We start from the raw sequence: 144179 nt of genomic DNA on the forward strand, positions 1-144179 counted from the left end.
AGAGAGAGATCCATTTCCATACTGTAGTTCATAGGCTTCCAGTACAATAGCCCTTGGAAGATTGTTAGAACATACAACATGACTGTAGATAGAGTCACTGTTATGCTTAATTTAAAATGTAATAATTCACTCTTGAAACAAAGCTCATCAGCTCTAAGGCAGTTCTTTTTAGAAGCTTACCATATCGCCAGAAAAGTTTGTTCCACATAAATTCTAAGAATCATTTTTTAGGCACAGCTCTGCCTACAGGTTATTCCCACACAAACAAGCATAACAGCCCTTCTACTCCTCCTGAAAGACGTCAGTGTAAGAGGGCCTGTAGTCTAAACACAAAGTTGGAGTGAGTTTCTGGTTCATTAATGGCAACCAAATCCAGATTAGTTTTTCAAGGAAATTAGACAACATTTTTTCTGTCTTGTATAACTATTCTCCCTTCTTATAAGATTTTGAAGGCAAAAAAGAGTTTAAAAGTGTTAAAAATTATCTTGTTTTAATTTTGTTCTATATTCCTGTTTAAAGCACTCTTCATCTTATCTTGGGGGTTTTAAATGGCAAATAATTTCTCGCATTTTTAGACATCTTCTAATTCAATTTCATCTTGCAAAATTGTCATTTCAGTTGAGTGGCAAAGCTCCCTGCCTTCCCTTTTATTGGTACATGCATCAACCTAAGTGACATCAATAAGACTATTGCAGGATTTCATAGTACCAACTTTTCTAGTCAGCTCCTCTGGGTAGCACTTTATACTGAAAAGTTCATGATTTTAGCACTAGAATGTAATTAGCGTATCCTTGTTTTGTGACAAAGTGTTTGCTTTTGCAAGCTTGAAAATAACCCCCCTAACCTCTGAGAAGTGTTCCTTGGGGGCCAGATCAGAATTTGGAAAAAGTTGACTTTGTATTAAATTACATGGAATGGCACACATCAGCTGAAATCTAAACTTTGAAAAACAATAAAAAAAGCATTTCAATTCACCTACAGAGATTTCAACAGTGCACTCAAGACAGATCAGACTTTTAAACATACTACTTTATAACAAAAAATGACCTTCTACAGGAATATACATAGCTAATCTACTCAACCTCCATGTTTAAATCCATATAATCACCCATGTCATCATTTCCTCTACTTGTCACCGTGCCATCTCATCATTTATTATATACATTAGTGAAGGGCAAGAATCAAGGGGTTTGGTGCAAATCAGGCAAGCATGTATGATGATAACAGCCTTTTATTGGTACGTGTATCAACCTGAAACAGCAGTTCAGATACAGCAGCAAGGAATCCAGTGGAACTTCAAAGACTAACAAATTTGTGAGGGTATTAGAGTATAAGTTTGTGTAAGATACAACTCACTTCTTCAGATGCTGAAGAGAAAAAGAAAGGATACAAATTAGATACTTCTCCTCAAATTCAAGTCTTTGGATCTAACCTCAGATTCCCTTTGAAGTGTCTAGGTGAACCAAATGCCCACATCTTTCTCTTCCTTCTTCCTTACTTCCCTTAGCACCTTCCATTTAAATCTGTGAGGCTCATAAGTTCAATTAGTGATCTTTTTGGACTATTATGTTCACTCATTTTCAATAAGAAAAGTTTTAGGTTTGTTCAATTTGAGTTTTAAGTGAAGTTTTAGACCGCACTTATAATTTATCCATATTGATTTTCCAATTTGTAGCTATTGATATAGCCAACTGAATGCCCACAACTGTTGTTTCTAGTGAACTTCACCTTTGGACCAACAACCAAACGGAAAGCAATTCTGGACTATGCCCAGATGCACACAATCTCTCTGCCCATGTGCACAGTTGGTAATCATGATTGCACAAGCAAATGGCCAGTTGATTTGTGCACATAATCATGATAATTGCACAAAGGGAGCTCACAGCTGTGCACATGCCACCCCGTAGCTATGAGGTACTTTTATGTCTGGCACCGGGTTTCTGCCCTTTTAAAAATCAGGTTCAGTATAAGCACTTTGGCTTTCACAGTTCCATATCCAGTGTGTCACTTTGTGTCTGACCCAAAGCTTTTTGAAGTTAACAGGAGTCTTTCCACAAATTAGAACTACTGGAATAATGATTATTGCCATCATGCGATCTGAATGCAAATAAAGGTATTTGCTAAGTCAACAGGAGGTATAAAGCAAACTACTCTATGCATATTGTTACATGTGTTAGCACTATCTAAGACCAGTCCCACCTTTCCCATAACCCTGAACCCAGGCAGAACTATTAAGGAAAAAGAGAAGGGAAGAAGAAACTGCTGTAAACATTTTGAAATCCTACCCCCTACATACCTAAAGTAAAGGCTCGGGGAAAATGCAGTGATTTGGGAGATCATAGGAGCTGCTCTCATATCTATCCTCTCAGTTGCATTGAAAAGATAAGGCTCCAGATCCTCTCTCCTAACAAACCAGAGAGTAGTCAGTAGATTGAAGGTACAGGCAGTCCCCGGGTTACGTACAAGATAGGGACAGTAGGTTTGTTCTTAAGTTGAATCTGTATGTAAGTCGGAACTGGCATCCAGATTCAGCCGCTGATCAGTTTCAACAGCGGCTGAATCTGGACACCAGTTCTGACTTACATACAGATTCAACTTAAGAACCCCAGGCGTCCCCAAGTCAGCTGCTGCTGAAACTGATCAGCAGCTGATTCCAGGAAGCCCGGGGCAACTCTGCCTCGGGCTTCCTGTAGTCAGCCGCTGGTCAGTTTCAGCAGCGGCTAACTTGGGGACGCCTGGGGCAGAGCTGCTCGGGTGCTGCTGGGTTGGTCCAGTAGCGCGGCCGCTCCTCGGTGCTACTGGACCAACCCAGCAGCACCCCAGCTGCTCTGCCCCAGGCGTCCTGATTCAGCCACTGCTGAAACTGATCAGCAGTGGCTGAATCAGGACTCCGGGGGCAGAGCAGCTGGGGTGCTGCAGGGTTGGTCCAGTAGCGCCAAGGAGCGGTGCTGCGGGACCAACCGGCAGCGCCCCACCTGCTCTACCACAGGCCCCAGGCTTTGCTCCACGTCTCCCTGGTCTGCTGGGGGGGGGGGCACTAGCTGCGTCGTCCCCCCCCCCCCCAGCAGACCAGGGAGATGCGTGGAGGACCCGGCCGGACCCGCGGTGCTTCCAGCTGATCTGGAAGCGGCCGCAGGTCCGGCCCTGGGTCCTCCGATGCTTTGCTCCCCGTCTCCCTGGTCTGCTGGCTCCCCCAGCAGACCAGGGAGATGGGGAGCAGCTTTTCTCGCCCCGGAGGAGGCGGGCGGCGGGACCAGGCATCCCGCCGCTCCAGTCCTCCAGGGCGAGAAAATCCCCGTTCGTAACTGCGGATCCAACGTAAGTCAGATCCGCGTAACTCGGGGACTGCCTGTAGTATGTATATGCCAGGGAACAGACAGATTCTGTTCATCCAAGGGCTGAGAGAGCAAATCCTCTCCTTGTGGTCCCCACAGGCAACCACAGTCCCCTAGTATCCCAAACTCAAGACTAAGTTTGAGTCCTTAACCTTTATAAAGTATTTTGAGATCCTTGGATGCTTTCTAGTTTCTATCTCAGCAGTAAGCAGTGTTATTTCTTAGTCACTGGTGTGGTCATTAATTAAGCCAATATGCTTGGAAGTGAATATTTTAATGTAGTTGAACATGCTGTATAAGCAAACTGAGCCAATGCTGCATCACCTGAAGTTAATTTCTGATGCAAATTCTATTCTGCTGCATGTCCCCTTCCTTCCCATCAGGCAGATGGGTTTTAGAATAATCACATGCCTAGACTGACTCATCATAGAAAAGAACTTCAGCACAGACAGGGAAGGTTAAATAGTTTTAAAATGCAAACAAAATGAATTTTTAAAAGCTTCAAAATAGTCTTGGAAGCACCAGACCCCTTTCCCATCCACTGGCAGCTCTTTTAACAAAAGATGCTCTTAAGTTATGCAGCTTTCTCATTTGTCTATTCAGAGATTTCTCTGTCTCCTCTGCTCCATACTCTGTATAATTTAAGGTGATTCACTGTACAGGAAAGTTCACCTTCCATTAAAATGTTTTCTTTAGTAAGCACTCTCCTGCAAGTGCTGTAGTGTAAACATGAGTGGCTACGAATACGAACATTTATTAAATAGAACCAATGAATATTTCAATACCTAGGGGAGAGCAATTCACAGCTCAATCTTTCAGGCCATTTTAAGAGCTGCACAGGACAATTCCACTACATCTTCCATTAATATTTAATTGCCCATTTTATTCTGTTTACCTTTTTGGTTAATATATAATTTAAAGCCCTTCTACTAAAAAGGATGAAAAAAAAAGAGAGCTACTGTTAGTCTGCTTTTAACAAATCTCTGGTGAGAGCTTTTGCTTCATTTAAAATTCATTGCAAAGAATTTTTATTTAATATCAGTAACGCAAACCTCAGGTATTAAAGTAAAACTTGGAAGCAAATGTTGTGTAACATTGCCGATGCTGACTTGGATTTTTTTTCATGTCACTGTCTGACTGACAGCCATTGACAAAGCAGTAAAGCAAACTGTGATTGTGCTGTGTATCCATAATCCAGTAAAGAAGAGTCCTTATAATCTGACTGGAGCAAAATAAATAAATATATAAATAAAAAAAATTGTTTTAATGTGGCAGAAAGCTGACCACACAGCAAAAAGTGATGTTCTTGTGATGCTCTCTACATAGGTTTTACTGTTTAGGAAAAAATGTACTAAACTAAGCAGAATGAAAATATATTCAAATCAGGAACATACAGTTATAAAAGTGGAGATTGTGACTGCTGAAAGCATTTCTTCCTTTTGGTGCGCATACATAGAAATCTATTGGATTGGTAGACATATAGCCCTGCTAATATCTGTGATATTTATTACACTAGCGGGGAACATTTTTTGTGTGTCAGGGGTCACGGACCAACAAGCCAAAAGCAAAAATAAAAAAAATGGTAAAACCCCAAACACTAGTAGATTGTGTGCGCTCCAGACTCATGGGGGGAGGGGAAAACAGGGACTGGAGTGCGAGTGAGTACAGGCTCCTCCATACCGGGAGGAGGAGGGGTACGCAGGGAACCCTGAATCTCAAGAGCTGGATCCAGACAAGCTGGGGGATGCAGGACTGTAGGTTTCCCATCCCTGATTTATTACCTAATATGATCAATATATTTTACTGGTAGTATACATAGGATTCGAAAGCAATGTTCATGGGAGTGCTGTGATGTTAGCTACTTAAAATATGACTATGCAGATCACTGTTGTTACCATTGTTATAGAATTGCATCAAATCTTGTACAAAGGGTGGCATGTAAGAAGTCTACAGAATAGTTACAATTTGCTGAATATGATTGTGCCATTTGTATCCATGTATCATTTTTGCATCTGAAGTTATGAATATTAACTATGTATCTGTATTTCAAATGTTTGCTCCTGTGGTAACACCTACAAGGTACTTAGCCAGGTAAGGAACTATTCAAGTTAAATCAATTATCAAGAAACACACAACTCACAATGGACTATGGAAGGATGGAATTTAATGTGAACGTTCTAACTAGAGTATGGTTGATGGCTCCTGCTTTACAAATCAGCATAAAAAGGCATGTAATGAGACTATGTGACACTAAATTCCATCTTGTTACCAGTATTTTCCGCAAGCTGTGGGGAGGGTTTTGCTGGAAACAGCAGGGCTGTGTCTATATTGGCATCCCTTTCCGGAAAAGGGATGCTAATGAGACACATTGCAATTGCAAATCCGCGGGGGATTTAAATATCCCCCGCGGCATTTGCATTTACATGGCTGCCGCTTTTTTCCGGCTTGGGGATAAGCCGGAGAAAAGCGCCAGTCTAGACGTGATTCTCTGGAAAATAAGCCCTTTTCCGGAGGATCTCTTATTCCTACTTTCAACTTGAAAGTAGGAATAAGAGATCCTCCGGAAAAGGGCTTATTTTCCGGAGAATCACGTCTAGACTGGCGCTTTTCTCCGGCTTATCCCCAAGCCGGAAAAAAGCGGCAGCCATGTAAATGCAATTGCGATGTGTCTCATTAGCATCCCTTTTCCGGAAAGGGATGCCGATGTAGACACAGCCTAGGTCTCTTTCTCCATGGCAAAAGCTATAAAAGGTCTTATAAGCATCTCCATTTTGCCTCTTTCCTGCTCAATGGACCTCTGAACTATTCTGGCTTTGCAGAAAGATCATTTGTTGTTTGTTTTTCTGCAATGATCTGTCAGGTCTTCCCACTCCCTACCAACTGTCTTTTCAATCTAATTTATGATGTGTGAGAAGAGTAAGAGTGTGGTCACATGGTGCCTTTTGTTGCTGTTTTGACCCATGATAATTCTGTACACATATCACTTTCAAATGACAGCACATTGGCAACATTTAGGTGAAATTCTCTGTTTCTTTTCCCTTCTAAACCCCAAAGCTACTCTCCATTTCCTTCCCTTTTCTTTAGGCCTCTCTGAAACTTTTAGGATCATCTTTCCCATAAAGCTCCAAGAATGGAGCACTGATGGAATGGTATCATGCATTTGGGCAATTTTATTTACATGTTCATATTTAGAAACATTTTTAAAATTGAAAAAATTAAATGTGAAGGAACTAAATTCTGTAGCTGACTTTCTGATTCCCTTCTTTCCATTTTCTTTCAATATCATTATATGATTGGCAACATTTTATTTAAAAATGTCTTTGAGCAAACTAAGGTATGATTCAGCACAGCACATAAGCACATGCATAACTCAGTGGAACGAGTAGTTCAATTGACTGTGATAGCATAAATGGAATCACAGACTTAAGTATTCACAGGGATGCAATCTAATGCATTGCTTTCAAGGTGAAATGAGGATATATAAGCATATATATGTATTCAGAGAGAGAGAGACCAAATATTATGGAAAGGCAACACCAATTCTAATCAAGCCCTGCTTACTCACTTTTTTTCTTTTTGAAAAGAGAAACTAAACAAAACAACTGAAACAAGAACATGGGCATAATAGCAGAGTTGCAATTTGGGAAAGTGAAAATTAAGTAGTAATGTAAACACCACAGAAAAATTTTAAGATTTCCTATATACAAGTAGTTAACAATAATTTGATGACACTATCACACAAGCAGAACCTTTCCACGAGTATAGCTGCTATCAGGATCAGGATAGATCACCAATATAATATGAAAGGAAGTTGCATTATTTTATTGACTGACACTTGAATCTACTGGTGACATTTTGTCATATGTATTCTGAGAAAAACAATTTATTTATATAATGCTGGTCATGGTTTAAAGGAGGAATGGGAAGGAGCAACAGCTTCTCTGACCTCAGTGAGAGTTACTTTATATCCTTGGTTCAATTAGGCATGATAGCTGGGAACAGTGGTTTCCCTGTATGCCAGTAACAATCCTGACCACACAACTTCATTTCCTTCTCTGTATGATTGATGAGCAGCAACATGCTTGCCCAGGGCTTCTCCCACTCCAGTGCTGCCATCTCCCATGATTTCCAGGACAGTAACATGATCACCAGTGGCTTCTACCTTTGCCCCCCTATTGCCATCTGACTTGATGTACAGAACCTGGTTCTCCTTGGTAATGATGCAAAATGTGCAAACTCCGTTTTGCCTATTGACTTATTTAAACCACAGGTGTTGACCTTGTGAAATAGGATCTCATGCTATTCAAAACCATGCAGATACTCTTTAAATGATCATTGCTGAGGATGAATGCAATGCACTATTTAGGAGCAGAAATTACACATTCTCCTTTTTTTAAAATGAGCCACATCCAGTTTGCCTACTTACCCAAGTAAAGCTAAAATGATATTGTTTTTGTATAGAGTGGTAGACACTTCAGTGGGTTTGATTAGTAATGGTCTCAGCTTGAAGTCATTTTTTTGCATATCTTATTTCCATCCATTCTCCTTCTGGGAACTAATGCAATTTCATGTGTCATGTTGAAGACAACTCATGTGTTCTCTAACTAGTGGTGAGGTTCTAGAGTAGCTTTTGCTATGTACAGGATCCTCTATCCAATGCTTGCAGGTGGTATCTGCATGCCAAACATTCAGCTTTAATTAAGATCTTCTCAGGCTCTTGGAAACAGCTCTATATTTACTGAACTCTGGGTGTGGCTCTTCTAGGTTTGTTTTAATCACAGATACATATTGTATGTTATGGGCTATTTTATGACTGTGCAATGCAGGTCTGGGTCCAAATTTCAGTAAATGGAGACAGAGTTTGGGTGAAAACCATGAATACAATTTGGTCTCATCCTCTACATAGTTTTCTAAAAAATTTTCCAATATCTATACCAGTTTCTTTTAATTCTCTTTAACGTTTCTCTCTCTCTTTTGGAGGGAAGCTTGCAATCTATTTAACTCTATTCTATTAATGTCACTAGTTCTTCTATTATCTACATACTTTCAAGTTCTTTTCCGTTCACTCCTAGAAATCTGATCTCCCAATGGGACAAATGTCTGCCTTTTAACAGTTGTAAAGATAGTTGCAAGTAATTGTTTAATGTCTCTTCTCTTTCCTTTTCTCTTGTCTCAGATTTCCCTGTCATTACTGTTAGTGGAATCATCTGATTTTACTATCTCTCTGCTAGACATACTGTACTTCTAAAACCTTTTACATTTCGTGTTGATACTCTACTTAATCATTATCTGGGCTTGCACCATTAATTTTTTATTATATGCTTGCAATTCTTTAGAATCCATCTGGTCCCTCCCATGAACAGTTACCAATATAAGTTTTAAGAACAGCAACACTGGTTTTAATATAAGAGAATCAGCTGACTCAGTCCTTCCATTTAATATAACCTCGATAGCAACTGAATACTTTTTGGATGGTTGGTGTTTTGCTTGGTTTTTTGTTTGGCAGGAAGAGTACACTGGCTGTACGCTACCCATCAGAAAATATGTTTGCTATAACATTCAGGTTCTGTTACTTGAATATCTGAGGATGTCTACCTACCTGAGGCATGGAAGAGATATTTGTTTCCCTCTATTTCATTAGGAGAGAGATACCTTTCATTTCCCTTTAAATGTATACAATACAAAAAAAAGGGCAAGATCTGTTGTACGTAAGATGTAAAACACCTTACCTGATCATCAACAGCAACATGGCAAGATGTTTGACACACACAAGAATCAGGAAAAAGCTTGAGTTGATTTTATAGTATTGAGTTACATTCTTGTTAGTGGTCCTGATGTTGTTCATACTAGATGTCCAAAGAGCTATGGTTGGTAGTATGGCATATGCTTGGCACATTCTAAAGACAAGTAAAATATATGTAGAGAACTTCAGATGCAAAAGAGGATTAAAATAAAAAATTTCAAACATTAATGCAAGTACTAGATCTGGAAACCTTCTGGAACTTACAATAGGGACCCTCTTATAGTGTAAAAGAGAAAGGGGAACACCAACATAAATGGAAAATAGAATTTACCATGCACAAGTCACTGTAACAGTGTAGTTTTTTGAACAGACGAGTTCACCCACATGCTTGATGTTGAGTTATTAAGGTCTAATACTAGTTGGAAAAATTATTCCTGCCAATTCCTGCCAGTTTCACAAAGGTAACTATCATTTCACAAAGGTACATATCAAAGGCCATAAATTTTCTGATCAAATGGGACTATTATTACATTGACTGCCTGCCTGCCTGCAATGCACAAGCCATAGCGGTTCAGAATCTAGACCAATAACTTTTGTAGGAACCAAAGCTCATCTTTAGAAAAAAAGACCACATCTTGATTTAAAGATTCTTACTGATACCACATCCCTTGATAATCTGTGCCAAAAGTTAATTACACAGACTTTTAACAATGTTTTACTTCCAGTTTGATTTCTTTGCTAACTTCAGTTTCCAGCTGGATCTTATCTTACTTGCTTGCCTGATAGATTAAAGAGTTCTGTGCTATCTTTTCCTTAGTAAGTAATTATACTGCGCTGCAAGTTTAAGAGACAATCATGATAATGTCATAATTAAAACATAAAAATAGCCTGAGCTCTTTCAATTTCTCATAGTAAGGCATGCACATGCCAGATCACTTGTCATTCTTGTAGCTCTTCTCTGTACTCTATAGAATTTTTCAACATTCTTTTAAAAATGACACCAGCACTAGCCACAGTATTTCACTAGCGCTGTGTCTACACTGGCATGAATTTCCGGAAATGCTTAAAATGGAATACTATTCTGTTTTCAGTTTTTCTGGAAAAGGAGCGTCTACATTGGCAGGCTGCTTTTCCGGAAAAGCCCTTTTTCCGGAAAAGCGTCTGTGGCCAATGTAGATGCGCTTTTCCGGAAAAGAGCCCCAATCGCCATTTTCGCGATCGGAGCTTTTTTCCGGAAAAGACTACTGGGCTGTCTACACTGGCCCTTTTCCGGAACAGTGTTCCGGAATAAGGACTTATGCCCGAGCAGGAGTAGAATAGTTTTTCCGGAATAGCGGCTGATTTTGTACAGTAGAGCATCGTTGCTTTTCCGGAAATTCAAGGGCCAGTGTAAACAGCTCGCAGCTTATTCCGGAAAAGCGGTTGATTTTCCGGAATAAGTGGCCCAGTGTAGACTCAGCCTAGTGGTCTCTCCAATGCATTGTACAGAGATAACATCACATTCCTATTCATTATTGCCATGCTTATTTATCCCCAGCTCACATTACCCCCTTTTCCACAGTATCACACTAAAAATGTACAGGTGGTTAATATTAGCAAAACCTTTTCGGGGCCATTGTATTTCAGGATACAGGCAACTCCATTTGATCAAGCCACCACCATGTAAATATTACTCATGTTGTTTGATCCTAGACACAACCTTGAATTCTATTGCAGGTGTTTCTATACCTAACCATTACAAGAAATGGACTTATCCAGTCCTCAGTGTATGTTTGAATTACAAAGGGCTTAGATTAACTTACTTTTAAGTCCCTGGTTGCACACTTCACTCTGGGGAGACCGAAACATCTGCATAACAAGCCACACCCACTGGAAGAGCTGGTCTTATAGCTCAAGGAAACAACTCTACCCCATAAGCTAAAATACTTCTGTTATCTGTCAGATCTAGCAGGCTCAATATGCTCTTTATAAGCTAAAACCAACCAAGAGAAGGGATAATACTCACACTAAATGTGAGACCCTATTTCTATCGACTTCTGTGAGTACACAAACCCTAACTGAAATCAGTAGAAGCAGGATGTAAACCAATGTTATCCACAATTACAACAAAAATAATTAATCTTCATACTCTAATTTCTTCAATCATAGACAGCTTGTGAGTTGTAAAACAAACTGAACTCTATGGAAAGTTCATAAAAGCAGAGAGTCACAAACCAGAATGGTGCTAGAGTGGGACACAACATTCATTAAAAAGTCTAAATTCCAAATCAGGGTCATTTTTAATTAACTGCAATTCAGAACGGTGCCCTGCAGAAACATTTCCTGGCAATTTTCAGAGCAAATTAGTTTTCCAGTCCAAAGCTATAAAGGAAGAGAACTTTAGAGAAGCAGCTCTTTGTAACCTCCCTATGACTAAGAGTGACTAATGTGTCTCAGGAATACTTTAGGATTGCTTGGCATTATAAAATTGGAACATCTATCTTAGATCTGTGCTTGCTTTTAAGGAAGCTGTTCTTGCATCTTTCAATGGAATTAATAGCAAATCAGTGCAGTTTCTGCTGCAGTGGTGCATTTTCTACTGTAGATATCCATTATTTGGAAACACTAGCCTTTAATTAATTAACAAGGCAGAAAAAATTCTTCAGGTTCATATTCACTTGTAAGGCAGTTTCTGCTGGAAGAAGTATCTAACTCTGTAATTTCCACACTAACAAGAGACACCGAGGCTATGTCTACACTGGCAGCTTTTTGCACAAGAACAGCTATTCTTGCGCAAAAACTTGCCTGCTATCTACACTGCACCCGTGTTCTTGCACAAGTAAATTTACAGATAGCGTTGTAAAACAGGGCTTCTTCCAGAAGAGTTATTCCTCTCTGCACGAGGAATAAGCCCTCTTCTGCAAGAGCTCTTCCACAAGAGGGCAGTGTAGTAGACAGGCAACATGACTTTCTTGTACAAGAAACCCCTATGGATAAAGTGGCCATCAGAGCTTTCTTGCGCAAGAGAGCGTCCACACTGCCATGGATGCTCTTGCACAAAAGCACATCTCTTGCGCAAAGCACATGCCAGTGTAGACACGCTCTTGTGGAAGACTTCTTGCGCAAGAACTCTTCCGCAAAACAGTTCTTGCGCAAGAAGCTGCCAGTGTAGACATAGCCTCTGAATGTCTCAACAGGAAAAGGAAAGCTACCTGCTAGGCTTAATAAAAGAAGGAGTACCACCTGGGTGAGATCCAACAACTCTTTCTAATTGGGAAATTAGTGATTAATCTCAGCTAATGTTGTAATGCATGCCTAAGAGTTAGGGCTTCTCCATAGTGTCTGCCTAACCCCACAGATCTAGATATTCCTATAGAAAACATTTGCCTGTAATGTTGGTGGGAGAGTTTAGTATTACCCATGTTTTTGTGTTTTTATTTTTGCACTGGCACTTATTACCTAAAGAAAGTGCCCCCTGCATTTCCCTGTACACTACATTACTGGTTACAAACATGCTGCAATCTCACCTACATTGCTGAGAAAAAGAGTGAAACAAACTGCATAGAAATGCAAAGGTTGTGGTTTACCTTTTATTAATTCCAGATAATTTTTTTTTATAAATTCATTTTGTTTGCATGGAATGATTGTTTGCAAGAGACAGGGCTGTGCATCAAATACATCCTCAAACTGATTCAGGAAGTCTCTGATGCACCATCTCCCACCAGTTAAGAATAAAGATGCTTTTTTAACTGTTTGCTCCAAATATTCTATTTTGGAGGAGAGATAAATACTGAGCTGTGAATAGCAGCACTGGCTCCCTATGATTTCTGACATGGAATGTCTGGTGATAACAGTAATTGAGTTAGTCCCTTTTATCTTAGGCATGTGATAAAATATAATTAATACTGTGTATATTCTTCCTCAGGGTTTTTGAGTGGACTGGGGCAGCAAGTGGCACTATAGGTCTCTTATCTGAACTAAATCCTGGGGAAAAGAAGGCACAATTGATGCAGATATTAAACATTTCCTAATATGTTGATTAGCACAAGTGGGCATCTCTTATTATTAAATATACCCATGCCTATGAACTTAAATGCGCATGTCCGGCAGGATTTGCATTTTTTTCTTCTATGCAACTGAATGGCCTAATGTTTCAGTATTTATATTTCATGCCAAGGAGAAAGCAAAACATGTTCTTCTGTTTTTAAAGAAATCCACAGTATGCACTTCACCCATGTTTGCTAAGCTAGAGAATAATGAAATTACGCTATTATTATAGCCGTTTGTCTCTTCACATCAGTCTTTTATGATTTGTATAGTCCAGTTTCAGGGCTCCATAAGAAATGATATTAACATAAATAAAACATTTAATTTGTTGGTTTAACTTGCAATGTTGTATTAATTTTAACCAAGTGGAGATGCATATGTTTGTATCCTTGGGGTGCTCCCCCCCCCCCCCAAATGCCTGGAAAGTCATTTATTGCTTTGTGCTTGATTGGCTACTAAAGGAAAGAATGATGTGCTCCTCTGCTTCTGTTCTATACCATAGTTGCTGTTTGCCACCCTGACAGACAGGAAAGTTACAGCCAGTGCTAATTTGGGTAACATCTAAAGCCTTGCCTGACAAGGTAAATTCAAATTATGAAGCAATCCCTTCACATACAGAGACCTTGTTAGTTAGATTAGTGGGGGATTGGCTCAGTGTGACAGCTTGTTTGCTAAATGTGAGCTATCTGCATTTCCAATGCAGGCAGGCTCTATATTCATTTAAAAGAAAAAAATAAAGATGCCATTTTTCTTATTTGTCACAGAGTTCATATAATATTCCTTCTCAGTTTTCTTCATTGTTGACTTCTTAAGGAAATAGCAGCACGTGTGTACCTTTGAGCGAGACAGCTAATTTTGTTATGGATGAACATAGTGTTGTGACAAAACAGTGGCACAGCTGTCATAACAGCTGTCACACATTAATCATGACAGTGACAAATAGCATAATTACTTTATCTGGAATGCGTAGCATGCACACTCAGTATACACTACGACAGTATAACCATATCAAGCATGGTTTAATTAAAAGACATCAATATAGGTTAGGGAGACATGGGCTAGGAGACACTGATACAAAATGAAAATAAAATTTATAGTTTCCTTTTTTTAGGGACACCTGATGAGTAATTACTTAGCCAAAAAGGTAATTGGAATCTGTTTTCCTAATCAGCCCTTTTTGGTGCATATGCTGTGTGGTAAATTGAGCTACCCGAATACTTATGTTTCTGACCAAATCTTAGCTATGCACCATTCAGTGGCTATTCCTTTTTCCCAGCTGTTTTGTATGTTCAGAAATTTGTCCCACATCCTGAGGGTACATAATGAGATTCTGGAGAACAAATAACAAGTTCCATTGTATATGTGGTAAAACTTACATTTCCTACACATTTATATAATGAAAGAGAGTCATGCCATGAAATTTGCACTCTAATCTGGATCTGCACATGCCAAAATTTGGGAAGTACATAGAAGGGGCTCATTATAATGACTCTGATTCATTCCCATGGTGTCAAATGTCACTTAGGGGCTGTAAAAGATTCCATCTGTTTCATTCACAAAGACAAAAGCTGAATATGGGTTAAGTTGAAGAAATGGAACTTATTTAAACTCTATGCACTTATCTGTCCATGGGGTTGTCCATCTTGATAGCTCTTCTATATTTGTCCCTCCAGGAAACACAATCTCTCTAACTAGTTCCAGTGATCCTCTGTCTTGGGCCTTTCTGTGTATTTTCTCTGTTTTGTTATGTCCCTTAAGTTTTCTGGAGAGTTTGATGGAGAGTTTTTTCATTTGAAGATAGCAACCCTTGGAGGGTTCTAATTTCAAACAACCCACAAGTCCAGGCATGTTTGAAATTGAGATTTTATTAATTACATGCTCATACCTAGATTTCATGTTTCTTTACATCAGCATCATTTTAAAGGTCAATGGCTGCATTAAGCTGTGTTGCATCTATCATGTTAGGGTTTAGTTTAAGTTCAACTATGCTATGTTGTTGCCAAGGCTTACTGTAGGCAGCTAATTCTATTGGTATTTACCATTGACCAATATTTTTCCTTGTTTTGGCTCCCAATCTGTTAAGCTCCATGATGCACTAAATTCACTTATTGAATTCCTAGGAGCAGTTCTTGAATCGTACTGAAGCAGAGTCAATGAAATATTAATGAATCAATTTCCATAGACATGGACTCATTATCTCACTAGATGCCAATGGAAAACACTGTCCTGCAGGCAGTGTCCTTCCATCTGCCTGAAAGATTATTTTATTTTCCTCTATTATTACATTTTAAAATGCCCATACTCAGGGACTTTTTGATAACTTTGGACCAGAAGTTCCCTACCAGATACAATTAAGGGAAATCACTGTAATACCTTCTGTGGAATCCACAAATCGATTGAGAACCATCACATGTAAACAGACAAAAGGAATTTGTTAATGGGGTGAGGTGGATCACAGGAAATTTCTAATCCTTGCAAAAAAACAAAGTAACGTTTAAAATCAAAACGAAAGTTGTGGGGGAAATGACAAATACTTTATCAATTAACTTCTGGATGGAATTAAAGTTGATGAATCAAGCACTTGGCAGCTGATATAAATTTGCATGGAGGCAGATAAAATGTATACTGGCGTAAGAGTTGTAGTCAGAAAACTAGCATGTAAGAACCTGTACTCATTTTAACTTGTCAGTGTTTTTAATGCTAATTGGAACAAAAGATGGGTGTATCCGCCAAGGCTTGCCTTTGAGATCTGCTGCTAACCATAACCTTTGGCCAATGCAAAGCCCCAGACTGAACTGCTTGTGCCCGAGTCTACTTTCATTGTATAGCTTCCTTGGTGTGGCTCCACTGACCTTATTAGATCCACTGGCTCTTGAATTCCAATAGTTTAAAATGAGTACAATCAGGCCCTTTCTCCCTGAATTCCAAAACTAGTGTCTGAGTATGCAGGATTCTTCTGGGCTCATGGCGCAACATGAGAAGCCAATTACATCATGACACAAGAAGTAACATTTGTCTATCAACATGAGTTCACAACATTCAGTTGGAGACTGCTGACTCAATGCTATTAGTTTAGGCTGCCTTGGACTGGTACTCAAACTATCTACCAGTCCAGGTTTTTAAGATGTTCTATGGCATTTGAAAGTGATTGCAATGTGTATTCTATGTAATATTTCTTCACTGAATTTCAAAAGCCATGCTTGATTGCTTGCCTAAAATGAGAGCATTAACATGGAAATCCTTTATTCTCTTCTCTCTGTTCATCAGATATCTCTCAGCAGCACTTTCTGTCTCTAACAATGGAAATCAGCAGGCTTTTGGTGTAAAAACTAACAGCAGCCGATTGTATTTATCTCCTTGACTAAGAGGTTTATTATTTATCTTTGCCGTTGCAGTGCCCATGTGGCAGCACTGATATTGAGCAGCTGGACAGATTGCACCCTAGAGCAACATCTGCAGCTATACAGATCAACACCACTTTCATTGCCTTAGTGCTGAAGAAGTTTATCTTCTGTCAGCAAGATTTACTACCTACTTCATGAATTGTTAAGGGTTCCCCCTTCCTTATTTGGTTTTCAAACTCCATTACTGTAATCTGGTACTGATTGTTAACAGCTGATTAGTTAAGCTTTTGTTTACTTTTATTCTAATTAATAGGGACTTCCAGCTGGGTTCTTGAAGATGAATCTTGAGCAGTAAGGTGAATCCATAGAGGCAGTTCATGGAGGCTAGAAAAAGATTATGAAAACTCACAGGCTATAAGACATTACAGTAGGAGTCATAGATTCCAAAGCCAGACAGGACCATTGTGATCATCTAGTAAGAAATCTCTGGATGCATGATTAGGCAATGAATTATATGAATTTCTCAGTGTTGCAGTGGATCAGCCAGTAATTATTTAAATTAAGTCTTCACTAAAGAACTGAGTAGGCCAAATCCAAATAATTTGGCTCCCATTTTCAACAGGAAATTCTTGCCTTCTGAAGCTATGTCTTATTCTGCCCCGGAGAGAAGCTGTAACATCTAATCTTTTAATAAGGAGACAAAGTAGGGAATATATTTTTTTACTGGACCAACTACTATGGACCAGTAAAGAAGAAGAGCTCTGTGTATGCTCAAAAGCTTGTCCTTCTCATCAACAGAAGGTGGACCCATGTTCTCTGTCTAATACCCTGGCATCATTACCACCATCACACTGAGAATCTTTTATGATAATTTACTCAAGGAATGCCAAATTCTGTAATGATCCCATGTCCCCTTGAGATACCAATAAGTGTCTGACTGGATTTACTGACATAAGACAATGCTTGAAATAATGGCTTAGGAGCTAAGATGTTTCATCCCCACTCAGGTGGTAAATTTGAAAGGAGTAACAGTCAACCAAGATGAAGCTGTGGTTAAAGAAAGAGCTGATCTTGAACCATAAATATGATTCCAAATCAGCCGTGGAGTAAGCTCAAATCTGGATCTGAATTTCGCAGCTGAGACCCAGCTTTAGTTAATATACAGTTATCGGACAAACCAGTTTAGATAAAGCTAGAACAGGCTAACAACTTTGTGACTCCTATTCTTCTCCCAATTGCCCCTTTAATGTCAATGAGTTGCAGTTATATCAAAGAAAGCAGAATTTGTTCTTTTGCAAGTTTGAAAATATTCAGTTTCAAATTAAAAGAAATAAAAATCACCTGTGCTACTTCCTATCCTGATTTCAGGAAGGACCAAAACAACGAATACCAGAAGAATGAGAAGAATCAGAAGAATCAGCCGCTTTTCCGGAAAAACTTGCCAGCTATCTACACTGGCCGCTTGAATTTCCGCAAAAGCAATGACTTCCTACTGTAAGAAATCAGTGCTTCTTGTGGAAATACTATTTTGCTCCCGTTCAGGCAAAAGTCCCTTTTGCACAAAGCTTTTGCGCAAAAGGGCCAGTGTAGAAAGCTCAGATTTGTTTTCCGCAAAAAAGCCCCGATCGCGAAAATGGTGATCGGGGCTTTTGTGCGGAAAAGTGCGTCTGGATTGGCACGGACGCTTTTCCACAAAAAGTGCTTTTGCGGAAAAGCATCCGGGCCAATCTAGACGCTATGTTCCGAAAATGCTTTTAACGGAAAACTTTTCCGTTAAAAGCATTTCCGGAAAATCATGCCAATCTAGATGCAGCCTTATGGAATTCCAGCCTAACTCAAGCCAGAAAATGCTGGCAATCTTCTACTAATGCTTATCATTGTAAGAATTTCATTCCAGTTTCTAGACCCAAGAAGTTTGGTGTAACATCCAAGCTTCTGATGTAAATCTCCAGACTTTTTGATTAAACCTTCAAGATATCTAATTTAGATACTGAAGAGATCTAATTTATTTATTTAGTTCATAAGCTAACATCTTCTTTTCCTTTTTCCATCCCTGTTTTGTGGTTAAAGAAACCACCTTTATGAACTCCAAATTAGAATTTTTTTAAATGTTATCTCATGCCACACAGTTCATTCACACCCCTCTTGATGGAAGCCAAGTTGATTACTTTCCATCACATTAACTTGTGCAATTCCCCAGTGTATTCACATAACAGTTATTTTAAAGCATTTCTTTTGAATTAAATCTCTACTGCAATATGGAGCGTATAAACCCATGGGCTATGTCTACACTGCAGGCTTCTTGAGCAAGAATGGCAGTTCTTGTGCAAAAACTTGTGGAGTGTCCACACTACAAGCCTGTTCTTGCGCAAGAAAGTTTACAGTAGATTGTTTGAAGAAAGGGCTTTTTGCGCAAGAGTTATTCCTCTCCCTACGAAGAATAAGCCTTTTTGCGCAAGAGCTTGTGCACAAAAAGGCTAGTGTGGATGGGAATAGGCTAAAACGGCAATCAGAACTTTCTTGCACAAGAGAGCGTCCACGCTGCCACAGACGCTTTCGCGCAAAAGCACATGGCAGTGTGGACGTCCTCTTTCACAAGAACTTTTGTGCAAGAACTCTTGCGCAAAAAGTTATTGCGCAAGAAACTTGCAGTGTAGACATAGCGATGGGGTGTCGCAAAATTTGACCCTGTTTATATATGTCTCAAATATCTGCATGATAAGAGGTTTTTAAAAATAATAGAACTGGAACGAATCAGGGATGTACTTGAGCTGCATGGACTGGAGACACAGATATGAACTTTCCCAAAATTTACTACTTGTTTTTATCTAAAGTGTTGGTTCAGGCTTATTTCTACTGAGAGTAATAGTTGTCATAATACAAACACTAAATGTAACTGTGAAGTCTGACATTTCTATTGTTAAAATAAACAAGTTATGTACATATGGAAATAGTTTCCTTTTTTACTTTCTGAATTTCTAAATATTAAACATCAGACCACTGCAAATAACCTTTATTCCAAAGTACCATTTTCAATCACCTACTGGCTTTACTTTTGCTTCATGACTATGTAACCAGAATATTATTGGAATCATGTTACCAGGATCCACCACTGACTCCTTAAAGCAAAATTAAATAGGCATTTCTGACAAGAGACCCAAGCAGCACTCCTTTAAGCATTGGGAGAAGAATTATGACATACTTTTAATCATGAGTGGCTCATTTCATCCTGGCTATTTCAAGTGCACTATATCTTTCAATAGTTGGACTCAAATATTGTATAACACTGTATTAAAGAAGGGCTGTGCTTTGCATGGTGTAGGACCTACTTAAGTACAGACTTGTGCATAATAATTTGGAGTGAAGTAGCCTGCTGATTTTTTACTCTTCATCTACATAAATGCAGAACAAGGAATATTGCTAATGAAGTGGATGCTAGGTCACCTAGTCACCTCATGAAAAGGTTACCTCTTTATTTTAAGTATCCCATCAATCATTATGAATTAATATGGTATTCCATGTGAAAGTACTGATCATAATAAATTCAAGAGCTATTTCATGAAAATGTCAAATGTACACCCAGAGAACTTTATCAATATAGAAAACAAGACCTATTCCCCATCTTTCTGCAGATGACCTGGGATTTAATTCTTTGTATTAGAGATTCAGTCTAGTATATATGATCCCCTTGATGCAAAGGGATTTAGACGATAAAACCTTTTAACCTAAAATTTGTATAAGGTGCCTATAAACATAGTAGCCAATCCTTGTAGGCTAGGAATCTTGGCTAAAATTTTTCAAAAACTTCTAAAAGATAGGACAAGTGAATAGGAGTGGGATTTGTAAAGATACTTAGGTAGCAAACTTCCACTGAAATCATGGGAGTCATTGCGCACTTAAATAACTTTGTGAATCCCACCTTAGGAGCCTGTGTCTCATTCCCAAAAGCTACTTAAGGACTTTGAATCCTAAATTGCACTAAAAGATAGTGGAACTTAAGCATCTAAATTGCTTAGGACTATATTTTAAAAGGTATTTGGGCAACAAATAGTGTTTTACAGTGTCAGTTAGTGGCCAAAAATGCTCATTAAAATCAATGAGTTTTGGGTGCCTAGAAGCTTTTGAAAAGCCAACTAGGTGCCAGAATACCTTTCAAATTGTGATTACTTGGTGCTTTGAAAAATGTAACCCATTGTTTTATTCTTTGTCTGTAAAGTGACAATCACAGCTGTAGCACAACAGAATTAATAAGTAATAAATAAGATAGTCATAACTTTTTTTTATTATGGAACAAAAAGGTGTTAGGGGTCAGGGAGAAGGTTGGACATTGAAATCTGGAGAAGTTTTGAAAAAGCTATTTTTTTTACTTCAATATGGTGGCTTCCATGGTAAAAAGTAGTGAAATATCTCACTATTACTTTAGCAAATCTGATTTTTTGATTGAATTCTGAACTATTCTTTCATAATGCATGACAAAAGCACCCTTGATGTTTATTGATGACATCCATCCTTCACCTAATCCCTAGTAATATAATGTAGATCAGTGTTTCTTAAACTATGTTCTGCGGAACACTGGAGTTCCGTGAGCAACTCGCAGGTGTGCTGCCACCTCTTCTTTGTTTCTGGTACTTCTTTGTTTTTGTCTTCTTTTGTCTGACAACAATTTTTTTTGAAGAAAATTTTCATGGGTGTTCCGAATAAAAATAATATTGTTTGGTATTCTGTGGTCTCAAAAAGTTTAACACTGAAGTAGAGAAGGTGTGAGCTTTTACAACAACAAGACATACAAGTTTGCCCCATTGCTTAACTGTTGTTAAAAAGTATGTTCTAGTGCTCTTTTACAAAATAATCATTTGAATATTTACTACCAGAATGCTTGATATAATAATAGGTTTACAACATAGTAATAATTCTAATTATATGGAGAAAAATATTCAAGTAAAAAAACTGATACAAAAGGATTTTCAGAAAACAGCTTAGTGGTCTTCTGGTTGTCTCCCATAACAACAACAGCAAAAAAGGTTTTTTTCCTAGAGGTGTTACGAAAAAACAAAAATAATATTGTTTGACTTTGTAGAGTAAGATTGTTCCAGGGAGTTATCATATGACTGATCTGGGAAGTTGTTTTGCTGAGCATGTTTTGTACCAGGTAATGAAATCACAGTAGCAGTGCTAGTTGTTTAGTAGAAAATGACTTGGTCTCCAAACTAAGAAGAAATGCTAGTCAGTCATAAAAATAAAATGACAAAGACATCAGATCCCTATCTGAATTCAATATGCGTAGGTTTTAAAAAAAAATCACATAGAAATCCTGAGTGCTTTTCTTTTTAAAATGCTAAGTATCCACAGTATCCTTTAAAAGATTACCAGAATAAAGAATATTTCCCTAAATCACCCTAAATAAAATTGTGCCAATGTTTACCTGGCATGCAAATTCTGCTGAGCAGGGAATGTGTGTCAAAGAAGTGACACATTTAAGTGCAGGAAACAAATAAGATAATCATTTCAAAACACTGAGGCTACGTCTACACTGGCCCCTTTTCCGGAAGGGGCATGTAAATTTCACTAGTCGTCGTAGGGAAATCCGCGGGGGATTTAAATATCCCCCGCGGCATTTAAATAAAAATGTCCGCCGCTTTTTTCCGGCTTTTAAAAAAGCCGGAAAAGAGCGTCTAGACTGGCCCCGATCCTCCGGAAAAAGTGCCCTTTTCCGGAGGGTCTTATTCCTACTTCAAAGGGCACTTTTTCCGGAGGATCGGGGCCAGTCTAGACGCTCTTTTCCGGCTTTTTTAAAAGCCGGAAAAAAGCAGCGGACATTTTTATTTAAATGCCGCGGGGGATATTTAAATCCCCCGCGGATTTCCCTACGACGACTAGTGAAATTTACATGCCCCTTCCGGAAAAGGGGCCAGTGTAGACGTAGCCTGAATGTCCCTAGATTAGGCCATTATGGATGCAATTAGATGACCTGAGTTTGTGCCTACAACTGAGTATCAGAGGATGGTGCAAATGTGGTATAAGAGTAGCTCTCTGTATGTCACAGAAGAAATTCTTGCAAAGGTCCAGGTGTAACACACAAGCAATCATGAACTTATTTATGGAGCTACAAATGTCCTGTAATGCCAGTCACACAGTAGCCATTCTTGAGCTGTGATGGTTAATATGGACACAACGGGTGCCTAACAATGAGTTATGTGGAGAAATCACAGGTATTAGAACCAAGCCTGACAATTCTCCTGGATGGAATACTGTCCAAGTACCATTAGTTAATAAAATAATTTCCCCAGAGATGGAATGTACCAACAGCAAGTCTTGAGAAAATTCTAATAATGAATTGCCTTCATATTACCCTTAGGAAAGCCTCCTCAGGGAATGAGATGTGAGAAAGAGTTCCATTCAATCCATGTGCTAGTTGCCTGTGGAGCCAGCCATTTACCTTATCACGCCAGAGCATGATCGGTACTGCTTCCTCTGATTACCAGGCTTGCCTGCACAACTTAGTACCTCCTCCCCCAAAACTCCAAACCCATTAAAGTGGTTTGCACAAATAATTAGCTAGGCACAGAAAGTAATGCTTGCTCCACATTGTGTTATACTGAAAATATTAACTTTTGCAATGAACAATAAAATATAAAATATTGTATAAAAATAAATTTTAAATTTTCAATAAGGAGGACATAAGACAAGACATTTATTCCAGCATATTGGAGCCCTGGTTGGATTGCAAAGTCTATCCAGGTTAAACCTCTCTAGTTCAGCACCCTCGGGGCCTGACCAGTGCCAAACCAGAGAATTTGCTGGACCACAGGAGGTCAATATTGTCTAGCAGCATTGCCAACACTTCCTCTGCTTACAGGGCTCTTAGGCTTATTAGGGCTAAATAACAGCACAGAAGACTGGCAGCCAAGGCTGGTGGTTGTAAACAAACTTTATGGAATTGTGGGAAACTTGGTCACACTCATGAAAAGTGGACAACCAACTAACTAAAATCATACCAGACCACAGATGTTGCCTGACCAGAGAGCACCGGACTAGAGATATTCAACCTGGATTACAAATAAACCCAGTACAACACTGAATCTATGTCTACCCTGCTGTCAGAGGAGTGCCTGAAGCATATTTAGGCATTCCCAAGCTAGTTTTAATCTTGCTAGGTCAGATTCTAATAGCAACTTTGTTAGGTCAGCTCCTAATTACAGAAGCCACAACAGCACAGGCGGCGGTATGAATTAGTTACCAATGTATAAACCCACCTCAGAGCCTGGGTACATACAGGTGTGCCTGCCTTGCCCACATTGTCATGACTTCATTGCTATTTATACAGGGTGCATCTACACAGCAGCGTTATTTCAGAATAACTGTTATTCTGAAATAACAATGCGAGCATCTATACTGCAATTCCGTTATTTTGAAATAAATTTGAAATAATGGATGGCTTATTTCGACTTCTGAAAACCTCATTCCACAAGGAATAATGCCTATTCCAAAATAGCTATTTTGGAATACCAGTAGTGTAGATGCTCCACTGCTGATATTTCAAAATAGCTCCTCCCCAGGGGTATTCATTGTAATTACTCCCCAGGGCCTCCTGGGACTCTAAATCAATCCACATTAGGGAAGGCTGCTTCAGACTAATTTTGAGGCTTCCCTGTAGTGTAGATGCATTATTTCAAAATAAGCTATTTCAGAGTATTTCTTTTGGAATAGCTTATTTCAAAATAAGAATGCAGTGTAGACATATCCACACAAGCTAGTTAGATTAAAGCTAGCATAGGTATGTCTACCTGCACTACAGTCACACCTCGACTGCAGTGCAGGGGTGCAATATAGTCTTCAGCTTTGTCTTTGGTAACACTATATCCTGGAGTTACATTAGGCTGCTCAGTGACAATAATGTTATCAAATATGAAGTGTATCCCCCTATCGTCTAAGGCAGGGTTGGGCAATTATTTTTAATAGTGGGCCACTCCAAGATTTTGGCCACATTTCTACCAAGAGGACTTGGGGGTCTGGAACAGAGGTTGGGTACAGAAGGGAGCTTGGGGTAGGAAACTGGGGTGCAAGAGGGGGTGTGGAGTCTCAGAGAGAGTTTGGGTGAAGGAGGGGGTTGAGATCTGGGGAGAGGCTTAGGCTGCAGGGTCCAGGAGAGAGAATGGGTTCAGGAGAGGATTCTACCCTGAGGGAGAGGCTCTAGGAGGGGGTGCAAGGTCTGGGTGGGAGTTGTGACCTGGAGGAAAGGAGTACAGAGAGTTTGGGTGGTGGGGCAGGTAGTTGGGGGAGTAGAGGCGGGTGAGGTGCCAGAGGCAGGCTCTGATTGGGAGACACTTATCTAGGCATCTCCAAGTCAGCAGCCTTGCAGGAACCTGAAGGCTGCAGTCGCAAGCTGCTCCACGTGGCTCTAATCCAGGCCGGATGAAGGAGCTGGGGTGGGGGAGAAGAAGAGGGAGGGAGGAGGCGTTATTGGCTGTCCCTGCTGCCAGCAAAATATCTCAGCTGCTATTGATCAGAAATTCAGCCAATGGAAGCTAAGAGATTTTATTGAGGGACAGGACAGAGCACAAAGCCTCCCTCCTCACTCCCAGAATACAGCAGCAACATTCAAAGTGGCTGCCACTGTGCTGTGCTTAAGGATCCCAGCAAGGCAGCTGCAGGCCAGATCTAGTGGCTTGGTGGGCCGGATCCAGCCTGCTGGAAGCCTCTTACCTACCGCTGGTCTAAGGTTAGTACATTAATAAAGCAAACAGAGTGCCGATTTAAACTACCTAAAACAATGGAAGGACCAACCATTCCACATAGTCTTCTGCTGTGTGCTCCATAAGATGGTAAAACAGAATAAACAACTAGGACATTTATTATATTTAACTTTAGATGTATGAATTAAAAGACTGTGCTGGTCAGCAGTAATATTGATTGATAATTGTATACAATTTTACAAGAATAATATTTACTATATTAAATAAATTGGAAAAAGATATGGAACTATGAATTCAAGGTGACCCTACCATTCCATTCCAAACAAAAGAGACTCCTATAAAAAAGAAATTAATTGAAAAAACTTTAAAAGAAATTGAAAAGGAAAGGAAATTACTACATGTTACCATAACTGGGGACAGATCGTATCACAGGATTATTAGAATTTGGAGGAAAACATTATTATTTTCTGACTTGAATTGGATTATTTATTACTGTTCTAAAAAGTATTGAACACAAAGAAGATTCCAAGTAAATATTAGATTAGACTGGGAAATAATGTATACGAGAGAAGTGGCTCTGAGATAAATCTCTATATAAACATTACAAATATTAAATTCTTCTTCACGTAGCTCAGAGCTGATAAGAATAGCCTTGCATTTTCTAAATAGCTAGCACTGTAATACTAGTCACTATCCAGGTAGAAAAAAAGTAGGTCAAATTCTAACAGTAAGAAATCCTGTATTCCACAGGGAGAGAACAGGGTGGGAATTATCCTCTCCCATCCTGGCTCCTTCCAACACTGACACAGACAGACAATTTCACAGGCATTCCCTTAGGGAAGCCCAGAGTTGTTCTATGTCATCGGGATGCAATGGCACTCACATACCTAACTCTTCTTTTTGTTAGAATGGCAGGTTACCTAAGACTCTCATATACGTTAATTGATTTACAGGCAGTCCCTGGGTTACGTACAAGATAGGGACTGTAGGTTTGTTCTTAAGTTGAATCTGTATGTAAGTCGGAACTGGCCAGTTCTGACTTACATACAGAATCAACTTAAGAACCCCAGGCGTCCCCAAGTCAGCTGCTGCTGAAACTGATCAGCAGCTGATTCCAGGAAGCCCCGGGCAGAGCAACTCTGCCTGGGGCTTCCTGTAGTCAGCGCTGGTCAGTTTCAGCAGAAGCTGACTTGGGGACGCCTGGGGCAGAGCAGCTGGGGTGCTACTGGACCAACCCAGCAGCACCCCAGCTGCTCTGCCCCAGACGTCCTGATTCAGCCGCTGCTGAAACTGACCAGCAGCGGCTGAATCAGGACCTGGGGCAGAGCAGCTGGGGTGCTGCCGGGTTGGTCCAGTAGTGCCCACGGGCGCTGCAGGACCAATCGGCAGCGCCCCAGCTGCTCTGCCCCAGAGTCCAAAACAAAAGCCTGGTCTGCTGGGGGGGGGGGGGGAGCACACTAGCTGCGCCCCCTCCCCCCAGCAGACCAGGGACACGGGGAGCAGAGCCGCAGCAGCAGCGGGGTGCCGCGCCTCTGAGGCTTTGCTCTGGCAAAGCCTCTGAGGCGCGGGACCCCCCGCGGCTGCGGCTTCAGTCAGGGTGCCTGTGGTCTGCTGGGGACCGTCCCCAGCAGACCACAGGCACCGGGACCCAAGCGGCAGCAGCGGGCGGTTCCTGCGCTTCTGAGGCTTTGCCAGAGCAAAGCCTCAGAAGCGCGGGAACCCCCGCTGCTGCCGCATGAGACCCGGTGCCTGTGGTCTGCTGGGGACGGTCCCCAGCAGACCACAGGCACCCTGACTGAAGCCGCAGCCGCGGGGGGGTCCCGGCCTCTGAGGCTTTGCCAGCGCAAAGCCTCAGAGGCGCGGGGAACCGCCGCTGCTGCCGCTCCAGTCTGGATGCCTGTGGTCTGCTGGGGACCGTCCCCAGCAGACCACAGGCACCCGGACTGAAGCCGCAGCCGCGGGGGGGTCCCGCGCCTCTGAGGCTTTGCCAGCGCAAAGCCTCAGAGGCGCGGGGAACCGCCGCTGCTGCCGCTTTGACTGAAGTGGCAGCAGCGGCGGTTCCCCGCGCCTCTGAGGCTTTGCGCTGGCAAAGCCTCAGAGGCGCGGGACCCCCCCCGCGGCTGCGGCTTCAGTCCGGGTGCCTGTGGTCTGCTGGGGACCGTCCCCAGCAGACCACAGGCACCGGGTCTCATGCGGCAGCAGCGGGGGTTCCCGCGCTTCTGAGGCTTTGCTCTGGCAAAGCCTCAGAAGCGCAGGAACCCGCCCGCTGCTGCCGCTTGGGTCCCGGTGCCTGTGGTCTGCTGGGGACGGTCCCCAGCAGACCACAGGCATCGGCACCCAAGTGGCAGCAGCAGCGGTTCCCGCGCTTCTGAGGCTTTGCCCTGGCAAAGCCTCAGAAGCGCGGGAACCCGCCCGGTGCCCCTGGTCTGCTGGAGACGGTCTCCAGCAGACCAGGGGCACCGGAGCAGCTTACGAACGGGGCTTTCTCGCCCCGACTTCCGGGGCGAGAAAGCTCCGTTCGTAAGTGCGGATCCAACATAAGTCGGATCCGCGTAAGTCGGGGACTGCCTGTATTTTCACAACTCCCCTTTATTTTGTCAGGTGGGACCATTCACAATGGATAAATTCTGGCCTAATCTCTTTTACTAAATCTGAAAAGTATTTCAGCCTTAGAATAGAACCTCAGCAAAAGTAACAATATTACCCAAACTAAGCTTGTCAATAATTAAAACGAGGGAGGCCAAGAAATCCAAAAAGTTCCAAATAAAATAAGGGAAATGGTTCTTTGGCTAGATCAGTTTGGCATTTTTCAGCACTATTTTTTCAGCTCATTTTTAAAAGCATTGTTGATGCAAGATTGTTATGGATAGGAGGAGTGCCAACCAGGAGGAGTGCTGACTAAAGGGTTTTCTTAGTTGCTCTATAAAACCTAACAATCAAGTATGCTTTATCTTTTTATTTTGTTAATAAAATCCCCCTTTTTAAGGTGATGATTTGATTCTTGGGTCCTGTAAGGTAACTGGAGGTTTATGTGTGTGTGTGTGTGTGTCTGCCTATCCTAGGAGATCAGCTAACAAAGACACAGTTTGTTTTCTGTAGCAAAATGCAGGACTATGTAGCACTTTAAAGACTAACAAGATGGTTAGTCTTTAAAGTGCTACATAGTCCTGCATTTTGCTTCAGCTACAGCAGACTAACACGGCTACATTTCTATTACTATTTGTTTTCTGTGTTTTCTTTTGTTTCTTTTTTCAAGCATTCTTGTGGCAGAAGAACTTGGGGTACCTCTGGGGAAGAAATTCAAGTATTTCTTCCTGTTTTTTCAGGTTTTAAATCACTTGATGGTGACAGACTATCTTCCAGAGTCTGTGCATCTGTGACTCTGATCAAACCTTCGGATCGCTACCCCTTCCTGCTTCTCCAATAGGAACTAGTGATATGGCCAAGAATGATCTTGAGCGATCACTGCAGATTATGTAGCACTAGGAAGAAGGTTCAAGGAATTTGAAGTGCAAATGGTGTTCTCATCCATCCTCCATGTTAAAGGAAAAGGTCCAGATAGGGATCGTTGAATTGAGGAAGTAAATGTGTGGTTGAACAAGTGGTGTCAGAGGGAGGGCTTTGGTTTATTCAACCATGGGACTCTGTTCCGGGCACAAGGATTATTGGGAAGAGATGGGATCCACCTAACAAAGAGAGGAAAGAGCATCTTCACAAGCAGGCATGTAAACCTAGTGAGGAGGGCTTTAAACTAGGTTCGCTGGGGGATGGTGACCAAAGCCCTGAGGAAAGTGGAGAAGTCAGATACCGGGAAGAAACATAAGGAGGAACGAGCAACAAAGGAAGACCCCTGATTCAAATGAAGAAGGTAGGGCAATCAAATGGATATCTACAGTGTTTCTACACAAATGCAAGAAGCCTGGGAAACAAACAGAAAGAATTACAAGCCCTGGCACAGTCAAAGAACAATAATTTGATTGGAATAATGGAAACTTGGTGGGATAACTCACATGACTGGAGCACTGTCATACAAGGATATAAACTGTTCAGGAAGAACAGGCGGGAGGGAAAAGGAGAAGGAGTTGCATTGTATGTAAGAGAGCAGTATGATTGCTCAGGGCTCCAGTATATAGAGGAAAGAAAGCCTGTTGAGAGTCTATGGATTAAGCTTAGAGGTTGAAGCAACACAGCTGATGTTGTGATTGGTGTCTACTATAGACCACCGGATCAATAGTAGACGATGTTAGACGATGTGTTAGACGATGCTTTCTTCAGACAACTGAGAGAAGCTTCCAGATCACAGGCCTGGTTTTCATGGGGGACTTTAATCACCCTGGCATCTGTTGGGAGACCAATACAGCAGTACACAGACAATCCGGGAAGTTTTTGGAGAATGCTGGGGATAACTTCTTGGTACAAATGGTGAAGGAACTGACCAGGGGCCATGCATAGCCTGACCTGCTGCTCACAAACAGGGAGGAACTAGTAGGGGAAGTAGAAGTGGGTGACAACCTGGGAAGCAGTGATCATGATATGGTAGATTTCAGGATCCGGAAGAAAGGAGAGTATAACAATACACACCCTGGACTTCAGAAGAGTGGACTTTGACTCTCTCAGAGACCTGATGGGCAGGATTCCCTGGGATTTTAACATGATTGGCAAGGAGTTCAGGACAGCTGGCTGTATTTTAAAGAAGCCTTATTGAAGGCACAGGAACAAACCATCCTGATGCACAGTAAGAAAAGCAAATATGGTAGGTGACCAGATTGGCTTACCGGAGAAATCCTTGGTGAGCTTAAACACAAAAAGGAAGCTTACAAGAAGTGGGAACTTGGACAAATGACTAGGGAGGAGTATAAATATATTGCTCGAGAATGCAGGGGAGTTATCAGGAAGGCAAAAGCACAATTGGAATAGCAGCTAGTAAGGCACGTGAAGGGTAACAAGAAAGGTTTCTACAGGCATGTTAGCTATAAGAGGGTGATCAGAGAGTGTGTGGGGCCCTTACTGGATGAGGGAGGTAACCTAGTGACAGATGATGTGGAAAAAGCTGAAGTACTCAATGATTTCTTTGCCTCTGTCTTCACAGACAACGTCAGCTCCCAGACTAATGCACTGGGCAATGCAGTTTGGGAATGAGGTGGACAGCCCTTGATGGGGAAAGAACAAGTTAGGAACTATTTAGAAAAACTAAACATACACAAATCCAGGGGTCCAGATTTAATGCATCCAAGGGTACTGAGGGAGTTGGCAAATGTCACTGCAGAGCCTTTGGCCATTATCTTTGAAAACTCGTGGAGATCAGGAGAGATCCCGGATGACTGGAAAAAGGCAAATGCAGTGTCCATCTTTAAAAAAAGGGAAGAAGGATAATCCAGGGAACTACAGACCAGTCAGCCTTACCTCAGTCCCCAAAAATACCATGTAGGGGATCCTCAATGAATCCATATTGAAGCACTTGGAAGAGGGGAAAGTGATCAGGAATTGTCAACATGGATTCACCACGGGCAAGTCATGCCTGATAAATCTGATTAGCTTCTATGATGAGGTAACTGGCTCTGTGAATATGGGAAAGTCAGTGGATGTGATATACCTTGACTTTAGCAAAGCTTTTGATACGATATCCCACAATATTCTTGCCAGCAAGTTAAGGGAGTATGGATTGGATAAATGGACTGTAAGATGGATAGAAAGCTGGCTAGACTGTTGGGCCCAACAGGTAGTGATCAATGGCTCAATGTCAGTTTGGTGGTTGATTTCTAGTGGTGTGCCCTGAGTATCTGTTCTAGGACTGGTTTTGTTCAACATCTTGATTAATGACCTGGATGAGGGATTGGACTGCACCCTTAGCAAGTTTGCAGATGACACTAAGTTAAGGGGAGAGGTAGATAAACTGAAGGGCAGAGATCGGGTCCAGAGTGACTTAGATTAGAGGATTGGGTCAAAAGAAATGTGATGAGGTTCAACAAGGACAAGTATAGAGTCCTGCACTTGGGACAGAAGAATCCCAAGCATTGTTACAGGCTGGGGACTGAATGACTAAGTAGCAGTTCTGCAGAAAAGGACCTGGGGATTACAGTGGATGAGAAGCTGGATATGAGTCAACAGTGTGTCCTTATAGCCACGAACACTAATGGCACATTAGGTTGCATTAAGAGGAGCATTGCCAGCAAACCTAGAGAAGTGATAATTCCCCTTTACTCGGTTCTGGTGAGGCCACATCTGGAGTATTGTGTCCAGAGCTGGGCCTCCCACTATAGAAAGGATGTGGATGCATTGGAGAGGGTCCAGCAGAGGGCAACCAAAATGATTAGAGGGCTGGAACACATGACCTAAGAGGAGAGACTGAGGGATTTGGGTTTGTTTATTCTGCAGAAGAGAAGACTGAGGGGGGTCTGATAGCAGCCTTCAACTTCCTGAAGGGAGGTTCCAAAGAGATTGGAAAAAGGCTGTTCACAGTAGTGACGGATGGCAGAACAAGGAGCAATGGTCTCAAGTTACAGTGGGGGAGATCTAGGTTGGAAATTAGGAAAAACTATTTCACTAGGAGAGTGTTGAAGCACTGGAACGGGTTACCTAGGAAGGTGGTGGAATCTCCATCCCTAGAGATTTTTAAGTCTCGGCTTGAGAAAGCCCTGGCTGGGATGGTTTAGTTGGGATTGGTTCTATCTTTGGCAGGGGGCTGGACTTGATGACCTCCTGAGGTCTCTTTCAGCTCTATGAGTCTATGGTTTTTTTCTGTTATTTTTTTATTTTTATTTTGTAAGTAGAGGCAAGGTATTTAAGGTCTTTTGCGGACTCCCACCGGACTCCCACCTTCTGTATTTGGAGTGTTTTCAAAGATATACATTAAATCTCTCACATGTATGTAGAACAGAGGATCTCAAGAAAAGGAAAAAAATATTTAATGCTCCCACCCATTGCTTCTTTTGAGGCGTCTTCCAACCACAGTTAGATTTTTTTTTTGACTGACTTCTTAGGGTGTCTACACAGAAGGGGTTAACTTGAAATAAGCTAGGCAAATTGAGCTATGTCAATTGTGAAGCTTATTTAGAAATAGCGAGAGAGTCTACACAGCACTTATTTTGAAATAGAGCACTCTTCCTCCAACTTCCCTTACTCCTCATACAATGAGGGTTACAGGAGTCGGAGTAAGAAGTCCTCCAGCTGGACAGTATTTCAACATTATTTCGACATAACTGCCTGCAGTGTAGATGCAGACTAAGTTATTTCCAAATAACTTTAGTTATTTTGAAATAATATTATTGCGTAGACATACTCTGAGAGAACTATTAATTTCAGCTTCTCTCTATTCATTCACAATAAGTAAATAATAAAAACTTCCATGCACCGTTAACATAAGTTACAAATATAATCACAAAGAATAAGGCATTTCCACTCAGTTCCAAACCAGAAAAAAACCCCATCCCAAACAGTAACATCTCTCATCCAGGGACTCCAACCATTTTCATGTCCTTGCCTCCCAGATGTCAAGTTAAATAGTTGGGCCTTTTTTTTTTTTTTTTTTTTGCCCTGAAATGCAACAAATTCATGCTAATTACACCCATAAGGGGAGCAAATTCACTTACTGAATTTATCCAGCTGGTGTCTTTGAAACTGAGGAAACTCACTTCAAACATCCTTTTTGAAGGCAGCAATGGCTGTTTTATACTAGTGAAAGGGGTGGTCTATCAAGTAGATAGGCTCCAAACCATCTCAGATTTTATAGGTCAAAATCAAATTTATATCTACCCCAAAAAAATCAATTCAACCTATAAAACAGCTCCAATTTCGAGGTTGATTTAAGATGTAGAGTTAATTACTCTAGACAAGGGCTGAAGTGGCAAACACATGGTCAACTATAGGAAGGTCCCTACCTGCAAAAAAAAAAAAAAAAATTAGACACTCCCAGCAAATAAAAGATTAAAACAAAAGAACTATTTGTTCATCTAGCATCCAAAAATGTCCCCTAACTATACCATCCTCCTAGCTGAAGAACAATTTTCATGGGAAGTAATTTCAGCTGGGGCAGAGGATGACTATGATAAGGAATGACTAGTTTATGTAAATGGTTGTCCAGAATATTTTTTTAGCTTTGTCTGTCCTGGGGAAATGCTTTGTTAGAAAACATCAACTCACACTACACTAAACAGGATATTGTCCTCATGATAGGTAAGAACAATCATGTCTACAAACATCTTAGCTGGTTGTGGTTAAGCCCAGGAATGATCAGAACAGTTGTCAAAAGTGCTTGCCCCACCTACTTGAGGTGTTAACATGATGCTTTTCCCCACTGTAGATATCACTTCAAGGCTAGGAAATGGCTCTATTACTATACAGTTTCCAAGTCTCATTGCTAACCTTTGGCTCAAGAGCTGACCCTTTTTATGTTCACTGGCATATTTTTTTCCCCATAAATACAAGTAATTGGAGAAGTTGAAAGATGAACATATTCTCTGAGTTGTGGTAGTAAAAACAATATGGAAGTTTGACCTTTCCAGGATCCTGTATCACATTAGCCGTAGCCTAATAATTCACATGCATGGGATATATTTCAAGTTTATAATATTACTAGACTCATGGATGGTGGGTAAAGGTAGGGCTGGGGGAGGCAAACCCTCAACATCACCCCAACACAACCCCTTCTGTCTAGGCCCCGCTCCCAGCACCATGGGGAGGGAGGAGATATGTGGCCGCAGCCTCCCTGGCCCCGGAGCTGTGGAGAGGGAGGAGGGAGCATGGCCCCAGCCTCCCCACCCCTGTAGCACTAGGGAGGCTGAGTCCGTGCACCCTCCTCCCTCCTCTGCCCCAGAGACCAGGGAAGGAGGAGAGTGCATTGCCACAGCCTCCCTGGCCTTGGAGGATGGAGAGGAAAGGCACTGGGGGCAGCAACACTCACCCCCAGTATGCCTACAATAGGTGTTCTGGGGCCAGTATGGGCAGGGCCATGCCTGGCATTGTGGGAAGTCAGTGCCTTCCCCCACCTGATACCCACTGCCCCTGCTAGACTGATCAGGTGAGAGGTATTTCCTTGTTTGTTTATATATATTTTTTATATTTCCCCAAGTAAGACAGTTAGGTGATCTCTGCTTGTTAGTGATCTCTGCTTGTCATTTTAAAATCATCAGAGTGAATTTCAGTTCTGTACTGGTCTTCAGCAATGATGAGAACCATCAATATCACAGACAACTGCATCCCAAGAGAGTGACACCACATGCCAATTGGAAGCAAGAAGGTGCCAACATATTTTTCCACTTTGGGACACATGGGCAGGAAAATGGATTGAAGCAGCAAAGTGAGGTCTCTCAACAAGGAACTGCTGAGAGGCATGTTCAAGTATTATCCTTTGCTCACACATTCTGCCTCTGTCTCAGCCTCCCTCACCCCAATCCCTGCTTGTCAGACTGATAAGAAAGAACTGGTCATTTGGAAGCTGCAGAGGGAATTTTGTTTCAATCACAGCCAAGTGGCTTCGAGCAAGCTCTAATATTATAGTAAGCCCAAGGACTTGTGATTTTTTTTTTGGTAGAAATACAATAATTCCGTAAATCCACGGTTGGAAGTATTCCCAGGTTTTTGACAGAAAGGAAACAAAAGTGAACATACATAGCTTCTTTTGAAGTGCCATCTCATTAAATTAAAATCTGGCCTCTTCCCCCTACCTCCCAACAAGTCAATTCTGAACTCTCTTCTCTCCAATTTATAACATTTAATCTAGAGGCCAAATTTAGGGCTGTGCCAGGGAGGCAGCTGTACTCTAAGCAGAAGGTGGGCAGTTTTCCACCACTACCATCGCTCTTTATACTTCAGAGGACAGCTTTAGTTAATCCAGGGGGTCCAGAGGCACTCTGCCATCTAAGGCTGAAGTGGCAATATGCTAAATAAACACATACCAGTTGCTTGGAACAAACCAGAGGCAGAGTTCCAAAGGCAGATGACTAAGGATTTGTCTGCATTTGAGTTGGGAGGTGTCATTATACCTCATGTATATATACTTGTGCTAGTACTTCTTGAGCTAGCATTGAAAAATAATAGCATATCCACAGCTGTGTACGTGGTGGGTGGCTTGGGCTAGCCTCCTGGGTAGGGGGCTGAAGTCTGGTGGAGTTGTACTTGTGTTACTCTTATAACAATTTTATACGACTGGGTTCACACTTGGGGCAGCTAGCCCAAGGTCATCACCCATATCTCTGTGGACACACACAGCTATTGTCAGCTGTTATCTCAGCCACAGCTAATGTAGGTGTGTCTAATGAGACCTATGTTACTACATAATTAAGCACTTCTGAAAATTGTACCTCATAAACTCAGTGCGGAAAGGGCACATTTTTCTGTGTCTCATGCACTTGTTTGCTATAAAGTATATGATATTGTAAAATGTAAAATATTAATGTTGAAGTTCCACAAATGGAAAAACATATACAATATATGACCTTGCACGGGGTTAGCAGGTGCTCAGCACCATCCAGGATTTTTCCCACTGAGAAAGGTGTTATAATTATAATGTGAGGAATACTAGGTAAGAAAATCTTTGCTCATCACTGACTTGAGCTAATCTTTTCATCCAGGGAGAAGCAGCCAGTAAAACCAGATTCTAATCTCACATGTTAACTCTCTCTCCAAAGTCCTGTAAAGCAATGAAATCGTAACTAGTGTGGGTAGCCTCTGGTTACCCAGAGAAGACATGGCAGGCATCTGGGATTAACTTCAAAATACATATTATGAGGGAAAACAGAGGAGGAGATATTTAAAGAATCATCTACAATCTTGAGCTAGACTGCTTCTGAGGCCAGGTCCTGCATTGAGGGTACTATTATGCTATATTGTCTCAAAGAGAGCACACAAAGAAGCAGAAAATCTCTTGCAACAGAGCTGTGCCTAGGGGAGTACTGAAAATGGCACTCTGTCTAAGAGATACAGCATACTTCCCCCTACACAGTGGGGGGAAGGCAGAACCTGCCTTTGAGTGCTCCTGGAAGAGTAACTGAGGAGTATTTCCCACGCTTCACTGCATGCAGGGATTGCAAATCTGTCTCAAATGTGTGCCACAAAGGGGGAAAATTCATCCCCTTTCCTACTCCATCCTGCATATGTGCAAAGTATGCTATCCTGAATGAAATCCATGGATAATTAAATCTGTAAAACAACAGTTGATTTTTCAAACCTTTACTATAACGTATTTCTATTAAAGCAAAGATCCTATATACATAATCTCTGTTTGAGCTACAGTGCTACTGCATGACCTGATAGAATGGAGCTATATTTTATTGTGGTTGGGGGGAGGAGGGGTGGAACCAAGACATAAAAATAACTTTGCAGGGAATGTGACAGATCTGCACCAGGCAGGAGAGCTTTCAGAACATGAAACATGCTGGCTAGTTAGATTCCTTCTTAACTCCCACATCACTCAGAAAGACACAGCTGCTTCTGCTTCAATCTACAGTTGACAATTGCTGGGAAGGCAAATCTCCGGCTTCTCCAGAGGACCAAAAAAGGGCTGTTGTCAGTGTTTTACTACCAATAATTTAAGCCTTCTGGGGAAATGCATCTTTCTAGTTGACTGTACATTTCTGTGAAACTCAAGCTGTGGTGAGATGTTGCTAAAGAAACAAATTGATATTTTAGCCTATATCCTTAGCTCGTGTAAATCAGTATAATTCCATTACCCACAGGTAAGGGAATTATAATTTACACCAGCAGAGCAATTGGCCTCATGATAAAATGAACTACAACTCAAATTTGGATCATGGTAAAATGATTTAGAAATGCCTGTGAGGCAAGCTGCTACTTAACAGGAATATGGAAGACGACTCAGGCCCAAAATGTATGTGTGTGTTTGGCGGGGGGGGGGGGGGAGGGAAGAGGGGAAAACTGCTATGTAACAGGATCCCAATAAGGACAGTTGGAGCCAAGAGTCAGAAAAGGGTTAAACCTGGAGCAAGGAGTAAGAGAAGAGTTAATATTCAGGTTCCAGGCCCGTGTTGATACTAAGGATCAGAATCTGAGTCAAGTTTCAGGTTTTGACTCAGGAAGCAAAGTTCAAATCAAGCCAAAATCAAAGCCAGGAATTCAGGAACAATCATGGCAATTACCATGCTGTTACCTACATGCCTCCCTGAGTGCATCGTGGGTTTAAATAGGGCAAGGAACTAATTAGGAACCACAAGGCTGTGGTTTCTCAAATCACTGAGACAGAATTGCTCATGATTGTGTCCAGGTTATGGGAAGAGGAGCACAAGATGGTTATAAGTTACTACTGAGTGGCAGGTAGAAGATGTTGCATAAAAAAGCCTCTGCCTGAGCTTACTTGATTTATATACATGGATTTTCTGAAGCTACACCAAACTGTAGGGTCTAAGGTTTTAAACTGCAACTCATTGTGATCTTTGTCAAACTTTGTAATCTGTGTAACTCAGAAATTTACTGTAAACTGCCACTTTGTAAACTTTGACATGCATCTGACGAAGTGGGTCTTTGCCCACGAAAGCTTATGCTCCTACACTTCAGTTAGTCTATAAGGTGCCACAGGACTCCTCGTCGCTTTTGCAGATTCAGACTAACACGGCTACCCCTCTGATATTTGTAAACTTTGTAACTCTCAGCCACCTTGTTTGTAACTTTCCCTAAGCTGCATTCTCCCCTGGGTGAATGGAAAGAGAGTGTGAGTGTGAGAGTGTGTTTGAAGAAGACTGGGAACAATGGAGCACATTTCAATGAGTCATCGCAGTATGGGCATGCTCTCTGCTGGATAAAGGGAAGTCTGGGCATGCTCTCTGCTGGATAAAGGGAAGTCTGGGCATGCTCCCTGATGACGAGGTGAAAGAGGCACAGGAGCCATTCAGACACTATATAAAGAGAAGGATCACACGTGAGACTCTCTTTTTCCTTCCCCTGATCTTGAGAACTCCTGATCTCCCCCTCCAGTGTCTCTCCTCCTGACCAGCTTCCCCAGCTATGATGAGCAGACAGACGCTCCAGGATCCACATGCCTTGGCTCCTTCTGCAACCCATATATCTGTAAAAGCGGCTAGGAGTCCTGTGGCACCTTATAGACCAACTGAAGTGTAGGAGCATAAGCTTTCGTGGGCAAAGACCCACTTTTTTGACCATGAAAGCTTATGCTCCTACACTTCAGTTAGTCTATAAGGTGCCACAGGACTCCTCGCCGCTTTTGCAGATTCAGACTAACATGGCTACCCCTCTGATACTTGACACCATATATTTGTGTAAGTGTGTGAGTGCCTGAGGCAGGAATGAATGGGTGTGAATGAATGGAAGAGTGTGTGCTTGATTTCTTGTCTGTGTGTGAGAGAGAGAGAGTTCTATCTTCTTTAGTTTAAACCTTTGGTGGCTGCTCTCTCCTCTTTAGTTTTACCTAGTGGAAATAAACCCATACTAGTGTAACCCTGGGTGGTCTCCAGTGAGAATATTTTTTTGGGGTAACAGAAGATGCCAGCTGCTTAATAGCTCTGCTGGCCTGGGTTCTCAGCTTATACCCATTTGAGAATCTGCACATAACATCTATGTCAGTTTTATGCCAAATCCTGCTGCTCCTTCTAAAAAGTCAACTGCAAAACTTTCTTTGAATCCAGTGAGAGCAAGTGTAAGACATTAGTTATTGATCCTATAATAAACAGACTTCAGAACTACTAGTGTTAGTAAAAATTTGCAGGATGAGGCCCTTTGTGAAAAATACTTATTGCTATACCAATGTCTTTCAGGAATTATATATATATTCTATGGCATTCATATATTATGTATTCATTCTCTATTCTGAGAATATATGAGGCAACATTTACAGTCTGAAAATCAAGAAACTAGATCATTGGTTTTCAACCACAGTTATGCATATCCCTGTGGTTTCACAGAGGTCTTCCAGGAGATCTCTCAATGTATCAAGCTATTTGCCCAATTTTACAACAGGCTACATAAAAAACACTAGCAAAGTTAGTACAAACTAAAATTTCATACAAACAAAATGAGGAAGTCAGCAATTTTTCCATAATAGTGTGGCTATGACACTTTTGTATTTTTATGTCTGATTTTATATGCAAGCGGATTCTAAGTGAAGTGAAACTTAGGGTTTACAAGACAAATCTGACTTCTGTAAAGGATACCATGGTCTGGAAAGATTGAGAACCACTGCACGAAATCACTAGCATTTTACGACTATTTCACTCACAATTTATCACCAACTCTATTTTGTAGGCAGCTAAGGATAAATGGAGAATATGGGCCTAACTTTTAAAGATGTCCTCCATAATGATTTAATGTTGTGCCTGAAAATAAACCAAAATGTGGGCACAAATAGTCATTAGAAAATCCACTGGCCATTTATAGAGGTAAAAATGGAAGCCACAGTGTGGCACATCTCATAAAGTGAGCATTTACATACAGTTTATTTACTTAAAGAGATTCTAAAAGTTATGCAGATGAACAGAGCTTTATATACTACAGTTTCATATTACCAATTGGACATGGTCCTGAGAGATGCTAAGCAGATATTGTTAACTCCAATTCCATTTGTAGTCAATGAAGATATTTGCTGTACAGGAATATAGGATTGGGCTGATTAAGTAAATGAGATGAAACAACTACACTTTGTTTAACTTTGCCATTAATGTGGTTAAACTTTTAAAAATTTATACTTACCTTTCTCCTTCTCCTTTTATTGAATTTGTAAATGTATGAACCCTAGGCCCTCTGCCTGATATCACATAAGAAATATCAAACGTGAGTTCCAATACCTTTATATGCTTCCACTGCAGAAATTATTGTTTCTAAATAAATTGTCATTTAACATCTGTTATTAATCTATATCCATATTTATTGTCTCATAACAATGTCATTGCAGATAAAAGCTGAGCAGATGAGCAGCATGAACTGTCAATTCTAAAAATGGGCAGTATTTATATAAATATTAGCTTCTCTAATTCTCTGTCCTTTTAATTGTGACTATTAACAGCCATCCCAGGTTAATGTAGACAAGATGTCTAACTTCTGGTCCCATATAACTTATACTACTTTTCATATGAAATAATATTTGTAATTCATACCAGTCTCATATTTCTGAAAGCGTTCAAGCTTGTGTCCAGACACAGGAGGAATTGTGTGCTAGTAACCTCAAGAAAAGGCTTCTTAGGCAAAACCAGGCAATCTATGGGGCCTACCCTTGTCCCAAAGCTACCATGACCCCGTGTCATTACCCTTACCTCCCTTAGGGTATGTCTACACTTGCCCCCTACTTTGAAGTAGGGAGGCAAATGAAGCATACTGAAGTTGCAAATCAAGCCCGGGATTTAAATATCCCACGCTTGATTTTCATGTTCCCGGCCGGTCGCCATTTTAGAAATTCACTAGCCCGGAATAAATGCCCGCGTCTACACACGGCAGTGAAACGGAAGTCCGATTTAAAGCCCTAACTCGAATTAGCTGGTATTCCTCCTGCAATGAGGTTTACCGATTAATTTGAATTAGGGGCATTAAATCAGACTCCTGTTTCACTGCCTCATGTAGATGCGGGCAGTTACTCCGGGCTAGTGAATTTCTAAAATGGCAACAGTCCGGGAACATGAAAATCAAGCGTGGGATATTTAAATCCCCGGCTTGATTTGCAACTTCAGTATGCTTCATTTGCCTGCCTACTTCAAAGTAGGGGGCAAGTGCAGACATACTCTTAGGTGTCAGTCTTCAGAGTTAAGATGAATGGGGCAGTTGGCACTTCTTGAAGTTATTGTTCAGGCTCCCTGCAGATTCAGGTAATCATGGGTTTAACTTAAATCACCTCTTCAAGCTTTTCTTTGCAATCATAAAGATTAGATACAATTTTTAAAAGTGAAAGCTGAAATTGTGGCTTGATCAGGAAATTCCACAATACCCATGTGAAGTAAATATTGTTAACCTAGTTATAATTATGAGGAAACTGAGGCACAGAAAGGTGATGGTCCTGTGCTGGCTAGAAGAGTGCTCCAAAAAAAAGAAGACTCTGCTTATAAGTTCATGAGTTGCAGTAGATTCTGTACACTCTCCTGACCATATCACAAACAATTCTTATCATATATTCAGAAATAATACTTGACTTGTCCAATTGACTTGACCAAGCAGCCCAACTTGATAAGAAAAAGAAATGTGAAAACTTAGAGCCAATGTTTTGTCATCATATGAACAGGGGAAAATCTTGTACACAATTTCATGGAAATTTGGAAAGATTGCTCCAAATCTGTAAATCTTTTACTCACATGAATGTAGGCAAATTCAGATGAAAACTGTAAGTCTGCATAAACACCACATTCTGCATTTTGCCCAGTGGTTTCTTTTTTTAATGGAGCAGTTGTATAAAATTAAGCATATTTTCCCATAACCAACCCTATAAATGTACTGATCAAACCAAAGCATAAATATAAGTTTCAGAGCACAAGTAGTATAAACAATCCAGACACCAGTGAAGATACTGCAGAAAGCTTGAAAGCTCATTGCCATTTGCCCATTAGTCTTAAGATAAAAAGCAAGCCAGAAAGCTGCTGAGAAACATATTACGCTGAGCCAGCCAGTGCTCTGTCAGCATGGAAACTAACAGATCTAATCCCTCCATTGCTGAAATGAGATAACATAGCGTTCAGAATGAGATCATTGTGTCAGTGTTGTTCTGTATATGATTTCCTTCATGTGCACAGAGAGAGGAGACAGAGTGTACAGATTGGGAGATAGTTAATTTAAATTACCTTTCTAATCAGCAAAATTGCTAAAAGTATCATATTATTTCCTACTGGGATGTCCTTTCCCAGCTTTTACTTAGAATTACTTTATATAAGTCTGTTCTTCCAAGTCAAGGGAAAAATTTGACTAAATACCCCAACAGAATAAAAACAGGAGCATGTCCTCCTGTATCTGTCTCGTCTCCCTGCTTCCAAGATTTTATAAATAAAACTGCTTTGTTTCTAGAGCAGTGCGAGGATGAAAAGCAGCAACACATATGTTTTGTTTTCAACTTAAGCTGTTTTAGGGGGAAGGAAGGTGTCTGGTTTTATCTTAAAGTGAGATCAGTTGGCTCGAAGGAGCAACTCTGATTTCAGAACAAAAGGAAAGCAGCACATTTAAGCATTTAATTTAGTTTGACCCTGAGCTACTTTTTCCTTGTATTTAGACTGTATGTCCCACCTCTTTGTAAATCTGCCTATTTCCATCTCTGGCGCACAACCAGAATTCATCCTTCCCTTGATCCTATCTTGGCTGAATCCTTAATCCCATTTTATTTTAACTTTGCAGTTCCCTCTTTTGTGGTCTTCTGATGTGATGCCTATTACCAGAGGGGACTTAAACAAAACCTGAGTAAATGGCCCCAAGGCCAGTGTACAGCAGTGCAGCCACTACAAATACATATCATTTCCATTCTCCTCTTAAATTGTCCTATTAGCCACTCTTTTTTCATGTTCCATGCATCCCTGCTTATGCGGCTCTAAAACCAGCCATTATTAAGGTCTGCTCCACAATGTACGTGGAAAACAGAGCATCCCAAAGTGGTTTCTCCACGACCTGTCTTGTTGCTGTGTGAAACTTCTGAAGTTCTTCTGCTTCCATGTATCTCCACACTTGGGATGGGGGGTCGGAGGCTCACAGGAGTTTGTTAAATTTTTAGGGAACTGGAATTCAGGAAATCTGTTCATATGCTCCCATAATTTGTTACTTTCACTGAGTTCCTTTCCATTTCTGAATCAAATCTACATACCATTCCTATTTAAATTCTCTTTGACTTGCTGCTGCTGTGGCCACTCATTCTACTGGTGATTCTTCTAGTCTTGTATATGTCTCTGTGTACATTTTTTGGAATGAGAAGGAGTTCTCCCAATGGGTGAGAGTTCTCCCTTAAGGGTAAAACAGTATACACATACACATCAAATTGTAGAACATTGTTCTTCCTGCTTGGTGTTAATGAAGTTAGTTGAAGAGTGTCTCTGCACATGTATTTTCACATTACTGCTTTCCACCAAGAAAATAGAAAATTATTATACTGACTCTCTGCTGTTTGGTGTCACTCATCACGATTCCAATGTTTTTTGACCTCACCAGTCATAGCCACCAATAAATTGTCTTCCTTCTCCAAACCTTACTGTAAAACCATCCTATTCACTTTATTGTATGGTTGCAATAAACCACACCATTCCCATCAGAACTTTTATTTGCACATTTACTCTTTTTAAATGTTAACTCTCTTAGTTTATGTTCTATCACTTCCCAGTACATTTCTCCTTTCTGCAGGTCTCTATGTGCAATGTTATAATGAGATATCTTTGTGTGATGAGGATTAACATGAACAAAATTGAATTAAAAAAGAAAAAGGAGAGAAAAATCAGCTAAGAAAAATGATAGTATATGTTTTTATAGAGTCTGTGTCTTACATAATGCTTGATTACTTCATACTTATTCCTTCTGAAGTTATTTTATAATAAATTGCAACTTCGGTAATAACTTATTTTATTTTTACTCAGAGATGTTTATGCTACATTTCTGTTCTATAATGCCTTGATTCTTACCACAGTTACCCACCCTGGAACTACATAAAGTAAGGTGGTACTCACCATGACCAACAATGGCATAAGCAGGCCATTTCTGATCTGGAAAATTGGCAAAGGCATGGCCTGCTTAAAAGAGTGGAGGAGCTTGTGGTATCAGGTCTGCACAGAGTAAGCTGATGCACATTGATAGGAAAATATTTTAGTAAATAAACATGATAAGCAGCACCCTGTCCTTCAACATTTAGTTATATATCAGTAAAAAACAATTTCATGGTTCAGTCCTGATTCCCACAATTCCTTCCCACTTTGCAAAAGGAAAGCAAGATTGGGCTCTAAATTATTATCTGTATTAAATGTACATATATTTAAGTGCTGAGTAATACACTTTATGATGGTTCTTTGACCGCTAGAAAGTGGCACTGGGCACCAGGGGATGGATCACTCAGTAAATTGCCCTGTTCTGGCCACTCCATCTGAAGCATATGGTACCAGCCACTGTCGGAAGACAGAATACTGGGCTAGATGGACCACTGGTCTCACCCACTATGTCCATTCTTATGTTATAATATATAAAATGTTAATATAATTATTTAAGCATATTTTATAGCATTTATAGGACCAAAGTTGAGTTATACATTTGAGATTGATCAAAACTGAAATACATGCCTCCAGCTGCTTCCTAGTAGTGCTGGTAGATTGGTTACCCAACCATGCAATTAACTGTACAAATCCACATCAAAATGTTTGGAGCTTGAATTAATTATCTGAACATGACTCACTGAGATTAGAACAAGTATTGTCTCTTCAACATTTAGTATGGCTGCCAGAGAATAAAGGAGTGAATTAAGAAAACATTAGAAGGAAAGGAATTAAAAGGAGAACTGACAGAAGAAGGGAAGAGGTACTTAATGATGCCGTGTACTTTCTCCTCTGTAATTGCCTGTTCTCGAGCTCTCACACCTTACTAAACTACTGGTATCTAGTGAGTTTTTCAAATGGGCCATAAATAGAACACACATGCAGTTTAAAATACTTGATACTTACACATTTCATTGTACTTTTTATTATTCAGCTTGTTAGCAGATGCCCTGTTTTCGGAAGATTGTTACAGTTTTTGTGGAGATAGAATAGAAATGGTGTCAGATTCTCTCTCACTGTCTTCTTGTTCAGACATCAGAGGTGTAAATTAGAGAAGTAGAGGTAAATAGTAGATGTACTAAGTACTTTCCACTTATTTTAACATCTACAGAGTATTTAAAAGTAGGTCTTCTGACATCAGAAATAGAAGCAAATCTGGCCCCACTGAAGTCAATAGTTTTGTTACAGACTTTAATTAGTTCTAAAATTTCACCCAATGAGGGCTAGGATAGGGATCCAAGTATCACAGTGGGTCCTTATTTCTATATACGACACTTAGGTTGAGTCTACACTACAGCAGAAGGTTGAATTAAGATATACAACTCCAGCTATGTTAATTACGTAGCTGGAGTTGATATATATTTGTGATGGATAGGAGGAATGCCGACAAGAACCCAGTGACTAAGTGGTTAAACTTAGGTAGCTAGCAAGGTTGTGGCACGGAGCCAGAAGAACCAATAGGGATAGTGTGTTGAAATTTGAATTGTACAAGTTACCTTGCCTGTTTTCTTTGTGTGGGAGAGTTAAGCCAGGACTGGAGAGACACAGGATGATTTAAACCCCAGCAGGACTACCATGTCTCCAAAGAATTCGGGGAATGAAAGTGGACTGAACCAGGAAAGGATCATGAGTAAATAAAGAGGAAAAGTGTATCTAGTCATGATCAGGGTATTTTCTTTATTTTTGTGGTTTGATTTGAACTGCTCTGTGTAAATCTATGCCTCCCCTCCCAATTCACTATCTAAGGCTATGTCTACACTAGCCCCCTACTTCGATATAGGGAGGCTAATGTAGGCATTTGAAGTTGCAAAAGAAGCCCAGGATTTAAATATCCCCGGGCTTTATTTGCATGTTCCCGTCCGGTCGTCAGCTGAGGAGTCCCCAGGTTCAGCAGAAATGCCACACAGAGACCAGGATCAAGCGGGGAGTCTCCAGCTGTCCTGGACTTTGCATGGCATTTCAAAGCAGCAGCACATCATGGACCCCAGGCTCCAGGAGGGCGCTTTCACTTTGAAATGCACAAGAGCTCCCCCTGGGGACTCAGCCTGGAGTCAGTGGAATTTCTCATTGGCCCCGGGCTGCATGTGGAGTTCCACATTCCTCCTTTGAAATGTACAAGAGCCCCAGAAATTCCATCAACTACTTGACTAATAAATTACTTAATATTTGACATTCTTACTCTGCACTTATCCTTATTGAACCTCATCAGATTTCTTTTGGCCCAATCCTCCAATTTGTCTAAGTCACTCTGGACCCTATCCCTATATTCCAGTATATCTACCTCTCCCCTGGCTTAGTGTCATGAATGAATTTTCTGAGTTTTCATCCCAGCTCATTTCTTCTTCCCTTTCTACTACTCATCTGATGCTATTTACATAGGCACATTGTTACCAAACTTTAACTTCTCTTGCAGGGTGGTTACTTGAAACATAAAGCAACATAAAATACATAATGGCATATTCCTCCAGTGGTTCCACGGTGAGAGTAAACGACAGAGAGATCTGTAAGAGTAGCTACCATTAAATGCTCACAGGGATAATGGCAGTTACTCTTGATGAAAACAACAGATTTCACAAGTAGCTCCCACAGAAGTGATGGCCTGAAAAAAGAGAGAGAGAGAGAATTTACTTTGTCTCTGTTTAGTAAAGAAACGATTTTAGAACCTCAGTTGACAATATGGATCCATCCAATAACCAACATCGTCATAACTCACTAAGCCTGAGATTAATTTTATAAAGACAGCCCTATCAGCTCCAGATCTATAGCCTCACATCCACTTTATTCTTACAATAGTTTTTTAAATGATTTTTTTCTGTGTGGCTCCTTAGATGATAAACTCTATTTACTGGACAGCATCTCATAAGTTATTTCAGATAATTTCAATATAAACCCAGGCTGAATGCCAATTTATGCTGCTTTAAAAGGCCATCCACTTTTATTCAAGTTCCATTTCCTATTCCTGCAGCATATCCTATCTCCCATCCATAAACAGATGCCTTAAAGGCATCCCAAATGCAACATGGTGAATGAGTTGAGCTGGAATTACACTCAGCAAACTGAATGATTCTTTTGCCCACATACTCATAAAAATCCATCAACAGAGAATTATATTTTCATCTTCTTGTTGGAGAAATTTCTACACCCAAAAGCAATTGTCGGCTACCCAGTCAAAGCATACACAATGTTCCATACTGAATGTTTCATGTCTCAAAATGGCTGTAATGAGTTAAGTATGTTCTGAGTTTCCAACACAGAACTGAACCCATTGATAGCTAAAGACATATTTCTAAATTTAAAAAATAAGAAACATCCTGGCTTTCTTCGCCTTTCCTAACCAGCCTCCTTAAGAAGTCAGGATTAAGGGGTGAGACCTAGGGACAATTTATTGTAACAGACAAAAAAAATCTTGACTAGGATTTAGTTGTACTGTCAAAGGTGAAATGTATTTAGCTAAGAGACTCTGACCTCGGGTCAGAGAGGGAAAGGACTATTAACCAGTTCACTCCTCTAGAAAGGTTTATTAATTACCATTATTCACCAAAGAATCACCAATCTGCAATTTCTCTTTTTTATAGGGATTTTATCATCAGATTTTCCAAATGAATAATACCCAATACTCATTTCAACACACCAAAATTGAAATAAAATTCAAATTAAATATACTCTTTTCCGCCAGCCATGTTTAAATTATAATTTAATTGTATGTATATACACATTGAAACAGAAATTATTTTAGTAATATACAAACTGAGAAGATCCCAAAGTGTTCAGACAATTGGCCTTAGGAGTCTGAAAGCCTACTGAATTGCCAATGATAACAGACCAAATAAATGGAAGAGTCTATGTCATAATGCTTCCTGAGAGGTTTCAAATAGACACTTTACTCTCTCTATCCTTTTAGCAATGTCCTGAAAAGTGTCTGGAACATTGTGTTTTGTCTTTGCTATATACAATAATAAAAAAACAGGGTGAGATTATGGCTTTTTAGCCAAGGTAAGGATGAGCCACTTCGGAGCAGTGTCTCTCTACCACTGTACCACTGTGGACTTCATATGCAGCTCTCTGTGTTATGTGGGCTGCATCCAAACAATAGATACACTACCTGTATGGCCCTGAGGATGTCACATAGGCCACAGCTTTGTGCTAATCAGGCTACAAGTGGCCCAGATCAGGCTATAAGTGGTCCATGGGCCACAGGTTGAAAACTACTGCCCCGGAGGAATTCTGAATTGGCCAAAAATTATCTTGTGGCCCCATCACCTCTGTCACTATTGGAAATTATGTGGAATGTGCTCCTTTTTGCACCCAGAGAGCTGCTTTGGCCAGTGTAGAATTAGGAGGCAGAATTTGGACCTTATTTCATTAAATTCTCCTCAGGTCCTTACTGAGTCCTTCAGAACACTAATGACAACTGTGCTAGCCCAGAGCACTGTCCACACTCACCAGGTAGCCTGTACCTCACTCCTGCACAGATGTACAAAGAAAGGCCTGGGTATATTGCAAAGGCCAAGACTATAACTGGGTTCAAAAAAGATAAATTCATGGAGTATAGGTCCATCAATTCTTATGTTTATGCACCTACACAAAGCCAGGAACTTCCAGCCCATTTTCCTGGTCCCTATCCAACTACACTTGCATGCAATGGGAGTCATCAGATATGATTGGTTGAGATTTGCATCCAGATTTAAATAAACAAATTCATTTTAAATATCATAAGTAGGTTTGAAGTAAGCATGGGATTTTAAATAAGACAGCAATATGGAAAAAAATGAGCTCTTTGTCAGTTAGGCACAGTAATCTTCAGACCAATGTTCAACAATGAAACAAATTTCTGCACTAGAACTATATTCTGTACACACTTTGATTTTGAATAAAACAATCTCCAGTGAACCATGAAAATCATGAAGTGGGTGGGAACTGGGTGAGCTCATTGCTCGTCAGCATTGCCTAAATGCCTACGTCAAACCATTTTGTCTTTTAGAGAAGTTATAGAAAGGTATTTTTCACCTGCTAAATATTAAATCTTGCAGATTTCATCCCAGCTTTTACTTGGCTGATGTTTGCAAATTAAAGAAAGATCATGAACTGCAGAATTAAAATGAAGGAAGCAGTCAAATTATGAGAGAGATCTATCAAAATATTGGGATGAGAATAACATCTACTATGTTTAAAATTGCCGTATACAGTCAGAATCTCAGCAAATAAGATTTTAGTTTTATGGAGCTATGCTGACTTCTCCTAGAGTATGTCTACACCACAGTGCTATTTCGGGATACTTCTGGTATCCCAAAATAGCATTTTCCATGTCTTGACAGCGTGCCTGTTATTTTGAAATGTAATTGAAATAACGGACACGCTATTCCTATGTTCCGGAAACCTCATTCCACAAGGATTAAGGGACTTCTTGGAATAACACTCTATTTTGAAATAAACTTGAAATAAGGTATGCAATCTGCATAGTTCCTGACCAGCTGATCCCACACTATTGAGTTTGATCTCACCTGTCACACTTTTCAATCTCATTTTTAATATATGATTTGGCAGGTTTTTGACAATGAGTTGATTCAATGGCCTTTCAAAAGTGTAATCCTCCAGGGCATCATTTATAAAAAATGTATAAAGAGAACTAAAAACTTGTATTAAATGTCTTATATAGGGGCCACAGCATATTTTCATTGTTACTTAATACCTTTATACTTTTTCACTCAGTCTTAGAATCACTTATTTAAAATATTGCTGATTACATTGTTTTATTACAAAAATTAATCTGATGTTTTACTGAAACCATAACTCTACTCTGAAGGAAAGCTCGGAGTTTAAATAAATAATATTTATATTATGAATATAATTATATATTATAAATTAAATTTATATTATATTTGATAAATATAATAAGATTTAACCAGTCTTCTCGCAAGAAAGCATTTCCTAATCTTTTTCATTTATTGAATTTATATAGTTCACTTTTTATACTTGCTTTAAGAGAAAACTAGCCAACCTTTCTAAAGTAATTCTAATTCTGATCTCCCCTGGACAATTATAAATTAAGTGTTCTTCATTTTATACCATCTGTTGAGCAAATTGGGTTAATGAAGCTGTCCCTTCTGAATCTTCTGAATTTGAAAAAAAAAAATGAATAGAATCTGCCGTTTTTGACCTCTTTATGCCTGATTGGCTGTGAAGTGCACAATAAGCAATCGCTGGGCAGTGTTATTTCCTACCCAGCTCAGTGCAAAAAGCTCTGATAAATAGCAACAATAAAGTCTTCAAGCATTACAATCAATATTTAATGGAATAATGTAAATCCAGCCCATGTATGACTTGGAATTGTGTTCTCTTGCAAAGAGCAAAGATTGATGCACAGTAGCTGAAGTGAGTCTTTTTTTTTTCCTTCCTCTGAAGTCAGAGCTATAAGGAAGACACAATAATGTGCTAAAGTTGCTTTGCTTGTATTGTGGAGCTATTGCTTTTTTTTTTCCATCTCAGTTTGAAAGGAGCCAGAGAGACATTGTGGTTCCCAGGGCTCTGTAAAAAACAAGTTAATGGTATTCTCAGTCTTTAGACACATTTACACATTCTCCATCTGCTTGGGAGGAAAAAAAGCAGATTTCAATAACAAAAATTGTACAGATCTGCCTTGAGGCAACAGAAAATGCATGTGATAAGGGAATTGCCATGAAGCGCAAAGGAGTATTTAGGTCTTAGTGCTTATTGACTGGAGACTGTAAAGGAGATGTGAAGGATGTGTGAAAAATCCTAAATAAAGGAGTTAGAATAACATATAATATGGATAAGAAAATGTGGTTGAAAGGGCCACAACTGTCACACAAAAGAACACTGTGAATGGAGGAGGGGAAGAGGAGCTATGTATGACAAGAATGAAGATAAGCAATATTCTTTATCCAGACCCTGATTCAAGAGACATGCAGTACTCTGAGCTTCAATCATCTGAGTACATCAATTCAAACAAAGTTTAAAATGCACAAATCTTTCTTTCCTCTTCTCCTTTTTCTTAGAATCTCTCTCAATAGAGGTACCCTGTGATGAGGTCAGGCCCACAGTCAGTTTGAAATAGTGAAGAGCGGAAATATGCAGACTTCGGAACTGTGAAAACCAAAATACTGCAAATATGTCATGTTGTTAATATTCCAGGATCGTAACTGAATTGTAACCCTGTTTAATATTTGGTAATTGTTCACAAATATTGCATTAGGAGAGTACATGGTATTTAGTCGCAAACTAAAGCAATATTATAGCAGACAAGAAGAACACACATTTTAACTAAGGTTAACCACATTTTTCATTCCATGTAATTTTCTCAAGGCAAATTCTTTGCATCCAGAAATGTTCCATGACTGGTCTCAGACCAAAGCTTTCTGGAAAGTCTGAACACAATTAATCTTGCCATTTTTAATTATTCATTCCTCATGGGGAAAGGATGGGAATGAAACACTCTTTTTTACAAATAATCTTATTTTTATACACACTCGTTATTCAAACAAAATTAGAAACATCTCTTTTCTCTTGCTTTGTTCACCCAAACTTCAAGCCTAGCTTGAAAAATGAATTGGCCAGAAGTTTTAAAGTTATGAATATTTAAAGTTGCCAGGCTTGCATATATCTTTTTTCTTCTGTCTTTGTGGCACTTGTGTCAGAATTATCCCATTTCAGAAAACACTAATGGCATAAGCACCCAGAAACTTTAAAACTACTGGACCTATTTTCTTTGATTTTTAGGGGTAAACAACATGTACAAAAAGCCAAGTTTGAAGAAAAATGGTCCTTTGCCTGCAGCTCAAGAGTAAGAATGGCTGAAATCAGCACATGCATCCTGATCAGAGATAACCTTAACAAGTGATTCCTGGATTTCAGGTTAGCAATGCTGGAACGTTACAGATGCCATCTTACCAACAGTTTAAAAAAAAACCTTCAGTCCTACTAAACACTTCCCCCATGAAATTCCCTTGTCTCTGTGTCCCTCCTTTATCTTTAGGAACAGTTTTAGGCCATATTTAGCAGGTTTTCTCCCACTGAAAAATCATAGACTCTGAGGTGAAAACTTTTTGAGCGAGCCCCCTTGTTAAACCTTTGGCTGTATGTCATTGCATGGCACATTCTGGCATCCTCAGATGGAAGATGGTACAAAATGATGGGGGGGGGGGTGACGTAGTGGGGGTACCTGGCTGGTTTCTATGCTGCTGGCTCTGGGGTAACCCCCACTGGCTGCCGTGGGTACCAGGACCCAGCAAAACAGGATGAGTCACTATGCAAACCAGTATGGCCAGACACCCCCCATGGAGAGGAACAAAGGAAGGTGGAATGCTGCCCTGGCTAGTTAGTTAGTGTGGCTGGCTGGAAGCATGGAGGAGACAGCCTAGGGAAAGGGGCTGGAGTTTAGGGGCCCAGTCTCCCCCATCTCAAGGGGGCCTGAGGCATCCTAGCCCAGCTCTGTGACCAGACTACATCTGTGCTGTGCTGTATCCTGGAGAGGCAATAAACTTCCTCTATTCCACCGGCTGGTGCAGACTGTTTGGGCCATTTCAGGGTGCAGGAGACGGGGGACCCCCAATGCGCCGTCACGGGGGGGGGGGGGAAAGCAGTTTTGCTGCTTCCTAGCCCCATGTGGTTCTATGAACACATTTTAGTTATGACACCAGCCCTCAACATCACCTCTGCTATTCCAGTCCTTCAGTAGAACCTGGCTATGTCTATATCACAGAGCCTATGCAGGCACGGGTATGTTGGCATAGCCCTGCCTGCATAGCCCCCTAATGAGGATGCAGCCTACCCCAATAGAAGGCACTTTTATTTCAACATACGAACACCATCTCCGCAAACAAAGTAGTTGCACTGTTAGAAGCATTCTTCAGCTGATAAACATGTCTACACTCAGGATTTTGCTAGCAGAGCTACACCATTCAGAGGGTATGGAATTTTTGCATCTATGACTGGCATAACTATATCACCATAACTTTAAACTGTAGGCCAAGTCCCTCTCAATGAGGTCAAATGATGTTTAGACAAATGTAAGTTAAAATGGAACCACCAAACTCATTTTAATTCATGGCCAGTTTCTCTGGTAACAATTTAAGATTTGAATATAGATCCCCAATGTTTTCTAAGGCTCCGGCTCCTGGTATTTCATTTAAAAAAAGGAGTTACGAATGTAACAAAATTACCAATTTAGATATTCAGGATGCATCTTCAAAATGGCACAAGTAACTAATGCTGCATTCAAAAAGTATTAGTAGTTTTGTATCTGTACTGTAAAATAGCACTAGAAGATGCTTAATATGAAAAGCACGGGGTGGAATTCACACCACGTGGAGGATAACTTCAAGACCCTTGTTGCAATTTAAGCCCCACAGTGGAACTGCTTAGCAGTTCTGCCTCCTGAATAGAGGGAAATCTGAACATCTCCCCCCGGCACACAGCAGGAAGGGGCACCACACTCTCCCACACAGAAGAGAGTACAGAAGGCTATGCTGGGGACAGACTAGGGTAGGGGAAGGTCAGAGGAGGGATCGCAGAACCAGGCTTGTGCAATACCCGTGAAATCCACCCCCACCCTGAGGTCAGTACTATATCCAACTGGCCCATAAGCGGAAATATCCTGGCCCTGATTTGGGGGTTGGATTTCAGCTCCTCAACTTCTCCACCACACCTCCTGAATAGCTGAGCTTTACACAGATAGAATGAATTTCACCCCAAAGTAGTAAAAGGCATTTTCAACCTACAGAAGTCTGATCTCTGCTTTGAGTCTGGTGTAAGAAAAATATGGCTCAACCAAAGTTGGGCAGGAAATAAAGTTCTTAACAGTAAACTCAAGCCAGACCCAGTCTATGGCTCAAAAATACCTCAACGTGCTATGTAGGGTCAATGTGACCACCACAAAGTAAAGCCAAAATATTTTCACCAGCTTGACTATTTCCTTCTTAAGAAAAATAATGAAAAAGGTCTCTTTCAAGCTGTTTTAATCCCACCGTATGATTCAACAAAAGGAGTTGACACATGGCATCCTCCAGTCTGACCTAATTTAACAAAGGGTCATCCCATGAGACAACCTTTTAGTGACTGAGGATGAGGCATGAGCAAGGGATGAGAACTGAAATTCAGCCATATGCTGTAACATATGTACAATCAGCTTACATCGCACTAAATTTATGTCAACATGGGCCCCTCCACTTTAAATATATCACTAGAAATCCTTCCCTTGGTTATACTCCTGCTAACTTCATTGGACTTCAAATAGAGATAGTTGTGGGAAGAATTTGGGCCATACAATCATCCCACATATAATCTGCAACATGTGCACCAAAAAAATGTATTTTGAATATACAGTCAGACCATTTCCTATTATAAATGACATATAGTATAATGTCATGTATTATAAATGTACCAGATTAAGTACCTTGAATTTTTCTTTTCATGTATAATATTAATTATCCACTTTATTATGATTGATCCATTGTATTATGGTACTGTCCAGATTTCAATTCAGGACTGCAGACATATTGTGCTAAATATTGTGCAAATGGTAGGATGGCACTGTCCCTGCCCTAAAGAATTTACAATAGAAGGTCTTGATCCTGCAAAGTCTTTTGCACAAGCTTAACTGTAAGCACAAGCAGGCCCATGACTTCATTGGGGGGTACTTATATGCTTAAAATTAAGTATGTAAGCCCCCAAGTCGTGTGTTTATCATTAATTGCCTTTCACATTTCTAAGCACATTTCTAAGCACAAATGAGGCATCTTTTCTTACATATTTAGAAATCAAAGGAAATTACACAGGTTATAGGAATCCTGTTTATTGGAACAGTTTCAGAAACCTCCTTTTACCTTTAAATAAGTCATACTCAGAACCATGTGAAGAGCAAATACATCGGGAATGACACCAAAAAAATGGATTCTGGAAACTTATTTTTAATCTATCCAGCCAAGTAGTAATTTCTAACATCAAATTCCATTCTGTGAGCCAGTCTCTGGTGTCGAGGAGATTATGTTCCAATAGAGAGGCAGGTTTAAATGAGTTTATTTTTCATACTTAGGAGGACCATTCCTCCTAATCACGAAAACAACCAATATGAAGGTGTCAGATGGAGATTGTGTGGGCTAGCAGAAAGCAGATGGCTGCTTTGAAACACCTTCTGAAACTCCCCTATTGGCTGCTTTCCTTGACAGCATCACACACTGCCGTCCTTGAGCACAGATTCTATTTTCAGTTATACCAATATCAATGTGGAATACTTTCACTGAAGTAAATCCTAGTGGTAGGGCACATATACACCCTCAGGAAAAAGAGCAAAATCTGACTCTCGTTGTGTAAATTACACCAACTCTCACTGATGTATTAAGGTACAGTTTACGTCTCTCTTTATGTCACACTGATTTTGGCACAGCACTTATAACAAAAAGGGAATATTATATGGGCTTTTGCCCTGCTCCTTTTGTAGCCCCCAGCCCTGGCAGATGCTCCTTCCAGAGCTGAAGCCTCAAGATGACTTCTCCTCCTGACTGGGCAGAAGTCCCATCCCATCACTCCAGTGCAAGGCACAAAGGTCCGGAGCTCCCCCCTCCATCTTACTGGGTATTTGGGAGGAGGTTCTGTGAGCCACACTTTAACAGCAGAAGAACCACACATGACGCATGGGCCATAGTTTACCACCCCTGTAATATTAACTATATATGTTCCTCATATTTGTGGACCTGCTCACAACTACATGTCTCTGTCAAGGAAAAAGCATGACAAAGATCACTGTAGATGCAGCTCACAAAAAGGTACAGAATTCAAAGTCCTCTACATGTAAAAGCTAATGGATGAGTAGCAGGGTAGTTTGAATAACTGAATATAAGATTGGGAGTCCTGTGTGTTAATCCTGATTTCATGTGGAGCTCCGAGGTTTTTCAAGGTCTCTGACTCAGCTTCCCCATTTTAAAAATAGGATTAATATTTCCTTGCCAATCCCACAGAGGTTTTGTGAGGTGCCATTTAAGTGCTAACTATTATTACTAAAGACTTAAGATAGGATACTGTAATATATTTGAATGGGAGGGTCATTACCTTCACATAAATTCAATGTAGCGTAAACTGACTGTCCGTATGCTATAGCATATGGCAGAATTCCAGTAGCTCTATCTTATTTGCTGTCCTCCGAGTCAGCAAATGGCAGTTGCGCAGGGGGATGCTGTGTGAAATTAGGTCAGAGACTGGGTGACTCTGAGTCTGTTCCAGTGCTGATTAATATGAGGCACAAATGACAAATCAAGATGGACTGAAATTTCCCTTTCATCCTCCAGGGGGGAAATTGCTACTATTTATACAATAGTCACACAGCACAATATATTTTCAATTAGGGCCACATTTGTTACATTTGTGTTAAATGGACTCAGACAGAAGAAAAAGATCGCATTTTCTGGCTTTCGTGAAGCTAATAGAAATAAAGGATTTTTCTCCAAAACTAATCATTAAGCAATGAAAACAATTGGGCCATTAACCTTAAAGCCTCTTATTTTATAGTTTTTGTTAAAATCCTTTCAGGAACTGGGGTGTTGATGGCACGTTTTTAAATCTTAGAACCAAAAATTTACTTCTTGATTACACAATATGTTTTGGTGAAAGAACCTTTGTATCTGGTTTGGCAATTCCTACAACATACCAAATCTGACTCTCGACCCATTTTAAAGAAAATCTGGAAGTACGTGATGTTTCCTATCCTGCACTTATGTACCACTGTATACTCTGCAATTAGCAATAATTTTACTAAATTTATGTATGTCATTAAGAAAAATATTTGAGACTGGAGATACTATGAGAATAAAGGAGAGTACATTTTAATTTTCTAGTGATGAATTATCTGCACGTTGTCACATCAGTATCATATACTTTCATACTTGTCATAAACAGTTAGTGATAAAATCTGGCTTGTATTTGTATACAAAGTGCGAGCGGTACTCTGAGAGACCTGAGGTACATTGAGAGACCTAACTTGGACAGCTTTGAGCCTTGATTTACACACAGTATGCAGCTTCAGACACACACACAAATACATTGCCATGGAAGCTGCAAATTCAATAGACTACTCTCTTGCCAGATGTCAGATCTATAATTGATGATGCATATTTCATGGAGAATAATGGAGGTTTGGTCAAAGTAATGATAGGATACAGATCCTTCAGAACAGGCAAACTACACAGTCCACAATTCAATGGATTTAGAGTGTGGAACAAAGGTGGTTTAAAGCTCACCTTTATACTCCTGATCAAAGTGCTGTACAGGCTAACCCTTTGCACTGAGGTACAGCAGTCAAGGGGCAGCAGAGAAATTTACACCAGATAGTAAAAGGCACAGCGAGTCACAAGCACAGCCAAAGATTGCCATAGCACAGAGCATTTTGATCAGACCTGTCTTCCTCTTATTTTCCCTGTTACACCTACATGAGCTTGATGGCACAAAAGGAATGATCTGGTTAAGCCAAAACAAAATACAGGACTATGTAGCACTTTAAAGACTAACAAGATGGTTTATTAGACGATGAGCTTTCGTGGGCCAGACCCACTTCCTCAGATCAAATAGTGGAAGAAAATAGTCACAACCATATATACCAAAGGATACAATAAAAAAAAGTGAACACATATGAAAAGGACAAATCACATTTCAGAACAGAAGGGAGATGCGGGGGGAGGGGAGGGAAAGGTAAATGTCTGTGAGCTAAATGATATTACAGGTGATAATTGGGGAAGCTATCTTTGTAATGGGTAAGATAGTTAGTGTCTTTGTTGAGACCAACTGTGACGGACCCAGTGGGGTCCGCACTGGGAGCAGGGGTGGCCCCCCCTCCCAAGCGGGAAGCGGCAGCCGCGGACGGCCGAAAGCCACTCGGCGCGGAGCCACCAGCCCCGCTGCAGCAGAAAGCGGGGGCGGGCACGCGCCGGGGGAAGCGGGGGAAGCCCCGGGCAGCCACGAAACGCCCGATGGGCGGCGGGGGAGTGGAAGGAGCCCGAGGCGGGACCATTTTGGCGCCCGTGGGCAGGCGAGTTTCAGGCGGCTGCCCCGCCTGCCGTGGGGGGATCGCTCTAAAAGCACCCACCCCACTTAGGGCCTCGGGCTGGGACCTGGTGGTGAGGGTCCCCCACTCCCCACACCCCGACCTCAGCGCAGGTCCTCAAGGCGGCAATAGCCGAACACTACCCAATCTCCCCCCGCCGAGAGGGACCGAGAGGAAGGGACCAGGACTAGAGGGATGGCTCCAGAGCCCCGGCCGGGCTCCGGCTGGGGGCCACCCGGGACGGTACCGGACCGGGTCCGCCGAGCCCCCTCGTCCCCATACAGGGCGAGGGGTGATCGCACCCGGGACCAGACTCACTCACGGACCCCGGAGGACGGGATAACTGAACTCTCAAAGGCGGTGGGTTCGCGGAGCCCCACCCCACTCCACCGGCCCCGGCCCGGGTCGCGAGCGGGAGCCATGGGGTGTGGAGCTCGCACCCTTAAAACCCGCCACACCAACACGTAGAGTGTCGGATTTTAGCATGAATGACAGTTAAGAGGATTCCCTTTCAAGTGCAGATTTAAAAGGCTTCTGGAGCAGGATGCAGGTAATTAAGTCGTTGAGACAGTGTCCTTTCTGGTTGAAATGGCAAGAAACTGTTTTTTCTTTGTGATCCTGTCTAATATCTGTTTTGTGGGTGTAACGCGGGAGCCCGTCCTGCTCCCCGCCGTGAGTCTGCTTGCCCCCCTTTTAACGTCCCTCTCACCACTTGTGCTCCTCCGCTTCCCTCCTCCTCGTGCTGCGTGCCTCTCCTCCAGTGCCCTGTGCCTCCTTCCTCCTCGGTTCTCCTCTCCTCTCCTCCTCCGCTCCTTCTCCCGCCTCCGCTCTCTCCTCCTTGTCCGCTCCTTCCTCCTCCATTCGCTCTCTGTCTCCCTCCTCCCCTCCTCGCTCCTCCGTGCTCTCCTCTTTTCCTTCCGCTCCCTCCCCCTTTTGAATTCCCCGCCGGCGTCCGGCCCGGGTGATGCAATGCGCCACGTCACCAGGCTCCGCCCCCGCCGTGCGCCTGTGCCCGGTGACGTCAGCCGTCACGTCGCCGAGGCTCCGCCCCCGCCTCACGTCACTATCCGGGCGAAGCCCCGCCTCCGCCGCACCGCCCGTTATCCGGGCTGCGGCAAGGGAGCAGGCCCCGCAGTGCCGCCGCGCTCCCTGGGTGGCGCCCAGGAGGGACAGCGCGATTGTGGGCTGAGTGCGGGGCGGGCCGCCGGATCGGGTGCGGGGGCGGCGCGCCCCGTCACAGTGGGCATTGATCCTTTGGCAAAGTGTCTGAGACCTTTATCCAATGTACAAAGCAGACGGACACTTTTGGCACATGATAGCATAAATTTCTGGATGCGCAGGAATATGTATTCTTGATCTTATAACTCACTTGGTTAGGCCCAATAATGGTATTAGCAGAGTGAATGTGGCCAAAGCTGGCAACGGGGTTTGTTGCAAGGGAAGGTACCAGGGTTGGTATTAGTGTGGTATGTCCTGTGGTTGTTGGTAAGAATCATCGTGAGGTTAGGTGGTTGTCTATAGGAGACTATGGGTCTGTCTCCCAGAGCTTCTTGGAGTTTAGTATCCTGTTCCAGTATAGGCTGTAGTTTATTGATAATGTGTTGGACAGGTTTAAGTTGGGGGCTGTAGGTGATGACAAGTGGTGTTCTATTGTTGGTTTTCTTGGGTCTGTCTTGTAGTAGATGGTTTCTAGGTATTCGTCTGGCTCTTTCAATTTGCTTTTTTATTTCTCCGGGTGGGTAGGTTGAGATTTATAAATGCTTGGTAGAGATCCTGAAGTTTCTGGTCTCTGTCAGTGGGATTAGAGCAGATGCAGTTGTATCGAAGGGCTTGGCTATAGATGATGGATCGTATGGTGTGTGCTGGATGGGAGCTGGAAGCATGTAGGTAACTGTATGAGTCAGTGGGTTTTCTGTAGAGGGTGGTGTCTAATTTTCCATTGTTGATTTGTACTGTGGTGTCCAGGAAATGTATCTCTTGTGTAGAATGGTCCAGACTGATGTTAATGGTGGAGTGTAGCAGGACATTACAAAGCATCCACAGTGAACCAGAAGAAATGGCTCATAAAGAACAAATCAAATAACAAAACTAACATTTGGTGGAAAAAAGTGTCCAAACCACATCTCATATGCTTCAAAGAACTGTCCATGAATTGATCAATTAAATACAACTCAGCTAGAAGCTCAAGAGACTATAAATAAAGGGATCACTATGATCTAGTCTAGAAACCACAAAACTTCACCCAGTAATTCCTCCATCAAACCCAATAACTTATGGCTGAACAACAACATGACTTCTAGAAAAAAAGATGTCCAGTCTTCATTTCAAACAATGATTTACCAATATTTGTTAAAATATGAAACAACTAGAATTTTTCTCCCAAAGTTTCCAGACATTGAAGCCAAGATAAACTTTTTTGAAATGCAGAATGTTTCATTGGCCCTTTTTCTTCATTTGTGTTTACATCACTACTTTTCAGCCAGAACCAGGACTGACGTATTGTGAAGAGGACTATCACCAGGCTGTTTTCAACTTGGAACCAATAGTTCAGTCTAGTGATGGGCTGCCACCATGGTTGGAGGTTTGTTAAGTTTCTATCCCAACTGTGTGAACCTCCTGGGTTTGCACAAATAAGCTGGAAAACTTGAGAGAACAATCTCCGGGTATGTCTAAGCTACATGGCTCCGTCGGTGAGCCATGTAGATTAGTGAACTCAAAAAAGGGAAATGAAGCAGCGATTTAAATAATCGCCCCTTCATTTACATCAAAATGGCTGCTGCACTGTGCCGATCAGCTGTTTGGTGGCACAGCGCGGTAGTCTGGACGCTCTGCGGTCGACAAGGGAAGCCCCGATAAACCTCATTCCACGAGGCATAACGGGGCGGTCACAGTGGGAATGAAACCTCATCTACATGGCTCCGTCGACCTTAATTTAAACGGGTGACTAAAAGGGGGAAAGGTGACCAGTGCTCTATCTAGAACACTCAAATCCTAAATGTTACAGAATCTAATGAGATAAAATGTTTTCTGACTGGCAACAGTCAGAAAGTGACATATGCAGACTGGCAGTTAGCTACCCAATGATTTCTTGTGTTCCATTTCCCAGAGAGCTTATTGAAAGCAGAACCATTGATTTTGGCTTTTTGTGCTGAATGTGCCAGAGTGAGCTTTAAAAAAGTGTGGGGTTAAGACAATAAGAATACGATTGTATAGCACAGTATTTAAATGCCACAAATAGTTGCCTCAACTGAGACAGAAATGATGCGGAAATGTCATGTCTGAAAGTCACCATGGGGAGTCTCTCTGGCTCTCTGTGTCTTTTTGATGTGATGGAAGCAGCAGGAAATATACTCTCTGATTTAGTGTTTGACAGTCTGGTGTCTCTGTCGATGGATCCAAGGCAGTAACTGGAGTTCTATTTCTGGAAAAAATGTAAGGTTTATTTGAAAAACAGCCAATATAAGCTGGGTCCAATTCTTCAGTTGATTCAGAAAATAGAGGGTAATAACTCTGAGGCTGAATTTTGATAACTACTCCTTTTTTGGTGCATGTATGTAGGAGTGGTAATCTAAATTCCTTTTGGCTACCCCACAGAGTCAGTGAACATCCAACTCAAAAGCAAACAATATAGGTGCTTCCTTTGCTAGGCTTCCATTAACACTCACAGCTAAGGTAAAAAAGAAATCTTTATTAGAACTGGCACAAAGGCCTTGAGCACAAAGGTACTTAGGCTCCTAAGACCCAGTTTTAGGCTTCATGGAAACCCATAAAACTCCCACTCAAGTGCTGCCTAAGCCTGTAGGCACCTACATTTTTGCTGTAAAAATTCTTTAGGTGTTCAACTTTTAGCTACTGGATATGCACAATGCTGCTCTACTCTGGACACCTCTCTCCTGCCTAAGCCTCAGCGCAATCCACAAACCATAGAAGATAAATATTTGTCCACAGAACTTGAGTGTGAGGCCTCAATCCTATGTGTGCGTTCAGTGGCCACCTACCCTAGAACTCCCATTCAAAATCTGTCCAGAGAAAGAGTAGGTAGTGGTAAAAGAGTAATTGGAGCAGGGAGTCTGGAGGTTGGATGACTCATCTCCAAGGTGCACTAACCAAAGTCATTCCTCTGCATATTGTCTCTCTAGCCCAATAACCCAAAGTATTTATATTTAGTGGAAATGTTTCAGCAGGAGAGGTTGCAGGAGCCCCAAATCAAAATATCGCATAACGCAGTGGTCAGAATTTCTCCTCAGTGGTGTGGGACATGCCTGTTCAAATCCTTCCCTCCTGCTCCCATCATGCAGAAAGCAGAATTGAACTTAGATCTCACACATCATGCACGAGTCTTCTAACCACTAGGGTAAAACATACACAGCAGACACCACTACCACCTCTAGCTGTTTTGTATGGAATGAGGCAAGAAACTAACTCATTTTCCTCACTCCAAGAGAGGGTTCCCAGCTTTAGATAACAAGGAAAGCCAGGCACCTTCCTGTGGACTGGTATTAGGAATCTCTCTATGTTAGGGGCCAGAGCTTCAGAAAGCCCCATCCTCAGCATCTCCCATTAGTTAGGCACTGTAATGTTCATTGGCACAGAATCTTGAAACTTTTGGTCCTTCAAATCCATTTCTCTTCTGACAACAAGCCTTCTTTGTCACACTTTGCAGAACCCCCACCCCAAAGTGATTGTCAGAATGTGGTTATGAGCAATGTTATTTTATATTCCACCACTGCACTATCCATCTGGCAGGGGGTTACACTAGTGTGGTAATCAATAGGAGAATGGCTCTTGTCAAAGCTGTGCAGCCAGAGAGCCCAGAAGAGTATTGTGAACAAGCCCACCCTGTGATCTGATGCTCCAGCACACTCACAACTGGACTGCCTCAGAATTGGTAATATTGCAAGCCTACAACACTACCTCCCTCCTAGGCAAACTCCTCCCAACTCAGGAAAGAACAAATTGGAAACTGCAAACTTCACCTCACAGAGTAGGTTAGGCCTCTAGCACCTCTTACAGGTTTCAGTGGAAATGTATAATGTTGCCCTTAATTTGGTTAATAGATTTGATCTTGAACGACATCAGAGATGAAAGTAAAGGGAATGTGCCCCAGTGTGCCACTCCAGCAAGAGCCAGTCTGGGGCAGGCTCTTTAAAAAGACAGGCAGGGAGACAGCTGGCAGCAAGAGGGGCCGGCTGTTCCTGCCACGGTGAGGGTAGGAGGGGAGGTAGAATTGGCTTTGGGCAGCAGCTCAATCCCAGCCAGGTAAATTAATCCGATTCCAGGACCCTCACACCCTCTGTCCCCTACCTGCAGTGCCCTGCCCTGACTCCCCATCCCAGTTCCCTGCCCTGAGCCCCTCATACATCCCCCCCATCCCAATTCCCTGCCCTTAGCTCCTCATACATTCCAACCCCGACTCCTGTACCCTCCACATCTGCAGCCCCCTACACAGACTCCTGCACCCCCTCCAACACCCTAATCCTCCATTCTAAGCCCCCCGGACTCCATCCCACACTTAAATTTCTTTCAGGTACTGATGTATCACAACACTCCCTCCCACCCTGAGATGCCTCTCCATCCCCAAAGGAGGGGTGGCTTGTGATAGGACAGTACCTGTAAGAGATTGAAATTACTTTCACCCCTGCATGACACGAACCTAAGCTAGTAAACAAAATAATTTTAGTTATTGGATATAATAATATTCCCTTAGCGTATGGTAACTGCACAGTCTAGCTATATGCATCCTTTCATTCTGCAATGGCCATGAGTGCAACATTCTATAGTCCTGCCGGAAGAGAGACCAAAGAGGGATCTTGCTGTACGCCTCTTTACATATCAATAGCCGGAATGCTACTGCAGCTCAGAGTTACTTCACAGCAATTCTGGTGTCTGGGAAAATAAAAAGGTCTGGGTATGCTTGTCTGTAGACTGAGCTATTTACCACAAGCAATTGGCAATATATACTGAAGGATGTATTTAAGCACATGGATGGGTGTAGCTTATGATTCACTAGTCACACATCTCAGTTTCAAGTTTCTGGGTTGTTTGTCACCCACAACATATTTTTATGACTGATGCGTGGAAAGTATGCTCTTGCTCTGTATTTTAACATCAACCAGAATGTCATGCTGTCTTAATGAACTCTGGAGACCAGATCCTGCTTCCACTGACTCCCATGGTGCAGAACCAGACCTTTCATCTTTTAACTGATTTTCTGTCTTGTGCTATGTTCTCTTAATGTGTCTTTTATACAATCTGAAGATTCTTTGTTGTTGACATATCTACCCAAAGGAGGTTACTGACAGGACTAACTCCAGACCGTATTCTGTTATTTAATAGCTTAAAGGCTTTTCTTTAAATACCTTTCGGGTCTCTTCAGCTTTGGAGCCCCTCCTCACTGGCTGCCATGTTAAGAGCAGGAACCTCATTAGTCATTCTTTAAGCTGGCTGCAAAAAAAATCAAAATGTAGTTAATGATATTCAGTCTGTTAGAGGTGACTATTGTTTATTTCCTTCCTGGATCCCACTCTACAAACCCTGGATAGTCTCCCTCTCTAAACTGTGGCTACCTTATTCTGCCAAGATCTCTGTTTTTACCATTTGTCATTTTATATTTCCAGTGGGCCCTTCCTGTCTAGGTCAAGGCAAAACTATGGATGTTTGTTTAATTCTAAAGAGTTACTCTGGATTTTATTTTTCAATTAAAAAAGAAAATAATATGCTTCTTTTACAATTAAAAGTTTTAATTTTCTAGCTTTAAACTAGCAAGCAGTTTCCATGGCTAAAGGCTACTTTACTCCTTTGACGTTGGCTAGTGAGGATCCTTGGAACACAAATATAAGGAATGAGCCAATATTTTGCCTGCCTGTCTGCTTTTGAGGGTATCTCAGTGCTGGCAAAACAGAAGGGTAATAGGAATTAGAAGGAAGGAAAAAACAGCAATAAATATATAAATCACAAAAGGAAGGAAATCTATTTGGTCCTTGGCTGAAAAGACTCCACTCAACTAATCCATGCTGAGTGTAATCCAATGCTCCTTTATATAATCCTGTACTCGTGCAAGAAAATTAAAGTTTAATGCAATAACAGCTGACATTTTTGTTGCCCAGAAACCGATTAAAGAATGGTTAGAATCATACTAATCCAATTTTTCTCTTTAAAAAAAAATATTCTTTGACATTTTGATTATTTAATCCATAGCATCAGTTTTTGATTATTAAACATATATTACCAACATAAACAAGATTTTTTTGACGGGGTGGGAGAGGACAATGACCACCAAGAGATGATATATGTGGAAATGGTACATTTTGAAGCTCTTTCAGAGTCCATACATTTTTCATAAGCTCTTTGGCCATAATCAATCTGTGTCCCAGGGATTTTAAAAATAAGCATAAAGGCAAAAAGGCATAAAGGCACTATCATCAGTCATAACTGGTCTATTGCATCCCACCAGCTATTACGTCTGTTTGTTTCTGTGTAATATATTTGAGTTCTGCCAGCAATGGGACCAATTGGAGGTCTCTGTTAAAGACAAACAACACTGATAAATGGGAACATAGTTGTGGGTATTCTCCATCCCTATTATCCTACCCATAAAATAAAACCCTCTCAAATAAAAAAGAAAACCAAAACTGGTTTTCTTTGGCCCATATTCAAATAAATTAATATGGGAAGCATCCCCTAATAATTATACAACATGGTGGTACAACATGACTGCAGACTGAACAGGAGTTCATGCAGAAGCAATAATGGAAGTTGTGCAGTTATTGTTTCCTGTGGAGTCATAGGTACCAAAACACTAAGATGGGATGGTAGGTTTCTGAAGTGGCTTCTTAGGGTGCATAATTTTTGTCTCATTTTACCCTTCCTCCAGATTTTGCTGGAGTCCCTCAGCAGAGCTCGTTTTCATGCACATGCACATATTCCACATCTCAGTTTTACAGGGTCAGCATATTAACATAACCACAGGGTTCACCGAACCACGGCGAGCCCCGCTCGCCAGCCACGCTGTCCGGCGATCTGCGCATGTGCAGATCGCCTGAACCCGGCTCTTCCGGGTTGCAATCTACCCACCACGAGCGACTAGATTGCATTATTTGTCGAGCCCTGAACATAGGCATTGTCCTCCCAGGATGCGCAACCTGACCTAACCGAAGATTCCAAGGGTTGCAGCCTTCCTGGAGAGGCTGCCATGGAGAAGTGAGGAAGCCTAGATGCTTTGGATACAATGTGGGGACTCTCTATGAATAGCCTCATCTTTGGTACATATTCCAGGATCCTCACATTTGGGTATCCAAGAAACCTGTTTGTTCCACAGAGTTAATTCCACAGGAATAATTCAGAGGAAACCATATCAGAGAGACTTCACAGTTGCTTGTCAGGGAACGTGCTGAGGTAAAAAGAGGTGTATAGTCAGGGCTTCTCTGTGGCTCACTGATATCAAGTTGCCTCATTGGATCCCCGTGACGGTTGGTAGCTGGTGTATGTTAGAAGGCTGATCTGCCATGTGTGAGAGCATTGGCCCAGTACACAGACCAGCATCAGTGAAGTAATAAGGTGGCTGATGGTCACTTTCATAGAAACACAGGGTTGGAAAAGACCTCAGGAGGTCATTGAGTCCAAACCCATGCTAAAAGCAGGACCAATCCCAAATAATCCTCCGAGCCAGGGCTCTGTCAAGCCCGTGCTTAAAAACCACTAGGGATGGAGATTCTACCATCTCCCTAAGTAACCCATTCCAGTGCTTCACCACCCTTGCAGTAAAACAGTTTTTTTCTTTTCATACCAATCCATTCTCCCACCCAGGGCCTGCTTTAGGAAGTGCGGGGCCCAATTCAAACAATTTCGACCGGGCCTCACAGCAATTTTGGTAGAGCAAAAAAAAAAAAAAAACCACACCACACACACCACAGCACAAAAAAATCCCCTGCGCACACGCACACACACCTTGCACAAAACTCACACCGATGCACACCTCCTCCGAGGCCAGCAGATTTGTATAATTTTTGGTGGTGCCCCATTAGCAACACCCTCTGACCCCCATTAGCCAGGCCTCTGGAGGAAACACTCTCGGGGCAAGATGGACACATGACCAGAAGTAAAAGGTGTCATGTCACTCCTCTTGAAGGACTTTTCCCATCATCCTCCTACCAACAGGGATTAGTTTGGCCCCCACAAAACCCCCTCATGCAACTATCCTGCAGTTGCATTAACCCAATGTGTGTGACATTAACTCGGGGGCAGAGAGACTGGGGGAAGTGTTCCCTCTAAGGCTATGTCTACCCTCGCGGCTTCTTACACAAGTACAGCCATTCTTGTGCAAGAACCCACAGAGTAGCCACACTGCCTGCCTGCTCTTGCACAAGGAAATTTACAGTATGTACAGTGGTAAGAGAGGGTGTCTTAGAAAAGAGCATAGCTCTTGTGCAACAGATGTAAGCTCTCTTGCCCAAGAGGGCAGTGTGGATGCTCAGCAGGGATTTCTTGTGCAAGAAACCCCTATGGCTAAAATGGCCATTGGAGTTTTCTTGCACAAGCGAGCATCCACACTGCCGTGGATGCTCGTGCACAAAAGCACAGCTCACACGTGGCAGTGTGGACGTGTTCTTGCACAAGAAGCCATCAGTGTAGACATAGCCTAAGAGTTTCCTCCCATGAGCAGAATGGATTTTGTATTGTGCACCTGTACTGAGTTCATGTGGCTTGTTTGGATGTGCCACCAGAGGCGTAGCGAGGGTGTTATGCGCCATGGGGCAAAGGAAAAATGTGCACCCCCACACTCCCGCCGCCATGTGGCATGGCCCCAAACCTGGTGCACAGCTGAGGGGAACTTGTACCGCATCTCCTTCCCCACCCCCTACAGTTTGAGGCCAGGCTCCCACATGCACTAACCCTCCAATGGAGATGGAGGAGGGTCGGGCTTGGACCAGAGAGGCAGGGAGGAGGCTCCAGCTGCCAACTGCAGAAGGAGTAGGAGCATGTGAGCTGAAGGGATAACAGGGGAAGCAGAATGGGATTAAATTGGAGCCTCCCTAGTATGGTGCCCAGCGGCAACTGACCCTCCGGCCTCCTAATTATGCCACTGTCCCCCTCCTCCTCCCCCTCCCCCCGCAGATCTATCATCTTATGCATGTGCAAGATCTATGAGAGGAGTCCCATGAATCTGCTGTTAGTATCTGCCGGTTTCTGGGTGGTGTCTCAATGCTGCCACATTCACCTCCCAAGAGGGGGCTTCCCAAAGCAGGCCCTTGCTGCTGATCCCCAAGATATTCACAGGTCCAGTTTCCTTTCAATGGGCCCATTTCCCAGGGCTCATTGATCTTGGATCTGGCTTCCATCCCCTCTCCAACCTTTGCAACTGCCCAGAGGTGCTCACCTTCCACCTTATACATTCCCACCTCATTCACCCCACAGGGACAGTCTCTGCCTCACTTGTCCTAGGGCAGGGGTGTCCAAACTTTTTTCAAAGAGGGCCAGATTTGATGAAGTGAACATGCGTGAGGGCCGACCATTTTGCCTGACATTCTTTGAACCATTAAAATTAAATGCAAATTAACTATTTTATGCAAAGTTTATTGCAAACGGCATACTTTTCATTTCGTCACATGGATGACAAATCTAAACAGGTGTTAAATCACTCTGCCTTTCATATCTGAAGGTCAGATGAAAAAAAAATCCAGGAAGCTGAAATATGTGTCAGGAACATTGTAAAGTACATTACATATTATTGGTAATAAAGGTTGTCTGTCAACTTTTAAGTTAAAAAAATATGAACAGGAACATAACACCAAGTATATATGTTGTGTCCAAATCTATTTATAACTGATTTAGACCAACTGACATTAACTGAGATTTTACAATGTATTCATCTCAATACATATGGATTCGTTGGGGGCCATAAAAGATAGATATTGCCAAATTACCTGTGGGGCCATATTAAACCGGAACACGGGCCGCAATTGGCCCGCGGGCCGGACTTTGGACATGCCTGTCCTAGGGACTATTCTACCAAGAAGTAATACAAAATTTCCATGTAAAAGGACTCAATACAAAGCTAAAAACTTCAATGAAAGAATGATTAATACAAAGACATGTATTATCTGCTGCAGGGAGACACCTCTGCCTGCCTCCACCCCTCTCCTCCCAGAGTCTACAGCCCCATTGCAAGGTGGGGGAGGGGAAGAAAAGAGGCTGAGGCCCATCCAATGGGACTGAAGCAGTCATGAGCAAGCCATGCCCTGGACCCATTCTCCTGGCCATTGCTGGTGCTGTGTTGCTTCGGGCACACTGAAATGCAGTCACCTCTAGGGTGGGCTGGACAGCTGTTTAACACCTTTCATGTAGGGGCCAGTGCCGGCTGCCTTCCTGCAGAGCCCCCATCAGAACTACTGTGCCCTCCTGGTTTAGGAAAAGAATAAACAGGAGGATTAATGAGGCAGGGAATGAGCCATCTACATTAGGCCCAGGCTGGAGTATCATGTCCAGTTCTAGGTGCCACATTTCAGGAAACGTGGAGAAACTGGAGAAAGTCCAGAGAAGATCAACACAAATGATGAAAGGTCTAGAGAACATGAAGTATGAGGCAAGGCTGAAGGAATTGGCCTTGTTTACCTTGGAAAAGAGAAGACCGAAAAGGGAAACGAGAGCAGCTTTCAAGTATCTAAAAGAGTATTATAAAGAAGAGGAAGAAAAATTGTTCTACTTAGCCTCTGAGGTTAGGATGAGAAGCAATGGGCTTAAATTGCAGCAAGGGAGGCTTAGGTTGGACATTAGGAAAAATTTCCTGCCTATCAGGGTGGTTAAACACTGGAATAAATTGCCTAGGGAGATTGCGGATTCTCCATCATTGGATATATTTAAGACCAGGTTAGACAGACACCTATCAGGGATGAACTACGGCAACTCAACTTTAGAAGCCTCAGGGGCCACACTGATACTTACAGAACATGCTGAGGGCCTCAACTTAAGTGTGGTTGCATATGCAAGCAAATATTTACAAATAGCTTCTCTCACACTGACAGGCATGAATACAAAGATTAAGGCAAGACTACACAACACACAGGCCCCATTTAAGTCAGTTCTGCTGATATTAATAAAATTCAATATTTACCTGATTTCTACCCATGTGACAGCACTTTTCATGAGCAATGACAGTCTAAGAATTTAACTACTAAAACACATATCAACAGAAGATCATTACACTGACTACTTTTTTGTTTTGGTTCCCACTCACCGGCCACATGTTGATCCCCGCATAAACCCAAACTGCACCGCAGGGTGCAAACAAACTGGCAGTGGGCAGCATACCAAGTTATTAATAAATATTTTTAAACCTTTACCTTTTCTCTCTGCTGCCATGTCTCCTCTCCTTGCTCCATCATCTCCCCTGGTGCCTGCTGCCCCCCAACTCCTCACCCTCCTCTGCTGTCCAGACTCCGGCCCTTCTCACTCCCCTTAGCCCTCCTGCAACTTGCCCCCCCTCCATCAGCCCTTCACTCCCCCCTGTGCTCACTCCTCCAGTAGCCCAATTCTGATCAAGTGAGCTACCCCTCGTCATCCCCTCTTCCAACACCTCCCTCTACACACCTGCCCTGCCTCTCTCCTCTGGTGCTGGTCCTTCCCCTGCAGGTGTCTGCCCTTCTGCTTCACCCCCAGAATACCCTGGCACCTGAACCTTCCCTTAGGCCTGCACCCTCCTGGTGCCTCCCTCTTCCCTTACTGCCCCTGCCCCCTTTTTCCCTGATGCCCACCCCCTCACCACTGTCTGCCCCGTTCCCCTCCTGCCCCTCTGTGCCCTCACACATGCCTTGCTCCATCCCCACCTTTCTTATGCCCACCCCTTCTTTCAAGCCTTCTTCCAGCACCTCCCCTTTCCCCTTTAGTCCCCAATGCCCTTCCCCTCTCCTCTTCTCTCTCCCAGCATCACCCTGTCTCCCCTCCCACTGACACCTTCCCTCCTGCCCTTTCCCTCATTGGCCCCCTGCCATTTGTCTCTCCTCCACCCTGTCTCTTGGTGCCTTCCCCTTTCTTCCTCCTCCCTCTCTGCACAAGCCCCTCCTCCACCTCCCTCCCCTTCCACACAAGTCCTTCCCCCTCAGCACAAGTCCTTTCCCTAACTTCTGCCTTCCACTTTGCGGGGCCGGAGTCTGCACTCAGGCCCCGGAGTCCGAACCCGGAGCCAGCCATGCCCCGCAATGTGGCTCCGAGAAGTTTTAAAATGCCGGGCCAAGACATCACGTCACACCCTGGTGTACTCCCCGCCCACCTGCAATGCCACACACGGTAGCAGCAGCCGGCGAGGGGGAGCCGCGCTGAGAGCCACGAACGGCAGGGATGCTCCAGGGCCGAGGGGGATGCTCTGGGGGCAGGGTAGGAGGATGCGCGGGGGGCGGGGCTTGCTCCAGGCAGAGCCGGGGGAGAGACCCAGCTCCACATATTGCTGGAGCAGGGCTCCTGGCTCTGAATAGTAACTCGCAGCCCATGGCCCAGCACACTTCCGGGTTCAGGGGTGCGGGGCCCCCTTAGGCGAGGGGCCCAGTTCGGCTGAATTGGTCTAATTGGCCTAAGACCGGCTCTGCTCCACCTAAATTTCACAGTGCTTTTGAAGTTCTGAGCCTCCCTGTCTTCTTTGGTTTCTCACTGTCTGTTGCTTCTACCTCTTTTTCAACAGGGCACAGCTCTTTATTTCAGCATGTGACATATTGGTTCATATTATGGACTTGTTACAAACTGCCCACAGAGTATAAATGAAGTCACCAAGCCACTGTTATGAGGAAAGATCTATACTAATAATGTAATAGTTTGTTGCAATATATTTAAGAAATTGGACATTTCTTAAAAAAATCGGGATCTCACAGATTTATTTCCCCCCTTTCAGTCTCCTTGACCTTACCTAATCCATCAGAATACCATTCCACCAAGAGCTTTTTTTACCTTGTTTAAAAAACTGTAATCTGTTCTGATTATTTGGACTCTGCTAGCAATAGCAAGACTTAGTCATTTGAGTGCCACTGAATATGTAAGTTAGTTCATTACTGGTTGTGCTGGCTTCCTGTGAAAGCTGGAAAAAGTATTACATGTAGTTATAGAGGGTGGCCTGCTTATTTTTTTTAAAATCCCTTTGCAGTCTGCCAAGCTTAAACAGCAAATGTCATCACCATGAATGCAGTAGCTGAAACCAACAGGTGGGGGTAATAAACCCTGACATTTCCAGCAAGTTTAATTGTACTTGGTGTGATGGGATACCTTTCAGTATAAACATGGTTTTACTTGATGTCAGTAACAAGGCCATGGACCTAGTTTTCTACTATGTAGCCACATGTAGGTGAGAACTTTACACCATGGATCACTGTACTTTATGACCTTTCAGGGAATGAAACCTCTGATCTATATCATTCTTATCTTTGCTGGTTCAGCTGCTGGGTGGTGACAACTTGCTAGACTCCATGTCGGATCCAACAGTGATTTACTGTGTATTAGAATTAAAGCGTTTGCATGATATTCCTGTCCACCCAACCCTAAAGGGCTTTGGTAGTGGTATTAAGGCTCTCTGGAGGAAATTGCAACATCCAGGGATTTGTTATGAGCTTATTGCTGCCTAGTGCCAAGGCAGTTCATAAATCTAAGTACAACATGACAACAACATGACTGGCTTTGAGGTTTTTTCCTTTTGGCCCTTCCTTATAATGATTTCGTAAGCTGTCTTTCTGACTATCCCATTATGATGCACAAAAACCTCTGACAACAGGAAACAGCTCCAATTCTAGCTAGTCACTTAAAAAAACCACAAATATTATAGTTATACAAAATATAATTAAGAGAAATACTAAAACGAGACACAGGTTATTGGCCTGTTGCAAATACACAGAAAATATGGTTAGTTGTCTTATTCTACATCTATGCTAATGTAACTGTGAGCAAAATTTCATTCATATCATGTTTTTCTTTCCTCTTTTAAATAAAATACATGGTTCATCGTAAAATGAGAGCAGATCTAAGTGAGGGCAATCTTACTAGAACTGTTAAATAACTGTAGATTTGCTCTCTTGTACATAATTATTAACACCAGATTTAATTATTATTAAAAGGAAAATTCATTCTGAAATGATTTATAGATTCCAAGGCTAGCATTGTGATAATCCGGTCTGACCTCCTCTATAATACAGGTCACAGAACATCCCTCAAAATAATTCTTAGGGCATATCTTTTTGAACAGTGTCAGATCCTTGGCAAAATTGTTCCATTGGTTAATGGCTCTCACTATTACAAATGTATGCCTTCTTTCCTGTCTGATTTTGTCTAGCTTTAACTTCCACCTATTGGATCATGTTACACCTTTCTGCACGTAAAAACAATCAGGAGTCCTGTGGTAGCTGATGAAGGGACTTTTTACCCAGGAAAACTTATGCTCAAATAAATCTGTTAGGGTACGTGTACACTAGCCCCCTAGTTTGCTAGGGAGGCTAATGACGGCAACCGAAGTTGCTAATGAAGTGCGGGATTTAAATATCCCATGCTTGATTAGCATAATCCCAGCCGGTAGCCATTTTGGAAACTGACTAGCCCGAAGTAACTCCCCACATCTATACGTGGCAGAAAAGCGGGATTCCGAGATAAATCCCTTAGTTCGTATTAACTGTTAAACCTCATTCCACGAGGAGTGAGTAAACACTATAATCTTTATCAACTGTAAATAAGTTCTTGACACTTTAGGGGAAACACCAGTAAGGAATTACTTGTTTATAACTGAAGATAAGATGAACTCAGGAAACCCCACTATTTCCCAGATACATTTGCTTTTTCCCCTGTGCCACTCCAAGCAGCATTAGAGCAGAATGAAGAGGTACTGTGAGGTAGCAGAGGGTTAATTACATGCTCAGAAATAGATGTCAGTGTTACTGGCAAGGCTCCAAAAAGTCTTGTTTTCAACAGTAGCTTCCCTGGGACCAAACGTCTTAAGGAGAAAATACAAAGACTTTTGAGACAGATTCGCAACTAATGTAAACTTATCTAACTCAGGTGATTTCAATGGTATTATATCAGTTTATATCAGATGAGAATTTGCCCCTCTGAATTTGGCAGTTTCAGGTAACATGAATTTCTCTGCCTGTTCAGATTTGAGATATTGCCATAAGGAAGCTGTGTTTGTATTTCTTTTTTGCTCAGACTTGGTTGTCTCTGGAAACATTATTTGGATTTACCTTTTTATGTGTGCTTTATTTCACGATAAAGTTATAGATGTGTGTAGCTGATGAGAAGTTTGCAGCCAGCCCATAATTAATCAACTTATTAAATTCCCTCATGCTTATTACTTTTTTGCAACTTGGTTGATCAGGTGAAAGTCTCCTAAGTGGCTCACCTATGTACAATTAATGCCTCTTTTCTTCTAGCTTTAAATCTCCTGCCAAGATAGGAATGCAGCTCCTCCTAAAGTAAGATGACACACGATACCTTTCCCAGACCTATGGAGGAGCTCTGTTTGGCTCAAGAGCTCATCTCTCTCATCAGCAGAAGTTGATCCAATAAAATATATTACCTCACCCATCTTTTCTCTGTAATATCCTGGGTCCAACCCAACTACAACAACACAGCATAAGTCAGTTCGGGACATTCTGTTTAATGAATGCTCAACTAAACCATTAATTAATGTGAAGTTAGTCATTCTAACAGGGCTGGCCCACAACATTTTGGCACCTGAGGTGGGGAGCTCAAATGACGTTCCCATGTCCCCTCGCTTGGTCCAAAACTTGGAAAGGTCTCAATTCTCTGGGTTCTAGTGGCGCCCACCCACAGTCTGGTACCTGAGATGGCCGCCTCAGTTCGCCTCATGGTAAGGACAATCCTGCATTCTAATAAAAAACTAAAGGTGAAATTCTGACCCCTTTGATATGAATGGCAAAACTCCCATTGACTTCATTGGGGCCACCATTTCACCTTCAGTTTCTGAACCCTATAGTTGTGAAGAAAAAACCTTGAAAATGTGAACCAAGGGTAAACTGAGGCAGATGTTTTCCTGAGGCTATGTCTGCACTACAGAGAGTATAGTAGCATACCTACAGTGCCACAGCTACATCATTGTAAACACTTGGGCTGTGTCTAGACTGGCCAGTTTTTCCGGAAAATCAGCCGCTTTTCCGGAAAAACTTGCTAGCTGTCTACATTGGCCACTTGAATTTCCGCAAAAGCACTGACTTCCTACTGTAAGAAATCAGTGCTTCTTGCGGAAATACAATGCTGTTCCCATTCAGGCAAAAGTCCTGAAAAAGGGCCAGTGTAGACAGCTCAGATTTGTTTTCCGCAATAAAGCCCCGATCGTGAAAATGGCAATCGGGGCTTTTTTTACGGAAAAGCGAGTCTAGATTGGCACGGACGCTTTTCCACAAAAAGTGCTTTTGCGGAAGAGCGTCCGTGCCAATCTAGACGCTCTTTTCCGCAAATTCTTTGAACGGAAAATCATGCCAGTCTAGACGTAGCCATAGCGTATATGTAGGCTATGGACAAAAGAGTCTTTTTGTCACTGGAGATGCACCATATCCTTATTCGACACCTCAGTAACGGTAGTTAGATTGATGGAAGCATTTTCCCTACACTCGGGGTTAGGTCATCATAGCTATAGTTCTCAGTGGGTTGGGTTTCCTGAACATTGTAGTTATGTCAACCTATATATTAAGTGGAAGTCAGGCCTGAGTCTAGAGGCAGTCTAAAACTATAGATCTGAGAGGTTTGAACAGCTCCCTTCATACCAGTGGGTAGCAACTGTGAATTTTATCAGTTTAATTGTCAACTAATTCAACTAGTGTGCTTATCCTACAATCCCAAAGTGCTTCCCACAACTCTCCAGGTTCCAAAAACCTCAGCTATCTCAGTCAATATCTGTGGGGAGTGGATACCAAGGTCTTTCATAATGAGCTAGTGGTACCATGTGTTTTCCACTTATGACCAGTACCAATTACTGTGCTACACCTGGGCTTATTACCAATTAGTGCTTTGCTCTCTCAGCCCTGTTTGTGTCAAGTTCTAGCCTGCCTCCTGCTCACATCTTAGCTTTGCTTTTTTGTTAACCATGTTTTGCCCATTGTTAGCTAGGCCTCAGGCCTCTAATCAGGCCTGTGCTACATGGGCTTATGTTTTAGGCCTTCATCTTACTACCGCATGAGCTAAAGGACAGGGCACCAGACTAGGAAGCGGGTGACCTATTTTCTATTCCCAATTCTATCACTGTAGTGTGATCTTGAGCAAGTCACTTCACCTCTCTGTTTCTGTTTTCTCTCCTTCCCTTTCTCCCCTTCCCCATTGGTCTGTTTTTGTTTATTTAAGTTATACACACTTTGAGGACAGGGACAATCTTGTGTTGCATGTTTATATAGTGCCCAGCATAGTTAGTTCATAACTTCTGTGAGGAGAGTAAGGTAATAGTGTAATCCTCATTAATAAAATATTCAATTCTGTAATTTAAATGAAGCTGGCACACCAAAATGTCATGGTCAGGATCCTCACCATAATACATTGGGTGTAGACTGTAGCAGATTCCATTAGCTGGAATTCTGTGTGGAAAACAAAAACTGACATGTTTCAAGTTTCTTGGCAGTACAAAATGTATTGGTATGGCCTACATTTTGCAACTGTACAGCAACAGGCACAATACAAGAGTATCCTTTCTCTTCTATTCAATATAGGTTCTTTAAACATCACTAATGACCATAGTGATGGTTTCAGTGAATTGGGAGTGGAGTGGGTGGCTGATTTCATACCAAGGTTTGTACATTCCTGAAGGCAGTGCACCATATTTGTAGTGAACACAATGACCCACTCATCTGCCACTTTGAGGACCCTCCAACTTCCTAGTATGTCAAATGCCACAAAAGGGATTGTCTTTAGAGTAGTGGTTTCATTGCAACACAGGACACACACAATCCGTGCTATTAGAAATCCCAGGTGGTAAAACTGAAGCATAACATTTAACAGAAAATGACAGATTAAACTGCCACCCCTGTTCTCACAAGATGTTGCAGCTCTGAAAAATAAAAGCTTCAACCAGCCCTTCCAATCTGAGGCACACAATGGAACACACTGTTTGACACTGGAGACTACGAGAGCGTGGCAGCACCTGCTGTTCAGAACTACTCAAGCACTCTGTTAAATTGCCTGTTTCTCAACGGTATTTTTTTTTTTCACCCACTAATCCCATGCCAGAAATTCATTTTAACTATCTAGAAGGTAAAATATTACCTGGCAAGGGACATGGAAAATAAATAAGAACATTGTTTTACATGCAGTATAGATGTAGCAGTGTCAGTCCCAGGATATGAGAGAGAGAGAAGATGGGTGAGGTAATATCTTTGACTGGACCAACTTCTGTTGGTGAGCTAGACATTGTTTTACATGTATTTTGTGCTGCATTCCATATACTCTAGTTGCATTGCACTCTCCTCTTTGATTTACAGTTATAATACCAACATTCCCAACTCATTCTGAAAATTCTACTCAGTTATTTCTTAGTGGTTACCTTGAATCTTTTTGTAGGATTATCCCTGTGTACTGGAATGGGTCTGATAATTCTATCATATATAGAATCATAGAATCATAGAATCATAGGACTGGAAGGGACCTCGAGAGGTCATCGAGTCCAGCCCCCTGCCCTCAAGGCAGGATCAAGCTACGTCTACACCATCCCTGACAGATGTCTATCTAACCTGTTCTTAAATATCTCCAGAGAGGGAGATTCCACCACCTCCCTTGGCAATTTATTCCAATATTTGACCACCCTGACAGTTAGGAATTTTTTCCTAATGTCCAATCTAAACCTCCCCTGCTGCACTTTAAGCCCATTACTCCTTGTCCTGTCCTCAGAAACCAAGAGGAACAAATTTTCTCCTTCCTCCTTGTGACACCCTTTTAGATATTTGAAAGCCGCTATCATGTCCCCCCTTAATCTTCTTTTTTCCAAACTAAACAAGCCCAGTTCATGAAGCCTGGCTTCATAGGTCATGTTCTCTAAACCTTTAATCATTCTTGTCGCTCTTCTCTGTACCCTTTCCAATTTCTCCACATCTTTCTTGAAATGTGGCGCCCAGAACTGGACACAGTACTCCAGCTGAGGCCTAACTAGTGCAGAGTAGAGCGGCAGAATGACTTCACGAGTTTTGCTTACAACACACCTGTTAATACAACCTAGAATCATATTTGCTTTTTTTGCAACAGCATCACACTGTTGACTCATATTCAACTTGTGGTCCACTATGACCCCTAGATCCCTTTCTGCCATGCTCCTTCCTAGACAGTCGCTTCCCATCTTGTATGTATGGAACTGATTGTTCCTTCCTAAGTGGAGCACTTTGCATTTCTCTCTATTAAACCTCATCCTGTTTACCTCCGACCATTTCTCTAACTTGCTAAGGTCATTCTGAATTATGTCCCTATCCTCCAAAGAAGTCGCAACCCCACCCAGTTTGGTATCATCTGCAAACTTAATAAGCGTACTCTCTATCCCAATATCTACATCATTGATGAAGATATTGAACAGTATGGGTCCCAAAACAGACCCTTGAGGAACTCCACTTGTTATCCCTTTCCAGCAGGATTTAGAACCGTTAACAACCACTCTCTGACTACGGTTATCCAGCCAATTATGCACCCACCTTATCGTGGCCCTATCTAAGTTATATTTGCCTAGTTTATCAATAAGAATATCATGCGAGACCGTATCAAATGCCTTACTAAAGTCTAGGTATATGACATCCACCGCTTCTCCCTTATCCACAAGGCTCGTTATCTTATCAAAGAAAGCTATCAGATTAGTTTGGCATGACTTGTTCTTCACAAACCCATGCTGGCTATTCCCTATCACTTTATTACCTTCCAAGTGTTTGCATATGATTTCCTTAATTACCTGCTCCATTATCTTCCCTGGGACAGACGTTAAACTGACCGGTCTATAGTTTCCTGGGTTGTTCTTATTCCCCTTTTTATAGATGGGCACAATATTTGCCCTTTTCCAGTCTTCTGGAATCTCCCCTGTCTGCCATGATTTTTCAAAGATCATAGCTAAAGGCTCAGATACCTCCTCTATCAGCTCCTTGAGTATCCTGGGATGCATTTCATCAGGACCTGGTGACTTGCTGACATCTAACTTTCCTAAGTGATTTTTAACTTGTTCTTTGTGTATCCTATCTTCTAAACTTACCCTCTCTCTGCTTGTATTCACTATGTTAGGCACACCTCCAGACTTCTCGGTGAAGACCGAAACAAAGAAGTCATTGAGCATCTCCGCCATTTCCAAGTTTCCTGTTACTGCTTCTCCCTCCTCACTAAGCAGTGGGCCTACCCTGTCCTTGGTCTTCCTCTTGCTTTTAATGTATTTATAAAAGGTCTTCTTGTTTCCCTTTATGCCTGTAGCTAATTTGATCTCATTTTGTGCCTTTGCCTTTCTAATCTTGCCCCTGCATTCCCGTGTTGCTTGCCTATATTCATCCTTTGTTATTTGTCCTAATTTCCATTTTTTATGAGACTCCTTTTTTATTTTGAGATCATGCAAGATCTCCTTGTTAAGCCAAGCTGGTCTTTTGCCATATTTTCTATCTTTCCTACACAGCGGAATTGTTTGCTTTTGGGCCCTTAACAACGTCCCTTTGAAATACTTCCAACTCTCCTCAGTTGTTTTTCCCTTCAGTCTTGCTTCCCATGGGACCTTACCTACAAGTTCTCTGAGCTTATCAAAATCTGCCTTCCTGAAATCCATTACCTCAATTGTGCTGGTCTCCCTTCTACCTTTCCTTAAGATCATGAACTCTATTATTTCGTGATCACTGTCCCCTATACTGTCTTCCACTTTCAAGTTCTCAACTAGTTCCTCCCTATTTGTTAAAACCAAATCCAGAACAGCTTCTCCTCTGGTAGCTTTTTCAACCTTCTGAAACAGAAAGTTGTCTCCAATGCAGTCCAGAAACTTATTGGATAGCCTGTGCCTCGCTGTGTTAGTTTCCCAACATATGTCTGGATAGTTGAAGTCCCCCATCACCACCAAATCTTGGGCTTTGGATAGTTTTGTTAATTGTTTAAAAAAGGCCTCATCCACCTCTTCCACCTGGCTAGGTGGCCTGTAGTAGACTCCTAGCATGATATCACCCTCGTTTTTTACCCCTTTTAGCTTAACCCAGAGACTCTCTACACAGCTATCTCCTACATTCATCTCCACTTCAGTCCAAGTGTGTACATTTTTAATATACAAGGCAACCCCTCCTCCCTTTTTTCCCTGTCTGTCCTTCCTGAGCAAGCCGTACCCTTCCATACCAACATTCCAATCATGCGTCCCATCCCACCAGGTTTCTGTAATACCAATGATATCATAGTTGTATTTATTGGTTAGCAATTCCAGTTCTTCCTGCTTATTACCCATACTTCTCGCATTTGTATATAGGCATCTAAGATACTGATTTGATCTTGCCTCCCTGTTGTGCCCTGACCCTCCTTTCTCCTTGCCATTATAGGCCGTAGTCCCCCCTATTTCCAACCCATCTCCCAGTCCCGCACATTCAGCACTTACCTGTGGGCTTTGCTCACCTGCCCCGACAAACCTAGTTTAAAGCCCTCCTCACAAGGTTAGCCAGTCTGTGTCCAAACAAGGCCTTCCCGCTCCTGGAAGTATATAGACATACACCAAATATTTTCACCCCTTATATCAAGAGTATTTTAAAGGAGGATAAGAGAATATATTAGTCTGGTGTATATTTTCACTAGGTCTAGATCAGACATACTAACACAGTCAAACCAATATGAATATCTGCCCTTTTAGATATTTAGCAATGTTATGAAAAGTGCGCTTTGAAAGATCTCCTACTAAACAATGCTTTTAAATTACATTGGCCTCCTTTTCCTCAGAGTTAAAGCATATGATCAGTTCCACTATTGGTGCAAAAGAGGTGTTCCCTTTGACATACATCCTCTATTTGATTGGGAAATTAAAAGGAATCGAAGGGTTCCCAATTCCCATTGAATTTTCATTGAATGGTTTCTTTGAAAATCCAAGTCTTTATCTACCAGTACATAGCAAAGGTAATGGCAAAATGAATTTCCCTACACACTTGGCTTAATAATACTCCTTAATCTTAAACTAGAGACACCATTTTTAAGAGTTAGAGGATTAGTTTAGGCCTGGTCTACACTCAGACTACTTTGACAGTATAGCTATACCTATATATTGGAAAACGTCCCTAGTGTAGATACAACCAATACCAACAAAACACTTTTTTTGGTCAGCATAGTTTATTCCAGTCCTCCTCACATCATCCCCCAACAAAATAATTAGTTTCTAGGCCAATTCAGCTCTTATTTTCTTTATTGAGATTGTCAGCAGCCATGCCAGTTGAGATGAGGCTGATAATGATCCATTATAAACTGAACTAAAACCATTATAAGCCACCCACAAGCCATTGGATCAGTGTTTCTTAAACTTTTAAAGACCGAGAAACACCAAACAATTTTTTTTTTTATGGAGAACACCAAAGATTTTTATTGTTGAGAGAAAAAAAAAGCCCCCAGGGAAAAGTTGTTGATAAAAATAAAAGGAGGCTTGCCCCTTTAAAGGTGGCCATTTTGAAATCTGTTCTCTCCGCGGCACACCTCCGACTGCCTTGCAGCACATCAGTGTGCCACGGAACACACTTTAAGAAATGCTGCATTAGATGATGACAGCATTTGGTCTACTACCAATCTGGCACACGTACAGTGGGCGACTTAAAAATTAAAGAGTTTGCATCTTATCATCAGCCCACCGAATCTTCCAAATTCCTATGTTCACAGTTTATACATCAACCACTACATTTTGATCTATTCCAAAATATGGCAAAAGGTCAAATGCTTACAGGAAGGCTGAGCTCTGAATACAAAATATGTGTACAGTTACTGCAGTAGACACACACAAATAACTGAACTCACTCCAACCCTCTCCCACCAGTCTTATCTTACATTTACTTTTGACCTCTCTCTCTCTCTCTCTCTCTCTTTTTTTTTAAACCATTTACACACACATGTGCACTCTAATCACCCAAAAGTAAAAACCACAGGCCAATGGGGACAGTAATTTCCCCTCCAAACAAGAATTTGGCCCAAGGTACCTGAAAAATACTTGGTTTTGGTTAAAAAGAAACCCTGCTATGCTGGGGCAGAGCACCCTGAACCCCACAGAAAGAATATTCAAATCAAATGTAGTCAGTCCAGTTTAACCCAACATTGTGCATAGAAACCCTTGATCATTAGCTATAAATACAGGCAGTCCCCGGGTTACGTACAAGATAGGGACTGTAGGTTTGTTCTTAAGTTGAATCTGTATGTAAGTCGGAACTGGCATCCAGATTCAGCCGCTGCTGAAACTGATCAGTTTCAACAGCGGCTGAATCTGGACACCAGTTCCGACTTACATACAGATTCAACTTAAGAACCCCAGGCATCCCCAAGTCAGCTGCTGCTGAAACTGATCAGCAGCTGATTCCAGGAAGCCCAGGGCAGACCAACTCTGCCTCGGGCTTCCTGTAGTCAGCTGCTGGTCAGTTTCAGCAGCGGCTGACTTGGGGACGCCTGGGGCAGAGCAGCTCGGGTGCTGCTGGGTTGGTCCAGTAGCGCAGCCGCTCCTCAGCGCTACTGGACCAACCCAGCAGCACCCCAGCTGCTCTGCCCCAGGCATCCTGATTCAGCCGCTGCCGGGTTGGTCCAGTAGCGTCAAGGAGCGGTGCTGCGGGACCAACTGGCAGCGCCCCACCTGCTCTACCACAGGCCCCGGGCTTTGCTCCGCATCTCCCTGGTCTGCTGGGGGGCACTAGCTGCGTCCCCCCCCAGCAGACCAGGGAGATGCTGAGCAAAGCGGCGGAGGACCCGGGGCCGGACCCGCGGCGCTTCCAGATCAGCTGGAAGCGCCGTGGGTCTGGCCCCGGGTCCTCCGCCGCTTTGCTCCGCGTCTCCCTGGTCTGCTGGCTCCCCCAGCAGACCAGGGAGACGGGGAGCAGCTTTTCTCGCCCCGGAGGAGGCAGGCGGCGGGACCAGGCGTCCCGCCGCTCCAATCCTCCGGGGCGAGAAAATCCCTGTTCGTAACTGCGGATCTGACATAAGTCGGATCCGCGTAACTCGGGGACTGCCTGTACTTATGTCAACTTTCCATATTGGTGTTAACAATTCGTTTATAGATCCTTTGAAATAAGTCCCCCTCCAGTTATGGGATTGTCATAAGACATTTTAAATTAAGGGCCTGATTCATGGAAATCACAAGGAGTTTTGTCATTGGGCCCAATGGAAACAGGATAGGACCCAAACCTGTTACAGTAATAGACATGTCTCTGCATTGGTTTCTTTGTGTGCAATATGCATTGTTATTAATGGCCCTTTTAAAGCCTGATTGATAGGTCAGAACATGCCTCGCTTGTTACCACATAAATGAGCCACAAAGCTGATAGAATTCCAAAGAAAACAATCTCTTATTGAAAATCTGCTTAACAGGGCACTATTTAGAACAGCTCTGTGTAGCAAGCCTCTCTTCACAGAAGCAAGGACAAAGAGACAAAGAAATTACAAGTCCATAGATCTCAGGCAAAAGCCATCACTAGCCCATCTCAAAGATGGACTCTGACCAGTAAGCAATAAGATGATAGAGTAAGCATGTTAACAGTATGTATGGTGGGCATGAGAATAGAAGCTGAGTGCTATCATATCACTTAAAATGTATTATTAATCAAGGACATGTACCCTGCTTCACCTGGCAGCAGCATACTTCTAGAAAATGAAAAAATTACCCCAAAATTCTCTGAATCAACTAATAATAGCTTCATAGATTCCAAAGACAGAAGAGATCAGTGAGATCATCTAGTCCACCTTCCTTTATAACATAGCTTATAAAATTTCCCCACAATAATTACAAGAACATGTATTTCAGAAAAAACATCCAATCTTAATTTCAAAATGACCAGTGATGGCAAATCCACCTTGGTAAATTGTTCCAATGATTAATTACTCTGACCATTAAAAATGCATACCTTATTTCCACTCTGAAATTGTCTAACTTCAGCTCCCAGCTATTGAATCATGTCATATCTCTCTGCTGGATTGAAGAGCCCATTGTTAACTATTCAGTCACCATGCTTATAGTTAGCTCTTATATAGCACTTTCTATCAGTAGATCTCAAAGTGCTTTTACAAGAGAGGTCATTATCCTTATCTTTGCTTTACAGAGGAGGAGGCACTGAAAGCTGCTATTTTTTTGCCCATGATCATCAGACAGCCCCCTTAGAAATAGAATCAGGTCTCCCAGTTCCCAGGATATTCCCTACACCATCCTGTCTCCCTTAGTCACACCCTTAATTATATTAATGCAATCCTGTAAATTTCACTGGTGCTGTATGGTTATCACTATTGGCCTACTATAACCCAGGACACAAAATTCATCTGTGTGAGGCAAAGAAAAGACACAGTGCAGTTACGTTATGAGTATGTATGGCTCAGTGTGATTTTGTACAAGTGCAGGTGAAACACTACAGCAATCAGTAATCAAGCTAGTTTATTATGGAAGGGAAAAAAAACGTGCTGCTGATTTAATAATGGAAACTGACAGCCCTGCTGCATTTCTAGGAATTTCTCACTTATTCTGTGCCTCCCTTACACATTTTATTTTGTAATAGTAGTGAAAAGCATATCACCACTTGGCTATTTTCAAAGTACTTTGGTAATCCTCACCCCACCACAGTCATCTGAGGAAATAATTTCTAACTATCATTTTAGGAATGCAGATATAGAGGCAGAGAGATTTAGCAATTTGCTCTTCTCTAGAAGGAGTTGCTGCCTGAGCTGGTATTAGAATTTAAGTATGGGATTCTCAAAAGCACTCGTCATTGACCTAATATGCTTCCACTGAAGTCTGGGTGAAACTCCTGCTGAAATCAGTAGAAGCAGTGTCAGGGCAATGCCAAGTACTTTTGAACAATCTCACTCCCAGGGTTGTTGGCTCAGAGTCCTGTTCTCCAACCACTAAAACACCTCTCAGCAATTCTAGTTAGCACCAGTATTCAATGAGTATCTAAGCCAGGGCAGAGAGAGAGTACAACAAAAGAAGAGTGGCTGGACAACACCCAAACATTCTTGGGCTTTGAATTCCCACAGATTTCCTAAACTCATAGCATACAATCAGAGCCATAAGATATTGAAAGGGCTTGTTAACTTATCTTATTGATCATCATGCCAATGTTTGCACTGTAGATTTTCAGATAATTTATTCAAGCCCAATAATAAATGACTGGACTAAAGGAATATGTCCCGGGGAGACTAATTCATAGTCTAATGAGCTATGATAGGAAAATATGCTTAAAAATTGAAGATATCATTAAATAATGGGTAAAAATGGGAAGGCTAGAGGCACGAGAGAATAAGATGATTCATAGGAAATACATGTTAGAATGTGTAAACGCATTTCAGATATAGGGAACAATCTGTCCTGTTGTTAATTCTGTTTAAGTTACTGGAATAAAGCTAAGTTTTTTCTAGGTTATGAATTCTCCATTGTAGTAGTTCTAAGAAGAACAAATTCTGGTTGTGACATAGCCTTAAGCTGCCTTCTGTCGTGAAATGCTGTATAATGCACGTAAATACTAACACACATTACACCAACAAATACAAGATGATTAAATCATGGGCAAAATCCTGTAGTTTTTATTTAGGCAAAACACTATTGAAATTAAACTGTACCTGAGTAAAGATTACAGGATTTGCCCCTCTCTTCAAAGAACAGTCAGAGCAAATAAGCTTGATGATATTTTCTTCACTCCAGTGGAAGTGCTTGTGTGAGAGCAGAATTATCCTAGGACCAAATACTATCATAGACATCCCACTAAGCAAAACGCAGTCAGATACTGCAAGCTCCTGAGATGGTTTTAGAAGATTTTTGGATTTATTGGCCCATTCCTATCCTCATGATAGTGAGAATGGAGCCCCAAAGATCTGCTGCTCAACAGTGCATGCAGTTACACATCCTCTCTGCAATGAGTCTTTGCCTTGTCCCAGTGTACAGCAGACTCCTACCTATTAAGCTCCCATTGTGGCCACATAGGAGTGGCAGGACCTTAGGGCTACATAGTTAATTCTAGACAAAGTAATAGGCATGCTATCAGTCTAGCACTGCATCCATTGTTCTCTGTATTAACATCAAACTGCGATGTTCTTTTAGAAAGATGGATATTATCGTAAGTTCTCCAGATATAAAACTATCTAATCAAGTGGGAAATGTATTTAGCAGTTTATAAAAAGATAGCGTACTGTATAAGACACATAAGAGTTGAGATTTATTAAGTAATATTATTCTCATGATTATAATGCTGTATTATTCTTATATTGTCAGACAATCTGCAGAAATTTATTCTGCTTCAGGCAATTCTTACCCTTGCTATACAACTGTTGTTATGTACGTTTTTCTCATTATGATAAGTACTTTGATCTCTCAGCAAACATTCAGCATTTTATAAACTGCAACATAAAACTCACATAAAGTGATGACTAAAAAAGATCATAACAATCACAACTGCACTTCTCAGATAACCCTAAACTACACAATGGAAAAATAAGGCGGGTGGAGAGGGGAAAGAGAAAAATTCTTTTATTGTCAGTAGTGTTTTACAATCTTTTAAGTATCAGATTATTTTCTCCTTCAATAAAGTTCCTTTAAGATCAAATTTTGCAGACATCAGAAACTTGGGTCAACTAAGATAGCTCCTTTCATAATGAAAAGCACCTTGTTTAATTTAGAACTGCTCTTTCAAGGGGCATTAACTGTGATCCACTTTAATGAGAGTGTATTTAGCTAATTGTAGGATATGAATTTATAAAGCCTTTATTTTATATGCCTTTTACATAACAAAACTTATACACTGAAGAGGTTATCAGTTTAAAATACACAATTTATTGTGAGCTATAGGGTGGGTCTTTTCTATTAATACAGTAGATGTGTCTTTTCACAGATCAGAGTCCCACGTTGTGGCCAAGTCTTGGATGTGTGAGGTCCTTTAAATAATTAGAAAGCAGTCCAATAGTGCAGTCATTCATGCTTTCATTCATTTTCTTTCCCTTTCTGAGAAAGGGTAAAAGCATTATTTCCCATGGCAACATATGAAAATTAGATTTGCCTAGTTTAGGCAAGAATCCCAGAATTAAAGCAGTTTTCTAAAAAAAAAAATTTAAACTTATGGCAAGGTGGACTATCATGCAAAAGACCCATGCTGGGAAAAATATGTGACCTCTCAGGATTTACAGGCTAGTGAGGGCTGGGCTTATTCAACTGCCACTAGAAATAAAGTGAATCACTATGGTGCCTCTGCAGACAGTAATTTATAAAGCCGGAAGGTCTCTCTTCTCACCCATGTAACTTCAGAAGAAGGCGATTTCTTTTCTATTTTGTTCTGTGATGTTTGGTATTTAAATTATGCCTTTTCCTGCCCCAGTTGGTGTTAGCAGCCTGCTTGTACCCAACTGCAGTGCAAAATAGGTGAAATGATAAAACCCTTATAGTTCTTTGCTTTGAGAGGTGATTTTATCCCACCTTGGATATATTGATTTCTTTCCTGCCTGCTCTTTACCATTTTATATTATTCCCCCTCCACCTCCCACACACATTCTATACTGTTTCTCATTTATTGTCTTTCCCTGGGCCTTTGCATAGAAAAGCAATTCTGTCTGAACCACGGTGTAGTAATTTTACCTACAGAGGGCACTAATACTAGACAGAGGGTGGCAGAGAACATGTGTGACAATTTGCCTGGCATTGAGGTAACCAGATACCAAATAGAGCACTTATCACAAGAGATGAGTCTACACCACACCATTCAGACCAGAACTATCACATGGTTGAGAGGTGCTCAGGTCCGAAGTTTTTGGTTCCATCCCATATTTGCTGAATAAGGTCTATTACTTCAATCATTTCTCCCTAACTACAGAAGGTAAAGGAACAAGAGGAAAAAAGAGAAATGCCCATAGGGTGACTAAATAGCAAGTGTAAAAAACTGAGATGGGAGAATAGGTAGCCTATATAAGACAAAACCCCTAATATTGGGTCATATGGTCACCCTAAATGCCCATGACATCAAGACTTCTGGGCTAAACATGAGAGTGTGAAACACATTATGATAACATGTAAAACTGGCAGGTAAAGCACAAAATCTGCCCTGAAACTTATATTGATTTCAATGGGTATCTAAGAGCACATTCTCACCGTTAATATTTAAATATGGGCAGAAGAGGAAAAAAAAACATTGACTTGGCAACCTTCTGTCAAACCATTTAAAGACTTATTTAGGATAAACTGCCACATGCAGTGGTCAGCTCAAAAACATGCTGATTGCCTTATGTAAATGAATACAATTACCTCTGTATTTGTGGGTAACTCATTGTTTCTCTAAAAAAAACCAGTCAGGAGGATTGTATAAGGAATGTTGAAAATACTGAGAATCTTATTAATTTAACAAAGGACAAAACTTTGTTAGTTTTTTAAGGGCAAGTATTATAGAATAAGTAATTAAAAGTTAACGTTTGTCCAGTGTTACCACTCAGTATAGATCTCCTATCTCCTACAGAAACATTCTTTGGTAATCTCAGGCTAGGTCTAGACTGCAAAGAAAAGTCAGAAAAAGATACGCAAATTGTGAATCACAATTTGCATATCTTTTTCTGCTTTTTGGGGGGGGGGGGGAAGAGGCTTTTCTGAAATTTGACCTGTCCACACGGGGCCATATTTCAGAAAAAGCTCATCTTTCAGAACATCCCTTCTTCCTCATACAAATGAGGATTACAGAGATGGCAAAAGAACACATCTCCTTTTTTGGAAATTGTTCTGAAAAAGCAGATGTATTCCTTGGATGTGGCATAGCTTTTCCGAGATACCTCCTGTATCCCAGAAAAGCTCTGCAGTGTAGACATAACCTCAGATGCCATTGTATGCTGTTCGCAAATGCTTACTTTTTAATGGCAACCACTGTAATACATTCTCTTAATAAATGCTGATGTGATATTTTCAGAGATTACATTCAATATATTTCCATTATATAAATACATAGGAATAGGATACGGCAGAGATAGATGAATAATATTCAGTGTGATGGATGTGATTCTATGTAGTGTGCTAAATCACAAGGTCTTTCCCCAGCTCCAGAATCTCTGTATATATTATCATAATCCTCTTACTGTACATGCCATTGATGTTATCTTCATTCTCTGTAATCTTTCAGAAGACCTGCTGTGACCTCAGTTATGTTGTTGGTTTAAGTAAGACTCTACTAAAAATGCTCCCATTTGTCACCTTTAAAAAGTCAGCTTTTGCCAACAGATACTAAAATTCTTTCTAACAACCGAGAAAAAATGTGAGATTTCAGATACCACTAACAATAGTTGGCAAATACTGATTTCCTACTGGCAACCATTCTGAATTATCTGATAGAAAGCTTGAGTTTTAATGATTGTTTATTAAGCACTTTAAGTATCTTGGATTGAAGGTACTATATATTCAGTAACCAGTTCTGTGATGTGTTTATATAATTGCTACACTTCAGTTGTAGATGCCTCCTCTCTAATAAGAGAGTGATTAAACTAAAAATGGACATAGTCAATTCAGGAAGCTTCAGGGTTTTCTAAAAATACCTGTGAATAAACAGGGTGGCTGTGTCTAGACTGGCCAGTTTTTCCGGAAAAACTTGCCAGGTGTCTACACCGGCCGCTTGAATTTCCGCAAAAGCACTGACTATCTCATGTAAGATTGTCAGTGTTCTTGCGGAAATACTATGCTGCTCCTGTTTGGGCAAAGGTCCTTTTGCGCAAACGTTTTGCGCAAAAGGGCCAGTGTAAACAGCCCAGATTTGTTTTCCGCAAAAAAGCCTCGATCGCAAAAATGGCGATCAGGGCTTTTTTTTGTGGAAAAGCGCGTCTAGATTGGCACGGATGCTTTTCCGCAAAAAGTGCTTTTGTGGAAAAGCATCCGTGCCAATCTAAACACTCTGTTCCGAAAATGCTTTTAACAGAAAACTTTTCCATTAAAAGCATTTCCGGAAAATCATGCCAGTCTAGACGTAGCCGGTATGTGTAAGTAACATTTATAATTAATTTAAGAAAACCTTATTATATTGAACCTAGTGAAAATACACTTTCTATTTATTTATATGACACCAACAGCAGACAATAAGCACATGTTTATTCCCAGTGCCCTCTCCATATATTGCACTGAGATTTGGAAAGACCATCTCGTGACCCACTCATGAAAAGGGCCCATGGGTGTCATGAGCAGTCATGGTGGTTTTTGACAAAATAGCCCAATTCTAGTGGACAGAGGACCATCTCATTTAATGTAGTCTACAAACTAGATAGCAATACAGTAACATTGTATCACAGCTGACCTGGGCTGGATGCAAGTTGGTGCTTTAGAAGTGGAAAAAGTTGGAGTAATCAAGGAAGCAAGCTACATGCCACACACCAGTTTGGCACCATTTTCCCACAAGTCATTTCCCAAATTATCAATTCCTGAATGTAGTACTAGCAATAGCAATAGAGCCTCCATTTTCCCCTGACATCAGTCTGGCTTCAGAAGGGATACCAGAGAAAGTGAATATGGGCAGTCTAAGTCCTTGTCAGCACAGCTACAGCTTTCTGGCTCATCACATGCAAAGTAGTATAAAAGGAAAACATGAAACATCTTTCCTTAGATACATAATCCCTACTGCTTTATGCACTATTGTAGGACCACAGAACCTGCAGTAATGCTAAAGAAGGATGATGTCACCTATATCTATTTATATTTCTAGCTTATACTTGATAACCTCTACATTAGAGCCAGATCCTAGACTCCTTATCTGGCTGGTTAGCCCAAAGCAGTGAGAAAGTTGCCCTAAGAGTCTAGCTAATTATTTCATTAGCATAGGAAAATTTAAGTTGCAGAAAGTCAGGGTAACTAGTTTTGTACCATCCACTGCTAACGCCCCTTCTGTGGCATAGAGACATCTTGAGATCAGGCCAAAAATCAGAAGTCATGGCTCTTTACAGCTGTCTAATGTAATTTAGGACCCAAGAGTGGGGGGGATCAGTTGGTCCCAGTGTTGGGGAAAATCCCGTGATAATAAGAACAGTTTCATCAGACCAGCTGGTCTGGTCTGTAATTTGTAAATGCAATTGTGATGTGTAGAACCATCTCTGGACCTAAGCAGTCATTATTAGGCTCCTTGAGGGTTAAACAATAAAGGTGCACCATGTTCAACAACAATCTTGAAGTTAATTTCCTATGCTCCACTTTAGTAGAATTTGATCTTTGGTATGCAAATTTTAACTGTAGACAGACATATACATTGACATAAATCAGACTTCAGCACCTAAACTGGTAAGAATAACAGAACATAATATCAAACAGATTTAGACACTCCTGGGTAATCCTCCAGGCTTGTCCAAGCTGAAAAGCCATACCCAAACTATATCAGAAACAGCCACAAATATAGCAAACAAATTCTTGGGACTGAGTAGACATCAACCATTTTAATTCATGCAGGGGATGGGTATATGGTTAGGCCTCAGTAGGAGTATTTTGTCCAGTTCTGGGCACCCCATTTCAAGAAAGATGTGGAGAAATTGGAGAGGGTCCAGAGAAGAGCAACAAGAATGGTTAAAGGTCTAGAGAACATGACCTATGAAGGAAGGCTGAAAGAATTGGGTTTAATTTGGAAAAGAGAAGACTGAGGGGGGACATGATAGGAGTTTTCAGGTATCTAAAAGGGTGTCATAAGGAGGAGGGAGAAAACTTGTTCATCTTGGCCTCTGAGGATAGAACAAGAAGCAATGGGCTTAAACTGCAGCAAGGGAGGTTTAGGTTGGACATTGGGAAAAAGTTCCTAACTGTCAGGGTAGTCAAACACTGAAATAAAATTGCCCAGGGAGGTTGTGGAATCTCTCTACCTCTGGAGATATTTAAGAGTAGGTTAGATAAATGTCTATCAGGGATGGTCTAGACAGTACTTGGTCCTGCCGTGAGGGCAGGGGACTGGACTCGATGACCTCTCGAGGTCCCTTCCAGTCCTAGTATTCTATGATTTTGTTTTACAATCTATCTTCTCTAATAAGGTGGTATGTCCCTCCCCGCCACAGTAAAGTAATGGAAAATTGACATTTTAGGGTGATAAATTGCCCAGAGATATGACCCACAGACACAAACAATCAACAAATGCTGTCAGCATTGGCTTGCATTTGAAACTTGGTGGGGCTCCTCTCTGAACCCTGAATGGAAACATTATTTTTCCTCCAGTAGAAGCCATCATCACTCTTTCACCAAAAGGAAGGTCACACCATCTTTCACAAAAGATTTGCCTGCTTGTAATTACTGCCTGCAGTGTACAGACAAACACAATCTTTTAAAATGCTAACTGTGTTATACTTATACCCCAGGGACTGAATGGTACAAATGTAATGTGGCCTAACCAGTTTGTCTTAGCAAGACCTTACAGTGCTGATTTGAAACAGCTGAATTAAATCAACAGTTACCTTGAGCCAGAGGCCTTTGGAGAGCAATTAGAGTCAAAGCTTGGGTTTTGAACCCAATATGCTCTGTCAGTCTCAATGATTTGTGTTTGTTGTACTCAGCCTCATTTCCTGCATGAAATACGAGGCTGTATAAAGAGGAAAAATTCCCAAGATTAAAAAATATTTGACCTCAGTGCATTTGCAAGCATGAAAGTACACATGTCTAAATGACCATTTTGGTTTGTAGTACAAAGTTCTATTGATGTTGGCAGGCTGAGCTTCCCTGTCTCAAAGCCACATGAATGGTTTCAAGTTTCAGCCAAAAAATGTTTTCCACATGCTTTAGTGTGGGCCAATTTACACAGCAGATTTTGTGGAGACTGTGGCCAAGTGCTTCATAAAGAGCTGCCTTCTTTGGGATCAGGGAAACCACAACAGACACATTGCTAATACAATCTAATTATCTGCTTGAATATTTTTCCAGATGCATTCAATGTCTAAAAATACTGCAATAAAAAAGGTATTATTAGGCTTCTTGGACTAAAGCAGTGGCATAAAGAACCTGTTTGTCTAGAGAGAAAGTTATAACAATGTAGTTCTACAACTGTGCTTAAATCAAACAAAACAGAACACCCTGAGGGTAAGCTATTTGATGCTTCATGTTTGAATTATCCTCTGAACTGAAGACATGACTGAAAGGAGTGACTCCTTTCCATTGAAGAGATGCAGCTCATAATTGTAAGTTAACGTCCCTCATTTGCAGCCTATAATTTGATTTTGGGTTGGTCAATTTAATGTATAGTGAAGAAACTTACTTTATTTATCTGCTTATTTACCGGAACAAGTTGAAACATAGGCTACATCTACACTGAAGAGTTTTTTGCGCAAAAACTTGTTGAGTGTCCACACCAAGTGCATTCTTGCACAAGAAAAAGTACAGTAAATCGTAAGAACACAGGGCTTTTTGCACAAGAGTTATTCCTCTTTCTATGAGGAATAAGCCTTTTGAGCAAGAGCTCTTGCACAAGAAACCCCTATGGGTAAAATAGCCATCAGAGCTTTCTTGCGCAAGAGAGCATCCACACTACCATGGATGCTCTTGGGCAAAAGCACATCTCTTACGCAAAAAGCACATGGCAGTGTGGACACACTCTTGCACAAGAACTTACTGCGCAAGAACTCCTGTGCAAAAAGTTCTTGCAGAAGAAGCCTGCAGTGTAGATGTAGCCATAAGGTATCAGAGTTGCATACATGCTAGCTATATCTACAGAGCCCTCGTTTTGGGCAAAAAATATGCAAAGGAGGCAATGCATGGATTATTGCTGTGCCTCATTTGCATAATTAATCAGGCTCCATTTTTCCACATTTTTTTCTGGAAGAACGGCTCTTGCACAAGAGGAGGGTTTTGCACAAAAAGCCTCTTGTGCAAAAATGAGCCTAATTAATTATGCAAATGAGGTGTGGTGATATTCCACGCTTCACCTCATTTGCATGTTTCTGGTGCAAAACAGGTGCACTGTAGACATAGCTTTAATGTCTTGTGGTGTGAAAAGGTGTGGTGTGAGTCGAATTCCTTCGTATCACTGAAACAGATCGTTCATTGCCACAAATCCCAGGCCTATGTGCAAACAGGAAGTGATTGGTTTTCATGAAGTTTTCCTTGATTGCTTATTTTATTCCAGTGGGAACAGATTTTCCCCTCTTAGTTTGCATTTTTTTTTTTAAATCATCTAATTTGGGGTATTTTATTAATTTGGGATCTGGCCACTCTGTGGGACTTTGGGGCCTATTTTTTCATGTGGGTCAAGATATTCAAATGAAAAGATTGAACTAAAATCTATTGAAGCTGAGATTGCTAATGCTAGAGTTTTCCCATTATGCACTGCATAATTTACATTTCCATATAAATTCCTAATCTTGCTGATTGTTTTTAGAATCCTGTCTCTTAAAAGAAGATGCACATTTAAGGAGGGACGTACATAAGTGGACTTCAATGAAGGAGAATGTCTGCCAGTATAAATATAACAAGAGGATTTTTAATTCCTAAAAGAGATTATAAAGATATAAATAAAATCAATGCTTTAAACTATTAAACTTTTCCTCGAGCACTAAGGATAAATATCTACAACATACTGGGGAAAAAAGTAAGTTAGAGCAGTGTCTTGCCATTGCTATTTTAGCTATTCTCAATCACAACCACAAAACCAATATGAATAATATTCCTCATTTCCATCCTGCACCGCTAGGGTGGGCAGTGGTGCCAAGGTAGCAGGGTTTCTAACAGGCTGGAGCTGAAGCTCTGGCTGCTGCAGCTGAAGCGAATAGGGGAAGAATGCTGAAAACATCATGAGAGATAATAACCAAGCAGGATCTCCAGGGATATTTTTGGCATTTTGGTGTCCCCACTGAATTATTGGAGTTATTTCCATACAAGGATGTTTGGTCAGAATAGGATTTATCTGAGCTTGTGGTTATACATGAAGTCTCAAAAACGTGTATTATAGACCACATATGCCAGTCTTGTGACTTGGCTTATGGAACAAGGAGTGGTAATTGTGGGATAGGGAGATCAGTCCAGAAATATAGCTGTATAGGCGATCCTAGTGGCTTAGATTTGGCTTTAGTTTTCTGTTTAAAATGAAAACAAACACCATCACACCACCAACCCTCTCTGACCACACCAATTCACCACAGCTCAATGTGCTTACCCTTAATTTTACAGAGCAAATTTATGGTTTTGCATAATGATTCCAGGAAGCTTTGGAAATAGTATAATATTATATCTACATTAGACTCTCAGATTTATGGTCAGAACAGACCATAATGATCATTTAGTCTGACCTCCTGCACATAGGCGCCGACTTTGTGGGTGCTCCGGGGCTAAAGCATCCACAGAGAAAAATTAGTGGATGCAGAGCACCCACTAGCACCAAGTTCCCCTCTATTCCTCCCCCCACGCCTCTCTCATGCCGGCAGCCCTACATTTACCAACTCCTCTTCTTCCTTCCCAGCACTTCCAGAGCATTACAAACAGCTGATGCACAGCAAGCTCTGGGAGGGGGAGACAGAGGGACGAGTGGGGAAAAGGCATATTCAGGGGAAGAGATGAGGAAGAGGCAGAGTGGCGGGGTTTGGGGGAAGGGATGAACTTGTGAAACAACATAAATCATGAGAGAAAATGGGAGGTACATGTGTGCCTGATGCAAGCCCAGTGAATTCTACAGGAGTCTTATCATCCATTTCAGCGGGCTTTGGAACAAGCCGAATTCAAAATGAGCCTGCAGAGAGTATTACCAATGACTGCAGTTAGCAGACCACCCACCCTGATAGTATATTTGGTCCACAAGTCCCTTTCTCTCTCTGTCCAGCAAAATTCCCACTGAGAAGTCACACTATTCACAAATCTCACAGTAGCTGATCAACAATAAGAGTAATGCTGACACCACACACCTATATGAATCATAGCCGTTTTCCTGCTGTATGCCTACAAGTACACTGAGAGTACTCTTTGCTTCTCTTTTGGCAATTGTAAATTCTATAGGGCAGGGACCATCTGTGTTGGATATCATGTAACACACCTATCCCATTCTTGGGAGTTTAATAATTGTGCCAAAAAACAGCAAAGACCATTGGCAGTATGTGAAACAGAGATCTTTCAAAATGGAAGATATTACAGCAGTTATTTCTAAAATACAGTCCATATAAAAGGGAGAAAGGGAATGATGACAGACTTTAAGGTGGGGAAGATCAAAAGTGATGCTGAGCTATGGAGCCAAACTAAACAACTTTGCTTGTCCCCTTGAAGGATTTAAGAAATTTGTTTCCACCGCTGAACAGAGCATGGGATTACCACTTCAAATCACAAGATCTGTGTTGAGAAGGCGACACTATATCAGAGATAATAAAACAAATAAAGTGGAAGAGGAACAAGAAAGCAAGAGTGAAAAAAATGCAAAGGGAAGCAATCCCTTTGCTATCAGTTTCTTCATGTTTCCTTCCTTCCTTCCTTCCTTCCTTCCTTCCTTCCTTCCTTCCTTCCTTCCTTCCTTCCTTCCCCAATAGCACACCATCTCATTTCAAGGACAACACATGGGGGTTGGTGGTGAGAGAGAGAATTCACTTTTCTGTAAAGGTTCCATGAAGGTGACATCTTCCAAAAACAGAAGACGAGAGACAAACAGAAAAAGACCAGCCTGGATAGGCAAGGAACCATTTCGGTATCTCTTCTAGCTACAGTGTCCAAAGCAATTTAGGACCCAGTTCTGACTGCAGCCTTTAGATATCTTAATATAAATATTTACCATTATTAACAAATGACAGTAGATCCCTCTTGGTAGCTTGTCCTTTCTGTCTTCCTCACTATTCAACTTTTTCTTCCTTCCATTTTTACCTTCTCCACGTTATCTCTTTCCTCCCTGAGCTTTACCCTGATCTCTTCCATTCTCTTGTTCTTTGCCTTTTCTGTGTCTCCCTTCTGTTTTCCATTTTCAAACATTTCAGCTGTGACACAGGCCAATAACTTCCCACTCCATGGCATGGATTTAGGAGGGGAACAAGCTAATGCACAGTAGCAGAGGCCATGGCTATAAAGGAGTTTGATACTAAAGATATAGTACCACAATTGCATTTGTGCTAATTACCAGAAGAGGAAATACAATACAGCACACAGAAAATTGACTACAATTGGCAGTCTTCTAAGTGAATTCCAACTAATAGAATATGAGTCAAAATAACTTTTCCTATATCGACACCAAGAATATTCTGCTTAACTTCAGTTGTAATGATTTTTTGTTGTGTAATAATCTCAAATTTCTACTGAAACTGTAAAGTTCCCATGAAACACAATTCCAGGATGCAACAGTATGATTATGACAGTACTTCTGGGTATTATGTACAGCTGTGGGAATTTATTAGATTAGTGCTTTCCATAGAAAAAGGAACATATACACAAGAAATGTGTTAAAATAGATGTGTCATTTTTTTATTATTGATTTTTTGACCTGCAAAAAACAGCCTTTTGTATTTATGGAAAACAGAATAATTCAAGGTAATGAAAAATGTTTACCCCTCTCCAAAAACCCTGCAGATCTCTTAACTTTTCACACCAGTTTTTGCTAAGCAGTGGAAATGTTTCACTCTACATTGGTATCATTGTGGGTGCTGTTGCACACAATACCAAAGTCCACAATGGTACTTGAAGATCAATGGAAAAAACATAAGAACAAAGAACACCATTTAAAGAGATCCCCATGCTGGTATCTCTTAGAATTGCCCTTTAAACACTAGGATGTCAGCCTCTTTATAAAGAAGGTTTGACGTGATTCACACAACTCTTGCAAATTGTCAAAGAGGCGGACACGTACTTTAAATCACAACTGAGAAAAGGCAGAAAAGTCCTCAGATTCTTCAAGATTTTTCTGAGGCAGAACTTGCTGACCTGGGTACACAATTTCACACACATTATGCTTTATGGAGTGGATAATTCCAGTAATAACACATATTGCTACTTGGAATTCACACCCCAAAAAGGTAACAAATTGACAGTGTCTTCTTGAACCTCAGCAGAAAAGAGCTCTGTGTAAGCTTGTCTTTTACCTATCGAAGTTGGTCCAATAAAAAGATATTACCTCATCCACGTTCTCTCTCTCAATACATTCGTCATTTCACTCAAGAGCAGGCCTATGGGTAATCATTTAATCAAAACCACTGCTGTGATTGCTACTTGTTCAGAAAATTATAAAGCTGCAGCAGCTTCAAAGCTAGGATTACAAAGATTAAACGGGCACTGCTTTTTGCTAAGTGTTCGGTAAGAATGAATTACAGTATCCTTAAATTTGAAGGAAAATTATTCATTTGGCCAAACCAGCATTTCCTCTCCTCATACTTACAGTAAATTATGAATTGAAAATTCATGGAAGACACACACACCAGAGACCATTTAATTATAATCCTAGTGTAGAAGATGCTTCAGCCTAGCTTTATGGCTTGGGCCTTTCTGTTTAAGATACAAAAGGCTAATTATAAAACGTTTCTTTTAAAAAATGAAAACATTCCCCAAAAAATCACCACCATGATTTCCCATAAAATAATCAACTAAAAATCTAGGTGATGATGATTCAGGAGACATTTTGAACAAAACATGGGGTTAAGGAGGCAATTGAATACAATTGCAATTACCATATGAAGCTGGTAGTGACCTTTTCTTTGCAGATATAGATACACAAAATTATGCTATTATTATTGTCTAGATGCCTCTTTCACCCTCCCCAAAAGACTGACGTTTTGAAAACAACATGTCTAAAATTAGAGGTTATTAAAAGAGATGGGGTGGGTAGGTAGGAGCGCGCACACACACACACACACACACACACACACACACACACACACACACACACACACACACGGAATGCCCTGTGAATTTAACAAGCACTGCCTGCAAAAAAAAAAGAAGGCGGAACTGGGCTCATGGCTCTCACGCATGCTAGGGAACAAAATAATAAAATTACAGAAAGTGCTGCAAGAAACTGATTTTATTTCAGTATCCTAGAGACAGTCTCTAAATTTAAATTTGATTGGAAATCCAGAACCCAACAGAATTTAGTAGGATTAATACTATACTTATTTATCCAAGTGAGGAGCCCTGAGAAATATCAAAGTGATGGTAAAGACTTTTTATTTGTATTATCTGTTTTAACATTCTATGTATTACCTAGAAACTCAATCATTAACAAGGTCACATCATGCCAGCAAGCTCCCATAGTCCTTCATAACGCTGTGTCTACACCTCCCATATATATTTAAACCGAAGTCCAGACAAAATATTAAAATAACACACATCATGAACAGCTCAAAAATGAAAGGGCTTTAGCAGCACTCCCACTGGACTCAAAGCTGTCTTTACTCACATGGCTCTGCAGTTCCCTCCTCTGGTACTATGTTGCCTTCTTCCAGAATCCTGCCCTGTGCCCTTAGCAAGCTAATCTTCCATTATGCATGGTTAACTGTAACTCTTTCCTTAAACTGGCTAATGCAGCTACTAAATGCATGCCTTGACACCCTTCTTCGTTCAAAAAACTTCCCAACAACCCTCTCCTTCTATTCCTGTATTTTTTTTTCAAATAAATCATTGAAGAAACAGCTTATCTTTCTATTATTTTTATGCTAAAACTAATTTTGTCACCTTCCCCAAACTGTGTTATGCTAAGCAATGTTCATCAGTTAATATGGCTCATTTATCCTGCCCTTTCTCTACTTCTAATTATTGTCTAGTCTTTATTTTTGAGAGACTGATATTGCTAGATGATGGAAAACACTAAGGGTGGTCTACACCTCACCCATATTTCAAGATAACTAGCGTTATTTCAAAATAATGATGCAAGCAACTACACAGCCATTCCATTATTTTGAAATAATTTTGAAATAACAGACAGCTTATTCCAAAATCTGTAAACTTCATTCTATGAGGAATAACACCTATTCTGAAATAGTGATTTCGAAATAAGGCACATGTAAACACTCCACTGCCGCTATTTCAAAATAGCCCCTCACCAGGGCCATTCTAGGTTATTCCTCCTCAGAGCCTCCAGGGGCTCTAAATCAAGATAGCATGTCTACATTAAGGAAACCTGCCTCGGACTAATTTTGAGACTTCTCTGCAGTGTAGCCATGCTATTTCAAAGTAAGCTATTCCGTAATAACTATTCAGGAACAGTTTATTTCGAAATAAGCGTGCAGTGTAGACGTACCCTAACAGAAAATGCAGTAGGATTGCAAGTGGTATTGTGTATGGAGCACTGCTGAGACAAAACTACAGATGCTACTATGTAGCAGAGACAGTTGAAGGAAGTTGAGTAAGGCCCACTGTATACTAGAAAAGGTTTGCTGTTACAACTATAGCTCTTGAATAGTATTTGTATTCAGTGTTTCTCAGAGTACTTATAATTTCTGCTGTATTTATCCTCAATGTCCCTGTGAGGTGGACAATACTATTATACACATTTTACAAATGGCCAACTGAGGCAAAGAAGCTAAATGACTTGCTCACAGTAACACAAGAAATCTGTGGAAGAAAGAGAATTAAAACAGAGTCTCCCAAATCTTAGACTAGCCCTTGCCCATGGGCCATCCTTTCTCTACAGGAGACATAGTGGCAAATCCTCCTAGCATAAAGGTAGGTAATACCGGTAATAGTCTGTTTTTGTTGATATAGCTTGTACCATTTGGGTGACCAAAATAAGCTCTTCTACCAAGTGTACTTTAATGCCAGTATAAATGTGCCCTCTCTACAGTGTTTGTCTGAACCCTAATTATCATTGCTGTACAGCACAGGTTCCTAGAGTAGAACTAGACTAACTTTATAAATTGGCTTGCAAAGATTTATAGCCTTCATTAATACGAACGCCACACTGTTTGCCCCATTAAGTTTCAATAAATCCCATCTTCCTTATGCCCATCCTATACATCCAGGTTTCAAGGACTGAAGTTCTAGTCCAAGATGACTATGAGTTGTAACACAATATACGTTTAGGTAAAGTATCCATGAATTTCAGAATATGACTCTTGCTTTAAATTCATGGTTACATTTTCTTGTAACACAAAAGTTCAAGTATAACTAGCTCAGGATTACAATAAAGAGGGAAACTAGTGAATTTACCTTTATCCTAAAAGCCCATAAGGAGGCTTCAACATCAAAAGAACTGCCTGAGTTGATCTGATGCTTGTCATCAACATTTCTCCAAAGGATCAAACTAATTTAAAGTGGGTAAAATAACACTGACCTCTAATACTTCTTAATCTCTTTGATTTTCCTCATACACATTAAGGAGTTTACATATAAAATAACATAAAAATATGCATGTTTTAAGCCCATTTCTATTCTTCATTTTTAATAGCTAGGGGAAAATGAAATATTATACTGTAAGCCACTAGCTAAAGATAAAAAAGATTTTAAAATTCTATACTTGTTTCTACAGGAAATGAAGGGAGGAATGGATATCTGCAGCCAGAAATGTTTATGTGAAAATACACATTAAACATCACCCACAAAATTTGCTCTCATATGTAAAAGTGCAAAAGGCCTAAATGATCATTATATTAGTATTACTATAATTTTACCCCAATGTAATGTTGTTGATTTCAATGATACACTAGCTGCAAAAAATGCAATGGTGAGCAATATGTCCAGTTGCATTAATCTTCCAGCTAGTATCATGCACAAATAGCTGTTTGTACATGCAGATACCAGTATTGTGCATCTAACTGAACACACTGCATATGCACTTACTTGGGTACACATGCACACATCTGAACGAGTTCATCAGTACCAACTTTTCTATTACTTTCAATAACCAGTATATTCAATATGCCACATATTCATACAATACTGTGGACATGGTGGATAATTACCAAATAAAAAGAGCCCTAGTGTCATCTCTAAAAATTGGGAGTGAATAAATTATTGTCATTTAAAAATTGGAATAGAATAACACTTAAACAAGAAAGGCAATTTATTCTCTAGACTGTCTGATTTCAAGAGACCAATGTTAACTGAAATGGGAACATTTTTAGTGAAAAGTGCAAAAATTGGCCTTCCTCATTCAAGTGTCTGGAACTGGAATAGATAATTCCCCAGCAATACTAAAGTGAGATGCATGAACATACTCCATGTATGACTAGGAAAAGAGACAAGTTTCCATAGCAAACAACTTTAATAACAAGATCATACTGGGCCAGGTATATCTTACTGCAGCTTTGTAACATGATTTACTATCCTGCTATTCAGTTTTAACTACCAGAAGTTTTCTCGGCTCCCCCTTTCTCCCCTCCCCTGTTCAAATTAAGACACCAATTAGCACTATCTTTAAGTAATTCTCCGACTGAGTAGAGTGGCAGCTGAAGAGGGCCAACTGCTACTCCCCCATCTCAGCTGTCCCCAGTGGAAGTTAAAGCAGCAGAAGCTGTCTCTAGCCTGTACCTTTGCTGTAATATCCATCCTGAACTATTATGGAGAGTCAGCTGTTTCACCACATTCCCTGATACCCTGCCCACAGAATGCCCTTCTCTCCACAGGCCATCTCCAGCTATTAGAAAGCCACTTTGCATTGCTTATGTGGCACAATGTGTCTTTAGGAAACCAGAGAATTCAGTCCTAAAATGATATAGTCAGCTCCCAGTGCATCGATTCAGTTTCTCTAGTACATTGTAAGTGGGCCAGATGGAACACATCCCACCACACTGCACTTCTTAAAAAAAACAACTCTCACCTTGGCCAGCTCAGCAGCTCTTCCTCTTTCCTCTTGCCCCTGTCTCTCTGGAACCAAAGGTTCAAATCCAGTAGCATCCAATCAACCCTTGATCTTCTGACAGATTATAAATTGGATTTTAGGAAGTTTCCTCTGTGCTGTCCTTGGAAGAGAGTTTAAACACTGAGGTCTCACTTGCTCTGCAGGGCATTAAATTTCTCATGGCGCTTTTCCAAAAAGGAAGAGTGCTTACATTTCTTGTAAATGAATTACATTCTCTTTAACTACAACTTAACTTGGAAGAGAGATTATTTATATTCTGTTCTAAAACACTGTGTGGTGTTGCTGTGCTGTTAAAGATTTACCACATTTTCCTCCATTTTCCAAACCATTGCCTTTCATTGGTGGATGAAATTATCTCTGTGTGCACTCAATGTTTCAGTTTATAAGGTTTGTAAAGTGCTTTGGGATCTTTTATGATGAAAAGTTCATGTAAACGTAAGATCATTATCAAGGCCAAATCCATGTGAGTGGAATGCCAGAAGTATTTCAACAGCAAGCAAGCTCTTCCACTCCCTGTTGTCTTAACCATCACATAATGTTCTCTAATTTCAAGTATGAACACTTAGTTTCTTGCCAAGCATGAACACTCCTTTGACAACCCGTAGGCTATCTTTTATTGTAAGGGTATATGTTAATATGGATTTATATTTTTAAGTCTTTTTAGTCATTAAACACCATCAACTACTCTCAGAGTGTGTCCTGCAATCCTCACTCAGGCAAAACTTTCTCCAAAGTCCCAAAAACTTTCTCTAAAATTGGTACTGTTTCATATTGTCACTAGCAATCCTAACAAAAAGGCAATAAACTCTAGGCATATAGTAAGACCTACTCTCTGACCCCTAGGCACCATCCATTGCCATATATTCCTTGTGTGGCAATGGATGAATAGAATGGAGAGATGCAACTAGCATATTAGACTTCTGTATTAGACATGGCCGGTCTGCAGACCTTCTCAGAAGGTATGTCTAGATTGCACCCCTCTGTCGGCAGAGGGATGCAAATTAGGCAGGTCCACACTGCAAATGAGGCAGGGATTTAAATATCCTGTGCCTAATCTGCATAACAATGGCCGCCACGTTTTGCTGACTCAGCACTTTGTCAGCAAAAAGCAGCCGTTTAGAGGAGGATCTGTCAAGAAAGCAAGCCTTTTTCAACAGATCCTGTAAACCTCCTTGCAAGAGGTTTAAATCCTTGCCTCATTTGCAATGTCGACCTGCCTAATCTGCATCCCTCTGCCAACAGAGGGATGTAGTCTAGACATACCCAGAATGACACAACAGAGATGGGTTTCCAGATGGAAGTAAGGTTAGCTTAAATAAGGATACACATACCACCACCTATTGGCTGAATAGTAAAACAATTCAGCGTTCTATTTCACCCATTTAGGTCATGTTTCAGGCTCACTGAGGGAGTGTTGGAATGAAGTCTGTGCTGCTCTACTGGTTTGTGGGTAAAGAAATTCAGGCCTGGACTGCTGGGTCTGAATTGCTAGAGTACAACAGAAAGATAACTCCAGCACACTCTGGCTTTATCCCTTATCTCCTGGTCAGTTCAGGAAAGCCCCCCTGTGCCTGGTAGAAAGAATGGAGGGGGACGTAGAGCCAGCCGCAGAGTATTCTTCCATATTGCCAGTCTGCAGATTCCCACAGAATGGCACAAGGGGATGGACCCAGAGCCCAGATGCTGGCCCCCAGTCTTCAGAGTTATCACTTAAAGAAAGAAAATAGTTATCAAAGCCATCGGTGAAAGCCCTTATCATCCTTGCTTTTGCATCTATGGGGGAAATATACACTGACTTTCTAGTATGACCAATAATACAAGTATTTAGCACTTCATTTCCCAAGTCTCAACCTGTTCCCACTACTTAACCCAGCTGAAAATCATCAACACAAACTGATTCTTCAGATAAAGTGACCGTGCAGATTATTACTCTTTCAAAGGAAAAGTTGCAATTAATGAATAGCTATTTTCAAAATCATTTAATGGCATAACTCACGTTAGGAGAGAATGATGTCAATAGAAATAAGCATTCTGTAACAAACATTAACTTTTGTTGACCGTAAAAGAGCACCAGTTTTTTTCAGTTACTTAGGTTTAATAACTTCTTTAGGAGCATATTGTACGCTAATTTAGCACTCAAAAGAAATGTAGTATACACACTCCTTATTGCCCAAAAGGCAAATCTTTATTAGTACGGTTCAATGGGTAGATTATTTACGTAATGAGTGCCAAATCAGTATCCGGCATGAAAACTATATTAAAACAGACTTCACTCTTCTATAAGAGAGAGCAGGAAACATAAAAGGCTTACCACTGGTGCAAGGCTGCAGCAGGAATCTCAAGTCTTGTCTCCAATGCAGCTACAACATCAGGCTGACTTACTTCCAATTGTCTGTATTGATAGCGTGTGTCCATCTGTTTTCTGGCCTTGAAGTTTTCTTCATACTTGCAGATGCCTCAATGGTTTCAAACATACAGGGCCAATTGGGCTGCTCCATCACGGGAGTACAGTTTGCACCTCCGAAAACCAGGTCTGTCAACATCCGTGGTCAGGGAGGGCCACAAATGTCCCTGGACCAGAGATCCGTCAGAGCCTAGTGGTAGGAGGGCCAGCATCCAGAAGCAGCTCTGAGGCTGGATGCCGCAACAGCTCCTGGTACCCCATGGCAGCAGGGGTGGGGCCAGAGCTGGCAATAGGCCATGTCAGCCTGATGCAGCAGGGCCAGAACTGGCGGCAGCAGGGCTGGAGCCTTCAGCAACTTGCTGAAGCCTCTGGCAGCCCAAAACAGCATGGCTGGAGCCTAAAGCAGCCCAGCAGGAAGTGCAGCCAGGACAAGGGGCCGGTGGCAGTAGAGCTGGCAGCCCAGCTGAGGCCAATGGTAGTGGGGGCTAGAGGCAGGGGAACCAGTTGGGGCAATAGAGCCAGCAGCACTGAGGGGTGGCAGGCTCTGGGGCCAGTAACAGGAGACCTCCTCCAGTCTGGCAAATTCACTTTTTCAGGACTGGTCAGGTCCCAAGGGTGCCAAGACCAGGGAGTTCCAACCTGCACTGGATTGGAGGGAATGGGTACAGGAAGCCTACCCTATCCCAAGCCCACCATCACTCCATACATGAGTCAAAGACAATACTGGCATAGAGTTCCTTAGTTATTGGGCTGTGGAGTTACCAGGAGTGCCACACAGCACTACACACATCAAATGTCGTGTCCAGAACTCCTTACATACTCCAGTATCCATATTCACAGGTCAGCAGTTGTCAGACGAAGCACACACTACTCCTTCCAAAGGCAGGTGACGTTTTCAAATCATTTTGATCAGTTATTAAAGCTTTACATACCCAAATCCTCCATCATCAAGATGGCAATTTTGCCCCTAAAAACAAGTAAATTCATTGGAAAGTTGTACATTCTCCAAGTTGTATATTATTTACTATTGCATTTCCTTTTGACTTTAGTGGCGAATATGTTAATCCCGTTCAATGTTTTGAAACCATAAAGGTTAGAAGCAAACAAGACAAGAATGAGAAGCATCAGTCCTCTCTATGGCAAGAAACACATGTGGTTCATTAGAAAGACAGATGTGCAATTCATATTCAAGGGACTTCCCATTGATTAATCTGCCAGTCTTTACAGCATTATTAATGCCAGATGCCAATCATTACTGAATATGCACATCCCTAGGCTATTGGTGCATGGGTCAACAGAATGAGAAAATGAACAATTCTTTGAAAGGGGGAATAGATATTCCATGTTTGCATAATCTAATCTCCCCTTCTCTTCCTCCAGTGGAGACAGACAGAGGCAGATACCCCTTATGCCCAAACAAGAATCCAGATTCAGATGTTCAAACTCCAGGGGAGGGGAAAAGGGCACGAAAGTCACAAAATGCCAACTCCTGTTTTGTTTTTTAAAATGTATTACTGTATGGGGAGGGGGATGAGTGTTGGAGTAAAACCAAAAAAGCAAACATTAAGTTCTCTCTCACACAAATTTCTAGTAGTCATTTTTATAGGCTACAACTATGGTCATTATTGTTCCCCATCCATCTTATAATTTCATCTAAATCGAGCAATAAAAATTTTATAGTGCATCCCTAATTGTGCACCAGACTGGAACTGTTCATACAAATTCCAAGCAATTATCATGCTTTCTGGGAAACTTTGGCAGCAAACACTGGATTAAATGCTTGTAACAGCAAGCCAGATGGGAAACCTAGATAAAGAAAATCTCATGGAACTCAATTCCTTTCCCAAAACTATGGTATTATTTAAATTAACCTGGGATTGGAACACGTTCACAGCATATTCAAGGCAAGGTCATTTAGGTTCAATAATAGTCATAAGTATGCCAAATATTCCCTGCACACACAGAAAAAAAGTTATATATGGTATACAAAATGAACATAGATATAAATAGAAACACTTCCATGCACGAGTTTATAATAAAAATGTATAAGTTAATTAACGACAACTGCTATTAACCGCCTCCTCCCCTCGCCACCCTCCACCCCCAGTAAAAAATCCTGCCAGGAAAATGAAAAGTACTAGAGCAGAGGATTAATTTTTTAACTGTTTAATAAAAGAAAAATCGTCTCATGGACTTTCCTTGCTTCCTATCTCCTAATCATGCGTGATCCTCAATTATTACATTCTATACACCATCAGGAAAACTTTCTGCACAAATTACTGTCCCTGGTCTATAATACAAAGACCACTTTTTTAAGGCCATGATCCAGCAAATAACTTAAGCCCATCTCTATTCATCAGAGTTTGATTTCTATTGATGAAACCATGGAAGCAAGGAGACACACATTTCAGATTACAGTTAAAAGAGAAGCTCAAACTTTCAACTATTAACCAAATAAAACCATTCTCCAAACTACACAGCAGAGCCATTCCAGGTGGACATCAACTGCTGGAGATTCTAGTGATGGGTTCAAGGGCAATATATTTTATGGCTCTAGGCCTTCTGGGACTCTAGCAGGAAGCAATAATTCCAAACCCATTTTTCCCATCCTTACTGTAAATAGAAGAGAGGAGATGAGGGTAGTTCCAGACTGTGCAGGATATGGAGGCATTACCCCCATACAAAGTCATGCTCAGGGTTCCATGCTGAAGTACCCACTTTCTTAACCCACTACTTGCACTGGAAGGCACCACAGAGGATGGCAGTAGCAAACCTGAACATCTGTATCCCGCTGGAGATTCTTGTTGATCGATCCATGGAAATATACTTACAATTTTAATCGGAAGTCACTGTGCTCTTTTTGTGGTAATATACTTACTAATCTCCCATTTCACTGTCTTCCATACCTGGTCAATCTCATCTTTATAGCTCCTCTAATTATTAGAATAAATAGGCTAGTCAGCATGCTCTCAGCCATCTTACTGGCCAAACTTCTTAGGTCATCATTCCATCCTTTTATCCACCCACCCCCATTCAATGGTTGCTTGCTTTATCCTTTCAGGTACAGTGAATTGATGGGCAGAATGTTTGTCCCTCATTTTTATAGTTTCAATCCCTCTCTTGAAAAACATTTCTAGCTTGGTATCAGGAGACAAAACATCTCTGGGGAAGGATGTTCCCTGAACTTGTTTGAACGTCCTTTGTTTCCCCTCCTGCTTGATGACTGAAATGTAAAGTAAGCAGAGCACGCACTCCTTTGTTTGCCAACATCAGTTTGGAACATGTATTAATAACGCCATACCGTGGAAACTTAAAACTTCACATACAATGTTTCCACACACATTTTATTAGGACACCAATGAGTAGCAAATTATGAGTTTTCAAATGATACCTTACAAGACATATATTGGACAAAATTTATTACAATAGCATGTAAAGTGTGAATACAGAAGAGATGCATTCTGTCACAAATGGTTTTCTGGAATATACCTTGAGGCCCTTTAAATATGACCAGCAACAATCTGGTTCAAGCACTGGGGGATCCCACTGCCTATGCACTGAAAACAAAGCCTGCTAATCAACCTGCAATTCTCAATGACATCAGCCATAGGTGCACTATCTCAGCGTAACCGCCAGTTCACAGATGGGTGCCAGTCCATGAACCGCTAGGTGCCAGGCCATGGTGGCCCTGGGGGCTGGGGCTAATGTACACCAACCAATGCCTCCCCTTCTGCCGTGACTGTTGGGAGAGGCATGTCCTGCCCCACCTCTCAGCCAACCAGCAGGGGTGGGGTCTCCTCCTGGATGTGGAAGGGCAGTTCGCTGTGTGGCAGGAGGGCTGCACAGAACCTGGCACAGAAACCTTAGAGCAGCTGCGACTCAGGCAGCAGCACTCAGCTGGTGGCTGGCAGGCAGCACAGGGCTAGGTGAGGGGGACACAACAGGTACCGGGGGTGTCTGTGGGAGGGGGCTCTAAGAGTTGGGGGGCTGGCACTGGGAGGCTCTGGGAATGAAACTAATACTGTGGGGCTCTAGGGGCAGGGCTAGAACTGAGGAGCTCTAAGGTGTGAGGGACTCTAAGAGGCAGGGAGCTGACACTGGGCGGCAGTGGGGCATCTGTGGTGGGGAGCTGGCACTGGGAGCTCTGAGGACAGGAGGCTGGCACTGGGAGGATTGGGTGCAGGGAACTCTGAGGTCAGTTGCTGGCTCTGGGGGGGTAAGTGGAGGAGTGGGAGGCTCTAGGGGTTAGGGTTGGCACTGGGGAGTCCAGGGTTTACCCCAACCCCCAGAGTTGCCGCAAACGGCTGGCTTAAGCTGCAGTAGCCCTCTGCCACATGGCAATTGCCGCAGCTGAAGCCAGCTGTTCACAGAAGCTCTGGGGGCCGGGTCTTTTGGTAGACCAGTAACATTTTATTTGTATATTTGCATATTTATTATTTGAATAATAAATATGCAAATAAACTGTTGCCAGACTGCCAAAAGTTTGTGAATGGGTTTGCCAATCGGGGGTATAAAAAAGGTTGGAAACCACTGCACTAACTATACCACAAATTAAAGTGTGTGAGATTCTGGGAAAGGACATATGTGGGGTAGGCCCTGGTATACCTTGAAATCCATTAACTCTGAAAATCTGCTGTGGAAGTTCAGAACACATCTGGCACAAAAAAGTTTGCCATCAGTGCAAGTGTGGTCAAGATCCAAGATTTTACATGTCTTGGAGCCTCACTGTTTGACTCTCTTTTGTTTTTTGATACATGTTCCTGTCATTGATCCACTTGTAAGCACCACAGTATGGATAACCTAAACTTTAGAGTCTGCTAATCAGGCAATCTGTACCACTACTGTGCAGTCACTCCAGTAGCAAATCTGCTCATTCTAGCACATTAGTATCCCAAATAGTTACCGCCACTAGAATACAGAAAAATCCCAGAAAAGTGATGTGTTTGGTAATGCCTTTTATGTTCCATTCCCACATCTCTGAGCACACAAACGCTGTCCTTGGAAGTATAAGCTGAATCCCAAGCCACTTGCCACTAAATGGACCTGCAACTCAGCATCCAACAAGATAACCCCTGATAGTCTCACAAGAATACGTTCCAAACCTTTAGATCCTCTCTCATCTCCCTACTCATCATAATGAAGTGAGGCCTAGAAGCACCTGTCATGACTTCTGCCAGAAATGCAATGAAGCACAACCAGGAGCCTCCATCCTGCAAGCAAAATGTAGATGGCCTATGATGTCCTGTCATTGGTCTGAGAAAAATTTTCTTGGCTACCATCACAGCAGAAAACACACTAAATTCTTCAAAAGAGGGACAAGAAACACCTACCAGTGTACCTCTAGCATACCAGTAATTAAGGTCCTCTGAAGGGACTCGCAGGTTACTGGTCATAATCTAAAATGTGGACATTTGTTTGTTCCTGCTTGCTCTACAAAAGGAAAGTCAACCAGAAAGCAGGTAACCCTGCAAAGTCCAGATTCCCTGATCACTGCCCATTCTAACATTGAATAAAATTTTTCAAAAGCCGCACAGAAGCTAAAGCATCCTTCATGGCACCTTTTTGTCAAAATAAAATTACCTTTGAATTGAAACCCAACAGGCTGAAGTCAGAGGCATGCGCAGGACACAATCTGAAGAGCAACTCTTGTGAAGATGAAAGCTCCTTTTCCACATTCCCTCAGGAAGAGGACTGGTCCCACTGTCTCTTTACCTTTTAATACTGCAAAAGTGGCGAGGAGTCCTGTGGCACCTTATAGACTAACCGGTGCCACGGGACTCCTCGACACTTTTGCAGTTTCAGACTAACACAGCTCCCCCTCTTTTAATAGTGGAGATGAACGTAGGAGATAGCTGTGTAGAGAGTCTCTGGGTTAAGCTAAAAGGGGTAAAAAACGAGGGTGATATCATGCTAGGAGTCTACTACAGGCCACCTAGCCAGGTGGAAGAGGTGGATGAGGCCTTTTTTAAACAATTAACAAAACTATCCAAAGCCCAAGATTTGGTGGTGATGGGGACTTCAACTATCCAGACATATGTTGGGAAACTAACACAGCGAGGCACAGGCTATCCAATAAGTTTCTGGACTGCATTGGAGACAACTTTCTGTTTCAGAAGGTTGAAAAAGCTACCAGAGGAGAAGCTGTTCTGGATTTGGTTTTAACAAATAGGGAGGAACTAGTTGAGAACTTGAAAGTGGAAGACAGTATAGGGGACAGTGATCACGAAATAATAGAGTTCATGATCTTAAGGAAAGGTAGAAGGGAGACCAGCACAATTGAGGTAATGGATTTCAGGAAGGCAGATTTTGATAAGCTCAGAGAACTTGTAGGTAAGGTCCCATGGGAAGCAAGACTGAAGGGAAAAACAACTGAGGAGAGTTGGAAGTATTTCAAAGGGACGTTGTTAAGGGCCCAAAAGCAAACAATTCCGCTGTGTAGGAAAGATAGAAAATATGGGAAAAGACCAGCTTGGCTTAACAAGGAGATCTTGCATGATCTCAAAATAAAAAAGGAGTCATATAAAAAATGGAAACTAGGACAACTAACAAAGGATGAATATAGGCAAGCAACACGGGAATGCAGGGACAAGATTAGAAAGGCAAAGGCACAAAATGAGATCAAACTAGCTACAGGCATAAAGGGAAACAAGAAGACCTTTTATAAATACATTAAAAGCAAGAGGAAGACCAAGGACAGGGTAGGCCCACTGCTTAGTGAGGAGGGAGAAGCAGTAACAGGGAACTTGGAAATGGCGGAGATGCTCAATGACTTCTTTGTTTCGGTCTTCACCGAGAAGTCTGGAGGTGTGCCTAACGTAGTGAATACAAGCAGAGAAAGGGTAAGTTTAGAAGATAGGATACACAAAGAACAAGTTAAAAATCACTTAGGAAAGTTAGATGTCAGCAAGTCACCAGGTCCTGATGAAATGCATCCCAGGATACTCAAGGAGCTGATAGAGGAGGTATCTGAGCCTTTAGCTATGATCTTTGAAAAATCATGGAAGACAGGGGAGATTCCAGAAGACTGGAAAAGGGCAAATATTGTGCCCATCTATAAAAAGGGGAATAAGAACAACCCAGGAAACTACAGACCGGTCAGTTTAACGTCTGTCCCAGGGAAGATAATGGAGCAGGTAATTAAGGAAATCATATGCAAACACTTGGAAGGTAATAAAGTGATAGGGAATAGCCAGCATGGGTTTGTGAAGAACAAGTCATGCCAAACTAATCTGATAGCTTTCTTTGATAAGATAACGAGCCTTGTGGATAAGGGAGAAGCGGAGGATGTCATATACCTAGACTTTAGTAAGGCATTTGATACGGTCTCGCATGATATTCTTATTGATAAACTAGGCAAATATAACTTAGATAGGGCCACGATAAGGTGGGTGCATAAGTGGCTGGATAACCGTAGTCAGAGTGTTGTTGTTAACGGTTCTAAATCCTGCTGGAAAGGGATAACAAGTGGAGTTCCTCAAGGGTCTGTTTTGGGACCCGTACTGTTCAATATCTTCATCAATGATGTAGATATTGGGATAGAGAGTACGCATATTAAGTTTGCAGATGATACCAAACTGGGTGGGGTTGCGACTTCTTTGGAGGATAGGGACATAATTCAAAATGACCTTAGCAAGTTAGAGAAATGGTCAGAGGTAAACAGGATGAGGTTTAATAAAGAGAAATGCAAAGTGCTCCACTTAGGAAGGAACAATCAGTTCCATACATACAAGATGGGAAGCGACTGTCTAGGAAGGAGCATGGCGGAAAGGGATCTAGGGGTCATAGTGGACCACAAGTTGAATATGAGTCAACAGTGTGATGCTGTTGCAAAAAAAGCAAATATGATTCTAGGTTGTATCAACAGGTGTGTTGTAAGCAAAACTCGTGAAGTCATTCTGCCGCTCTACTCTGCACTAGTTAGGCCTCAGCTGGAGTACTGTGTCCAGTTCTGGGCACCACATTTCAAGAAAGATGTGGAGAAATTGGAAAGGGTACAGAGAAGAGCGACAAGAATGATTAAAGGTTTAGAGAACATGACCTATGAAGCCAGGCTTCATGAACTGGGCTTGTTTAGTTTGGAAAAAAGAAGATTAAGGGGGGACATGATAGCGGTTTTCAAATATCTAAAAGGGTGTCACAAGGAGGAAGGCGAAAATTTGTTCCTCTTGGTTACTGAGGACAGGACAAGGAGTAATGGGCTTAAAGTGCAGCAGGGGAGGTTTAGATTGGACATTAGGAAAAAATTCCTAACTGTCAGGGTGGTCAAATATTGGAATAAATTGCCAAGGGAGGTGGTGGAATCTCCCTCTCTGGAGATATTTAAGAACAGGTTAGATAGACATGTGTCAGGGATGGTGTAGACGGAGCTCGATCCTGCCTTGAGGGCGGGGGGCTGGACTCGATGACCTCTCGAGGTCCCTTCCAGTCCTATTATTCTATGATTCTATGATACTCCCCTAGAACCTCCATTCCACTAAGTATTTAAGCATATGCTTACGTCCGTCCCCAGTGCTTAATCCATGTCACGGCTGAGCCTCAGCACCTCTAGGTTGGCAGTCCATAGCCCTGGCACCTCTGGACTTGCCACATCAATTGTGAATGTAAAAAAATTGCTTGAGCTCCAGCATCTCTAGCACTGTCCATCCCTATTCAGCAAAGAATGTGCCTATGCATAAAAAGCCAATGGGACTGAAATATTTGGTTGACTAGGGCTGGACAGAAGCACCTGTTTAAAGTCAAGCATATCCTAAATGCTTTGCTAAATCATGCCTCCAGAAGAATCTAGGAAACCAGGAATTTGATGCAACTGTAAGAGCTACTGTAGACCTTTAAGAGGTCAAAAAGTTAGAGAGAAGACCTCACCTAGCTTTGTACAGAAAGCTACATTACTAGTGACAGGTAGAAGTCTGAAAGTCCAAACTGCAATCGCCACAAACTTTAAAAAGAAATATCCTTACTACACTGTCTTTCATGAGGATAACAGGGAAAATTACAATTAAAGAACATATTTGAGTGTATCTTTGAACTATACCTAGTGGTTGCAAATGCTAATGACGACCTCGGAAATTTCAGATAGCGGGCAAGCTGTCAGCAGAAATGTCTTTCTACCTTTGGCTTTTCATTTTAGGATTACACAGATTCAAAAGGCAGCTCACGCTCACTATACCCAGCTAAAAGGGTGGAATGAATTTGTTATCTGCAGAGCAGGATAGATAATAAATATCAGAATAACTTGGACATATTCATGTACATTGAAAAACATAGTGTCAAATTCTGCCCTGATAAGCACTAAACAATCTAATTGAACTTGGTGCTGGTTTATGTCAGCCAGAATGTAGCTACTAGTTAACAGAGATGTGTGAATTTCTCATTAAAATGTCACCATTTCACTGTACACAATTTCAACAATCATTTATGCAAAATGTAACTAAATGGCTATTTTTGAACTGACAACTTTCCAATTTAGAACTTTTCATTTTCTAGCCACCTTTTCCTTAAGAACATGCCCTGTTAATACCTTAGTCTGAGTTCAGTTACAATCATTAAATAAAAAAAACATTTATAAACCGAATTAGATGACCTTAAATGCTGAAGAAACCCCTATTTTGGCACCTCCAAGTGCCCTTTTCTTCTTTTGCACAGCATGATGCTTAACATCCCCTCTTTCTTTCCATCCCCACCAAACATGCATTTCATCCTTCAGAGAATCTGATTTTTTCAGTGCTGAATAAAAGTGTCAAGGGAAAAAATAAAGCAAAGGCCACTTTTGTGATCCAACATTCTTGGCATATGCTAATCCTGCATGACCCACACCAGCAAATGAGAGTTTCCTTACCAATTCTTTGTGAGGAACAAACTAGTGCATCTATCAGGTAGAGGAGTGAGTCCATCTGCCACAGTGGAAACAAGTTATTTTAATAGTGCTAATGTTGAACATTCAGAAGGTTTGGCTCAAGTTCAACATGGGAGGGGGGGAGAAAGGACAATTACTTTATTGCTCTGTTTTACTTGTATGCAAAGGAAGTTGTTTCAGTATGAACAATTTATTTTTAATTTCAAATGACTAACTAAATATTTGAAGTCTGGTTTGATAGCATTTGTTTGTGTTTGCACAGGCAGTCATCTCATCAGGAAAAGCATATGCAATTTTTATCAAATTCAGTGCCACATATCGTTACTGCCATTGAGTTGCTATATCACTATTCTAATACTGCTATTTTAGATCTATCACTGCTATTACCCTAGTGCCTAAACCTAGTAAGTATTCTCCATATTAATGAATAAGATACTGATTTTTTCCTGGTGTCCTGTTATGTTCTCCTCTTTAGTACAATCAAATGGGAAATTTTACAAGTGCATTTATGTCATCGACTTTCCCACTGACTTATAAATACAAGATCTAATGTTGATTGGCGTGGGATACAGGCACAAATGTTCCCTCTCTATGCCTACAGCTAATGTTCTGATACTCTATTTCAGAACCAAAAAATTCTTAGAAGCAAAAAATAAAGTGATACATTTTGCCCAGCCCACACTGTTACTTGGTTTATAGATATATGCAAAGAGGTATTTCACAGCCAGAAGAACTTGGCATATTTTAGTCTTTCATATTAGGTCTTATATGACGTTTATTTCAGGTACAGTGACAATAAAGAACCATTTCCTCTTTGACTAACCTTCACACAATGATCTCAGCAAGATTAGAGAACAAGGTGTTCTCTGGCATTAGTTACCTTAATCCCTGTCTGACTCTCTCAATCCAGATTGATCTGACATTGAAACTACCACAGGAGATATCCAAAGAGAGTTTGCCTTTCAGCATCTGGCCCAGCCTCACTAAATTAGACTTGCTCTCTGGGTGTCAGCCCAGGCCAACCTACCTGATCTGGGCATGGCATTCCCTCTGTCCCTGCAATGCAGTGCTGCTCTCAAGTTTAGTCTTCCGCTCCCAGAGTTCTTTCATGGATATCCCAGAAGATTTCTTCAGCTGCTGCATTTCTTTCCTGTTGGAAAGCCAGTATTGATCTTCCCTTCTTTCAATGCTTTTTTTTTTTTTTTTTTTTGCGCCAGCTTTGAAATGTAAAGTAATTGTGTATAAGAGCCTGAGCTACAGAGACCACTTCTCCCTATTGGACCTGCTTGTCTGCAGCACTTAACTAACTGCCCCAGAAGTGACGCTCCCTAAAGCTAGAGCAAGGGTGTTCTGAGCCTTGCCTTTGGTAATCAAGCTACCATCTGGCCACATTCCGGAAGTGATGTAAAATGTACTTTTGCTCTTAATGACAAGAATTTTATCATCATCATGTAACTCAGTGGAGTTATAGATGCCTGGGTTTAATTTTGGGAAACTTTATTGGTTGCATGCTAAGCATTGTAAAGTGAAGCAAATATCAGAGTCACGTTCTGTATAAACACTCTTAGTCAATTAAAAGTATAACACTACCACAATAAATTTATACAAGGTTGGAAAATGCTATATGTAGCTCCTAGACTAGAATAAAAACACTTAAGTACTTAAGGCGCTGCTCTTTTTACTGTGTCATGAGCATGTTGTTGATACATGACTTTTCCAAAGGCCACAGGGCAAAGGGCCATATCATTTTAAGTTGCAGAATTAGACTTTCAAGCGAGCTACAGATAAAGTTGCTGATTTACGAAAGCTTTTATCAGTCTCATGATGGATTTTACAGAAGTGGAACACTATATGACCCATGTGATTTGTTTTCATTTTCAAAGGTGGAAAGGCTTTAAATGTAAAAATGGAACTTTTTCTTCTCGTGCCAAATGTAAACAATTTAACATCCATTTCCCATCCAGAGACTTTACCAGTTCAAAAGACTTTATATGAATCTTATCTGTATTATATTTCCTGCTGATTGGCAGCGCTTCACGCTTCAGTTTAAAAGCCAAAAATGTGTTGGCTCTGAGTAGCAACAGGAAACGAATAACAAAGAATACTGGGAAATAAACGTAATGAGTAGTTATGAAGTGCTGAAAACTATACTTATTGTTCCTCATTTCTTTAGGGTTTGGGTGCTGCCATATTGAGTTATGTCTGGAAAGTATTTTATAGAAAAAGCATAACAAAAGCTTTAGACTATTTTGTCAACAAGAAAACAGTTTACATTATCTTCAAAGCTTTCATCTATTCCTGATTTGACTGGTTCCATACTCCTTAATGCTGGGAGCGAGCTTTGCTCTGGGTGAGGTTTACACTGAGTGTAGTAATTCACTATAAAAGATGATAAGCTCATAGAAGATCATGTATCTGCTATTCATGGCTGGCCAAGTGATTCAGCAGGAATCATGCCAAGTCCTCTAAAGACTAGTATGTGGTGGCTGTTAGGGTTGGATGCCAAGCTGATATACTTATTCACAACAGACAATGTGGGTGGGAAAAAAAAGAAACTTGCCCATTTCATGGAGCCATAATGAGATTTCTTTGAAGAATGGTCTCAAAGCCACAAGTGAGTCCAGACATTTAACAGGTCCGACTATTTTGAAGGCAGAAGAAAGGAACAAAAAAAGAAACTTGCATTGACATTATGAAAAGAGGGAGAAGCTGGTGAGTACTTAATTCCCAGTGCAGCACTTGGCACTGCAGCAGTTGTGGGAGGCAGGAGTTGCTCTGCAGTTCCCCCTTCAGGGGATATTTCAGCCATTGTCTGCCCTGCCTTAGTCTGCCTGTTTGGAGCAGGTTATAGCCTGTGCCATAAACTCTGCCTCTGATCAAGCAATAAAACAGCAACTCAGGACTCAGCTGCCTGTGCTTTTGCCTTTCAGACACAGGCACATAGTGTGAGGCCCTTACCTGGGAAAGCCCTGAGGCACTCTCCTACAGCACCACCCCAGTCAAAACCGGGCAAGCTTGCTTAACTGTCCACTAGTTCCTGACTGGTAAGTTTGTTTTCTCCTGCTCCTTCCATACCTATGGTTACCCAATCAGAATAGATTTTCCCTGGGTTAGAAGTGTCAAGCTGCTGATGCCTTCAGCAGGTAGCACAAAGATCTAATTATCCTCATCACAGTCCCCTACTGAGACAAGGCAGGTGAGGAAATATCTTCTATTGGTCCCACTTCTGCTGATGGAAGAAACAAGTTTCTGAGCTCCATGGAGCTCTTCTTCGGGTCAGAAAACTCATGGAAGAAGTAATAACCCAGACATAAAAAGTTAGGAGATTAGAACATGTTGCAAAACTGCTTCTAGGCTTATGTAGGCTGTGCCACAACTATACAGAGTGCTTTACAAAACAAAGAATAATAAAATGCAAAAGAGAGCAAACCCTGCTCCCCAAAAAACATACAAAGTAAAGGCAGAATGGATAAAATGCAGAGAACAAAGAAAGAACAGTATAGACTTTAAAGCTGGCATACTCTATGGATCAGTGCCCGGTGAAATTACGGATGTCTTTTGAACCCAAACCTGAGGACATGCACTTCTTTGTGTCTCGTAATCCCATTAGGTGTTATGTATTTCTGCCCACTGGTTTTACAGATAAGGAATTTAGGATTCCACACTATACCATCAAAAGATTTTGGTATAGGTATTCCCTATCTTTCTATAATAAGATTAAGACAACATTAGGAGTCAGAAAGGCATGCTAACTCACAAAATAAAACTGAATACTATTTTTTGATAAACATACCCATGCACAGTGTTCCACACTACTCTATGTCTGGCTCAGGCATTTCCCTGAGATGCAGAGTCAGACATGACAGCAGGCCACTATGAATTGCTGATGCCCTTCTACTTGGAGGAGTCACAATTTGAGGGCCCTCAGCTGCTATCTATCACTTATCTATGGATAGAGACAACAGACCCACCAATAAGTCTTTTTATATCACTGTATGCTTTTGGATCTATTGATCTCACCTGATTTCTCTTGGTCCCTTAAGATGGGAATTTTTTTTTCTTTTCCAGGGTATTTACTCAGTCCCAGTATCAGGAATCAAGTTTAAATTAGCACTGAATTTAAACTAAATGTATGTAATTGCAACAGTCTTTCTGTAAAGGTGTCAAAACACATTGTCCAAGCTATGCCAGGCCCGAGGGTGACTCATTAATGACAAAACATTTTTGACAATTACACCAGTTTTCTAATGAAGACAAGTCCTTAAACCAAGTATTAAATATACTAGAGTTTTATAACAAATATAATTCCGATCCACCAGAAAGTCATATGTGATTAAAACATCTGTAATTCCTCCAGAATGTCTTTTCCTATGTTTGTTCAGAACATAGCACAATTAGGCACCAATGTGAGTTGAACACCTGAATGCCACTGTAATTTTACTAATTAATAAGTACAATATTATAGTACCTTTCAACTGAAGATTTCAAAGTGCTTCACAAACATCAGCTGGCCACATCTGACAAAAATTCTGATAGCTAGGTAATGAGTATATAGGGATAATTTCCTTCCCCCCAAATTGCAACAAACTCTGAAATAGAACATAGTAGTTGTTTAACTGTGCATTGCAAAACTGAGCATTTTAAGATTTAGGGGGGAAAGTGTATTAATTTAAATAAAGGAAATTAGAAATACAGGTACACAGAAATTAATTATCCAAACTGGAACATGGCCAGAGTACTAACCTATCCTGCTGACAGCCCCATAATAAGTCAGGGGATCTGTCTTCTCTGAAGGCTGACATCTCCAACAGGGAAATACAGCTAGGCCTGATGGATTATTTCTTGATTCCAGGAGAAAAGTGACTTCTACCAATCACTAACAACACTTCCTGTAACCTAGCAATTTACTTGCTGGCCTTCACACTCCTCCCCCAAATACTAAGATAGTCAGGTCCTGTTTTGCATGTGAAGGCTGACAGAATCATAGCACAAACTGATGAGCAAGCTGTAAGATGTTACACTGGTTATATTAACTAGTTTTCCTTTATCCTTCTCACGGATACAGAAAAAAAAGGATGTTGTAATACCTGCAATTTTGGGGGTTTGGTCCAGTTACTCTAATCCAGTAATTTTCTTCACAGCCACAAATTACTAGCCGCTTTGGCTTTGCACCCTACTAGGAAAAGTCCAATTACCCTTTTCTTAATTAAATCTTACCTGACTACATGCAGTGAAAAGAGAGTGGTGCTTCTTGAGCAGAATGAGGGTTCCATGCCATTAATCAATGTTTCATTTCTTCCTAACTTTTTTGTTTCCTAGATGAGACCCCGTGTCAGGTGCCAAATTGAAGAAGCCTGTGTATCTTTAATAGGCTGTGCTGCTAAAAAAAAGCCTATTTTGTTGTGAAAAGTAATAATTCATTGAGAGAATCCCCCCCCCCCCAAGAATATCATTTGTACAGTGGTATAGGAATGGCACTTTTAAAGAATTAGAATGAATACAGGCTAAGGGCTAAATTGTACCTTTATATTCAAAAGTTGCACTAAGGACTTACAGAGCTCAAATGGCCTCAGACATTCTGACTGTACAGGACAGAGATAGGGGGAATGACTTGTGGCAGAACAACATGGGGAGAACTCACTCCACAATGGAACTTACCACATTTTTTTTAAAAGGTGCAACATGTACATGCAATAGCCTTTAAGGCTCAAGAAGGTGACCTGCGGTAGAGGGGGAGAAGTGATTTTTCTCAGCTAATGAATTAACATCCCTCTATCACCTTCCCCATTCATGAGATTTAAAAGGAAAAATAGCTAGAACTCTTTTCATTTGCATTTAGGGTTTTGAGATGTTAGGGGTCAAGTTCCAAACTTTTATTTGTAACCATGAGAACTAGAAACTTAGGGTCTTGTGTAATTACATCATTTCTGGAGTTGACACTACGTGAAATAAAGGTACATATCCTGAGAGTTGGCAACACTGGGATCATTGCATCTTCTGCATGAGTTTTATGTAATCTACATGAAATAAAATTAATATTTTATTTAAATTGTTCTTCGGCACGAACAACCTTCTCATAGACAAATATCTAGTGTGGTTTTGGAATACGCAGCTGTGCCTCCTGCTGGTCTCATGACTGGGTGGACTTTTTCTGAACACACACACTGACTGTAATGTAACTTCTTGAGTTTGAGAGAGGCCAAGCTAAATTTAAAGAAGTAAACACAGCAAATAAGACATCCTATGTAGTCTTCGCTAATGTGTGATAGGCTATGTCTTATCTATAATGACATCACATGGTTATGCTTGTTTTAGAAAAACCCAAAATAAGTTTATTTTCTCTGGATGGCTCTTTTTACACAACTCTCTCTTTAATAAGTGTAGTTTTATTTTCATCTTTCCAACTCTAGAAAAACCTTCTGTTTTGTTTTTTTGTTTTGGGGTTTTTTTTTTTTTTGTTTTTATGTGTTTGCTGTGTGCACACAAATAAGTTTTCTCTACACCCCAAGTCACTTCACTTTCTGAAAGAATTGAACAGGATCCCGCAAAAGAAACAACTGCTCTGGACTCTATCAAGAGCCATTTTCAATGGCTAGTGTGTTCCACTGGAGGAAGCTGAGTGACCTCACCCAGCCCTGTAACTGAACTTCAGGCAATTTTGTATTCTCATGCTCAATTCTAGTAAACAGAGATTTAGCTTGATAAGCCCCTGTAGTCACAGGACAAACACAACACACATATGCAATGCTCCTGAAGAGTTACACAGAAGCCAGTAGATAACCTCCAACTATGCTCAATAGTTTCACAAATGAAATCAATACAGATGTGAAGGTTAAAATTCAGCTTTATAGCTACTTGATTTCTATCAGAATTGGGGAGGCTAATTACAAAACATTGCACTGCCACATAAGAAAACAAAAAGCATTTACTTTATATGAAAGGTTTACGTCCTCTTTAGTTCTCAGACACTATTATAGCAGTAAAAGGGTGCTCTTAAATCATACTTAATTGAAAAATAAAATGACGTTAGTTGTGAACAATGGAAGCTACAGGTTGAACCTCTCCACTCTGGCAACATCCATAGTCCAGCACAATTTTAGTTAGTTGGATGTACACTTATCATGGGTGGGATCAAGTTTCTCCACAATCCCATAAAGTTTGTTTAACAGTGTTTCTCAAAGTGGTTCATGAAACCACTCTAAGAAGCCTGCTAACTGGCCACTCCGGTGTGTTTATTTACTATAACTAAACTTCAGGCCAGAATACATCAAATAAAATAATGTGTCTTGAGGACACTATGGATACATCTAGACTGCATTGCTCTTTCGGGATACCGGAAGTATCCTGAAATAACAACGCCACATCTTAAAAATGCCGAAATAGCAGGCATACTATTCTGGCATCTCTGTAACCCTCGTTCCACAGGGGTTAAGGAATTTGTCAGAATAGTGCCTTATTTTGAAATTTGGCACCATGTAGACAGCGCCAAATTTCAAAATAAGCTGTTTCGATTTAGACTCGGAATAAGCTACCAGTTTGCCTAGCGCACATTTAGTTACTTATTCCAACAGGAGGGTGCTGTCTAGACCCACCCTAATGTACAACCAGAAGAGAACTGGCATAAGAAAATCTTTCTTTTGTAATAAATACAATTTGAAGGGGAAAATAAAACTTACACAAAGAAAGAGATGAGCCTGACATGAAACTACTTGTGTTGATGATTACACACCAGGCCATGGGGGCAGAATCCTTATTGTTAATTATTCTGTAGGCACTCTGGAAGTGTTCATCCTAGAAAGATTTATGGAGGTCCTTACAGAAAGTTTTTTTTAAAGGAAGTACACACAAGCATCTGTCTCTCAGACTATTTGTTTATTTAGAAAGAATGAATAGAGAATTAAAAGAGTGACATTAATTATCTTAAATTTCTAAATTCTAAACTCCATTTGTAATTTTTGTCTTTCCTTTATTATTTTTCCAGGTCCCACCATTTTAATTTTATTTTTTCTGCATGAGTACAGGCAGTCCCTGAGTTACGCGGATCCGACTTACGAACGGGGCCGTTCCTCTCCCTGGTCTCCAGCAGACCAGGGAGAGGAAGCAAAGCGGCGGAACACGTGGGCGGCGGACAGGGCTGTCCGCTGCCCACGCGCTCCGCGGCTTGGCTCTGCTTTGCTCTGCTTTGCCCCCCCCCCTCCGTCCCCCCGGTCTACAGACCAGGGGGACGGGGGGGGGGGACAAAGCAGAGCCAAGCCGCGGAGCGCCCGGCCAGCTGACAGCCCAGACGCGTCTGGGCTGTCAGCTGACCGCGCGTTCCGCGGCTTGACTCTGCTTTGCTCTGCTTTGCCCCCCACCCCCCGTCCCCCTGGTCTGCAGACCAGGGGGACGGGGGACAAAGCAGAGCAAAGCCGCGGAGCACGCGGGCAGCAGGACAGCCATGGCGCGTCTGGGCTGTCCCGCTGCCCCCGTGCTCCGTGGCTTTGCTCCGGACACCTGTGGTACAGCAGCTGGGGCGCTGCCAGTTGGTCCCGTAGCACCGCTCTGGGCGCTACTAGACCAACCGGGCAGCACCCCAGCTGTTCTGCCCCAGGCATCCTGATTCAGCCACTGCTGGTCAGATTCAGCAGCGGCTGAATCAGGACGCCTGGGGCAGAGCAGCTTGGGTGCTGCTGGGTTGGTCCAGTAGCGCCGAGGAGCAGCGGCGCTACTGGACCAACCCAGCAGCACCCCAGCTGCTCTGCCCCAGGCGTCCCAAAGTCAGCCGCTGCTGAAACTGACCAGTGGCTTCCTGGAATCAGCCGCTGATCAGTTTCAGCAGCAGCTGACTTGGGGATGCCTGGGGTTCTTAAGTTGAATCTGTATGTAAGTCAGAACTGGCGTCCAGATTCAGCCGCCGTTGAAACTGATCAGTTTCAGCAGCGGCTGAATCTGGACGCCAGTTCCGACTTACATACAGATTCAACTTAAGAACAAACCTACAGTCCCTATCTTGTACGTAACCCGGGGACTGCCTGTAGTGAACAATAGGTATCTTTTTCCATTGGCTTTGAGTCCTGATTTAAACTTGGAGCTCAGTTACAACAGTACTCAGGACCTTGTCTATAAAACACTTAACTCAATGTTCCCCAAGTCAGAAATCAACAAGGAAGGGAGGATTCAAAATATACAATATAGATATTTTACTTTTATGAATCTGAAGTTGTACTGATATAGAAGAGAGGGTATGGAAAGAGTGACAGTAAAAAGCTCAAACTTCTGCAGGCCATTTCATAAATATTTACAATCCCCCTTTCCCTGACACACACACAGCACAAGATATGAATAATCCAGACATTTCAGGAAAGCCATTATTTCTGCCCACTATTTAATTTTATTTCATATCTCAGAATTGTTTAGATATATGTGGAATAGATACTAAGAGCTACTACCCACATTACACCGTACCCCATTATGCATTCCATTCTTTGCAGGATTTTATTTCATGAAAATATATTACAGGGAAGAGAGCCTTTAGGGTACAGTATATTTCAAAACACAATTAAAATAAACTCTTCAAGTGGAAATGTAAAATGTATTTGTATTCTATTAAAGCCTTTGGCCTTATCAACTGCAGCACACTATATAACAAGGTCATTAGTAACAAGTCACATACAATGGAGAACATACATCAGCACCAGAAAAACAAACATCAGCCCAAAACATCACAATAACTTCCTGTACCTGCTCTTGTTTGTTCACTGAGCTCTCAAACATTGTGAGTCGCTGAAATACATAAAAGCGTAACAGCTTGAGTCAATATTTGCCAACCAAAGTGAGCGATTTTATTTAGCACGATGACTGGACCTCTTGAACAAATACATCTTCTTGTACACAGCATAACAACTGCAGTCCAGCCTGCAAAACAACCAAAGCCCTATGGAATGTGGAATTTGTTGGGGGAAAAGCTCAATAGAAATTGACTGAAGTCAAGCTTCCACATACAAATATTACATGTTCACTCTTCAACAAAATCAGGATGATGGTATAGTAAACATGTGGTATAGAAATTGCTATTGTTTTTGTGGAGGTTCCTTTTGACTTTGGATTTCAGGGAATGTAATCCCCCAAGGTCCTACAAATATAAAACCTTATTAGGTAAGGTTTTGTTTTGACTATGTTCTCCCATTCTCCTAAACCCCAAAGAGGAACCTGTTGTATGGATAGTCTGAGTGATTAATAAAGACGATCGTGAGATTAGGAATAGGTTTCATCAAAGGGGAATTATACATGGAAATCAATAAGAGCATTTGGAAATATACCTTTTTGCCCACAAAAGTGTTTCCCAAAGGGCCAATAACAGTTATTAACCTGGATTTTTTTTTTAAGTAAAGCAACTGTGCTATAGTAGAGTAGTTGGTAAGTGCTCTCTTCTCTCAACTGCACCAACTGGCAGCGCAGAAGAAAACAGCTTAATGGACTATTTTCTATTTATACATGATCTGTATATTGGTATTTCTCACTGCCTGAGAATGTAGGAGGATCTCCTCCCATCCTGTCTCCAAGGACAGTCCCCAGAGGAAAAAAAACTGCTTTTACATTCTCTTTCACAATCACAGATAGTAGCTTGCTGTTTGGCTATAAATATATATATACATATGCTAGATAAAGTGCAAGTATGGAGTAACTCAGTAACATGAAAACCTACAAGCCTCAACCCTGTAATACAGCAGCTTATGCAAACTAACTGAGGCTTAAGGCCTAACAACTTGTTATAGGCAATTAACCACAGTAAGTGACTGTACATTACAAGAAAAACCTAAAAAAATCAACAAATAGTCTAGTAGCACCTTAAAGACTAACAAAACATATAGATGCTATCATGAGCTTTTTTGGGCACAACCCACTTCTTCAGATGATTGGAGTATTAGAAGTCCAAGAATAAATAAGGGAAGTGGGGGGAAGAAGGAAAAAAGAGAAAAAAGAGAAAAAAGGAGGGGGGAAGAGAGAGACTGTGAATAGATGGTTCAAATAGTTACAACAGGCTGATAAGAACAATTAGCACCTCCACTAGTTGGTTGGTTAAGTCATTAGGATGTGGAAGGTAGTGTGCGAGTCAGCCAATGTCCCGGTTCACACCATTTGCCTAAGAATTAAACTTGTAAATGAAGTTAAGTTTCAATCCTTCCCTGTGTATTTGGCTTGTGGAATTAGCCTGAAACAACACGGTGACTTGGAGATCCATTAACGAGTATCCAGGCAGATTAGACAGAGCGCTGTATGGAGTAATTGTTGCTCAACAGCTGACACGTCACCACTGAAGATTGATTTGTACTAGCTTTGGATTTTTATACGTTAGAAGCATCAGCAGATGTTCAACCAAAATAATACCATGAAACTAATTCACATATGTGCTAATAAGCTTGAGGTAAATGACTTGACAGAGATGAACACCCCAACTTTAATAAGGAAAGGAAACAGGGATGAAATCCCTATTGTTTATGTACAAGGTATATTATTAAAGTTGGTACTCTGTCAACGTACCCCAGGGTGATGTTCTGGAACCTTCCAGTCCACAAACTACTCATCTCACCTATTGTGGGGCTCTTGCAAAGGATGATGTGGGCATGCAAGAGCTGGATGCCCTAAATTATTGTGATGTTTAGTGTTTGTGATATTGCTGATTGTACAGATAAAACTATAACATGTTCAGAAAATCCTTGCTAAGTCCTCATCTCTCCCATGCACGCTGGGGTTCTTAATCTTACACTAAATACTGTGGCCAATCTAGAGACAATTGAACTCTGCCAAAAAAAAATTGGGAACTCTAGATAATAATAAATAATAAAAAAATAATGTCTAGATTAGGCAACAAATTTACAGGTTGGCTTAAGACACAGAAACTAAACACTGCATGGCCAGGATCCCACATCCTGGAGTCATTTGATGGTTACATCCAAATCTTAGCTTTCATTTTAGTCTTAGATTCTTGGTTCTGAAGAAAAGCTTGAAACATTAAACAAGTGATACTGACGCAGTGAAGCTTGTTAAGCTCTGCAGACATCTTTAAACAGCAGTTCTCATGTGGCTAAGTCTCAATGGCCCATCAATACCAAGAACAATTGATCTGGGAGACCCACTGCTCCAGCAGAGAATCATGTGTGTGATAGGAGGAGAAGGATGCAACAGGCCCAACCCTTCCATACCCCTGACCAGATTTACTCCAAAAGGATGAAGCAAGCACTGGGGGGCCCCACGTCTGCCTCTCTGGGCAGGAGAGAGCAAAGGAAACATCTGCTACCACCTCTGCTGCTCCCAAGAGGAAGAAAGGCCTTACTGCTGCTGGAGAAAGAAGTGGTGCTCATGTGGCCTTTCCGCCCTCTCTGGGATGGAAGTTCCCTTCATTTAGCAAAACTCTAGGTAGAGCGTGGGCCAAAGGTACAGGCCAAAGAATGCTGGGTGGTGCCTCAGAAGACCCTCCCCCAAAAGAATTCCATTAATATTTGTGGGAATTTTGCCTGAGCCAAAGGTGGACTAAGCAAAAAAAGGCATAAGTTCTTCAGGCTTCGAGCCATGTACAATACCAAAACTGGAATCACCTCTGTTTCTAAAGGGATAGCAGTGGCCATCACACAAATGGCTGCTGCTTCAGCATACTGATCACCTTCAAAAATTGAATTAGAACAAACAACAAATATATAATGCCCCTATTCTAGAAGAGGCATGGAAATAGAAGGGTTTTTTTAGCATTATGCACTAGTTAAGCAAATACTCCTTTCAGAATCTAGAATATCAGAAATGTTTTTCATGACCACAGCACATTCCATGCATTTGCCAGAACAAACATGACATCATAATCCTCAGGTGTGTTGTCAATAGAGATCTATTTGCTTAAAGTATATATAATTTCATGCACTTTTTTGCGAAATCAAAGATCCAAATGCAAAATCCAGCACTCATGCACAACACTCACATTTGTACCATTCAAAGAAACCTGCAGTCTTAAAGAACTAGCTGCTTATGCTCAGCTTTTTAATCTCTGATTGATACTCTGAATAATATTTTTCATTTAGAAATCAACCCTAGTTTAATTACATAGAAGTTACCAATAGAAATGGAGAATACTTTTATTTCAGAATTCCCTGTAAGAGAAAACACAACTGAATGGAAAGAGATTATACAAAATATGAGGGGATTTCACCATGGAATGCCTCTGTGAAGGGGCAGACATGTGACACAGTTTTTCAACTCATCTAGGCTATGGGTTGTCCTGACTGAAAAGCCAACTGTTGAGTGTTATATATACACAATATTTCATTTCCCGACACATCATTTTGTATTATGTTGCATGCTGCTGCTTGAACTGTAAAATGTGGCAATATATATTTGTCTTGTATAATGTTGTATAGTAAAAAGGGGACATTCATTTAATCCCCAATCTGCATATCTATAATGCAAAGACTATACTAGCCCATGTGTTTGAGTAAGAATACTGGTCTTCTTCAGAAACACGTGAACCATGTCTTCATGCATTAGTGTTACAATTTTTACCCTGTGCACAACTTATTTGCCCATTCCTGGATGATACAAACATATTAAACATACCTGTAGATACCTATAGATTTGAGAGGAATTTTATGACTGAAGCATAAAATTGAGTCAGAGACCTTGGGGATTTTCCTATCTTTGTCATATATTTAGTGCACAACATTAGATGACTCACTCAGTGCTTCCATGCCTCATTTTTTAAAATCTGTATAATGGGTATACTATTATTTCACTATTTCATAGCGATATTGTCAGATTAATTAATATTTGTGACGTGCTTTAAGAACATCAGATGGAAACCATTAGAACCGTAAAATGAATTATTTATTTTGCTGTATTCAATTAGTTAAACTAACAGACAATAATTCCAGTCAAATATTACAAAAATACTTGCAATTATAGGCACCTAACTGCTCCTGCAAAAACATGTATGCTTATCAAGCAACTCAATATATAAGCATTTGCTAATACAACTATATATCAATTTCCTGATTTGTGGATGTGACTGAATTGGGCAGGTGAACTTTTGTAGGCAAAGTTTATGCATCTGCAATTGAAAATGTGGGAGATGCAGCTGACTAAATAGTGTAGAATCAATACTTTCTGTCCTAAATTGTTTATGCCTCATAATATACAAGCTAATCTCAGCCATATATCTAGTGAAGCAATTGCCAAGGATTATGCATACAGTGGACAAGATATGTACAGTATGAGTTATGCCCTAACTCTATTCACCCCAGAACTTGAATTTAGATGCAGAGTTATACTAACATAAACAGAGCAGTATATAGTATCAGTTGTGGTGCTCCTGGAGTCCACAGATTTATATCAATATTTTCCCTTGTGGGTGAAGTACTTAACCCTTAGAACAATGGATTTTTCCACTCTGACAGCCAAATGATGTCTTAGAGTAACACCTATTTCATATTCTCTATATAACCAATCTCTGAAGGGCAAAAATGGAATTGTGCTCTTTAAACATTATAACATATCCATGCGATCACATGGCACATTGCAATCTAAAAGGTTGATTACCTCTAGAAAGGTCTGTGTGACATAGTAGCAGAAGGATAAACAGATGTATTCAACTTTGTCAGCAGGAATAGAACTTACTGCTGCCTTCAAGATCCAAAGATTTAAGGGCACTCTCTTTCCTTATACAAAATGCTTCCATTCTTATTTTTAAGATCAACCAAATACATTCTATATGAAGAAGTCACAGTGGTGCAGATTATCTGTTCAAGAAATTTCTTGTTTGTGAGGTGCCTGATCTGTTCCTGTGAAGAAGGGGCATTTTATGCTCCCCACACATTAAGCAACAGTCCCAATTTCAGTAAGAACAAGACTCAAGAACTCAGCATGGACTAAATTACTATTAATGCAAGATTCTCTGTATAAATCAGTGTATTTACTTGTATTATCATAGCACATGGTAATCCATTAGCTGCTGTGAAGAATCACTGATTTACATTGGCAAAGCATCTGGCTTTAAGTTTTCATCCTATTTAACTTTGTTCTCTTCTATCCTCTTCCATGTTTAAAAACACCAAGTGTCTGCCAGTTATCAGAATGGACACTCACTGAGGCCTTAGTTCAGCAAAGTCCTTGTGCACATATCTGAACCTGAGAATAATACCAATGTCAAAGGACTTACTCGCATGATTAAATCAAAAATTCAGATTCAGACTTAAGGGATCATCATGATGATTTTGTTTTATCTCCTGGATATTAGAGGCCGCAAAACATCTCACACACCTTCCCGTAATAGGCTTCTAATTTCTGGCTGAGTGACTGAAGTCCCCAGTCATGATTTAAAGACTTCAAATTCCAGAGACTCTACCAGTTACACTAGCTTAATTTTGAAAGTTACCTATGGCCTATACTGCAGAGGAAGGCAAAAAAATAAAAAAAATAAAAAACACCTCCAATCCTGAGGGTCTCTGCCAAACTGGCCTGAAGAATTCCTTCCTGACCCTACATATGGCAATAAGCTAGATGCTAAGCATGTGGGCAAGACCCATCAGCTGGACACCTAGGAAAGAATTGTCTGTAGCAACTCAGAGACCTCCCCCATATATTGTCCCATCACCAACCACAGCAGATATTTGTTGCCAGCAGTTGCAGTTTAGTTATGTGCCACTGTAGACAGTCTCCTTATACCATCTCCTTCATAAACTTATCAAGCTCAGTCTCAAAATCATTTATATTTTTACCCCCACTGCCCACCTTGGAAGTCTGTTTCAGAACATCACTCCTCTCATGGTTAGAAACCTTTGTCTAATTTCAAGCTTGCACCTGTCGATGGCCAATTTATATCCATTTATTCTTGTGTCTGCAATGGCACTTAACTTATTTAACTCCCCTCCCTCCCTGATACTTATCCCTCTGATGTGTTAAACAGAGCAATCAAATCTTTCTCCAGGCTTTTGTTGATTAGTCTAAACCAGTGTTTCCCAATTTTATTTGGCCACAACACCCTTTTAAACTTGAAAGAATTTTGCAGAATCCCTAATAACAGTCTAATATATGGAGCTGAAGAAGTATACCACAAATAAGTAAGGATAATGATAAACAAACGCTAAACATGGTCATGAGATCAATATTTAGTTTAATTGCACATATTTAAAAACAAATCATATAACATTACTTTTTTTTTTTAAATCATAAAATGTTATTGTAATGGAATTTTCTTGTGGAACCCTTATTTTCACTTCACGGAACCTTGGGGTTCCACAGAACACCATTTGAGGAACACTGGTCTAAACAAGCCAAGCTCTTTGAATCTCCTCTCATAAGGTAGGATTCCTCAGATCATCCTACTAGCCCTTTTCTGCACCTGATCCCATTTGAAAAGTCTTCTTTAAACACGGGAGACCAGTATTTCAAATGAGGTCTCACCAGTGTTTTGTATAATGGTACTAACACTTCTTTGTTTCTACTGGAAACAGCTCTCCTGACGTACCCTTGAATTGCATAAGTCTTTTTCCTTGCCTCAACACATTGGAGGCTCAACGGCTACATCTAGACTTTTCTAGAGGTATCCCAGAAAAGCAATGCTGCATCCAAGGAAAACATCTGCTTTTTCAGAAAAATTTTCGAAAAAGCAGACACGCTCTTTCTCCGTCTCTGTAAACTTCATTTTACGAGGAATAAAGGAAAATGCCAAATTTCAGAAAAGCCTCTTTTGACTGTAAAGCAGAAAAAGAGATGCAATTTGAGTCCCACAAATTGCATTTCCTTTTCTGACTTACCATTGCAGTGTAGACCAAAGCCATAGTCATCCTGTGATCAACAAATATACTGAGGTCTTTCTCCTTCTGTCATTTCCAACTGATATACACCCAACTTATAGCAAAAGTTCTTGTTGGTAGTCCCTTAATGCATGACCTTGCACTTGGTATTATTAAATGCTATCCCTTTGCTCATAAAGTGGAGTAATAGATCATCTTGTCTATTCTCCTTTGTATTGCCAATACTCCCAACTTTGTGGGATGAAAAAATTTTATCAGCAGACTCTCACTTTTTGTGCAAAGGTCAGATAAGATCAGTCCCAATCCCAAATGCTTATTAGGACTTGGGGGAAGGAGGCTACATTTGAAAAACTCACTGCCTTGCTCAAAACGTACAACTTCATTACCTTACTCAAGCAACAACATCCAGTGTATGATTGTATTAAACAATTCTCTCTTTACTGCTGCTGGTCTATTCTTAGTTTAAACAATTGCACACAAATATCCTTACATACAAACAGGATTTGTCATACTTTGTGCCAAATTTGTTTCCTACTGTGACTCCCTTGAAGTGAATTTGTTTGGCCCAATGTGTGTGAAGAGATATTTCCAAGTGATATTTTCTTTTGTTTAAAATGCACTTATTATTTCACTGATAACTTTATCATCAAAAGTTTCACTCTATTCAGATCCTTTTATTTCTCCACTTTCCTTAATTTTCCATGCCTATCATCTCAAGCTATTTCAAGTCCTACAGAGCAGCACGAGTAAAGGAATATATTATATATGCTGGGTGATTCTGATATAACATTTATCTTCATAATCAAAGAGAGATGGAATAACTCAGGAGAGGCACAACAGTTACTGCTGTTCATGAGTTATCCCTCTTCTCTGCATTCATGAAGACAAAGGGCAAAAGAGAGATCAAGTATGATTTGCTGTATTGTTTATACAAAATATTCATTTTTTGTTTCAGTACTATGAAGGAGCTCAAGGCTGTGGATAAATATAATTCCATAGAATCATGATCTGGCAAATAAGTACTTATTGTAGAAGGCTACACAGATAGATTCCTATTTAAAATTGGAATGGGGAAATGTTCAAGATATGAATTCATTATAAACATACAAATACAACAACCTCTTTGGAGATATCACAGTAAAGATTATTGCAACAAGCATTTCCTTTCCAGTTTTAAATTGTTACCATATGAAGGGAAAGTAGGGAAAATTATCTTTGGGACAACTGACCTAAAGTACATATGAGGATGGCTGAAATAATTCAAATAAAGTAACTAAAACTGGTTGTATAGTAAAGGAACTATTTTGTACATTTATTTAATTGTCCAAGTCCAAAGGCAAATTTGATATTTTTGACATTTTCTTGCTCGTGAGTATTCAGATAATTGATAGGTATTTGAAACAATTCTGGTAAACTCAAAAGTTTTCATATATTTTAGCATAAATGATTAATAGTAATAAAACAGGGATAGATTTTATATTTAAATAGATTTATAAATATATAAAAGTTTAATACATGTGAAAGTTTTAACAAACGGTTAATCAATTGTTACATACTATTGCATTCTGACATGTCAATTGGCTGTTTATTACTATGACATAACCATCTGTAACACTTTTTACTTATGTGCAGGTATAACAGTCTACTTACGTCTGCAACATGATCATGTTAATAATGAATCCATGGGTAAGCTTTTTATAAATGTACCTTTAATAAAAAATGTGACCAAAATTTTGTTTTGTGCCATTTAAAGATAACATTACCCATTCAAACAGCGGAAACAATCCCATGTGACCTGTTTGACCAACCACACAATAAAAACAATATCAAAAAGGCAAAATGGATAGTTTATAATTCACAGATTCCAGGTCTCACTGTGATAATCTAATCTGACCTTTCATATACAACACTGGCTATAGAACTTCCCCAAAATAATTCCGAGATCACATCTTTCAGAAAAACATACAATCTAGATTTTTAAAACTGTCAGTCATGGAGACTCCACTATGACGCATGGTCAATTGTTCCAATGATTACTTACTCTCCCTGTTAAAAAATTGTAACATTTCCAGTCTGAAATTGCCTATCCTCATCTGCCAGCCATTGGACCATGTTACACCTTCTCTGCTAGACTGAAGAGCCCATTATTAAATACTGGTTCCACATGTAGATAGAATCAAGGAGCCAAATATGGTAAGCTTAACAAAACATTTAATAGATGATTTGATCGTGACAAGGCATATTTTCTAATCTTATGATCATTCTAGTAGCTCTTCTTTGAATCGTCCCCAAGTTACCAACATTTTTCTTGAATTATGGACATCTGAAATGGACACAATATGCCAGCAGCAGTCACATTAGTGCCAAATATAGAAATAAAATAACCTCTCTGCTCCTATTTGAATCTTTCCTATTTATGCATCCGAGGATTGCATTAGACTTTTTGGCACAGTGTCACCCTGGGAGTTAATATTCAGCTGATTATCTACCATGACCCCCACATTTTATTCAGACATTTCCTCGCAAGATAGAATCCTCCATCCCATAAATATGGCCCCCATTCTTTGTTCCTAGATGAACACATTTAAATTTAGCACATATTGTTGCTCAAACGCAGTTTACAAAGCAATGCCAGTTGCTCTTATCAAGGCTGTTCCCCACTCTGGCACAACAAATGCAGAAGTGGGGCACACAAAAGCACCCCAAAATCTTGCTTCTATAGGCTTTGGTACAAAATCTTCCCCAAAAAATCCTAATACCCAGACTTTGGGGAATCTGCTACCACCACCCAAGTAATTCCACAAAAAATCAGGGAAAAAATAACTTGGGAAATATCTTCTGTAAGGTAAAACCCTCCCCTGCCCCAACCTCCATTTTGCTTGGAGTTGGGAAAAACAGAGTGGACCCACAGACAGACATTCCAGGACACAAAAATCAACCAATACCCATTAATTTTAAAAAAAGAAAAGGAACTTTTATTATCAAAACAAAACTACAATTGCAAGCATAATAAAGTGGCTAGATGGGCAGAGCCACCAATTGATAAAGATACTCAGGAAAACCCCCCTGGGTGAACTTAATTACAAAGAGAAAAAAAACACTTGACAAGCTCAGACATTATTTCCAAATTCCCAAACCAGGAAAACAAGAAATCCTCACAGACTAGCTAAACTTTTCCCTACCTACATCTTATCAGAAGTCCATCTTTGGAGAGAGAAGTGTCTCCCATCTCCCTTAACCTTGGAAGAAAACTGCCTTGCTTTTCAGACAAAGAAGGAAAAGATAAAGACTCCTTTGTCCCAGTTTGAAATGCCTACCTGCATTGTTACTGGTTGACCAGATACCTAGCTAGGGATAGAGTTAACCCCCTAGTCATCTGATGCTGGTCAGCACTCCTGATTATAACATTTCTGCATCAGAGACCTGTCCTCTTCACTGCTTATCACTTCTTTAAGCTGTGTCCTATGTAAGCTTTATATGTGATGCTTTTAGATTTTCTTCTACATCATTAATAAAAATGTTTTTAGCCAATCCCTGAGGGACTGAGCTAGAAATGCATTGTTCAATGAGAATTCCTTATTTAAAATTATGTTTTAAGATTTATCACTAAACCAGTTTTCAATCCGTTTAATGTGTACAAGGTTAATTTTATATCTTTCAAGTTTTTTAATCAAACTGTCATGTGGTGCCAAGTCAAACGTAAGTCAAGTCACAAAAGTCTGAGTCCATTACAATCAGCAGCATTACATTTATCAACTAAACTTGCACACACATTAAAAAAAGATACCGTGAAGTTTGGCATGATCTATTTTCCACAAACCCTTGTTGATTGGCATTAATTATAGTACCTTCCTTCAAATTGTCATTAACTGAGTCCCATATCCATTGCTCCTGTACATTGACAAGAATCAATATCTGACTGACAGGTCCATAATTATCTATATCACCTATTTACTATTTTAAAATGTTGGCACAGCATTAGCTTTCTTTCAGTATGTTTGAACTTCCCAAGTCAGTGTTCCAATATTTAATAAAAATCAAATTAAAGTTCCAGTGACCACATCCTAGAATACTCAAAAATGGAGAAGGTTTATGAGCCATTGGCTATCATCCTGGAAAAATCATGGAAGTTGTGAGAGAGTCCAGAAGTCTGGAAAAGGGCAAATATAGTGCCCATCTATAAAAAAGGAAATAAGAACAACCCAGATAACTATAGACTGGTCACTTTAACTTTTGTGCCAGGAAAGATAATGGAACAAATAATTAAGGAATTCATATGCAAACATCTGGAAGATTACAGGGTGATGGGTAGCAGCCAGCATGGATTTGTAAAGAACAAATTATCTCAAACCAATCTGATAGCTTTCTTTGATACAATAACAAGTCTTTTGGATAAGGGGGGAAGGTATACCTAGACTTTAGGTCTCACGTGACCTTCTTATCAATAAACTAGAGAAATACAATCTAGATGGGGCTACTGTAAGGAGGATGCATAACTGGCTGAATAACCATTCTCAGAGAGTAGTTATTAACGATTCACAGTCATGCTGGAAGGGCATAACAAGTGGGATTCTGCAGGGGACAGTTTTGGGACTGGTTCTGTTCAATATCTTCATCAATGATTAAGATATTGGCCTAGAGAGTACGTTTATTTAGTTTGCAGATCATACCAAGCTGGGAGGGGTTGCAAGTGCTTTGGAAGATAGGGTCAAAATTCAATATGATCTGGACAAACTAGAGAAATGATCTGAGGTAAACAGGATGAAGTTTAATCAGGACAAATGCCAAGTGCTCCACATAGGAAGGAACGATCAGTACTGTAGAAAGGAATCTAGGGGCCATAGTAGACCACAAACTAAATATGAGTCAACAATGTGACAGTGTTGCAAAAAAAGCAAACATGACTTTGGGATGCATTAACAGGAGAGTTGTGAGCAAGACACAAAAAGTCATTCTTCCACTCTATTCTGTACTGATTAGGCCTCAAGAAAGATGTGGAAAAATTTGAGAAGGTCCAGAGAAGAACAAAAATGATTAAAGGTCTAAAAGATATGGCCTGAGGGAAGACTAAAAGAATTTGACTTGTTTAGTTTGGAAAAGAGAAGACTGAGAGGGGACATGATAACAGTTTTCAAGTACCCAAAAGGGGTGAGGGAGAAAAATTGTTCTCCTTGACATCTCCTGATGATAGGACAAGAAGCAATGAGCATCTCCTGTCAGGGAGGTTAAACATTAGAATAAATTGACTAGGGAGGTTATAAAATCTCCATCACCAGAGATATTTAAGAGCAGTGTAAATATGCATTTATCAAGGATGGTCTACATGGTTCTTGGTCCTGTTGTGAAGGCAGGGGACTAGACTGGATGACCCCTTTCAATTCTAATATTCTAAGAGTCTGTGATCAGTCAATACTTTTAAAACTCTTGGATGCAACTTGTCTGGACCTTCCGATTTAAAAATGTTTAAGTTCAGCAACTGCTATTGAGCATATTCCTGAGGCACTAGTGGAACGGAAAGAGCGTTATTATATATGACTACAACTGCACAAAATCAAACATCCCTGCCCCTATCCTCCCATTCACCAAGCCCCTAACCCTTCTCCAAGCCCTTGCTCCCTACTCTCTTTCCTCCCCCCCTCCCCTCCCGCAACTCACTTTCATTGGCCTAGGGCAGGGAGATGGGGTACAGGACAGAGGTGAAGTTTCCGGGGGAGGAGTGGTTCTGGGTAGCTCTAGGAATGAGGGGTTTTGGAAAGAGCAGGGTGCTCCACAGATGAGAGGCTTGGAGTGCAGGAGGAGACTCCAGGCTGGAGCAGAAAGTTCAGTTTTGTGCAATTAGAAAGTTGGCAACCATACCTGCCTTTCTTTCCAATGCTGCTCCTCACAATTGACACAAATCAGGCCTTGCTGGCTGATTGGTTAATAGGCAGGCAAGCAAACATCATGGAGAAAAAAAAAAGCATAGCAATGGAAGAGTCTCAAAGACTGTGTCTAGACTACAAAGTTCTATCAGAAAAAGACAGTCAAATTGCAAACAGCAATTTGCATATCTTTTTCCGCTTTTCTCCCAAAAGAGGCTTTTCTGACAATTGGCCTGTCTATACTGGGCCAAATGTCGGAAAAAAGCCTCTTTTGGAACATCCCTTCTTCCTCATAGAGCAAGGTTTACAGGGATGCCAAAAAGTGTCTGCTTTTCCACATTTTTTTTGGGGGGGGGGGGGGAAGCAGACACGTTCCTTGGACATGGCAGAGCTTTTCTGGGATATCTCTGGTATCCCAGAAAAACTCTGCAGTCTAGACGTACCCAAAATGTTTAAAGAATGAAATGTCTTATAGGAGTTAAGATAGCTGAATCTTATCCAAACCTCATGAGACTACAAAATGTGGCTGGAAATTCCACAAGATCTTCCTTTTCTTTCATTACCTTTTGACATTTCTGTTTCTAGTGTCCGATGAAGACTAGAAGTGCGGAGAGACACAAAAACGAAAACCAATGGGAAGAAAAGATATCTATCCTGACCATAGGCCTCTAGGTACATGGGAGGCCAGGGATGTCCACACACTGCCCTTGTGTCCACAAGTGTTTTCCCCACAGCTCCCATTGGTTAAAGTTCCTGACCAATGGGAGCCACAGAGCTGGCACTCAGGGCAGGTACAATGCACAGAGCCTTCCTAGCCTCTCATGTGCCAAGGGGCTATAGGGACCTGGAAGCCACTTCCAGGAGCCATAAGAAGGTAGTGCAAGTAGGGAACCTGCCTTAACTTCTGGCCCCACACTCTGCTGCTAACTGGACTCTTACTGGCCCAGATGGCCATGATGACCTGAGCCACTAGGGACCCTTTTCGACTGGGTGATCTAGTAAAACACCAGACATCTGACAAGTCTAATTTTAGGAAGGTGAATTTGAAAGCATCAGCAGGAAGCAGATGCAGGTGAGCAGGAAAACCCAGAATAGTGGCTTGCCAGCTGTCATGCACTTAGAAGCTGTGCCAGCCAGCTGAAGGTAGGAACTGCGGTGGAGTGCCAGCTTTGCATGCTGAAGGAGAGGCATGCCAGCTGGCAAAGAAAACAGGAGGGAAGAGTTGGGCCTCTCGGGCAGGATGATAGACAGACAGGAGGAAGAACTGAAGAGTCAGCCAAGAAGAGCTGTTTCTGAGGCTCCACTGTAGTGGTGAATCAAAACAAAAGGGTGAAGAATAATAAATGGGAGGCATGCAAAATTTTCGGTCCTAGTTGGTTGATTTGTCTCTGCCTGCTTGGCAGCATTGCATAAAGAGACAGCTTTATCTCTCTGCCTCACACACACTAATGTCACGAACAAGCATATCCATGACATAGCCTCAATGTATTATCTTACCTAGCCTATCCCTCAAACCCTCCCTCAGGCTTTATTTATTTATTTGGTGCTGCCTGAGAATGGCTGAGTGACTGAAGCTTCCAATTTTGATTCCCTTCAATCAGAGGTTCAAATCTCAGCAGGGTTGGCACAGCCTTTTGTCCCTCTAAGGCAGATTAGGTTCTGTGCAGTTTGTGTGAGGGTCTTCCAGAAAAGAACTTTAAAAAAAAATCACAATTCTGTTTGCTGTGAATAACCATTCAAGACCCTCTGTCAACTTTTGTGGCATTCCATATATCCATTCATCCAAGTGCTGATATGGCCCTCCCCATCGAAGAATCCAGTCCCACAGGCACACCTGGAGGGAGGAGGTAAAGAAGGATGTTGCTTCAGGGCTTGGTGATTTAAAAGGGCTTGTTGCTCGGGGCCCTTTAAATTGCTGCTGGAGCCTCACATGGTGCAGTCATGGTGGCACTGAGGGCTGGCTGCCCCCTAGCACTGCCCCTTCTGCCTAAAGCCCCCCCTTTCTGGGGCGGGGAGGGACAGAGCCAAGCTCCCACCATATTGCCCAAGGTCCAGTGAAGTCTGCTGCCAGCCCTATCCAGGCCTTTCAGACTTCTTGAGACAAAGTATTCCATCTTGAACCAAAATGCCTTCCAAAGTAATTTTGATCACCTTTCCACAGTTTACAAACATACACAAAACTCTTTGAGTTTAGTAAGAGAACTGTTACCCAGCATTGCCATGAAGCTTATTCCTGTGACCCTAGGATGAGTGCCTTAACCATGGGGGTTGGGAACCTAGGGTTAGGAGAGGCGAGACCCCAGCTCTGCTGCTCGAGGTGCCCATGGGAGCCAAGAACCCTCGACTTTAGAGGTAGACCTCCAACCCAACTCTTCCCCTCCCCCCAAGGAGGTAGCAGATGGCCTCAGCCTTCTCTGCCCCCACCAGAGCACAGGTGAAGGTGGGCAGAACTCAGCCCTTCTGCCCTTGGAGCATGGAGAAGGTGGGCAGCCCAGCCTTCCTGGCCCCAGAGCAAGGAGTGGGTGGGTGGTTCCAGTCTCAGTGCCACTGAAGCTCAGGCAGCTCCAGGAGACTGGAGGGAGCCATGCTGAATCAGGGTGGGAAGTAGGGGGCCACCTGGGGGCAGCAGTGATGTTGTGGTTGGTGTCTACTACAGGCCACCAAATCAGGTGGATGAGTTAGATGAGGCTTTCTTTTGACAACTGAGAGAAGCTTCCAGATCGCAGGCCCTGGTTCTCATGGGGGACTTTAATCACCCTGACATCTGTTGGGAAACCAATACGGCAGTACAGAGTCCATCCAGGAAGTTTTTGGAGAATGTTGGGGATAACTTCTTGGCACAAGTGCTGAAGGATCCGACCAGGGACCGTGTGCAGCTTGACCTTCTGCTCACAAACAGGGAGGAACTAACAGAGGAAGTAGAGGTGGGTGACAACCTGGGAAGCAGTGATCATGAGATGGTAGATTTCAGGATCCTGACCAAAGGAAAAAAAGAGTAGTAAAATACATACCTTGGACTTCAAAAAAGCAGATTTTGACTCCCTTAGAGATCTGATGGGCAGAATCCCCTGGGATGCTAACATGAAGGGGAAAGGAGTCCAGGACAGCTGGCAGTATTTTAAAGAAGCCTTATTGAAGGCACAGAAAGAAACCATCCCGATGCATAGCAAGAGAGGCAAACATGACAGGAGACTGGCTTGGCTTACAGGGGAAATCCTTGGTGAACTTAAGCACAAAAAGGAAGCTTACAAAAAGTGGAAACTTGGACAAATGACCAGGAAGAGGTTTAAATGTATAGCTCGAGAATGCCAGGGGGTTATCAGGAAGTCGAAAGTGCAAGTGGAATTGCAACTGGCAAAGGATGTGAAGGATAGCAAGAAGGGTTTCTACAGGCATGTTAACAAGAAGAAGGTGATCAGAGAGGGTGTGGGGCCCCTACTGAATGAAGGAGGTAACCTAGTGACAGATGATGTGGGGAAAGCTGAAGTACTCAATGCTTTCTTTGCCTCTGTATTCACGGACAAGGTCGGCTCCCGGACTAATGCGTTAAGTGACGCAAGGTGGGATGAAGATCAACAGCCCTTGATGGGTAAAGAACAGGTTAGGAACTATTTAGAAAAGCTAAACATACACAAATCCATGGGTCCGGACTTAATGCATCCAAGGGTACTGAGGGAGTTGGCAAATGTCATTGAGGAGCCTTTGGCCATTATCTTTGAAAAGTTATGGTGATCAGGAGAGATCCCGGATGATTGGAAAAAGGCAAATGTAGTGCCCATCTTCAAAAAAGGGAAGAAGGACGATCCAGGGAACTATAGGCTAGTCAGTCTTACCTCGGTTCCTGGAAAAATCATGTAAGGGATCCTTAAGGAAACCATTTTGAGGCACTTGGAAGAGAGGAAAGTGATTAGGAATAGTCAGCATGGATTCATAAAGGCCAAGTCTTGCCTGACCAATCTGATTAGCTTCTATGATGAGGTAACTGGCTTTGTGGACATGGGAAATTCAGTGGATGTGATATACCTTGACGTTAGCAAGGCTTTTGATACGGTCTCCCACAATATTCTTGCCAGCAAGTTAAGGGAATATGGATTGGATAAATGGACAGTAAGATGGATAGAAAGCTGGCTAGAAAGCCGGGCCCAGCGGGTAGTGATCAACGGCTCGATGTCAGTTTCTAGCAGAGTGCCCCAAGGTTCGTTTCTAGGACCGGTTTTGTTCAATATCTCTATTAATGACCTGGATGAGGGGATGGATTGCATCCTCAGCAAGTTTGCAGATGACACTAAGGTAGGGGGAGAGATAGATATGCTTGAGGGCAAATATAGGATCAAGAGTGACTTAGACAAATTGGAGGATTGGGCCACAAGAAATATGATGAGGTCCAACAAGGACAAGTGCAGAGTCCTTCACTTGGGACGGAAGAATCCCAAGCATTGTTACAGGCTGGGGACCAACCAGCTAAGTAGTAGTTCTGCAGATAAGGACCTGGGGGTTACAGTGGATAAGAAGCTGGATATGAGTCAACAGTGTTCCCTTGTAGCCAAGAAGGCTAATGGCATATTAGGTTGCATTAAGAGGAGCATTGCCAGCAGATTCAGAGATGTCATCATTCCCCTTTATTGGGCTCTGGTGAGGCCACATCTGGAGTATTGTGTCCAGTTTTGGGCCCCCCCACTACAAAAAGGATGTGGACGCATTGGAAAGAGTCCAGCAGAGTGTGACCAAAATGATTAGGGGACTGGAGCATATGACTTATGAGGAGAGGTTGAGGGAGTTGGGTCTGTTTAGTCTGCAGAAGCGAAGCGTGATGGGGGAATTTGATAGCATCCTTCAACTTCCTGAAAGGAGTTTCCAAAGAGGATGGAGAAAGGCTGTTCTCAGTGGTGGCAGATGGCAGAACAAGGAGCAATGGTCTTAAGTTACGGTGGGAGAGGTCCAGGTTGGATATTAGGAAAAACTATTTCACTAGGAGAGTGGTGAAGCACTGGAATGGCTTACCTAGGGAAGTAGTGGAGTCTCCATCCCTAGAGATGTTTAAGTCTTGGCTTGACAAAGCCCAGGCTGTGTTGATTTAGTTGGGATTGGTCCTGCCTAGAGCAGGGGGCTGGACTTGATGACCTTCTGAGGTCTTTTCCAGCTCTATGAAGCCATGTCTGGCAGTTTGGAAGGCATTACCTCTCTCTGCCTCTTATATTCACCAGCCAAGGCCTTAACTCTCAATGCATCTTGTTTAAATTGACCATTTGTTTTCTAACGTGGCTGTCTTTATAGCTATAGTGGGCAAGATTTGCAAAAATATCCAGCTCTGGTCTAAAACGCTGATTCCTTCAAATGGCTTTGAGGATTCTAGACCCCATCTTTAGTAAATATCAGTTGAACAATACCAAGTTTCTATTTAAAAAAAATATTTTCTTTAGGCGGAAATAGTAAATTTGTTTCAGACTCCAAATGTATTATATTGATTTCACACTGTTTTATTCAAACCAATAGGGCCCAACTCTCTATGAACTCTCCAGGCAGACTCTATTTGACTTCATAAAATATCCTCCATTCAGTCAGTCAAATTGAATTTATAACAAAGGCCTAGTAAACATTTTGACTGTTATAATGTTGATAATGCAATGTTTTCCCTAAATATTATCCAATTACAATAAGCATACTCTTTTTTTTTTTTTTTTTGCATAGTCCTTAATAAACCTTCCTGTGCCAAATGAAAATAAAGGATTTATAGTACCCCATCTTTTAATTTTACTCACCACTTAGAGAGTTATTTTTACAGCTGGCATTTCAAATATATTAGTAGAATTTATCACTCAAAGGCTTATACAAGGACTAAATTACACTAATGAATTGACTATGAATTTGAAGCCTAACATGAGGCCAAATATTTTCTGGCTCCATTTCTATATCTCAGCAAACTGCTTAATTTTCTCCCTACTTATCCATTACTGCTAAATTGTCTTGCTATTATTGTACAAAATTGCAGCAAAGCTGGCTTGCCCTAAGGCCTAGACTGAACGAAGTGGAATGAGGATGCTTGCCATAAGACTGGCAAGGTCTGAAATCTGTCATCTACTAATTTTGTCGAGCTGAAAGAGCAAGTGGAAGATAATATTCAACCCCATCTTCTTCAATTTTATTCAACAGCCAGTAAGTTATTCTTACAGCTGGCATTTCAATTGTGTTAACAGAATTTATTACTCAAAGGCTCATGCAAGGGCTAAGTTACATTAACAAACTGAGTATGCATTTGAAGTCTCACATAAGGCCAAATATGTTCTGGCTTCATTTTTTGTTTGTTTGCTTGGTATCTCAGCAAACTGCTTCATTTTTGTCCTACTTGCCCGTTATTGCAAAATTCTATTGTAGCAACGGCACTAGCAATGCTACAGTTAAGAGTCTGTGAGCATTTCTATGATATGCTTTTGCTGTTTAGGTGTTTTACAGTCCTCCCCCCAAAATCACCAGAATTTCTAAGTTTCTTCTCTGGAACGATCTTTTCCCCCACAAATTTATGTAAGTCAAATTTGTTCACTTGTAAATGAAGCAAAACTGAAATAGATTCCTTGATTACAGGTAATTTTGGGGTGCTCTTTCAACACAAACATAGCTCTACAAGCAAAATAAATGTACAGTTC

At 41.2% G+C, this 144179-nt stretch overlaps 1 long non-coding RNA gene across 1 annotated transcript; it reads right to left on the bottom strand.

Annotated features, from left to right (window-relative positions):
- Positions 1–43676: 43676 nt before the first annotated feature.
- Positions 43677–116271, bottom strand: LOC106732011 (uncharacterized). Its single transcript, XR_012904713.2, has 3 exons — positions 115930–116271; positions 64198–64282; positions 43677–46390 (listed from the first exon to the last, which is right to left on the bottom strand). It is a non-coding gene; the product is annotated as an uncharacterized LOC106732011 (long non-coding RNA).
- Between the last annotated feature and the right edge of the window lie 27908 nt (positions 116272–144179).

Source organism: Pelodiscus sinensis, chromosome 6 (genome assembly GCF_052426305.1).
Source record: "Pelodiscus sinensis isolate ZL-2025 chromosome 6, ASM5242630v1, whole genome shotgun sequence".
Lineage (NCBI taxonomy): Eukaryota > Metazoa > Chordata > Testudines > Trionychidae > Pelodiscus > Pelodiscus sinensis.